Source organism: Coregonus clupeaformis, chromosome 19, assembly GCF_020615455.1.
Source record: "Coregonus clupeaformis isolate EN_2021a chromosome 19, ASM2061545v1, whole genome shotgun sequence".
Lineage (NCBI taxonomy): Eukaryota > Metazoa > Chordata > Actinopteri > Salmoniformes > Salmonidae > Coregonus > Coregonus clupeaformis.
This window is the reverse complement of record NC_059210.1, coordinates 5212978-5357156: the sequence shown is the minus strand read 5'-3', so window position 1 is coordinate 5357156 and position 144179 is coordinate 5212978. Positions and strand designations below refer to the sequence as shown.

Sequence of the window (144179 nt, the reverse complement as noted above, 5' to 3'; positions counted from 1 at the left end):
CTCTCTCTCCAGATGAAATCTTGCGACTTGTGACGGCCGGCCGCCCAACAACCTGCCCGCTTGACCCTATCCCCTCCTCTCTTCTCCAGACCATCTCCGGTGACCTTCTCCCTTACCTCACCTCGCTCATCAACTCATCCTTGACCGCTGGCTATGTCCCTTCCGTCTTCAAGAGAGCGAGAGTTGCACCCCTTCTCAAAAAACCAACACTCGATCCCTCCGATGTCAACAACTACAGACCAGTATCCCTTCTTTCTTTTCTCTCCAAAACTCTTGAGCGTGCCGTCTTTAGCCAACTCTCTTGCTATATCTCTCAGAATTACATTCTTGATCCAAACCAGTCAGGTTTCAAGACTGGTCATTCAACTGAGACTGCTCTTCTCTGTGTCACGGAGGCTCTCTGCACTGCTAAAGCTAACTCTCTCTCCTCTGCTCTTGTCCTTCTAGACCTGTCTGCTGCCTTTGATACTGTGAACCATCAGATCCTCCTCTCCACCCTCTCCAAGTTGGGCATCTCCAGCGCTGCTCACTCTTGGATTGCGTCCTACCTGACAGGTACCAAGTGGCGTGGCGAGAATCTGTCTCCGCACCACGTGCTCTCACCACTGGTGTCCCCCAGGGCTCAGTTCTAGGCTCTCTCCTATTCTCTCTATACACCAAGTCACTTGGCTCTGTCATATCCTCACATGGTCTCTCCTATCCTTGCTACGCAGACGATACACAATTAATTTTCTCCTTTCCCCCTTCTGATAACCAGGTGGCGAATCGCATCTCTTCATGTCTGGCAGACATATCCGTGTGGATGTCGGATCACCACCTCAAGCTGAACCTCGGCAAGACGGAGCTGCTCTTCCTCCTGGGGAAGGACTGCCCGCTCCATGATCTCGCCATCACGGTTGACAACTCCATTGTGTCCTCCTCCCAGAGTGCAAAGAACCTTGACAACACCCTGTCGTTCTCTGCTAACATCAAAGCGGTGACCCGATCCTGCAGGTTCATGCTCTATAACATTCGCAGAGTACGACCCTACCTTACACAGAAAGCGGCACAGGTCCTAATCCAGGCACTTGTCATCTCCCGTCTGGATTACTGCAACTCGCTGTTGGCTGGGCTCCCTGCCTGTGCCATTAAACCCCTGCAACTTATCCAGAACGCTGCAGCCCGTCTGGTGTTCAACCTTCCCAAGTTCTCTCACGTCACCCCGCTCCTCCGCACACTCCACTGGCTTCCAGTTGAAGCTCGCATCTACTACAAAACCATGGTGCTTGCCTACGGAGCTGTGAGGGGAACGGCACCTCCTTACCTTCAGGCTCTGATCAGACACTACACCCAAACGAGGGCACTACGTTCATCCACCTCTGGCCTGCTAGCCCCCCTACCTCTACGGAAGCACAGTTCCCGCTCAGCCCAGTCAAAGCTATTCGCTGCTCTGGCACCCCAATGGTGGAACAAGCTCCCCCACGACGCCAGGACAGCGGAGTCACTGACCACGTTCCGGAGACACTTGAAACCCTACCTCTTTAAGGAATACCTGGAATAGTATAATAGTAATCCTTCTACCCCCCCTTTACTACCACTGTCTTTTGTCTAAACTAACATCTGACTTATTTCACCTGCTAGCACTGACTTGTTTAAAGAAATGTACTTATTGTGATCGAGATGTAGTTGTCCCTGATTGCACTGACTTTTCTCACAGCTGCTTGTTTGAAGAAGTGTACTTACTGTGATCAAGATGTGGTTGTCCCACTGGCTATCCTAAGTTGAATGCACCAATTTGTAAGTCGCTCTGGATAAGAGCGTCTGCTAAATGACTTAAATGTAAATGTAAGAATGGTCCACCACCCAAAGGACATCCAGCCAACTTGACACAACTGTGGGAAGCATTGGAGTCAACATAGGTCAGCATCCCTGTGGAATGCTTTCGACACCTTGTAGAGTCCATGCCCCAATAAATTGAGGCTGTTCTGAGGGGAAAAGGGGGTGCAACTCAAAATTAGGAAGGTGTTCCTAATGTTTTGTACACTCAGTGTAGATTCTACAGACCCTATTGAGTACTCCCCACCCCACTGTTACATCGGCACAAATAATTGTTTTTCCTGTACAGTGCTATATTTGTAGCGTATAGTGTCCAGGCACCCCATTTGAAGCTATTTGACCACAGTAAAAGGCCAGCAACACTTCGTATTATTCAGAGCCCTATGAAATAACACCATAGATAGATTCTACAGACCCTACTTAGTACTCCCCACCCCACTTTTACATTGGCACAAATAATGTTTTTTTCTCTATGCCAATATGTATTCCATATACAGTGATTCGCATTGTGGCCAATGGAATGGGTGTAGTAAAATGACAGCAACACTTCGTATTATTCAGAGCCCCATGAAATGACACCATATATACATTCTACAGACCCTACTGAGTATTCCCTACAAAACCTTTACTGTGTGACCAACAATAGTTTTTGCTCTATAAGCCAATATGTATTCCACTCAAAGTGATTTGCATTGTGGCCATTTATTTGACCTTGGAACATATTTTAAAACCCACATTTAATGTAAATGTCACCTAAATATGAACAAATATGAATCATTGTTAAAGTTTAGACAAATAATTTTCATATATCATGAATATATATATGTTATTGACACGTTTCTACTATTACGTGGGAGACTTTTACTGTGAAAATGTTTCGAAATTCCGTGATCCGGAAGTACTTTTTTAGTGTCGCGGACCAAAAAAGGCACTTCCGGGTCACGAAATTTCGGACAATTATAACAACACAGCTAGCTAGCTACTCATCTTGCATTATCTAAACATGTCTAAAATACAGTTGTTGAGAATTTTTCTCTACGATAGATTAACAGCTGCTGCTGAAGAGATATTCGAGGTCGTTGAAAAAACTATAGCAGAGTATCAGGAGGAAGTTGTCCGTCTACAGAGGCTGCTCGACATTGTTCTTCAACCTGAGATAAAGCAAGACGGAGCAGGTTTGTAACTCATTACGTTTGTCAAACTTACTCAACCTTCATTTTATGAAACAAAAGGAGCAATGCCAAAGATAGTTATTTTTGAGCGGAATGGTAACTAAATCAGGTAGATCTAAATGTCATAATGCAGTGTTTCCCCTATATAAATTTAGCAGTGGTGGCCCACCCCTGCTAAATTGTTGCCACCGCTGAAATTGTATATATATATATATATATTGCCAGTCAAAAGTTTTGACACACCTACTCATTCAAGGGTTATTCTTTATCTTTACAAATGTTTTACATTGTAGAATAATAGTGAAGACATCAAAACTATGAAATAACACATGGAATCATGTAGTAACCAAAAAAGTGTTAAACAAATCTAAATATATTTTAGATTTGAGATTCTTCAAATAGCCACCCTTTTCCTTGATGACAGCTTTGCACACTCTTGGCATTCTCTCAACCAGCTTCATGAGGTAGTCACCTGGAATGCATTACAATTAACAGGTGTGCCTTCTTAAAAGTTAATTTGTGGAATTTCTTTCCTTCTTAATGCATTTGAGCCAATCAGTTGTGTTGTCACAAGGTAGGGGTGGTATACAGAAGATAGCCCTATTTGGTAAAAGACCAAGTCCATATTATGGCAAGAACAGCTCAAATAAGCAAAGAGAAACGACAGTCCATCATTACTTTAAGACATGGAAGGTCAGTTAATACGGAAAATTTCAACAACTTTGAAAGTTTCTTCAAGTGCAGTCGCAAAAAACATCAAGCGCTATGATGAAACTGGCTCTCGTGAGGACCGCCACAGGAATGGAAGACCCAGAGTTACCTCTGCTGCAGAGGATAAGTTCATTAGAGTTACCAGCCTCAGAAATTGCAGCCCAAATAAATGCTTCACAGAGTTCAAGTAACAGACACATATTAACATCAACTGTTCAGAGGGGACTGTGTGAATCAGGCCTTCATGATTGAATTGCTGCAAAGAAACCACTACTAAAGGACACCAATAATAAGAAGAGACCTGTTTGTGCCAAGAAACACGAGCAATGGACATTAGACAGGTGGAAATTTGCCCTTTGGTCTGGAGTCCAAATTGGAGATTTTTGGTTCCAACCGCTGTGTGGGTGAACGGATGATTGCCGCATGTGTAGTTACCACCGTAAAGCATTAAGGATGAGGTGTTATGGTGTGGGGGTGCTTTGCTGGTGACACTGTCTGTGATTTATTTAGAATTCAAGGCACACTTAACCAGCATGGGTACCACAGCATTCTGCAGCGATACGCCTTCCCATCTGGTTTGGGCTTAGTGGGACTATCATTTGTTTTTCAACAGGACAATGACCCAACACACCTCCAGGCTGTGTAAGGGCTATTTTATCAAGGAGAGTGGTGGAGTGCTGCATCAGATGACCTGGCCTCCACAATCCCCCGACCTCAACCAAATTGAGATGGTTTGGGATGAGTCGGACGGCAGAGCGAAGAAAAGGCACCCAACAAGTGCTCAGCATATGTGGGAACTCCTTCAAGACTGTTGGAAAAGCATTCCAGGTGAAGCTGGTTGAGAGAATGCCAAGAGTGTGCAAAGCTGTCATCAAGGCAAAGGGTGGCTATTTGAAGAATCTCAAATGTTTTGGTTACTACATGATTCCATATGTGTTATTTCATAGTTGTGATGTCTTCACTATTATTCTACAATGTAGAAAATAGTACAAATAAAGAAAAACCCTTGAATGAGTACGTGTCCAAACTTTTGACTGGTACTGTATGTATACACACACACACACACACACACACACACACACACTCTCCGGCCAGTTTATTTGGTACACCCATCTACTACCAGGTCAGACCCCCCTTTGCCTCCAGAACATAATTCTACAAATTGTAGGAAACTTTCCACAAGGATGTTGGTCCATGCTGACGCGATGGTATCACACAGTTTCTGCATATTGGACGGCGGTACATTCATGCTGTGAACAGCCCGTTCCATCTCATCCCAAAGATGCTCTATTGGGTTGAGGTCTGGGGACTGCGCAGGCCACTCAAGTAAACTGAACTCGCTGTCATATCCCAGGCAATGTTTTTCCACAATTCAATTGTCCAGTGTTGGTGATCGTGTGCCCACTGGAGCCGCTTCTTCTTGTTTTTAGCTGATAGGAGTGGAACCCGTTGTGGTCGTCTGCTGCAATAACCATCCGGGACAATGATCGACGAGTTGTGCGTTCCGAGATGCCGTTCTGCATACCACTGTGGTACTGCATCGTTATTTGTTTGTTTGTGGCCCGCCTGTTGGCTTGCACGATTCTTGCCATTCTCCTTCGATCTCTCCCATCAATTAACTGTTTTTGCCCCGCTGACTGGATGTTTTTTTTTTGTCGCACCATTCTCGGTAAACCCTAGACACTGTCGTGGGCGAAAAGTCCAGGAGATTGGCCGTTTCTGAGACAATAGATCCGGTGTGCCTGGCACCGACGATCGTACCACGCTCAAAGTCGCTTAGGTCACGTGTTTTGCCCATTCTAATGTTAAATCGAACAGTAACTGAATGCCTCAATGTCTGTTTGCCTGCGTTATATTGCAAGCCACGGCCACGTGACTCACTGTCTGTAGAAGTGATCAATTCTCGTGACCGGGGGGTGTACCTAATAAACACGCTTTTAAATGGATAGTCGTTGGCTCAATTAATGGAAGTCTACGGGAACAGCTAGCATGTCATTGCGCTAACGCTAGCAGCAATGCACCCCTCCACCCTACCCATCAAACCCAATTTTATGTCATATTCGCCGAATACAACCTGACCTTCTAGTACTCATTTGTGACCGACATAACACATGGCTTGTCCTTGTTCTCTGTCCACATACAGCTTATGATTTCTCCATACATTAATTAATCTTGTATCACAAATCATCATAACAATTCCTATTTTTCTTTCTATTTGTTGTTGCAAAGAGAATTCCATTAATATAACATTCATTGAACAAAACAAACAAAACATACAAATGAATTCCTAACATCCTGACATCATTCCACAAAATACATTGATTCATGACACATTCTAAGTTGCATGGAAATTATAATATATTCAAATGAATATATCCCAATAAAAATAACTTTAATCTTCTTCATCAATGTTCATTCAGAGGAAGCCCAAGCTTTTCTCTGGTCTCATGGGGCGCTATCTGATCAACTGAGATCTTCTTCTTTCCACATCTTCAATCCTGTAAACCTTAAATTCCACACTATACAGTTCCAACTTAACATTCCACATTCCTCAATCAACATTATCCATGAACTCTACAATGGAATAAGATGATATAGATGAAGATTTAATACTCTTAATACCTTCCTGTAGATCTCTAATATTTCCCATAGCTTTACTTAAATTCCCAATACCTTACTAATCCTGATGTCAAGCATGTACAACATGATTCTCCCCCTATAATCGCATACATTCCCCCTTATCTACTATAATAGCATCCAATGCTATGCGATTATCAATTGCATAGTTTCCAATGAGTGATATTTCAAACCCAATTGCTTGAAAACCCATGATAATTACACTCTTCTCATAATATGCATGAGTAGAGATACACAGTATAACACTCAGTTTTCAGTCCCTGTTAAATGAGTACACCCCTGAACTATTTATGATCGAGAAATTCAACCACAATATCTATATAAGACAGTTATCTCAATTGTACAATCAATATCCTTCATGCTGAAAATAGTTAGTTACTAATATATAATAATAATAATAATAATAATAATATGCCATTTAGCAGACGCTTTTATCCAAAGCGACTTACAGTCATGCGTGCATACATTTTTGTGTATGGGTGGTCCCGGGGATCGAACCCACTACCTTGGCGTTACAAGCGCCGTGCTCTACCAGCTGAGCTACAGAGGACCACAATATACTAATGATTTACTTAAATCACTGTCATCTTATATTATAACCAAAACCATATTTAGAATGACAATTCTTATTGATTCACTTGGTCCTTATCAATCAAAATTAAAACCCTCAACTTTATCACCCATTTCAACTGTCAGAATGTACACTTATATTAACATACAGTATAAATATCCATAATTCTATTATGACCTTCCTCATCCTGATAATAAATACAGATCATCCTCTCAATGCATTATTAATACTATTAATTTAGCAGTGTATATACCTCCTATTCACATTAGCAAATTTAGATAAATTCAAATGTATTATCAACACAGCTACGTAACCCCTTCTTTTTCCCGGCCCTTAGATCTTCTGGCGTCTCTTCATTATGTTCTTCAGACATCTTCATATTTCAAAATGAATTGCCCATGACAATATCCCAACTTCAATGTCTCATCCAAGTCACCACCTACCCTACAACCTCCTTGTCTTGCCCATTTGCCAACCATTATACCCACAACATTACAAATGTTGTATATGAACATATATTTCTCCATTCTCACTCAATGGTGGACTCCTTTCCCACTCTCTTGATATAAAAACATGATACAATCCGTTGATTGCTTCAATTGGCTGTTTTACCCCGGTTGCCTGTAGAAGTGGTGCTTTACAAAAACGTCTTCAACGCATCTGATGTTCATCTTCAGCCAGTACAGAGGTTGTTTCTTTTTTAGATTCACACCATTCTAGGCCAAATTATCCCTGCTATGCATCAAGACACCATCTGTATTTACCTCACTAGAAGACAAAACATAACAGTTCAATTGATTTCATTTCTAATCCAAGAAACCATATAAGCATTGACTATATGACAAATTATTATGTTATACCAATTATTCTTAATACCAATTTCTAATATACTTCCCAATTTCTGTTCACATTGCTCTGTGTAGTGTGTCCTTCTTTCAGCGTACCAATAGGGAAGGTGAGATAGACTGCTGCAAAACACACAGACACAAACACAAAAACAATGCTCCACAGTGGCAATACCATCTTCCTCCTCTGAGTTAGAATACTCTTACCGTGGGACACATAGATGTATAAATCTGTTTCTACTACTTTCCCCTCCATCGAGGTAGTCAGCAACACCTAGTACTGACCTCTCCACCTAGATTCTGTTCCGCTCTTACTTATGTAATCCTTTACTACCACATAGTCTCCATGGTGCATACAATGTCCAGATTCTCCTGTTAGGCGGGGCAGAGTTGCCTTCACCCTTTGAAACAAATCTTCAGAACATTGTTAGGTGAGGCACAGTATGCTACTTTATCCTGTCTTCATAACAGTCAGTAGAAACTTTGACATTAGAAAGTGCAAATTTTTTCAGCTTGCTATAGTCCACTAGTTTCATAGACATGCCTCCTCTACATCCTGCCTTATACCATAACTACACCTTTACCTAATAAATGTAATCTAACCCATAACCCATTGATTACTACTTCTCATATTCTTAAAACAATTTTGCAAATGTACCAATAAATCCTCTTCTACGTCAAGACTATAAGCTGGAGGCTGAATAGAGGTCGCTAATTGTGGATAAATGCCTTTAATACTTTCAGAACCTTTAATAGCCCCTTTGGATTGAGCCTTTTCAGAAGGTAAATTATGTTGCTCCATTGCCAAATTACGTAACTTCCTAACAGATTTTTCCTCCTTCCTCATTATATTTACCGGCCATTGTACACTCATTAAATCCCATGCGGTATACACCTCTTTCATGTACTCTAAATCCCATTTCGGGTTGCTTATGGCTGTATTATCAATTATATAATTACGTGCGACTTGTAATTTATCCCTTTTAAAACTACCATCAAGAGGATAGTCATTATCTGTCCATGCTGATAAATCACTAAGATATGGTTCCACATAGAAAACCCCAAATGTAATTAACATCCAGTCACGTGGTGTTAGATGTTCAATGCTCTTAAAATATATATGTTTTAGATGCGGATTTGTCTGCAACTATTTCATCATAACTTTTCGTTCCCTTCTAGGTAAATCTAGCTCTGATTTATGCTTTGTTACTGTTTTGCCCGTATTCGGTATACTGAATTGACTCCCCATTCTCACGTATATTAGTTTATAGAATATTAGTAATTAAATGTTTGAATCAAATCTCCACCTCGATCTTTAGTAAAATAAATACACATTTTGTTTACCTATGTCTATCATTACTGCTTATGATTCAATATATTACATTTCACTGGCCCCCTCTCCTGGCCGTTTTGAGTAATTAGCAAGGTACTAAGGCTCTCTACCGTTTATGACGATTTATTACGTCAAAGGTCCGTAACCTGTTCCTTTTATACCCAATGTCTTTTATAATGTACTTTTACATTAAGGGACTAAATTCCCACTCTCTTTATGATGTACCTGTACATCAAGGGTGCCTGCGCCCACTCATTTTATAATGTACTGTTTTACATTAAGGGAAAAAAATCCACTCTCTTTATGACGTACTTGACATCAAGGGTGTCCTGCGCCCACTCGTTTGTCCTCTCTTGCCTTCACTCAGTATTTTAAACACACCGTCATTTTGAATCATAAGCACCATGTCATTGTCCAATTTGATATTGTCCTTACATCCGTTCTACACATTTTACATTTACATTTTAGTCATTTAGCAGACGCTCTTATCCAGAGCGACTTACAGTTAGTGAGTGCATACATTATTAATTTTTAATTTTTCATACTGGCCCCCCGTGGGAATCGAACCCACAACCCTGGCGTTGCAAACGCCATGCTCTACCAACTGAGCTACATCCCTACACAACTCAACACCACTCATCATCCCCCTTTTAAAATATAGAATTTTAAACTTTCGTTACAGCTCAGCCTTACCACAGATAAGCAGAATTTGACATAATCAAAAAAATGAAAGTCTGCTTACCAGTTAGTTTGGCTGTGAACTGAATCCTGTTCGTTTATACGCCAATCTGTTATGATGAGTTTCTGGTATTGAGAAGTTCAGGATGCAAGAGAGCAGTTGACACAGATGGAGATTGGATTCAGTCATTATTTAATGGTTACAATGTTTGATTCAATGACAGGCTGCACGTGCTTTGCCTCTTGCTATCTGAATGACTTCCATAGACATTCTCTCAGCTTATATACTGCCTTTCCTATCTACTTTTATCCCATACACAGTTGCTAACCATTATTGATTGTCACTCATCCACCACCATATCATCTACCTCCTTGGTGTAGTGTGGCACCCTAGCCAGGCCATTCCATCACGCACCCTTCCTAAGATTAGCAACAGTGGCCCCCCCAATCTATCTTGGCACACGGACCTTCTAGTACTCATTCGTGACCGACATAACACATGGCTTGTTCTCTGTCCACATACAGCTTATGATTTCTCCATACATTAATAAATCTTGTATCACAAATCATAACAGTATGTGAAAGTGTATCTATGTGTGAGTGTGTGTGTGGCGTCAATATACATGTGTGTGTCAGCGTATGTAGTCTAAGTGTGTGTTGTATGTGTGAGTGAGTGTGCATAGAGCCAGTGCCAGAGAGTCACTCCTGAAAAAAATCCTAGGATAAACTTTGCATAATGTCAGCATTGAGTTTAATTCTTTCTCCATTCCTCCAGACCTCCAGCAGCTCACTCTCTCTGTCTCTGAAGTGGAGGCTTCCCCTGAGCAGCAGCACTGTGAGCAGGAGTGGAGCCCCAGTCTGAGGCATGAGGACCCAGAGCCCACACAGGTCAAAGACGAACATGGGGCCAGTCAGGAGGACGAGCAGCTTCAAGGGCTTGAGCATGATACCAAAGACTCCATATTCACTCCTGCCTGTGTGAAAAGTGTATGTAATGGGGAACCAACTCAGCGTTCACATTTTTATCAAGCCCGAAAGGAAGGAAATGGAGACAGAGACACCCTACCCAATACTACCACTGAACAGATCAAAACAGAACCTGATAGAGAGGACTACGGAGAATCAGAACCAACCAGTGTCTTTCAGCCCCTCTCTGCAGTAAATCCAGACTGTTCTGCAGCTCAGAGTGAAAACAGTGAAAGTGACAGTGGTATGGAGACTGGCGGACCTCCGTCATGTTTTAAGTCAGTCAAATCAAAGGGAACAAAGATGGTAAAAGGACAAAGCTCCCTTATCAACACTAAGGATAACAAATTCACACAGTTGTCCCATCTGAAATCACCCAGGCAAGGTCATGCTACTCCTGGTTGTTGTAAGGTGTGTGGCAAGTATTTTCATTACATGGGTTTATTATTTAAACATGTTCAAACTCATACAAATGATAAAGAAACACTTTGTGGAGTGTGTGGAAAGCATATGGCGTCAACAGAAAGTATGAAAGATCACCTCCAAACTCACATTGCAGCTAGGTATTGTTGTCATGTTTGTAGTAAATGGTTCACCTTAAACAGTAATCTGATAGTGCACATGAGAAGCCACACAGGGGAAAAAACGTGTCACTGCCCTGTTTGTGGCAAAGGATTCAGCACCAGCGGCGATCTGAAGAAACACATCCGGATTCACACAGGAGAGAAGCCATTTCGCTGCCCTGATTGTGGCAAAGCATTCAATCAGAGTGGAAATCTGAAATATCACAGAAAGTCCCACACAGGGGAGAAATAATATCATTGCAGTTGTTGTAACAGATGTTTCAGGATTGACACAAATCTTAAAAGTACACAAGGACTCACAGGGGAGAGACAAGTAAGATGCAATGATTGATGATATGCTCAAGTGGGCCGATTAGTATAAAGGATCCTTCATCCAGGGATTGTACTTTTTAATCAGTTTCCCACTCTACATTTACTAATGCATTTATTCAGTAAATTGGCCATGTTGCACTTGGCCATGTTGCACCCATGGTTGCGCCCCTGCCCAGTCATGTGAAATCCATAGATTTCACATTGACTGATTTCCTTATATGAACTGTAACTCAGCAAAATCTTTGAAATTGTTGCATGTTGCGTTTATATACACTACCGTTCAAAAGTTTGGGGTCACTTAGAAATGTCCTTGTTTTCGAAAGAAAAACATTTTTTTTGTCCATTAAAATAACATCAAATTGATCAGAAATACAGTGAGGACATTGTTAATGTTGTAAATGGCTATTGTAGCTGGAAACGGCAGATTTTTACTGGAATATCTACATAGGCGTACAGAGGCCCATTATCAGCAACCATCAGTCCTGTGTTCCAATGACACGTTGTATTTGCTAATCCAAGTTTATCATTTTAAAAAGCTAATTGATCATTAGAAAACCCTTTTGCAATTATGTTAGCACAGCTGAAAACTGTTGTGCTGATTTTAAAGAAGCAATAAAACTGGCCTTTTTGAGACTAGTTGAGTATCTGGAGCATCAACAATTGTGGGTTTGATTACAGGCTCAAAATGGCCAGAAACAAATAACTTTCTTCTGAAACTCGTTAGTCTATTCTTGTTCTGAGAAATGAAGGCTATTCCATGCGAGAAATTGCCAAGAAACTGAAGATCTCGTACAACGCTGTGTACTACTCCCTTCACAGAACAGCACAGACTGGCTCTAACCAGAATAGAAAGAGGAGTGGGAGGCCCCGGTGCACAACTGAGCAAGAGGACAAATACATTAGTGTCTAGTTTGAGAAACAGACGCCTCATAGGTCCTCAACTGGCAGCTTCATTAAATAGTACCCGCAAAACACCAGTCTCAACGTCAACAGTGAAGAGGCGACTCCGGGATACTGACCTTCTAGGCAGAGTTGCAAAGAAAAAGCCATATCTCAGACTGGCCAATAAAAATAAAAGATTAAGATGGGCAAAAGAACACCGACACTGGACAGAGGAAGATTGGAAAAAAGTGTTATTGACAGACGAATCGAAGTTTGAGGTGTTCGGATCACAAAGAAGAATATTTGTGAGACGCAGACCAAATGACAAGATGCTGGAGGAGTGCTTGATGCCATCTGTCAAGCATGGTGGAGGCAATGTGATGGTCTGGGGGTGCTTTGGTGGTGGTAAAGTGGGAGATTTGCACAGGGTAAAAGGGATCTTGAAGAAGGAAGGCTATCACTCCATTTTGCAACGCCATGCCATACCCTGTGGACGGCGCTTGGTTGGAGACAATTTCCTCCTACAACAGGACAATGACCCAAAGCACAGCTCCAAACAATGCAAGAACTATTTAGGGAAGAAGCAGTCAGCTGGTATTCTGTCTAATGGAGTGGCCAGCACAGTCATCAATAGGGATCTCAACCCTATTGAGCTATTGTGGGAGCAGCTTGACCGTATGGTACGTAAGAAGTGTCCATCAAGCCAATCCAACTTGTGGGAGGTGCTTCAGGAAGCATGGGGTGAAATCTCTTCAGATTACGTCAACAAATTGACAACTAGAATGCCAAAGGTCTGCAAGGCTGTAATTGCTGCAAATGGAGGATTATTTGACGAAAGCAAAGTTTGAAGGGCACAATTATTATTTCAATTAAAAATCATAATTTCTAACCTTGTCAATGACTACATTTCCTATGCATTTTACTATATTTCCTATTCAAACTCATTTCATGTATGTTTTCATGGAAAACAAGGACATTTCTAAGTGACCCCAAACTTTTGAACGGTAGTGTATATTTTTTCAGTATATGTGCATATATGTATAATACTTAAATGCTCATTTGTGTGACATGTAGTATTGAAATGTTTATTACATATGTCCCTTATATGTCATAATATATGTTACCTTATATGCTCATATACACTACCGGTCAAAAGTTTTAGAACACCTACTCATTCAAGGGTTTTTCTTTATTTTTACTATTTTCTACATTCTAGAATAATAGTGAGGACATCAAAACTATGAAATAACACATATGGAATAACACACAGTCCATCATTACAAGACATGAAGGTCAGTCAATACGGAAAACTTCAAGAACTTCGAAAGTTTCTTAAAGTGCAGTCGCAAAAACCATCAGGCGCTATGATGAAACTGGCTCTCATGAGGACCGCCACAGGAATGGAAGACACAGAGTTACCTCTGCTGCAGAGGATAAGTGCATTAGTTACCAGCCTCAGAAATTGCAGCCCAAATAAATGCTTCACAGAGTTCAAGTAACAGACACATCTCAACAACTGTTCAGAGTGGACTGTGTGAATCAGGCCTTCATGGTTGAATTGCTTTAGAAACCACTACTAAAGGACACCAATAAGAAGAAGAGACCTGCTTGGGCCAAGAAACATGAGCAATGGACATTAGACTGGTGGAAATTTGCCCTTTGGTCTGGAGTCCAAATTGGAGATTTTTGGTTCCAACCGCCGTGTCTTTGTGAGACGCGGTGTGGGTGAACGGATGATCTCTGCATGTGTATTTCCCACCGTAAAGAATGGAGGAGGAGGTGTTATGGTGTGGGGGTGCATTGCTGGTGACACTGTCTGTGATTTATTTAGAATTCAAGGCACACTTAACCAGCGTGGCGACCACAGCATTCTGCAGCGATACGCCATCCCATCTGGTTTGGGACTATCATTTGTTTTTCAACAGGACAATGACCCAACACAAGGGCTATTTTACCAAGAAGGAGAGTGATGGAGTGCTGCATCAGATGACCTGGCCTCCACAATCCCCCGACCTCAACCAAATTGAGATGGTTTGGGATGAGTCGGACCGCAGAGTGAAGGAAAAGCAGCCAACAAGTGCTCAGCATATGTGAGAACTCCAAGACTGTTGGAAAAGCTTTCCACATGAAGCTGGTTGAGAGAATGCCAAGAGTGTGCAAAGCTGTCAAGGCAAAGGGTGGCTATTTGAAGAATCACATTTTTGGTTACTACATGATTCCATATGTACTATTATTCTACAATGTAGAAAATAGTAAAAATAAAGAAAAACCCTTGAATGAGTAGGTGTTCTAAAACTTTTGACCGGTAGTGCATATGTGACACAGTATTCAAATGTTTATTACATATGTCCCTTATCTGTCACAATACATGTTAACAATATGTGTTAACATATGTTACGGGAGCATTATTTCAGTGATACTTGTAGTCATGGTAATAAAACCTTAGAGTAAACGACAACACTAAACTCAATTAAATCCTATTATTTCTTTTTTATATCGCTTCTCAATTCAGCAATTTTACTGTTTTAAACCGTTCCCACTTGTCCCTTTGTTGCATCCAGGAAGCGCTTCATGACAGCATCTGTAGAAGGAAAGCAATACATAAGATTAAGACCATATAGAACAGTTAGGGGTTGGGTTTGGGGTCGTCAAAGGATCAAATTCTGTTTAATAAAAATATCCTTGACCATTAACGCCCTATTTGCAATAATTGATTTGTAAATTCAATTAAAGGATAGTTCACTTTTTTACACCTTATAGTCAGTCAGATGGTTCCTTTCCCTGAAAGTAGTCCATGGGCCAGGAGAAACTGTAATCCATAACTTAGTTGTTTAAATAGGCACTATTAACTTGAGGGGATTTGGCCACAGACATTAAACTTTGACTAATTTTCCTCCATCACCCCCATAGTTTTTTTGGTTAGTAATCTTGACTATAAGGTGTAAAAAAGTGAACTATCCCTTTAACATCCTTCAATTTATTTAATTGAAATTGACCCCAACCCTGTTATGGTGTATACATTTTTTATGGGATACTGTGAGATTGAGATTTAGGTAGTTTTTCTACTCACCCAGAGTCAGATAAACTCAAGAATAAAATGTGTATGTCTCTGCGTGCAGTTTGGAGATGATTGAAGTTAGCATATTGTTGCTGGAAGTCTCCCGGTATAGTAGCCTCCAGATCACAATGTTGTATGTCTCAATGGTGCTGCCCATGCACTCACAGATGCCATAATAAGACATATTCTCTATATATACACAAAAGTATGTCGGCACCCCTTCAAATTAGTGGAGTCGGCTAGTTCAGCCACACCCATGGCTGACAGGTGTATAAAATTGAGCGCACCGCCGTGCAATCTCCATAGACAAACACTGGCAGTAGAATGGCCTTACTGAAGAGCTCAGTGACTTTCAACGTGGCACCGTCATAGGATGCCACCTTTCCAACAAGTCAGTTCGTCAAGTTTATGCCCTTCTAGAGCTGCCCCGGTCAACTATTAGTGCTGTTGAATTGAAGTGGAAATGTCTAGGAGCAACAACGGCTCAGCCGCGAAGTGGTAGGCCACACAAGCTCACAGAACGAGACCGCTGAGTGCTGAAGCGCGTAAAAATCGTCTGGTCATCAGTTGAAACACTCACTACCGAGTTCCAAACTGCCTCTGGAAGCAACGTCAGCACAAGAACTGTTCGTCGGGAGCTTCATGAAATGGGTTTTCATGGCCGAGCAGCCGCGCACAAGCCTAAGATCACCATGCACAATGCTAAGTGTCGGCTGGAGTGGTGTAAAGCTCGCCGCCATTGGACTCTGGAGTGATGAATCACGCTTCACCATCTGGCAGTTCGACTGACTAATCTGGGTTTGGCGGATGCCAGGAGAACGCTACCTGTCCCAATGCATAGTGCCAACTGTAAAGTTCAGGGGAGGAGGAATAATGGTCTGGGGCTGTTTTTCATGGTTCAGGCTCCTTAGTTCCAGTGAAGGGAAATCTTAACGCTACAGCATACAATGACTTGCTAGACGATTCTGTGCTTCCAACTTTGTGGCAACAGTTGGGGTTAAGCCCTTTCCGGTTCCAGCATGACAATGCCCCCGTGCACAAAGCGAGGTCCATACAGAAATGGTTTGTCGAGATTGGTGTGGAAGAACTTGACTGGCCTGCACAGAGCCCTGACCTCAACCTCATCAAACACCTTTGGGATGAATTGGAATGCCGACTGCGAGCCAGGCCTTATCGCCCAACATCAGTGCCCATGATTTTAGAATGAGATGTTCGACGAGTAGGTGTCCACATACTTTTGGACATGTAGTGTATCTTCGTAAACACCTGTTATCCTTATGTGCATTCTGAGTTGGAGACCCCCAAAAAAGTGAACCAAAGTGATTGGATCTTCGAACTTGTAGACAAAATTCTATTGAGTCTGAGAAAGCTACACCCTCACCCCAAGGCCAAGCCCCTCCTAGCCATGATCTCGACAAAACAGAGTTTCTCTTCCTCCCGTGGAAGGCATGCCCGCTCCATGACCTCTCCATAACGGTTGACAACTCCGCCCTCCAGACGTTTTTTGGGACAGTAACGCTTGAGCCTGGGTGAATTTCGATCTGCAAAACATAAATAATTCACTCAGATGCTATAAAAGACTAGAATGTACTGTAAGTACAGTAACAATACATCCTGTGTATTTAGAAGATTTAAAAGTTAACGATCATGTACTGTTTCAATAAAAAGGAACACATAAAGAAGCCTGTTTTAACCTTACATAAAGAAGCCTGTTTTAACCTTTAAATAGGTAAATGAGCCATAAACCAGCTAATGGTAAGCAAGTATCATCTACAGTAGATACAAGAAACAAAGTAGTCATAAGGTTGCCTAACACTAAATGCAATTAGAAAATAATTCACCCCTAAGTGTGAGATGGATGCATTGTCAGGAAGCAGGTGCAGACGATGTGTTTAATAATAACGAACATGGCGCATTACAAAACAAGAAAAGTGTCTGGACATGAAAACAGAACCAATACTGACTGAGGTTTGTGAGAGCTATACGAAGGGAGAGTAATCAGGGTGGTGATGAAGTCCAGGTGTGCTTAACGATGGGGAGCAGGTGTGCGCAATGATGGTTGCCAGGTGTGCGCAATGTGGGTTGCCAGGACCAGTGGTTAGTAGACCGGCGACGTCGAGCGCCGAAGGGAGGGAGCAGGTGTAGGTGTGACAATATCCATATTATACTTTTTTTGTATTGGGTTGTGAGATTTATATACAGTATGTTATTGAAATATTTGATCATATATTTTAAAATCTATGTTACGTTTATATACGGGTTTTAAATATATTATCATATATTTTAAAATATACACGACTTCTCCGTCGGCCAGAGCAGGGCACTAGGCTTACACCCGGGAGGCAGCCCCCTTCCAAAACGAATGCAATCACTTTTCACCCGGTTCAAACTTCTCCCACCGGGGTAACCCGGACCAGATATATGAAGCCCTCATTGCCATCCTAATGACGGATGTTTCAGGAATGACACAAATCTAAAAAGTACACAAGGACTCACAGGGGAGAGACAATTTAGATGCAATGATAGATGATATGCTCAAGTGGGCCGATTCATATAAATGAACCTTCTGAAACATGTTTTTTTCTTCATCCAGGGATAGTATGTTTTATCCACAACAGAATACATGTTGATACACTTTATCATTGAAGTGTCTTTACCTGTTCTCTTCTTTCTCTTTTGACAATGTTCAATTATCAGTATTTTATCTTCTGATGTTAGAAAGCTTATATACAAAACGGTCCTCTGATGCGGTAGATAAAAGTGCAATATTAAATAGTATAGTCCGATTTTTATATGATGAATGCCGTTGTGTAGGGTGATATCAGGTAAAATGGGCCATCAGGTAAAATGGGCCATTTAAGGTTTGGGGTCCCAGCCCCTCTGGAATTTAGAGCCAATGACTGCAAAAGGATTTCAAACTGTTGTCATAACTGTACTTGACAAGTAACAGGTGATTTGATTGGTTCATGGTTGCTATGGTGGGCAGTGCAATAATTCAAATCAAGACTGCACCAGAAAGCTGCATGGTGAGTAGCCTGGCATACCAAATCTAACTAAACTATTATAAGGATGATAAATCTGTAAAAAACAACAACATGCCCATAAAAAACTATGCATAATATCTGTCTTGATGGCATCAATCAGAAATAATGTTGTTAGTTTGGTATATGAACATATTTTTTGAAAAAGTGATGCTTTTTTGGGGGGCCCAATTTACCTTAACCCCTTGAGGTAAAATGGGCCACATGGTTTCAGCTAAAATGGGCCATCATTTGTGTCACTCACAAACACACATACACATGTGTTTGAGTGTGTGTGAGTGAGTTTGTGTGTAAGGGTGTGTGTTTGTGTTTGTATGTGTATGTACGTGCATACACACACACACACACACACACACACACACACACACACACCATGACCCCCCCCAACAGTAATAATGGTAGTATTTTATTTACAGTGAGTATGGCAAAGCGAGAAGGGAAGCGAGAGGAGAGAGAGAGGGAGAAGGAAAGAGAGAGGAAGTGAGAGGAGAAGGAAGGATGAGAGAGGAGACAAGCAGAGGAGACAGGAAGTGAGAGAACAGGTGAGGAGAAAGGAATGCAGAGGAAATGAGAGGAGACAGAACGAGAGAAAAGAGAGGAGGAGCAAGGACCAGAGAGGAAAGGATACAAAGATAAAACAGGGAGGGAAAGGAAGGCCAAACAACTACAATCTGTGGAAAGAGGAGAGGATGAAGGGTGCCTTAGATGAATACAGGGAGGGAGTGAAGAAAGGAATTACAGTGAGTGTGCACTTCTTATCACGAGCATGGGGTGTGCCGCGATCCACACTGCAAAGACGCATCAGCGGAAAGGTGACTGGCAGTGAACATGTGTCAGGGCGGAAGCCCTACCTTCCAGAGGAGGCGGAAAGGGAGCTTGCTGCCACCCTCAAGACATTGGCGCAGAGGGGGTTTCCCTTCACAAAGCGTGATGTCCAGCAAGTGGCCTTTGATTTTGCAGCCAACAACGACATATCTGGTTTCTCCCTGACAGCAGGAAGGGCCGGATATTACTGGTTTCAGAACTTTCTAAAGCGAAACCCAGAGCTTGGGATGCGCAAGCCAGAGGTCCTGTCTGCAGCACGGGCTGCTGGACTTAACAAAGAGGTGGTTAGCCAGTGGTTTAACCAGTATGAGAACCTTTTGGTCGAGCTGGGTATTGAGGGCACACCGTCACATATATGGAACTGTGACGAGTCTGGGCTTCAGGACCAGTTCAGTTCGACAAAGGTTGTTGGACAGGTTGGCCAGCCATGTGTGGAGGTGTGTGTCCGGAGAGAAGGGGGAGACAACAACTTGTCTGGCAGCGTTCAATGCAGAAGGTACATACAGTCGAACAATAATTATTTTTAAGGGGAAGCGTGTTCGTTCTGAGTGGCTACAGGGATGCCCGGAGAACACCAGCGTAAGGTGTTCAGACAATGGCTGGATTACCTCTGACCTCTTTCTGGAATGGGGTCAAATGTTCATTCAGTCCCTCCCCAGGGATGACCCCAGGCCCCATCTTCTCCTCCTTGACGGCCACAGTAGCCACGTCTATAATCTGGAATTTATTAAGCTACTGAAAAGCAAGAATGTGCACATCATGTGCTACCCTTCATTTGCAAAGACTGTGTTTGAAAAGTTTTCACACAAACATATCAGTTAATAATTTGGAATGTGAATTTTTGTATTTTTGTGAATGCACATTTTGTTCTAAATGTGTTGTTCACACACACACACACACACACACACACACACACACACACACACACACACACACACACACACACACACACACACTGACAGTTCACTGATCTATGCTGTTCCAAAATGGATTTTTTTAATTGCACATTTGAATATGTGGGTTTGCACCCAAAATGTTTTTTGAATGGCACATATGAATTTTTGTTTAATGCAGTTTAAATGTTATGTGGCTGTATAAGCAACTGTGTTTTAAAATTAAAATTGATGATAAATGACTATTTCCCTTTGGAGTTTGACTGGCCCATTTTACCTGGAAGCTGTGGCCCATTTTACCTGGAAACTGCTCATGCAACAAATGTTGGCAGAGCTGATGTTTCAAGAACTGTAGGGCCTAAATAATTATATTTTATTAAATAATTTCAACACAAAATTATCAAAAACAGTCATTATTAATCATAAAAACACATGGAAAAGGCATATATGGTATTGTATTATTGTCCCAAACGATTTACCAAAAAGTGGCCCAATTTAGCTGATGTCACCCTACCACACCCAGGACTATTCGCGAGATCCTAGTCCTGTGTGGCTCAGTTGGTAGACCATGGCGCTTGAAACACCAATGGTTGTGGGTTCGATTCCCGCTGGGACCACTCATATGAAACATATATGCACGTATGATTGTAAGTCGCCTTGGATAAAAGCATATGATATGGCATATATTTTTGTATGAGTAACCAACTACAAGCAGACCACCTGAGAGAATTTACATTGCAAGGCATCTCCGAAATCTCTGATGTAAGCAATGTTCCATTTTGTGTTCTGGGCGCCTGGCATACAAGCTTCATCATTGCCAATCCACAGATGATACCCCAGTGGCAGTAGCTCATTATGACTGTTATAGCCTGCCCCGCTGGTGTGTAGTCTCTGTCTGGGGCGGAAGCTTGCTTCAGGCTGTGCTGCGCTGGCAGGTCCCAATGCGCAGCCTTCCCGGCTCCATGGGTCATTGTTACTGCTGAAACTCTTTCCTCCCTCACCCTCAGAGCTGGACTCCAAACCCTGCATAAACACTTCAGTTTGTAAGGATTCTATCCAAACCTGTGAGCCAGTACCCTACCTGGGCCAAGATGTGGATAATGAAAATGTGGCATTGTGGTTGACAGACATGCTGACAATAGGTGGGAAACAAGTGGAACAAAAGAGAGTGAGGGAGAAACATATCTTAGTCTCCTAATCTAGTTCTTAAGAATCTAGGCTGCTAGCTACAAATATGGTAATCCTCTCTCATATGTCTGCCCCTGAAAACAGATATTGTGGAGAGTGGGACCAATGGGTTGTGGCATTCCCTGTCTGTCTGGATTTACTGAAGACGTGTTGATCTTCTAACGGTATAATGGTAAAATAAATAACGTTTACTGAATTGAGCTGAGTCTAATAGAGTCAATAATATAGGCTACACCGCTACAGGCTATAATGTGAATAGCAGCAACCAGATGGGCACGTCGTTTGGCACCCACCTGGCAAGCGTAATGAAGCCTATTTGGTAGGTGCCGCTACTCACGTTTTCTTCGCAACTGCTAATAAAGACAGGCCTACATTACTGCTAGTGGTAGGGTACATAAATGAACAGTTTGCAGAGATCAGACATGCGAGCCTCGCAATTAGAACTGCGAAAACAATGTGGGCTTGACGCACAGAGAGATTCCGCGCAAGCTCGTCCTCCGGTAGCCTACGTAGTCGTGACACACCTGGGGCACACATAGCTGGCGCAAGCAGTCCGAGATCATTTCTGTCAATCGACCAAGTTCAAGAAACATCGCAGATGTGTCCGAAACTGTTCACGATCCTCTATTCAACTTGAATTTAACATGATTTGATTACATATTACACGCGCAATGACTGTTCCATGGAGTTTGCTAACGATTCTGAGTTTGGTGTACCACACGGAATCGAGGTGTTCGCCGACTACTTATTATAAAAACTGTTGGATTCGTCAATACCCTGGTATATTCATCGATATTGAGGAATCTCAGAGAAGAGGCGCTCAGCTTCTGAAGTATTACCAAGAAGAGACAGCTCTGAAATGCAGCCGAACCTGTTGCCTTACGAGAAATTGTAAGTTTACTGTAATTGTTCAATTTTGTATCGGATTTTTAATATGGATAAGATGTGCAGCGATATAATCAGTTTAACCCTACTAGAATCCAATGTACTATTATTTAAATGTCGACATTTTAAAATGATTCTCAAACGTTTAATTCATGATTTACTGTAGGCAATTTTGTACAATACTTGTATTTGCAGGTACCCTGCCAGGTGGACAGGTGTAGCATGTAATGTGTGAGTGCGCTATGCAAAAGTTTATTAATATGTTTTGCAGGGTGCGTTGATGGATAATTAACCTTTTATGTAACTCCTTAGTTTCTTGTAACCTGGCGATATTCCACTATGACACCATCCAAGAGAATGTGAACTGTTTTCATATGCACTGTCCAACATTGGAGAGCTGTATCCTAAGCTACAGAGGCAACGTGATCCTGTACAACATCACCAAAGGTGAGCCTCCATAGGATACAATTTAGACCCAGGATCTAAGTTGTACTTTAGTGCTGTTTGTTTCTATGAATTCTAAAAGAAGCCAAACATAGATTATTATTACTCGTTATTACCACTAAATAAAAGAAAAAACTAAACTTTACCATGAACTTACTGCAGACCCTTTATAAACTGTTATAGCTTATATTGAGTGATTGAGATGGTATAGGCTTCAGTGAAATGATTAAATACTTGCTACTCTGACAACGTTTTACTGTGGGGTTGGTTGTCTTGGTCTCACACAGGTGTGGATCCAGACCTGTTGGTGTTTGGAAAGTACTTCACCTCCAATGTGCGGGTGTTACCCCACCTCTACACCAGAGTCAATGCCTCAGAGCCCCTAGCCTCAGACAAGCGCCAGTTCAACCGGCCACCCGTCCAGCCTCTAACCATAGCCCCTACTGCCAGGATCCCCACCACCACCACTGCACCCCAGAGCTCTACTCAGGGCAATACTTATTCCCCCATCACATCCACCCCCTCCTCCACCATAATGCCCACCCTGGGGACCCAGGCCCACACCACCACTCCCCCGACCCCCACCACCACCACCACTCCCCCGACCCCCACCACCACTCCCCCGACCCCCACCACGACTGCCCCTGCCCCATACACCGCCCAGACCATCCCTGCCTATCCATCAACCCACAGAGAATCCACCACCACCCCACAGCCCCCCACACCTACCAAGCAGCCCACATCCACAGCCAGGGTGGCCACCATCACCAGTCCCACCAGCCCCCCGACCTTCCTGGCTCCTGCAGCCAATATGGATGGCAGTAACAAGCAGGACCCCAACGACACCAAGGGCTACGTGGGCAGGAACCACACAGCGGCCGCAGGGGGAGAAGATGGACAGGGTAGTCAGGGCGAGGTGGAGTCCCCCTCACCCGGTGATTTGGGCCCAGGGTGGCACGTGGCGGCCCACACCCTGTTGGTTGCCGCGGTGACGGTCGTCACGGTGCTGCTGAGCTGCTGCTGCTCCGTGCTGCTGGTGGTGAGCTGGAGGGGTCGGAGGAAGAGGAAGGGGCGGTACAGGACCACCTGGAGGGGGAAGGGGGGGTCCATGCGCCTCATTAAGTATGCCATTGTCAGGGAGAGCTCGTGAGGTAACCATGGGGTTCAACAACAGGGACTAAGAAAGCTTTTACAAGGAACTGCACATTGAAAAGTAAAGTAATGCTATTCCACTAGAGAACTAATGTTTACATCAGAAACAATCATGAATTAAGCAAAGGGAACCACTGCCACTGACCTGCGAATGTTGTTTTCCCCCCTCCAAACAAAATCTTTATCTGTGTATGTATAGTCTGGAAAAACCACTGAACCTGAAAAGCAGAGATTGGGACCATCACTGGTGTAAATAGTAAAAAATGCAGCTGTTTTTTTTCTTCCATTCTGACATGTTCAGTATCATCTTACTTATGTATAGCTATATTTGAGTGGTTTTGGAGAGATGAGCTGCATAGAGCCATTTTATATTCTGTAGACCTAGTACAGATAATTAATTGAAGTACATGGCAAAACTGTAAGACCAAAGTTGCTGTGAGGATTGTGGTTACCATTGAGGTAATGGCTTGAGACTTACAGTAACTGTTGATGCATTTGTAGGTCATTTGCCTAAAGAAAGATACTGTACGTCCTTTTGGCAGACCTACATTTTGAAGCGGTCAAACGAAATCAAACAGCTGTTGATGCCAAACTCCATGGACTGTGCAGTGTCTGCTCTGCTTTAAGTGCATTGATGGGGGCTTCCAAGCAAGAAAAGCTGTGCAACAAGCCAAGTTTTGTTCTGAGGCAGTAAGCTGCTAAATGGACTGTGGTGTATGCGAGTCGAGGTGTAACTTAGGCTTGGACCCATCTTGCCACCACTCCTCTCTCCTCCAGAACATCTCTCCTGCGCATCGAGTTTCACCTGACCCAGAACCACATGGACCAGAGCAGGAACTCTTTTGAAGGGTTTGGTGTTTTATTTTTATATGGGCCCATCACCTGAATGTGTCTTCAGTAAGGTGCTTCTCTTCGTCCCCCTGGGCCAAAGAGGGGAGGTGATGGGGGTGGGTAATACAGTAAACATTTGTGTCCACTGTCCAGTGATGTAAAAAGCACTTCTTTAAATAACAGTAAGAACTTAGCCCAAATTTCAGAACTTTTTATTTACAATGCAAGGGATACATTTTTGCTTCAGGCTATCAGTTTAGCGTAACTAGTATTGGACAACTGTATTACAGAAATATAACAGAGGTCCATTTATTTGTCAATAAATATTTCACAAAAGACAGTTACAGGCATCACATGCTGTGTGTGGTGAGATCAGATGATAGGTTTGTCTCTAGACATTGAACTGGTCACCACAAGGGTGTAGCAGTTGAGTTCTGGTCTTTGCTTTGTATTGATGACTACACTGTCCCATGATTGGACCTGAAGTGATAACTGCTCTTGCTACCTCTCCTATGTGTGTGTGTGTATCTGCATCTATAGAAGAGGAGGGCATATTAGAGGTTGAGCAGTTTCTGCACAGCTTCTCTGTACTGGCGCATGCTGCTCTCGCTCTCTCCCTCGTTCTTCAGTCTGGTCACAGAGTCCCTGTACTCCTGCACCTCCGGCCTCCCCAGCAGCTCCTCCCTCACCGCCTCTCCCTCTCCCTCCTCTGCTACCCGCATGCGGACCAACGTGGACAAGGCGTTCTTCTGAGAGGGGCTGTCCTCCCAGCTGTACTCCTCCATGTCTGCCACAGTCTTGCCTGACTCCCATGCCTCAATTTTCTAGAAAGAGTAAGTGGAACAGCACAACATTGTTAGCTACAGTGAAAGTATTCAGACCCCTTGACATTTTTTTACGTTAGTATTTTTCCCCTCATCAATCTACACACAGCACAGCTGGCCCATGGATGTACACAGAGAGCTAACATTAATGATATGCATGTCAATCTCTCCTGGCTCAAAGTGGTGGAGAGATTGACTTCATCACTACTTGTATTTGAAATTGGTATTGAAATGTTGAATGCACCCATGCATACCCCACAAGACATGCCACCAGAGGTCGCTTCACAGTCCCCAAGCCCAGAACAGACTATGGGAGGCGCACAGTACTACATAGAGCCATGACTACATGGAATTCTATTCCATATCAAGTTTTTTTAAATTTTTTATTTTCTATTTCACCTTTATTTAACCAGGTAAGCCAGTTGAGAACAAGTTCTCATTTACAACTGCGACCTGGCCAAGATAAAGCGAAGCAGTGCGATAAAAACAACAACACAGAGTTAGATATGGGGTAAACAAAACATAAAGTCAAAAATACAACAGAAAATATATATACAGTGTGTGCAAATGTAGCAAGTTATGGAGGTAAGGCAATAAATAGGCTATAGTGCAAAATAATTACAATTAGAATTAATACTGGAATGATAGATGTGCAAGAGATTATGTGCAAATAGAGATACTGGGGTGCAAATTAGCAAAATAAATAACAATATAGGGATGAGGTAGTTGGGTGGGCTAATTTCAGATGGGCTGTGTACAGGTGCAGTGATCGGTAAGGTGCTCTGACAACTGACGCCTAAAGTTAGTGAGGGAGATAAGAGTCCAGCTTCAGAGATTTTTGCAATTCGTTCCAGTCATTGGCATCAGAGAACTGGAAGGAATGGCGGCCAAAGGAGGTGTTGGCTTTGGGGATGACCAGTGAGATATACCTGCTGGAGCGCATACTACGGGTGGTGTTGCTATGGTGACCAATGAGCTAAGATAAGGCGGGGATTTCCTTGCAGTGATTTATAGATGGCCTGGAGCCAGTGGGTTTGACGACGAACATGTAGTGAGGACAAGCCAACAAGAGCGTACAGGTCACAGTGGTGGGTAGTGTATGGGGCTTTGGAGACAAAACGGATGGCACTGTGATAGACTACATCCAATTTGCTGAGTAGAGTGTTGGAGGCTATTTTGTAAATGACATCGCCGAAGTCAAGGATCGGTAGGATAGTCAGTTTTACGAGGGCATGTTTGGCAGCATGAGTGAAGGAGGCTTTGTTGCGAAATAAGTAACTCATTTGCATAAATATTCAGACCCTTTACTCTGTACTTTGTTGAAGCACCTTTGGCAGTGATTACAGCCTCGATTCTTTTTGGGTATGACGCTACAAGCTGGGCACACCTGTATTTGGGGAGTTTCTCCCATTCTTCTCTGCAGATTGGATGGGGAGCGTCGGTGCACAGCTATTTTCAGGTCTCTCCAGAGATGTTAGATCGGGTTCAAGTCCGGGCTCTGGCTGGGTCACTCAAGGACATTCAGAGACTTGTCCTGAAGCCACTCCTGCGTTGTCTTGGCTGTGTGCTTAGTGTCGTTGTCCTGTTGGAAGGTGAACCTTCGCCCCAGTCTGAGTTCCTGAGTGCTCTGGAGCAGGTTTTCATCAAGGATCTCTCTGTACTTTGCTCCGTTCATCTTTCCCTCATTCCTGACTAGTCTCCCAGTCCCTGCCGCTGAAAAACATCCCCACAGCATGATGCTGCCACCACCATGCTTCACCGTAGGGATGGTGCCAGGATTCCTCCAGACGTGACGCTTGGCATTCAGGCCAAAGAGTTCAATCTTGGTTTCACAGACCAGAGAATCTTGTTTCTCATGGTCAGAGTCCTTTAGGTGCCTTTTGGCAAACTCCAAGCGGGCTGTCATGTGCCTTTTACTGACGAGTGGCTTCCATCTGGCCACTCTACCATAAAGGCCTGATTGGTGGAGTGCTGCAGAGATGGTTGTCCTTCTGGAAGGTTCTCCCATCTTCACAGAGGAACTCTTGGTCACCTCCCTGACCAAGGCCCTTCTCCCCCGATTGCTCAATTTGGCCAGGTGGCCAGCTGTAGGAAGAGTCTTGGTGGTTCCAAACCTCTTCCATTTAAGAATGATGGAGGCCACTGTGTTCTTGGGTACCTTCAATGCTGCAGAAATGTTTTGGTACCCTTCACCAGATCTGTGCCTCAACACAATCCTGTTTCGGAGCTCAACGGACAATTCCTTCGACCTCATGGCTTGGTCTTTGCTCTGATATGCACTGTCAACTGTGGGACCTTTTATAGACAGGTGTGTGCCTTTCCAAATCATGTCCAAATCAGTTGAATTTACCACAGGTGGACTCCAATCAATTTGTAGAAACATCAAGGATGATCAATGGAAACAGGATGCACCTGAGCTCAATTTCAAGTCTCATAGCAAAGGGTCTGAATACTTATGTACAGTTGAAGTCGGAAGTTTACATACACCTTAGCCAAATACATTTAAACTCAATTTTTCACAATTCCTGACATTTAATCCTAGTAAAAATTCCCTGTATTAGGTCAGTAAGGATCACCACTTTATTTTAAGAATGTGAAATGTCAGAATAATAGTAGTTATTTATTTCAGCTTTTATTTCTTTAATCACATTCCCAGTGGGTCAGAAGTGTACATACACTCAATTAGCATTTGGTAGCATTGCCTTTAAATTGTTTAACTTGGGTCAAACGTTACGGGTAGCCTTCCACAAGCTTCCCACAATAAGTTGGGTGAATTCTGGCCCATTCCTCCTGACAGAGCTGGTGTAACTTAGTCAGGTTTGTAGGCCTCCTTGCTCGCACACACCTTTTCTTCCCACAAATTGTCTATAGGATTGAGGTCAGGGCTTTGTGATGGCCACTCCAATACCTTGACTTCGTTGTCCTTAAGCCATTTTGCCACAACTTTGGAAGTACGCTTGGGGTCATTGTCCATTTGGAAGACCCATTTGCGACCAAGCTTTAACTTCCTGACTGATGTCTTGAGATGTTGCTTCAATATATCCACATAATTTTCCTTCCTCATGATGCTATCTATTTTGTGAAGTGCACCAGTCCCTCCTGCAGCAAAGCACCCCCACAGCATGATCAAATCAAATCAAATTGTATTGGCTACATGCGCCGAATACAACAGGTGCAGACATTACAGTGAAATGCTTACTTACAGCCCATAACCAACAGTGCATTTATTTTTAATAAAAAAGTAGAATAAAACAACAAAAAAGTGTTGAGAAAAAAAGAGCAGAAGTAAAATAAAATAACAGTAGGGAGGCTATATATACAGGGGGGTACCGGTGCAGTCAATTTGCAGGGGCACCGGCTAGTTGAGGTAGTTGAAGTAATATGTACATGTGGGTAGAGTTAAAGTGACTGCATAAATAATTAACAGAGTAGCAGCAGCGTAAAAAGATGGGGTTGGGGGGCAGTGCAAATAGTCCGGGTAGCCATGATTAGCTGTTCAGGAGTCTTATGGCTTGGGGGTAGAAGCTGTTGAGAAGTCTTTTGGACCTAGACTTGGCACTCCGGTACCGCTTGCCGTGCGGTAGCAGAGAGAACAGTCGATGACTAGGGTGGCTGGAGTCTTTGACAATTTTGAGGGCCTTCCTCTGACACCGCCTGGTATAGAGGTCCTGGATGGCAGGAAGCTTGGCCCCAGTGATGTACTGGGCCGTACGCACTACCCTCTGTAGTGCCTTGCGGTCGGAGGCCAAGCAGTTGCCATACCAGGCGGTGATGCAACCAGTCAGGATGCTCTCGATGGTGCAGCTGTAGAATCTTTTGAGGATCTGAGGACCCATGCCAAATCTTTTCAGTCTCCTGAGGGGGAATAGGCTTTGTCATGCCCTCTTCACGACTGTCTTGGTGTGTTTGGACCATGATAGTTTGTTGGTGATGTGGACACCAAGGAACTTGAAGCTCTCCAAGGAACTTGAAGCTCCCACCCCCGTGCTTCACGGTTGGGATGGTGTTCTTCGCTTGCAAGCAACCCCCTTTTTCCTCCAAACATAACAATGGTCATTGTGGGTTTGGGGACAGAGCAGTGTGTGGAACCCCTTGAGTGCCTTGGTCGCCCCCTCATCCCTCTGTGGTGCTCTCCTCTCCTGTCCTCTCACAGAGATAGTGTTTCTCCAGACGTGGTGCTGAGTCCCTCCACCACAGCCGGTCTCCCTCCCATCACATTCCCCAGAGGACAATAGGCCCATTGTGTGGGAGCTTAAAGCAGGGGCCGCCACAGGCTCTCCTGCAGCCCAGGTGTTTGGGGTTAATGGACCTCACTACGTCTATATGGTCCCCAATATCAAGGCTGGCTGGAGGCCAACCCCTCCAGCGGACAGGGAGGTGGGGTGGGGTGGGGATGGCTGGGGAAGAGATAATCTCTCCTGTCCTCAGCCTGACTGTCAGGATTATTACACCACTACAGTATCTTCACTGGGCCAAATAGGGTCCGCTAAGGTAATGCAGTTCCTTTAAAATCACACTGATTCTGTACTCTAGTATTATTCAGAATCTAGCCATCTGATTGTAAATTCAAATCAAACTACACTGAGTATACTAAACGCTTTCCATGACAGACTGACCAGGTGAATCAAGGTGAAAGGTATGATCCCTTATTGATGTCACTTTTTAAATCCACTTCAAATCAGTGTAGATGAAGGGGAGGAGACAGGTTTACATTTACATTTTAGTCATTTAGCAGACGCTCTTATCCAGAGCGACTTACAGTTAGTGAGTGCATACATTATTTTTTGTATTTTTCATACTGGCCCCCCGTGGGAATCAAACCCACAACCCTGGCGTTGCAAACGCCATGCTCTACCAACTGAGCTACATCCCTGCCGGCCATTCCCTCCCCTACCCTGGACGACGCTAGGCCAATTGTGCGCCGCCCCATGGGTCTCCCGGTCGCGGCCGGCTACGACAGAGCCTGGATTCGAACCAGGATCTCTAGTGGCACAGCTAACACTGCGATGCCGTGCCTTAGACCACTGCGCCACTCGGGAATTCAAGAAGGATTTTTAAGCCTTGAGACATGGATTGTGTATGTGTGCCATTCAGAGGGTGAATGGGCAAGAGAAAAGATTTAAGTGCCTTTGAACGGGTTATGATAGTAGGTGCCAGGCGCACTGGTTTGTGTCAAGAACTGCAACGCCGCTCTGTTTTTCCCGCTAAACAGTTTCCCGTGTGTATCAAGAATGGTCCACCACCCAAAGGACATCCAGCCAACTTGACAACTGTGGGAAGCATTGGCGTCAACATGGGCCAGCATACCTGTGGAACACTTTCAACACTAAGAGTCCATGGACATGGCCATCATACTTTCAATAGTGTTTTCTCTATTTGATCCATACCTGGATATAATGGTGCAAATACACCAGAAAAAAAGAATGCATATTTTTCATATTTTTTTTTAATCCAATTAAGGCAAATGGCCACTAACTAAATTAAATGGGGGGGTGCAACTCAATATTAGGAAGGTGTTCCTAATATTTGGTATACTCAGTGTATATAGCTATAACAGGTCAGGTGGTTGACCATTGGTCTGACAGACAGACTCCATATCTCCCATTGCTTTTGTCTCCACCGGGTGTGGCCCAGTGAATGAAAAGAGGGTGATGTTGACAGACCAACAGCCACCTGTTTTCAAAGTTACAGAGGAGGACATTTGTGGGTTATTACTGGAATGGGGCACTGAGAGTACTGGAGCGCTCAGATAAGGAATAGACATATTAGATAGTCACTTGGGGATTGAAGTGCCTCTAGCGCCCAGCGGGCGAGATGGTAAAGTACGGTACAGTACTGTAGACTTCCTGCTATGGTGAGGTGGATGACTGTGGTCCGTCCCAGTAGAGCACTGGCCTGGATCAACAGCCCACAGCGGAATTAGCAACAGGTCCAGAAAGTCGAGAGTCCTTCTCACTGAGTGAAGAGATAGAATCACCTCAGCGGCAGCTAACAATTGGCCTCTTTGTGGGCTAGCGTTACTACCGGTGTATGGGTTCCCCCTCCCAGCTTCCACCAACCTGCGGGCTGCACTGTGCCTTCCATTGTGCGTGTAAAGGGCAGCGGACAGTGTTCCGCTTCCCGGCTCTGACGCCATTTCTTAGAGAGACAGAAAGCCAAGGCTTTTTACCAGCTAAACCCTGCTGCCTTGGCGAGAGACCTCCCAAAGGCACAACAGGGAGAGCCATTAATTCCCTTATGGCTGTACTCTCATGTGAAAGCAGCCTGTGCTGGTGACCCTGGTGGTGGATTTCTCAGGTGTGTGGTGTTGGTTGGATTTGGCGTACTGTGAATAAGTGGCGGGGTCAGCATCTTATTCTGGTGTCTGTTTTCTCCTGTTTAGAGGGGAAATGCCAGTGGGACAATGCCGCTGTATGCCATCCTTCTGCCTATTCACCACTCATAGCTCCCTAACAGGCTTTCTCTTTCACACCAAGGGTAGAGAAAGGTATCAAGTCCATTGGTGCTAGCTACTGTAGATTGGCATGGTCTTGGTAGTTGTCAATGAAAACAGACAGAGAGAGGAAGAGCATTGGTCATGGAAAAGCCACACGAGTGTCTCAGCAGGACTCAGAGGACACGGGGGCAGTGGTGTAAAGTACTTAAGTCAAAATACTTTAAAGTACTACTTAAGTAGTTTTTTGGGGTATCTGTAATTTACCATTTATATTTTTGACTACTTTTACTTCACTACATTCCTAAAGAAAATGTACTTTCTACTCCATACATTTTACCTGACACCCAAAAGTACTCGCTACATTTTGAATGCTTAGCAGGACAGGACTTAAAGAGAACACATGGTCATCCCTGCTGCCTCTGATCTGGCAGACTCACTGCTTTGCTTAATATAAGGAATTTGAAATGATTTATACTTTTACTTTTGATACCTAAGTATATTTGAGCAATTACATTTACTTTTGATACTTAAGTATATTTAGAACCGAATACTTTTAGACTTTTACTCAAGTCGTTTTTTTACTGGGTGACTTTCACTTTTACTTTCTATTAAGGTATCTATACTTTTACTCAAGTATGACAATTGGGTACTTTTTCCACCACTGCACGCGGGTTGGCGGGGAGGGGCAGTACTTGTGAATAGTGAACTCCTGAAATATTCATGACTTGGTTGAAAGGCAACAGAAAAGCCTGTAGTGCTCTTTCTACTTAAAAGCCCTTATGTATATGCAAGCCCTTTACCTCTAAGGACGGCTTAAGGTATCAGGTATCTCTTTCCTAGTCCATCATGGGTCTCTGATGCTCTGGATATTGAAGGACTTGGCTGCCTGACCATCTGTCTACTCATTGTCCACCTATTGGCTGGGTGGTGAGGTTAGGTGGAAGATCATGTCTACTCAAGCTCTTTGGCACTGACCAGGGTCACGTTTAGGAAGATGCAACGTACTGAACGTAGCAGATAGACATGTCATGAATAGAGAGGATCAATTGTACATCTGAACGCGGCCCTGGACTAGCAAGACACTTACCCAAGACTCGTGATAGAGGACAGTCAGGAGGTACATGGCATAGTCATAATTCTGCTGTCTCACAGGGCAGCTGGCAGGGCAAAGTTGAAAAAAAAAACACAAAATAAACATTGATCAGAAAGTACCGGGCGAGTTGAAATAAAACCTCTCCATCAAAAGACATCACTGTAAAGCAATGACAATAGTGAAGGACCAATAACTTATTTATTTAGCCTCTTTTAATGAAGAGGAATTAGTAGATATTTGTAATAGTACATTGAACAACAGGGGGTGCTGCTTACCTGTCAGTGGTGATGGCGAGTGTGTCCGTGTCCTTGCAGTACCTCTCTCCTCCTACCAGTTTAACCATCTTCTTCCTGGCATGGTCATCCAAATTCAGACTGGAGAGCTTCAGCTGAGTCGACAGAAACACAATCTGACATTATAATACTGAAGCTTATTTGATTTGCCTAAGTTGCTTCAAATGAAACCCTTAATGCCCTTTTAACATACAAAAACAATAGATGCAACCATCCATCCCTACTTATGACTCATGACATCTGAAATAATAAGCACCATGCCACACTAAATGTTGAAACTCTGCAGCGGTAAGTCACTTAATCTTAAAATATACTTTAAATGATTCCAAAAACTGCAGCTGTCACAGCTGGAAGGGGAAATAATGTTTTCTGCAGCATGAATCATATCTGCTTGTCATTCAGTAAACTGAGTTTAAACACAGGCTTAACACCTAACAAACATTTTGTACTTTTAAAAAAAAACACTTAACATAGGCCAGGCCTGTTGTTACCTCATATCCCAGCCATAATGTCTTGCATTACGCCTGGGAAAAAACACTTCAATTTAAACATTTTGAATATATTAGCCCACACAGCTACAAGAATGCACTTTCATGCTAGGTTTAGGACCTCGTTTTGAAGCTTATAAACTTTGACCAAGCTAGCTGCCAACAAATGCTTATTGTAGCCATCAATGAGCTTGCTGCACCTTTCTACTGGCAATTTGACTCATTCTTCAGCAGCAAACGCTTCTATATCTTCAATGTTTTAGGGGTGCCCTCCACCTTCTGCTGTTTTCAGCTCACGCCATAGGTTATGGATGTGATTCAGATCTGGACTCCTCACTGGCCACTAACAGTCCAGCGTTTCTTCTTGAACCATTCCTGGGTGCTTTTTATGTGTGTGTTTTTTGTCCTACTGGAAAACCCACAACCTTCAACAGATACAACATTTTTGGACACTGGGTTGAACATTGCACTCTAAAACACCTTGATAATCTGCTGATTTCATGATGTCTTGCACACAGTACTAGAGGTAGCAAAGCAATCCCACAGCATTATCGAATCTCCCCCATAATTGATTGTAGGGAGGGTGTTCTTTTCTTTGAACGCTTCATTTGGTCGTTGGTAAACATAGGAAGACCCCACTGCTGAAGGAGACAAGAAAGCCTGATTGATCTTCTCAAAAGCCCACCTAAACAAGCCTAAATCCTGAGGAAAATGTTCTGTGGACCAATTAAACAAAATTAGAGCTCTTTGTCAATGCATATCAGCGCTGTGTTTACTGACGACCAAATTAAGGCTTGAATAAAAAATAACACCCTCCAATCAAAGATGGCGGATGTTCGATAATGCTGTGGGGTTGCTTTGCTGCCTCTGGTACTGGGGGCCTTGGAAGTGTGCAAGGCATCTTGAAATCAGCAGATGATCACGTGATTTGTATTCCAATGTTCAACACAGTGTCCAAAAACTGGGTCTCCATTGAAGGTTATGGGTCTTCCAGCAGGACAACGACCCCAATCACATCAAAGTGCACCTAGGAATGGTTAAGAAGAGATGCTGGACTGTTCTGGAGTGGCCAGCGAAGAGTCCAGATCTGAATCACATCCAAAACCAATGGCGAGATCTTAAAACAGCAGTTGGTGGAGGGCACCCCTCAAATATGGAAGAATTAGAGCAGTTTGCTGCTAAAAAGTGGGCCAAATTGTCAGTAGAAGGGTGCAGCAAGCTCATTGATGGCTACAAGAAGCGTTTGTCTGCAGTTATCTTATCTTATCAGTTTTACTACATTTCTACTTATTTGAGAAGAAATACGGAATTATTTAATTGTTTCCTCCTTCAGACTCCATGGAATTAACTCTTCATAAATATTTGGTCAAATAATTAATTTTGTGTATGGTTTCCTAGAAACAAGGGTTCCGCAATTTACCCTTTGGGTCAACTTACCCCACTCTCCCCTAAGCATTTTTGTTTTTAGGTTCTCCATTTGCGGCAAGTATGTTAGAGCAGCATTTCATAGGTTTAAGAGCATAGATGCGGACAATGGAGACCTTTATTGAAAGGTCAGCCAGACATAAGCTGAGAGCTTAGTTTAGTGAATCTCTAGATCCCTTCTATACAAAAGAGGAAAACCGTGCACTTTCTATGCATTTGGTAGAGGGTAAAATACAGGTCAGAGTCTAATTTAACTATTAGTATTTTAATCTGTATGCTAAACCTCCTGAGTCCCAGACCATATAGGCCTACAACACAGGCAGATAGAAACTTACGCTGAGGTTGACTATGCGGGCAGATGGGTTTCTGAGGGAGGTGCCGGCAGACACATAGTCCTTGCTCTCTACTTTGACAGGGAAGTGCTCATCACATTTAGCATCTGTGTCCAGGGCAGAGGGCCACTCTGTGCAGAACGCTTCAGGGAAAGGAGAAACAGAAATACAATTAAATACTATTGCTACAGTAACATTGGTGTGACTCAATAAGTAATTGTGACTTACGTTTCAGAGCTTCACAGTGTTTCTTTATGGCTGCTGGAGTTAAATGCAAAAAGTTTGGAATCTGAAAGAGACAAGAGTTTTGATAAACGCCTGAATTAGCTACAATGCACAGAACAGAAAAATACTGCTGTACAAGTAAAGTATGTGGAACCAGTATGATCTGACAGCACAATACAATATACAGCTTTAATGGTACACATTATTTCCCTCCCATTGCCAAATAATGCTGACATCAAAAGCTCTGATATCATGCCAAGTTGGAGCTCAAGACTTCTGACCTTGATGAGCTCCAGGTTGCCCTTCTTCTCTGGAGGTACCCCTCTCTTCACTGGGAAGCCCATGCGGACAGGCAGTGGCACAGAGCCCTGTCTGAAGGGGGTAGCGGTCGGGTACACTGCAGTCCAGTCCTGGTCTACAGCCATCCTGTCTGTCCTGGGGTCACCCGCCTGACACACACCATGGAGACAGGGAACAGATGGAAAGGAGACAGTATGTGGGTCAACTTCAAACTATATATTTATTTCTGTCAATATACAGCTTGGAATAAACTTGATACAATCCTCATTACTTATTTTTTAATAGTAAAGAATGTGGGCTGATTTCATGACATGCCCCTCTCTCTCCAGGGACCATAATGTGCTGTAGGAGCCATGTTGGCCTACATACAGTGCCTTCAGAAAGTATTCACACCCCTTGACTTTTTCAACATTTTGTTGCGTTACAGCCTGAAATTAAAATGGATTAAATTGAGATTTTTGGGTCACTGGCCTATACACAATACCCCATAATGTCAGTGGAATTATGTTTTTCAAATTTTTTACAAATTAATAAAAAATGTAAAGCTAAAATGTAATTCAGCCCCTTTCTTACGACAAGCCTAAATAAGTTCAGGAGTAAAAATGTGCTTAACAAGTCACATAAGTTGCATGGACTGCAATAATAGTGTTTAACATAATTTTTGAATGACTACCTCATCTCTGTACCCCACACATACAATTATCTATAAGGTCCCTCAGTTGAACAGTGAATTTTCAATCACAGATTCAACCACAAAGACCACATATTCATGTGTTGGCAATATCAGAGACTCACTTGGACTCTTATTTGAGGGTGATGAGATCTCTATACATGGATACAAATTGTTCAGGAGGGACATAAATAGATATGGGGGTGGAGTTGCAGTTTACATCCAGAGTCATATTCCAGCAAAACAACGTAAGGACTTAATGTTTAATGGATTAGAGGTGCTATGGGTATAAGTGCATTTACCACATTTGAAACTTATACTAGTTGGTTGCTGCTATTGGCCACCTAGTGCTGATGTGAAATATCTTGATGTAATTTGCTAAATGTTGTCCAATGAAAAATAAACATTTCTGTTGCCAATGTACAGTACCAGTCAAAGGTTTGGACACACCTACTCCTTCCAGGGTTTTTCTTTATTTTTACTATTTTCTACATTGTAATTTTCTAAACTATGAAATAACACATATGGAATCATGTAGTAACCAAAAAAGTGTTAAACAAATTAAAATATATTTTATATTTGAGATTCTTCAAAAAAAGTAGCCACCTTTTGCCTTGATGACAGCTTTGCGCACGCTTGGCATTCTCTCAACCAGCTTCATGAGGTAGTCACCTGGAATTCATTTCAATTAACAGGTGTGCCTTGTTAAAAAGTTAATTTGTGGAATTTCTTTCCTTCTTAATGAGTTTCAGCCAATCAGTTGTGTTGTGACAAGGTAGGGGTGGTATACAGAAGATAGCCCTATTTGGTAAAAGACCAAGTCCATATTATGGCAAGAACAGCTCAAATAAGCAAAGAGAAACGACAGTCCACCATTACTTTAAGACATGAAGGTCAATGTGGAAAATTTGCAGTCACAGAAACCATCAAGCACTATGATGAAACTGGCTCTCATGAGGACTGCCACAGGAAAGGAAGACCCAGAGTTACCCCTGCTGCAGAGGATAAGTTAGACCGGTGGAAATGTGAGATTTTTGGTTCCAACCGCCGTGTCTTTGTGAGACGCAGAGTAGGTGAATGGATGATCCCTGGAAAACAGACCTGTGCTGGTTCGGATCCGAGAGACCCGTTCAGATCCGAGAGTAGAAAGTGAGAGAGAAAGAAACCAACTGCGCGCTGCCAGCGCCTTCAATAAAAAAGCGATATTGGCCAAATTATCCACAGTTACGTGTCCTTAAAAACTGTCTATAACAAAGAAAACAAATATTTGTGTTTCGATGTGGAGCATATTCAAAACTTGAATGAAACCTTCAAAAAGGTTTTGAACAGGCTTATATTGCAGCCATTACCAACAAAGGCGATTGCCTACCATAGGCCTACCCAACAAATGACAGCAATACTATTGCTATTTCCTTTACAACAGGGCTACTTTTAACCTTAAACTAAATATGGAGCACAAAATTTAAAAAAACTGAACTTAATTTAGACAATGAAAATGTCTTAAAATGAAACAAAATACTTTTTGCATAGGCTATTTTTAGAACCCATAGCGGCCGTCGGCTGCCTTTCTTTAAATGACTATAGCGGCCGCGAACAGCCTTGTTTTTCTAACAATAATATCAATGTCAATATCGCAAAATTAACTTGCAAATAACCTGTTGTCATCAACCAGAAACAGGAAACTGGGCATGCTGTCATTTAACTTTTCAACTTCATTACTCAAAATGACGGCGCCGAAGCAGACAACTTTTCACTGTATCTATGTTGGTTGGTGATATGGATTCGGACACGTCCTTGCACTTCGAAAAGCGATGATGTCGAGGTGAGTGAAATAAGTAAACAGCAGATATATGTTTGGTGTTGTCAATGTTTGATGCTGTGAAACTTGGGGAATAGCTCTCAGATTAGCAAATCCTGTCATGTTCAATTGGTTGGTACAGGCAAGCACATCAGTAGTGGGGCACGAATGATTGCTCTCAGTCTCATGGAAATAGCTGACTATATACAGCTAAACATTGCTAGTTAACTAACTAGTTGGTTGTTTTGTCGTTTCTACTGATGTAATGTATATGGAAACGGCCAAAGCTGTTTGCAATAGCTAGCTAGTTAGTCTGTCATGCAAGAAAAGTTGTGTGTAGTGGTACATTTTGGCTGCGCTCACAAAGCGTAAACCTCCGCTGTCACTTTCACTAGCTAGCCATACAGACAACCAGCTATCTAGCCACCGAAATGGTTACATTTGTGTTTAAATGTTGTGCTTTGGTTATGGTTTGTCATGTTTGCTAGGTGCAGATATTCATAGGCTATATATTGCCTCGTTTCCTGTTATTTGACAGCTTAGCTGTCATTTTAGGATAGATGCCCACGCAGTGGAAGAGGAGGGAGAGCACAACTGGGGGAGCCTACGTTTCCATGGAGTGCGTCTGCCCCAAGTCCCACCATTCAATTCACCCTTGTACCACACAGCCTGGGCCTGAAGTGACAGCAGCAGGGGTTTTGGACTGGTAGGAACTTATCTGTTCCAGAGCTTGTAATGGTTTACAACAAGAAAATGGGCGAGGTTGACCATCTTGACCAACTGAGGCGCAATTACAATGTTGGACGCACAGGCAGAAAATTGAGGAAGTATGTTTGGGTGATGCTCAACATTGCCATCATAAATGCGTATATTGTGTGGGGGACCTTGCAATGGCCCCTTCCCAGAAACCGCAGGCGCTGGTCCCTGAAGGCAGCTTGTGCATTCACTTTGTGATATGGCTACAGTGGCAGGAAGAGGGGAGCCAAGAGTGTGGCACCAGGGCGTGTGGACCGAGTTGTAACTCTTAATTTGAAAGCAGGTGAAGTTTGAAGGGTGCAAGAGACTGTGTGTGGTGTGCATCCAGACTGGACACAGGGCAAAGAGTGGGAGATGTGTAGAAACCTCCTTTGGGTGCTCTGTGTTCTGTGCCACTTTGCAGGATGGGGCCGTGCTTCCAGAAGTTCCATGACATGTTGTAGACTAAATGCAAACACTAAAGCAGGGGTGTCAAACTAATTCCATGGAGGGCCTAGTGTCCGCAGGTTTTTGGTTTTTCCTTTCAATTAAGCCCTAGACAACCAGGTGTGGGGAGTTCATTACTAATTAGTGACCTTAGTTCATCAATCAAGTAAGTACAAGGGAGGAGCGAAAACCCGCAGACACTCGGCCCTCTGGAGTTCTAGGGAAATTGTGTACTTTTTAAAATATTGTTTTGTATCTTCTCTCTTTATCCGTCTCTAATACTTTCACTGAATTGTTGTCAAAGTAGGCTACTATTTCTACATTTTGTTTCAGGCCTGGTCTTTACTAAATTGTATTGAGAGAGGTTATCTACATTTTGAAATAGTCTCTAAATAGTTGGCATTTTTACAACAATTCTTACTTCTGTAACAATCAAATAGCCTACTTTGTGTGGGTTTTTTAATACTTTCTGAATATTGTACTTTTGGATAATATTCACATTCACATTTTGGATAATATATATATTTTTTTATGTAAGTAATTTAGTCAAATTTACTACAATTAAATACTCTAGGGTTTTTTGTTGTGTTGAGTGTTAATTGTTTTTTGATAGTGAGTGTCTTTACACAATGGAAGACAACATTTGTTATTCCTATTGACATGGATGTGGTGTCCACAGGACGGGCTCGTGGTAATGGCTGGAGCAGAATGGTATGAAATGCATCAAACACATGATTGCCATGTGTTTGATGCCATTCATTCCATTTGCTCTGTTCCAGCCATTATTATGAGCCGTCCTCCCCTCAGCAGCCTCCACTGGTGGTGTCATATTAAAGAACAGGTTAACTTGTAATTGTCATTTGTTTTTGAGCTGTTCGAAATGTGTGAGAAAATTAGCATGATCTTAAATTCTTAGTAATCTACAGCAGCATTCTAGAATTCTACTGGGGTCTAAAGGGTTAAAGAACTGGTTTAGATGATTAAATAGGCCTACAATAATAATAAACAATAGACTAAACAATTGATAATAAATACGAAAATCAATAAATGGAAGGTAGAAAATTGCATCAAACCTGAATAGTGAGTTGCACCCACTCTCCCATTCCCTGTAGCCTCTCTCATTCCCTGTAGCCTCTCCCACTCCCTGTAGCCTCTCATTCCCTGTAGCCTCTCTCATTCCCTGTAGCCTCTCCCATTCCCTGTAGCCTCTCCCATTCCCTGTAGCCTCTCCCATTCCCCTGTAGCCTCTCCCATTCCCCTGTAGCCTCTCCCATTCCCCTGTAGCCTCTCCCATTCCCCTGTAGCCTCTCCCATTCCCCTGTAGCCTCTCCCATTCCCCTGTAGCCTCTCTCATTCCCTGTAGCCTCTCCCATTCCCTGTAGCCTCTCCCATTCCCTGTAGCCTCTCCCACTCCCTGTAGCCTCTCCCACTCCCTGTAGCCTCTCATTCCCTGTAGCCTCTCTCATTCCCTGTAGCCTCTCTCATTCCCTGTAGCCTCTCCCATTCCCTGTAGCCTCTCCCATTCCCTGTACTCCCTTTCATTCAGTTTCTTCACATTAGCAAATAACGACTCAGTGTTTCAGAAACTCACTTTCTTATAGCCTAGGCTATCATTCCCCCCCCCCCCCCGGAGTCTTCCTCCTCTCTCACAACAAGTAGGCTACAATATCCCACGCGAGTTTTCATAAAGAGAACATGTAGTTGTCACAAAATAATATTTTGACACATTCGGTTTGATGAAAGGGGACCGACCCCCTGACAATAACTTAAGAGAATAAAATGTAAATGAGTGAAATTTGCATTTGTTGTTTAGGAACTAAACTCTTCAAATATACATTTTGGATACTGTCGGTATTTCACATATTTTCCACGTCGGATCTCGGGTAGTTCCGTGAAGATCTCCAGTACATTGTGAGTCAAACATTTTCTGTAAGTCTTCACAAGGTTTTCACACACTGTTGCTGGTATTTTGGCCCATTCCTCCATGCAGATCTCCTCTAGAGCAGTGATGTTTTGGGGCTGTCGCTGGGCAACACGGACTTTCAACTCCCTCCAAAGATTTTCTATGGGGTTGAGATCTGGAGACTGGCTAGGCCACTCCAGGACCTTGAAATGCTTCTTACGAAGGCACTCCTTCGTTGCCCGGGCGGTGTGTTTGGGATCATTGTCATGCTGAAAGACCCAGCCACGTTTCATCTTCAATGCCCTTGCTGATGGAAGGAGGTTTTCACTCAAAATCTCACGATACATGGCCCCATTCATTCTTTCCTTTACACGGATCAGTCGTCCTGGTCCCTTTGCAGAAAAACAGCCCCAAAGCATGATGTTTCCACCCCCATGCTTCACAGTAGGTATGGTGTTCTTTGGATGCAACTCAGCATTCTTTGTCCTCCAAACACGACGAGTTGAGTTTTTACCAAAAAGTTATATTTTGGTTTCATCTGACCATATGACATTCTCCCAATCCTCTTCTGGATCATCCAAATGCACTCTAGCAAACTTCAGACGGGCCTGGACATGTACTGGCTTAAGCAGGGGGACACGTCTGGCACTGCAGGATTTGAGTCCCTGGCGGCGTAGTGTGTTACTGATGGTAGGCTTTGTTACTTTGGTCCCAGCTCTCTGCAGGTCATTCACTAGGTCCCCCCGTGTGGTTCTGGGATTTTTGCTCACCGTTCTTGTGATCATTTTGACCCCACGGGGTGAGATCTTGCGTGGAGCCCCAGATCGAGGTAGATTATCAGTGGTCTTGTATGTCTTCCATTTCCTAATAATTGCTACCACAGTTGATTTCTTCAAACCAAGCTGCTTACCTATTGCCGATTCAGTCTTCCCAGCCTGGTGCAGGTCTACAATTTTGTTTCTGGTGTCCTTTGACAGCTCTTTGGTCTTGGCCATAGTGGAGTTTGGAGTGTGACTGTTTGAGGTTGTGGACAGGTGTCTTTTATACTGATAACAAGTTCAAACAGGTGCCATTAATACAGGTAACGAGTGGAGGACAGAGGAGCTACAGGTCTGTGAGAGCCAGAAATCTTGCTCGTTTGTAAGTGACCAAATACTTATTTTCCACCATAATTTGCAAATAAATTCATGGTTTTTTTCCCCTCAATTTGTCTGTCATAGTTGACGTGTACCTATGATGAAAATTACAGGCCTCTCATCTATTTAAGTGGGAGAACTTGCACAATTGGTGGCTGACTAAATACTTTTTCCCCCCACTGTATGCAGAGGCAGTGAGGAAAGAAGAGGGTGGTGGGCAAAGAGTGAGGGAGCCTGAGAGGATCCCTGTGAGTAGTATGCCAGTACAGAGTGACCCGCACAGTTTGTGCTTCAGTAATGGTGGCTTCTTGGCGTTTATTGCTATTAAGTTATTAAATTTTACAGCACAGATGGGCAGGAAATCCCAGAAAATTGAAGTGGTAGTAGCAGCAGCAGAGACGTTTTTGGGTATGAGAGATTTTTTCAAACCGGAATGTTTTACTTCATTATGAGGCATGTCTTACCTTGCTTGAAAATCCAACCATAGAAACATTGAGCCAATTATTTTATAAAGACTTCATAGGAAGCGTGTGAGTTTCAAGTTTGGGGAAGCATACAATTTATCCTACCACTTCGACCGATCTGCGTGCCAGTTATGATTTTCATATGGACATCGTGGAACAGTTTAATTTCAATAGTAATGTTATCGTTTCTCAAAATCAATGTCACGTGTTTAGTCATAAAAATCTGAATTAAAATGATACAAATATAAAAGTAAAAATTCAACTAATGTGATAGCACCAGCCTCTGCCATATGGACACATTGATAGACTGATCATTGGAGGCTAAATAGCCTAAATGTGTGCATAGAACTCAGACGGCCAATAACCTCCACTGGCAACCAGGTAAAAATATATAAAGCCAACAAATAATCATTATTTATTTATTTATATTATTTAAATAAGAACAGTAGAAAATATACTTATGACAATTCTGGTTATTTTAATCACATTAATCTCTCTACAGCCTGTCTTTTTATTGGTCTTGACTTGAGCTATCCCTAGTAAAGAGCAACATTGTATCAAATCAATCAACTGGATCTAGCCCAAAGCTGTCTCTAGCTAACTTGCAACATTGTATCAACTAGCCTATTCCTAGCCCTCAAGAGGTTTCTGCAAGAGTTTTCTGGCCAGTGAGCTTGGGACAGACAGCTGTTTTTGCCCAAGGGAAAAGTATTTTAGGACGATTCCACTGGAAATATGGGATCATCAGATTATGATATTTTGCTCTTTCACAAAGGCTTGGTGATTATCGAGGGGCAGATTGTTGGAAAGATTTTTCAAATAGGTCTACTATGAAGAACTATTAGGCTATCATTCGCCTTAGTTGACTTATTGTGTGAGATGAAGAAACAATGATTGAGAAGTTCAGTTTATCGGTGGTGGATGTGGTGAGTTAAGAAAATCAGAAGTCAAACATCCCCAAATGCGAACTTTATTACATTTATGCGCAGCAGGCCACTTCTACGCATGCTCAGGCGCGTGCGCGCTCCCTCAACATTAACAAGACAGAGAAACCAGACCCATGACCATTGCTTACAAGGAGCACTCCAAACAAGACAATGGAAAAAATTGCCAAGTCGTAAATGATTGTTATGAAATAAACAGTTGTATGCATATGGGTTCGGTACATTCTCAAATGGCCGGTAAATTAAAATATTCCTGGTCACATTGTCTGGCGCCATTTTCCTAACGGGAACCCTGATATTTAGGGTTAGATGGCATGCAATTCCCCCCCCCCCCCCATTTCCCTTTTTTAGTGACCAAAATGTGCAATCCGCACAAAATGTGCAGTTCTCATCACACAAACACTACATCAACATAGGAAAGGTCCAATCGGGTCCAGAGGGTATATCAATTTTAATTTGCACACTCCAGACCTCTGGCAATTATATCAGAGCCGACCCAGAACCAAGACAAAAGTCAGAATTTAGGACCCGGAACCGGTCGGATCTCGGGTCTGTTGGATCTACTACAAACAATCCTTGTTGTCCACTCACCTCTCTCCTTGGTCTTCGGTTGAAAGGTCCTCTGTTCCCTCTGTCAGGAAAGCCTGAAATTGAAATCGATTGTCAGAAAAACACGATACAGCCTACTTTTACACGATACAGCCTACTTTTAATTATCCTAGCAGCTAGCTATGCGGTCTCCAACTTTCTATATGAAACTTAGACATTATTGGGACCAGGATTCATATAGTCATTGGGACCACGCTAGCTAGCTAGTTAGCTCCACGTCGTGACAGCATTGTATTGCATGGAAACTCACCTTTATTTTGACTAGCATTATTGGTAGACAAGGCCGTTGCATATGTGGCCCTGTTTAACGGGTTACGCACATTAACTCCATAAATGTGACAATTTATTCGTCCTAAGAACAAAATTGATTTCTTCAATGTGTGTGCAGCCATGTTTGAGGAGGCAATGTCAACCTATGGCGAGTCGAGAGGGGCAGTCGTTTAGCGCTTGCGAAATAGAACATGAATACAGCATTGGGTATCAGTGCCCCCCTTTGGTATAGATAATGAACTGCAATATGGGAAAAGGTGAACGCATTAGTCTATGAATTACAAATGTTTTATTATGTATTTTCGTAAAATGTAGGTCTATTTTAGAATTTCTGAACTTCATCTGTTAGACTACATTATAGGAGCTCAACAATATTGTAATGGTGTTTATGCTTGGGATTAGCTAATTATTCGCATGATCGTTATCTAAAAAAGTACTGTTTCTGATTGTTTCATTCTTGGTAGACAAAAAAAAGGTTTTTGAGTGGCTGAGGTCACGTGAGTCAGGTGGATAACGCTGTGCGCAAGATGGCAGGCTCTGTCCGCATGTGTCCTTCAGCATCCCTGCCACCCTGCGCGCATCGCCAGCTGCTGCTTTAACAAACAGTAACACAACACTACCCGGTTCCTGACAGACACACATCAGAGAAAAGCTGTTAGGGACAGAAACAACGACCTGAGTTTCTGTATTCTAATGTTTCATTTTCCATGGTGTCCACTGTCATTTACGCACAAAAAATAATTGCGGTTGGGTACCACTTTAAAGGGAAGATAGGCTAACTGTATGTCTTCAGCCGAAAGGTAGGTTCACTTTTGTATTTAACATGAAAGGAATTTAGGCTACTAAACTGTCTGAAATGATTTATTTTAGATTTTGATTTTTAGGCCTATTAGGACTCTAGCTGAAATGGAAACATCTTAATATAATAATATACTTATGTCTGGCAGATACCTTTTTCCAAAGCTCATCTTAAGCATCTGATCTGTGCACATCTGTTAGTTTGATGGCCCAAAATACAACTACTGTAGCCTGAACACAAGCATACATGACAGCTCTGACAAGTGTCACAGTTATAGGCCTGTTGTCTTTCTTTTAACCGTTTTGTTTGTGTTAAATACTGTATGCATCAAACCATGTGCTCTAATCATAATTTCAACATCCTCTCAGTCTTCACACAAGTGTTTTACCCAAACCATGTTTAGACCTAAACATTTGAGTATTCAAACTAAAAAGATGCAGTGTAAGGTTAAGAGGATGATATTCCTATGTGGAATGAGTGATGGATTTGCCTGTCCATTTTTCCATGTATCCCTTTGTAACTGAAGGTAACATAGAAGTCATATGCCTGACAGAGTTATTGTGTGTTTGATGGTTGTCCAGCGTAGCTTAAACAACAGAGAAACTCAATCTATGAACTGGGGACAGCAGCAGTGTTTGTGAAACCAGACTGTCTTCACATTCTCTGCTGTGGAGGACAGACATGGAGGGTTGGTAGCTCCTGTTACGTTCCAGCCTCCCACCACAAAGGCTTGTTTCCGAGGGCTTAAGTGACCATGATCCATTCATCACTTTTCAGACCCAGTTCAGTTTCCAGAAATACTGTATATTGACCCCTGCTAATTAGTGCACTTGTCTTTTCTGGTGGATGATGCTAGAGAAGGAGAAGGAGAGGGAGAGAGAGGGGGTAGAGCTTGGACATGATAGACTATGCCTAAAGTCAATGCTATCAGGGTGGTATCTCACCTGAGATAAAGCTCTTGTGTGATCCTCTCTATGTGTTGTATACCTTGTGTGTGGTGACCTCTGGTCTGTACCATTGGCTGTGGACTGTATCATGCATTGTTTCTACTCAGTGGTGTCAGTGGATTCACAGAGCTCAGGGTGCCACTCACACACTATCTGTCACCAAACTCAGATGGTCTCATGCCTCTCAACCTTGGACTGCTTGACATCCATCATCATTACCTGTTTGTAAATTGTGAGTTTATTGTCTGCTTGTTCTGTTGTTGTAAACACAGATCACATGTGAAAGGAGATAGCTGTAATGATGATGCATAGAGATGCTACACTTCTCCAAATCCGTAGTTACAATAGTAATCCCCTGTCTATCCTCATCCGATTCCCCATGCAACATTAATGGACCAGAATCCTCTGTGAGATCTCTCAGGACTCAGGCTGGGCACATGACTCAAGTTTCAAGTTTTATTGTCGCGTGCACAAGTACAGTAAAATGACTTTCTTGCAAGCACTTTTCCAACAATGCAGTAATTAATATCCGTAGTACTATAAAATAAAGTACAGGGTCAGTGCCAATACCATATTTACAATGTCCAGGGTTACTGGAGTGGTAGGGGTAGATACTGTATGTATAGGGGTAAGGTGACTAGGCATCAGGATATATGATACAGTGAGGGAAAAAAGTATTTGATCCCCTGCTGATTTTGTACGTTTGCCCACTGACAAAGACATGATCAGTCTATAATTGTAATGGTAGGTTTATTTGAACAGTGAGAGACAGAAGAACAACAAAAAAATCCAGTAAAACGCATGTCAAAAATGTTATAAATTGATTTGCATTTTAATGAGGGAAATAAGTATTTGACCCCTCTGCAAAACATGACCTAGTACTTGTTGGCAAAACCCTTGTTGGCAATCACAGAGGTCAGACGTTTCTTGTAGTTGGCCACCAGGTTTGCACACATCTCAGGAGGGATTTTGTCCCACTCCTCTTTGCAGATCTTCTCCAAGTCATTAAGGTTTCGAGGCTGACGTTTGGCAACTCGAACCTTCAGCTCCCTCCACAGATGTTCTATGGGATTAAGGTCTGGAGACTGACTAGGCCTCTCCAGGACCTTAATGTGCTTCTTCTTGAGCCACTCCTTTGTTGCTTGGCAGTGTGTTTTGGGTCATTGTCATGCTGGAATAACCATCCACGACCCATTTTCAATGCCCTGGCTGAGGGAAGGAGGTTCTCACCCAAGATTTGATGGTACATGGCCCCGTCCATCGTCCCTTTGATGCGGTGAAGTTGTCCTGTCCCCTTAGCAGAAAAACACCCCCAAAGCATAATGTTTCCACCTCCATGTTTGACGGTGGGGATGGTGTTCTTGGGGTCATAGGCAGCATTCCTCCTCCTCCAAACACGGCGAGTTGAGTTGATGCCAAAGAGCTCGATTTTGGTCTCATCTGACCACAACACTTTCACCCAGTTCTCCTCTGAATCATTCAGCTGTTCATTGGCAAACTTCAGATGGGCCTGTATATTTGCTTTCTTGAGCAGGGGGACCTTGCGGGCGCTGCAGGATTTCAATCCTTCACGGCGTAGTGTGTTACCAATTGTTTTCTTGGTGACTATGGTCCCAGCTGCCTTGAGATAATTGACAAGATCCTCCCATGTAGTTCTGGGCTGATTCCTCACCATTCTCATGATCATTGCAACTCCACGAGGTGAGATCTTGCATGGAGCCCCAGGCCGAGAGAGATTGAGAGTTATTTTGTGTTTCTTCCATTTGCGAATAATCGCACCAACTGTTGTCACTTTCTCACCAAGCTGCTTGGCGATGGTCTTGTAGCCCATTCCAGCGTTGTGTAGGTCTACAATCTTGTCCCTGACATCCTTGGAGAGCTCTTTGGTCTTGGCCATGGTGGAGAGTTTGGAATCTGATTGATTGATTGCTTCTATGGACAGGTGTCTTTTATACAGGTGACAAACTGAGATTAGGAGCACTCCCTTTAAGAGTGTGCTCCTAATCTCAGCTCGTTACCTGTAGAAAAGACACCTGGGAACCAGAAATCTTTCTGATTGAGAGGGGGTCAAATAATTTCCCTCATTAAAGTAAATCAATTTCTAACATTTTTTACATGCGTTTTTCTGAATTTTTTTGTTGTTATTCTGTCTCTCACTGTTCAAATAAACCTACCATTAAAATTATAGACTGATCATTTCTTTGTCAGTGGGCAAACATGCAAAATCAGCAGGGGATCAAATACTTTTTTCCCTCACTGTAAATGGAGTAGCAGCAGTGTATATGATGATTGTACTGTATGTGAGTGTGTGTGCATGTGTAGAGTCAGTATGAATGTGTGTGCATGTTACAGTGCCTTTTGAAAGTATTCAGAACCCTTGACTTTTTCCACATTTTGTTACATTACAGCCTTATTCTAAAATGGATTTTAAAAAAAAAATCCTCAGCAATCTACACACAATACCCCATAATGACAAAGTGAAAACAGGTTTTTAGAAATTTTTGCAAATGTATTAAATAGAAAAAACTGAAATACCTTATTTACATAAGTATTGAGACTCTTTGCTATTCAGGTGCATCCTGTTTCCATTGATCATCCTTGAGATGTTTCTACAAGTTGATTGGAGTCCACCTGTGGTAAATTCAATTGATTGGACATGATTTGGAAAGGCACATACCTGTCTATATAATGTCCCACAGTTGACAGTGCATGTCAGAGCAAAAACCAAGCCATGAGGTCGAAGGAATTGTCTGTAGAGCTCCGAAAGAGGATTGTGTCGAGGCACAGATCTGGGGAAGGGTACCAAAACATTTCTGCAGCATTGAAGGCCTCCATCATTCTTAAATGGAATAAGTTTGGAACCACCAAGACACTTCCTAGAGCTGGCCGCCCGGCCAAACTGAGCAATCGGGGGAGAAGGGCCTGGGTCAGGGAGGTGACCAAGAACCCGATAGTCACTCTGATAGAGCTCTAAAGTTCCTCTGTGGAGATGGGAGAAACTTCCAGAAGGACAACCATCTCTGCAGCATTCCACCAATCGGGCCTTTATGGTAGAGTGGCCAGATGGGAGCCACTCCTCAGTAAAAGGCACATGACAGCCCGCTTGGAGTTTGCCAAAAGGCACCTAAAGACTCTCAGACCATGAGAAACAAGGTTCCCTGGTCTGATGAAGCAAAGGTTGAACTCTTTGGCCTGAATGCCAAGCGTCACGTCTGGAGGAAACCATCCCTACGGTGAAGCATGGTGGTGGCAGAATCATGCTGTGGGGATGTTTTTCAGCGGCAGGGACTGAGAGTCAGGATCGAGGCAAAGCTGAACGGAGCAAAGTACAGAGAGATCCTTGATGAAAACCTGCTCCAGAGCACTCAGGACCTCAGACTGGGGTGAAGGTTCACCTTCCAACAGGACAACGACCCTAAGCACACAGCCAAGCCAACGTAGGAGTGGCTTCGGGACAAGTCTCTGAATGTCCTTGAGTGGCCCAGCCAGAGCCCGGACATGAACCTGATCTAACATCTCTGGAGAGACCTGAAAATAGCTGTGCACCGACGCTCCCCATCCAACCTGACAGAGCTTGAGAGGATCTGTAGAGAAGAATGGGAGAAACTCCCCAAATACAGGTGTGCCAAGCTTGCAGCGTCACACCCAAGAAGACTCAAGGCTGTAATCGCTGCCAAAGGTGCTTCAACTAAATAATGAGTAAAGGGTCTGAATACTTATGTAAATGTATTATTTCAGTTTTTTATTTGTAATAAATTAGCCAACATTTACACAAACCAGTTTTTATAATAATAAAATATTCAATGCATATAGTCCGTGTAGCCATTTTGTTAGCTATTTAGCAGTCTTATGGCTTGATAGAAGCTGTTCAGGAGCCTGTTGGTGTCAGACTTGTTGCTCCGGTACCTCTTGCCATGCGGAAGCAGAGAGAACAGTCTATGGCTTGGATGGCTGGGGTCCTTAACAATTTTCCGGGCCTACCTTTCACACCGCCTGATATAGAGGTCCTGGACGGCAGGGAGCTCGGCCACAGTGATGTACTGGGCTTTCCGCACCACCCTCTGTAGTGCCATGCGATCGAGGGTGGTGCAGTTGCCATACCAAGCGTTGATGCAGCCAGTCAAGATGCTCACAATGGTGCAGCTGTATAACATTTTGAGGATTTGAGGGCCTATGCCAAATCTTTTCAACCTCCTGAGGGGAAAGAGGCGCTGTCACTCCTTCTTCACGACTGTGTGCGTGTGTGTGGACCATTTTAAGTCCTTAGTGACACAGAGGAACTTAGCATTCGACCCGCTCCCCTACAGCCCCGTCGATGTGTAACGGGTCGTGCTCGCCCCCCCATCCGTTTCCTGTAGTCCACGATCAGCTCCTTGGTCTTACTGATGTTGAGGGAGAAGTTGTTGTCCTGGCACTAGGACAACAACTGGTGATCAGGCCTACCACTGTTGTGTCGTCAGCAAACTTGATGATGGTGTTGGAGTCATGCGTGGCCACACAGTCGAGGGTGAACAGGGAGGACAGGAGGGGACTAAGCACACCCACCTGTGGGGCCACCGTGTAGAGGGTCAGCGTGGTGGAGGTGATGTTGCCTACCCCACCACCTGGGGTCGACCCATCAGGAAGTCCAGGATCCAGTTGCAGAGGGAGGTGTTCAGTCCCACAGTCCCCAGCTTCTTGACGAGCTTGGAGGGGACTATGGTGTTGAACACTAAGCTATAGTCAATGAACAGCATTCTCACATAGGTATTCCTCTTATCTAGGTGGGTGAGGGCAGTGTGGAGTGCAATTGAGATTGCATCGTCTATGGATCTGTTCGGCTAGGGTGTCTGGATGATGGAGTTGATGTGTGCCATAACCAGGCTTTCAAAGCAATTAATGATTACATACAGTGGGGAATTTTTTTATTTAGTCAGCCACCAATTGTTCAAGTTCTCCCACTTAAAAAGATGAGAGAGGCCTGTAATTTTCATCATAGGTACAAAATGAGAAAAAGAAATCCAGAAAATCACATTGTAGGATTTTTTATGAATTTATTAGCAAATTATGGTGGAAAATAAGTATTTGGTCAATAACAAAAGTTTCTCAATACTTTGTTATATACCCTTTGTTGGCAATGACACAGGTCAAATGTTTTCTGTAAGTCTTCACAAGGTTTTCACACACTGTTGCTGGTATTTTGGCCCATTCCTCCATGCAGATCTCCTCTAGAGCAGTGATGTTTTGGGGCTGTCGCTGGGCAACACGGACTTTCAACTCCCTCCAAAGATTTTCTATGGGGTTGAGATCTGGAGTCTGGCTAGGCCACTCCAGGACCTTGAAATGCTTCTTACGAAGCCACTCCTTCGTTGCCCGGGCGGTGTGTTTGGGATCATTGTCATGCTGAAAGACCCAGCCACGTTTCATCTTCAATGCCCTTGCTGATGGAAGGAGGTTTTCACTCAAAATCTCACGATACATGGCCCCATTCATTCTTTCCTTTACACGGATCAGTCGTCCTGGTCCCTTTGCAGAAAAACAGCCCCAAAGCATGATGTTTCCACCCCCATGCTTCACAGTAGGTATGGTGTTCTCCCCCCCAGATCGAGGGAGATTATCAGTGGTCTTGTATGTCTTCCATTTCCTAATAATTGCTCCCACAGTTGATTTCTTCAAACCAAGCTGCAGTGTGTGCAAACCTGGTCAAGACCTACAGGAAACGTATGATCTCTGTAATTGCAAACAAAGGTTTCTGTACCAAATATTAAGTTCTGCTTTTCTGATGTATCAAATACTTATGTCATGCAATAAAATGCAAATTAATTACTTAAAAATCATACAATGTGATTTTCTGGATTTTTGTTTTAGATTCCGTCTCTCACAGTTGAAGTGTACCTATGATAAAAATTACAGACCTCTACATGCTTTGTAAGTAGGAAAACCTGCAAAATCGGCAGTGTATCAAATACTTGTTCTCCCCACTGTAGAGGGTAAGTTAGTCAGGATGATATCTATAAGGGTGCCCATGTTTACGGATTTAGGGTTGTACTTGGTAGGTTCCTTCATAATTTGTGTGAGATTGAGGGCATCTAGTTTGGATTGTAGGATGGCCGGGGTGTTAAGCTTATCCCAGTTTAGGTCACCAAGCAGTACGAACTCTGAGGATAGATGGGGGGCAATCAATTCACATATGGTGTCCAGGGCACAGCTGGGGGCTGAGGGGGGTCTGTAGCAAGTGGCAACAGTTAGAGACTTATTTCTGGAAAGGTGGATTTTTAGAAGTAGGAGCTCAAACTGTTTGGGCACAGACCTGGATAGTATGATAGAGCTCTGCAGGCTATCTCTACAGTAGATTGCAACTCCACCCCCTTTGGCAGTTCTCTAGACGGAAAATGTTGTAGTTGGGGATGGACATTTCTGAATTTTTGGTGGCCTTCCTAAGCCAGGATTCAGACACTGCTAGAACATCAGCGTTGGCGGAGTGTGCTAACGCAGTGAATAACTCAAACTTAGGGAGGAGGCTTCTGATGTTAATATGGAAAAAAACAATGCTTTTACGGTTACAGAAGTCAACAAATGATAGCTCCTGGGGAGTAGGAGTGATACTGGGGGCTGCAGGGCCTGGGTTAACCTCTACATCACCAGAGGAACAGAAGAGGGATAGAATAAGGATACGGCTAAAGGCTTTAAGAACTGGTCTTCTAGTGCGTTGGGTACAGAAAGTAAAGGGGGCAGATTTCCGGGCGTTGTAGAATAGATTCAGGGCATTATGTACAGACAAGGATATGGAAGGATATGTGTACAGTGGAGGTAAACCTAAGCGTTGGGTAACAATGAAAGAGATAGCATCACTGTCTCCGCGTGTATGGGGGGTGGAACAAAGGAGCTATTTGAGGCAGTTTGAGAGGGACTTGGGGCTTTACAGTGAAATTGTATAATAACAACTGACTGGAACAGCAATAGGCAAGGCATATTGACATGGGAGAGAGGCATAAAGCAATCACAGATGTTATTCGAGAGAGCTAAGACAACAACTGGTAATGGCGATGAAAGTTTGGGCTGAGGTTAAACAGATAAACAGGACAGGGTACAGTGTAAAGGAACAGTCCAGCAGGCATCAGCTGTGCAGCTGATTGATCATAAGGTCCAGTGAACAGCTTCTCTAGCATCATCCAACAGAAAAGTAAAGTGCACTAGTTAGTAGTGGTCAATATATTTTCCTTAAGGAAACTGACCCGGGTCTGAAATGTGATGAACAGATCATGGTCACTAAAGCGGTCAGAAACTAGTCATTTTGGTGGTAGGCTGAAAGGTAACACTTGTTACCTTACTCTGGTCAGCAACCCTGGTCCTGGAGAGCTACAGGGTGGGGCTGGCTGCTTTTGTTTCAGTGTAGCACTAACACCCTGTTTCATCTAATCCAGGTCTTGATGATTATTTCATTAGTTGGTGTTAAGGGTTTAAGTGCCGGGCTGGGCCGGAACCAAAGCCTGCAAAGTGCCAACCCTCTCAGGACCAGGGTTGGTGACTGTACTATGTTACAGTGTTCAACTGTCACTGTGATCACCCTGACCATTTGATCTAACCACTGATCTCATCATCTTCTCCTCTGCAGGTCTGGTCTGGTCTCACATGTAGCCTAACACAGAGTGCTTAAGCCTCTGGGGTGGACGTGCCTCGTTGTTAGCTGTTTATCTCCTCCCACCTGGACCTCAGGTCTGACCATTGACCCAGCCTTCTCTTCCTCTGAACAGGACCGTTCTCTTTGGCAGTATGGGTGAGAAGCGGAGACGTCCCTTCCAGCTGCTGAACCGCGCGCACAGAGACTGTGATGGCAGTGGTGGAGGATCCAAGACCTTTGAGTCAAAAGGTCATGACACCACCAGCCTCACCAACACGGGCCTGAGCACCACGGATAGGAGCCAGGGCCTGGGCACCATGGACAGTGCTACTGCAGCTGATAGGACACACTTCTCTCCTGTTTCACTGGAACTGGACCCCACAGCGGTGAATAATGGATCAGACATTCCTTGTAGCCCGCAGACAGACACAAAGGACCCAGTGCTGCAGATCGACATCCAGCCCTCTACCTGCTGCCCTAACCCTCCTCCTCTCCCTCCAGCCAACCGGTTGCGCTCCTCCAAGCCCTTCCAGAACCCCTACATTACGAAGACTAGCATGCAGGGGGATGTCTACAACTTCCTAGAGAGACCCTCTGGATTTAGATGCTTCCTCTACCACTTCCTGGTGTGAGTACCTCTGCCTTTTCATCCTGTACTGGTCACTTCAACATACTGGAAGCTAAAGGGCTAAACTGCTTCCCTAGATTACCTTCATTTGTGAATATAACATGAAATATATCCTTATAAATGACATTAACATTTTTGATTTAGAAGTATTCCGATTTTTTGTCTTTCAAATGTTACGCCAAAAATATATCACCCCCAAAAAATAACAGTTTTACCAAAAAACATTTTGAAAATTCAAGTTAAGTTTATTCCAGAGATGACTGATCATTTGAATAACTTTGCAGAGCTGAATTAGTGAAACCACATGATTTTGAACATCTAAACCAAGGGTCCCCAATTACATTCAGCCACGGGCTGGGGGGGAACATACCAGTAGTTATAAATAATTTGTACACTGCAAATTGACTGCAAGAAGCCCAAACAGATATAGTATTTGACCAAAACAGAATAATTTCAAACCTTGATTACATTGGGATACGATCACATATGCCTCTCTATTTAAGTAGGAATACTTGGGAACGGATTTCCTAAAATAAAATCACTTTGAGCTGATTTCCTGGTGATTTTACAGTCTTCTATGTCCAATAATGTAATTTTTTTATGATTATTAATTTATTTTTGCTCAGAAAACGTGGGGGGCCACCTATTGGGAAATCCTGATCTAAACATTCATCAGTGCTTCTAGTTTGTTCATATAGTTGAGATTACATATTTATAAACCAGAAGTTCAACATTTGGATTATAGTACAATATCAGTAAAATACATAGAAAAATCAAAGACAAATAAAAAATCCAACATCTGTTAAAATAGGGTTAGCTAGGAGGAGTCTGTTAAATCCACTTGGCCACTGTTAACCCTTTACACTTGTGGGAATTGGCCTATATGGATAGTGCTAAATTGAAATATTTATTACAGAAGAAATATGAAAAGCATATGCAGAACCATAGTAGCAATTGAAAGGGAACAGTTTGGAGATTATGGGAAAATTATTAGACCAAAGGTGAGGACACAACAGTTCACCTGACACAATACTGAATCCAAACATTACACTGTTGATTTTATGTGCATTTTACATTTACTGTACTTTCCGCTGCATTTGTTGATAACGAAATCTGAAAATACTCTGGATACATTCAGTAACATGATGAGAATATTCCTGGAAAATGTGGGGTAGGTGCAACATAAGACAAAAGAATGACAAGAGTTTGAGTGAAAGGACTAACTGGTGTCTCCAAGTGGCCACACACCTCTCCAAAGTGTGCAATTGTCATGTTAATCCATAGAGACGTAATTTCAATACACTTTTATGATTTAAAGAAGAGTCTTCAACCATAAGGTGCTTTTTTGAGCTCTCCTAGCTGTGCCGTTGAGAAACTAGAGCAAGCTCACTTTTATTTGGAACACAAACCTGCATCCCTGCCATCACAAAATGACTGTTGTTGTTAACGCAATCCAAAAACGTTCCATTATAAATTGCAATCTGAGTCAGATGGACATAATTTGAAAGCTTGTTCTATTGCTAACATGGCTAGCTAAGTTATAAAATACGATATTACAGTTTTAGGCTTTTACAATGCAATTCAGCACAACAGATTATAATTTTGGTGTGCATAGAAAGCGGTCATGAGTGCATTCAGGTGCATGTGCTTTGGCAAATTTTCTTCACAATAGACAAACAGGCTCATTCTATTCATAACAAACCAGGTTATGACACCATGTCATCTTGTAACTGTACATCAAACATAGTGATCATAAATGTTGACACAGTTTGTCAAGTGCATATTTGGACTCATAGGTGTTTGGCTGGCTTGTATGCAGTGGTGTAAAGTACTTAAGTAAAAATACTTTAAAGTACTACTTAAGTAGTTTTGGGGGGTATCTGTACTTTACTTTACTATTTATATTTTTGACAACTTTTACTTTTAATTCACTACATTCCTAAAGAAAATAATGTACTTTTTACTCCATACATTTTCCCTGACACCCAAAAGTACTCGTTACATTTCGAATGCTTAGCAGGACAGGAAAATGGTCCAATTCACGCACTTATCAAGAGAACATCCCTGGTCATCCCTACTGCCTCTGATCTGGCAGACTCAACAAACACACATGCTTCGTTTGTAAATTATGTCTGAGTGTTGGAGTGTACCCCTGGCTGTCCATAAAAAAACAAAAACAAGAAGATGGTGCCGTCTGGCTTGCTTAATATAAGACATTTGAAATTATTTATACTTTTACATTTGATACTTAATGATATTTTAGCAATAACATTAACTTTTGATACTTAAGTATATTTAGAACCAAATCATTTTAGACTTCTACTCAAGTAGTATTTTACTGGGTGACTCACTTTTACTCAAGTATGACATTTGGGTACTTTTTCCTCCACTGCTTGTAAGACATCAAAGCTCTGTTTATTATAATCCTCAATGTCTCATCTTTGAAAATACATAGAGTCCTCTTAATTTACAGCATTTCCGTCACTCAGACAACCATTTTTTAAAAGAGTTGCCAAACATTTCGGGAGGGATGGGGTCAATTTCTTCTCGCGCGACGTGTTCAAGTTCAGGACGGTTGTCAGTCAAACCCATACAACGCAGTGAAGTGCAGAGCATAGTATGTTACTGAACAGCCACTACGTTCCAATTTAGGCATTTATCAGTGCCCAAATATGCCATTTTCAGTGTACTTGTGGCTGTAAGGAATATGTTCTGGTTCTCAGTAACTAAAGGAGAGGTTGTCTGTCACTGTGACCTGGCTTTTCTTGTTATCTCTCTATCTGTGGTCTCTCTGTGTCACGATCGTCTGAAGGAGGAGACCAATGCGCAGCGTTGCGAGTGAACATGATGACTTTATTAACTTAAAGCAACCACGAAGAAAACAACAAATGACGATCCGTGAAGTTCTATACTGAATACTACTAACAGCAACAAAGAAACAATAACCCACAACACAAAGTGAACTCACACAGTATAAATATGGCTCCCAATCAGAGATAACGAGCCGACAGCTGACACTCGTTACCTCCGATTGGGAGTCATCCGACTAATCAAGAACAATTAACCAAACATAGAAAATGCACAACCAGAAATCCCCAACATAGAAATACACCCAAACAATGAAACTAAACAACCCTGGCTCAAATATCAAGGTCCGTGGAGCCAGAGTGTCACACTCTGAGGCAGAAGGAGGTCAACACGATCCTGTCAACCACACCTCTGTTCTTGTGCGACTGCTCTCTTTTCTTACCTACCGTCAACAAATCAGCCCTGCTCATGCATGAAACATGGAGCTGCTAGTAGTACTTACCGCTACCTGGCCAGGGGATCACACTGCACTAGAGGCTGTTTAAAACAGACCAATATATGACTAACTCTTAGTCTCAGGTTAGGATTAATCTCTACACCATCTGGACACATTTTGACTGAATGTATTGTTCTTGATTCTAAGTGGAGATCAAGAGGCACCCAAATCAAACATTGATTTGATGACAATTAACTTTGTCTTTGATGCAGGATTGACCCATTAACTGGGTCATTCTACTAATTAGGTGCCTTTTGATAAGTTTTCCCATCTCAAGAGGTTAAATAAATGAAATACAATAGTAAGTGCCAAATAAAGTAACAGTGTTGACCATAACAGGGTTGACAACTTCATCTTAATCAGCCATAAATCACCTTGTGACAGGGGGAATGGAAGCTTATTGTGTGCAACAGAGAGTGGCAATTGAATGCAAGCTTCACAAAGCCAGCAAAGGGCAAGCGTCAAACATGTAGAAATCCCTCAGCCCCAGTCAATTTGACAACAAGAGATTTGCTGGCCCTAGTCAATTTGACAACAAGAGACGATCCGTATTTTGTTGACCAATAAGAAGGCTGTACCATTAAAATGCAATTTTGTGTGTGCCCAACATTTTTTGTGAGAAAACATATTGTGAAACACTATCATTCCACTATTACTGTAGATATATTAAGACAATATTAAGAAATTACAATGCAAAAATATTACATATAGCTCCTTTAATCTACAATGTATATTCTTAACCCTGGGCAGCATGGGCCTGGGTGTCTCACAGGGATATTGGTATCCACAGTCCTCAATACTTATTGTATTCCCCTTAAAAAACGTTGGAACATAAATGCACTTTAATTCAAGCTTTAAAATGGCAATTATTTATCTCTGCTTCATGGCAAAATGTGTACAATAGCAGGATATTTGCTTTAAAGCGGCAACAACAAAATGTCTCTCTGCCCCAAGTGTGTAAAATTGCAGGAAATTAGATTGAAAACTGCAACAACAATAAAAAATCAAACATTTAGCAAAATATGTTCCTTAGGCACAAGACTTGGTTATTCAAGTGATGCTCTGCCAAAGTCATAGTAAAACTCCTTGTATGCAAAACATTTTTTTTATCTCACTCAAGTTGTGTTCTGATTATGAGGGGGTCCCTAATGAATCCCTGGCCCCCAAAAGTTTGAGAACCCCTGTCATAGCTGACACCCCATTCTTTCTGCAGATATCTATAAAATCTTAATTCGGAGCAGATATTTAGGTTTTGGAAACGTGGTCGATTTTACCGTAATTCCTTTACCAAAGTTTGCATCTGCACAGTTCTTCCACTAAATTAGTTTTTGTAAATTGAACAGTGGAAATTGTTAAAAGTAGTCCTTGTGCATAGAGTTGTATGGTTTGTTAAACTTTGAAATCAATGGTTTTTGTCAAAGCGTAATTCCATAATCGTGGAAAACATTTCAAGCCTGTTTATCTTTGGGTAACAGGGTTGACTTGTTATGCTCGACCCACTCAGTTTTCCACCACAAAACACCAGAAAATGGCTGAAAAGTGTAGGACCAGCTCACCTGCTTTTACACTATGTTTTACACTAAAAGGAATAGTTTCACCATATTAAAACAAGAGTTCAGTTCACATAACAGGGTTGACCTTCAAATGAGAGACAGTAAATTAATCACTAATCACATGAATAAATAATAATCTTCAGAAATTACTCTGTCAAAGCAACAAAATAACTATGGGTTTACAATGATGGTGAAAACTTGGAGACATTTTGGAGTTAACGTCTTCCTAGAAGTCACAGAGGATGCACAGAGTGACGTCAAAATGCAGAATTTTGGCACTTTAGCAACCCACTGGGCACAGAGGTCAATTCAACGTCTAATCCACGTTGGTTCAACATAATTTCATTGAAATTATGTGGAAACAACATTGATTCAGCCAGTGTGTGCCCAGTGGGAAGGCTTTATTCATATTAAAGATGTTTTGATATATCCATGTGGTCTATATTAAATGGCATTTCTATTTAATCAAACAGGCTTTTAAAATGCAATATTGGTGCACAACGTTTTGTTAAAATATCAAAAGGACGCAAAAGGCACTCTTTTTGTGGAATGACCCAACTACAATATATATTTGTTAGATTATTCCAGACTGTAGTGTAGGTTTACGTTTGTCATATACAGTAGTTTTGAAACAGGTGTTTTGTTGCCATTGATGTCACAGCTGTTTTAAGTTGATAACATACAGTTGGCAGGATATACGCTGCATCGGCAAGATAGAACAGCTGCCTCCAGTAAGACAAGGTGTGGCGTTCTGTGTATATTTGTAAACAACAGCTGGTGCACAAAATCTAATATTAAGGAAGTCTCGAGGTTTTGCTCGCCTGAGGTAGAGTATCTCATGATAAGCTATAGACCACACTATTTACCAATAGAGTTTTCATCTATATATTTTGTAGCTGTCTATTTACCACCACAAACCGATGTTGGCACTAAGACTGCACTCAATGTGCTGTATAAGGCCATAAGCAAACAGGAAAACACTCATCCTGAGGTGGCGTTTCCTAGTGGCCGGGGACTTTAATGCAGGGAAACTTAAATCTGTTTTACCTCATTTCTACCAGCATGTTAAATGTGCAACCAGAGGAAAAAAATACTCTAGACCACCTTTACTCCACACACAGAGACGCATACAAAGCTCTCCCTCTCCCTCCATTTGGCAAATCTGATCATAACTCTATCCTCCTGATTCCTGCTTATAAGCCAAAACTAAAGCAGGAAGCACTATTGACTCGGTCAATAAAGAAGTGGTCAGATGACGCAGATGCTAAGCTACAGGACTGTTTTGCTTGCACAGACTGGAATATGTTCCGGGATTCTTCCGATGGCATTGAGGAGTACACCACATCAGTCACTGGCTTCATCAATAAGTGCATCGATGATGTCGAAGCCCACAGTGACCGTACGTACATACCCCAACCAGAAGCCATGGATTACTGGCAACATCCGCACTGAGCTAAAGGGTAGAACTGCCGCTTTCAAGGAGCGGGACTCTAACCCCGACGCTTATAAGAAATCCCGCTATGCCCTCCCACGAACCATCAAACAGGCAAAGTGTCAATACAGGACTAAGATTGAATCGTACTAGACCGGCTCTGACGCTCGTCGGATGTGGCAGGGCTTGCAAACTATTATAGACTACAAAGTTACTTCTATGCTCGCTTCGAGGCAAGCAGCACTGAAGCATGCATGAGAGCATCAGCTGTTCCGGATGACTGTGTGATCACGCTCTCCATAGCTGATGTGAGTAAGACCTTTAAACAAGTCAAAATTCAGACGGATTACCAGGACGTGTACTCCGAGCATGCGCTGACCAACTGGCAAGTGTCTTCACTGACATTTTCAACCTGTCCCTGACTGAGTCTGTAATACCAACATGTTTCAAGCAGACCACCATAGTCCCTGTGCCCAAGAACACGAAGGTAACCTGCCTAAATGACTACCGACCCGTAGCACTCACGTCTGTAGCCATGAAGTGCTTTGAAAGGCTGGTCATGGCTCACATCAACACCATTATCCCAGAAACCCTAGAGCCACTCCAATTTGTATACCGCCCCAACAGATCCACAGATTATGCAATCTCTATTGCACTCCACACTGCCCTTTCCCACCTGGACAAAAGCAACACCTACGTGAGAATGCTATTCATTGACTACAGCTCAGCGTTCAACACCATAGTGCCCTCAAAAAAGTCAATACTTTGTAGAGCCACCTTTTGCAGTAATGACAGCTGCAAGTCTCTTGGGGTATGTCTCTATAAGCTTGGCACATGTAGCCACTGGGATTTTTGCCCATTCTTCAAGGCAAAACTGCTCCAGCTCCTTCAAGTTGGATGGGTTTCGCTGGTGTACAGCAATCTTTATGTCATACCACAGATTCTCAATTGGATTGAGGTCTGGGCTCTGACTAGGCCATTCCAAGACATTTAAATGTTTCCCCTTAAACGACTTGAGTGTTGCTTTAGCACTATGCTTAGGGTAATTGTCCTGCTGGAAGGTGAACCTCCGTCCCAGTCTCAAATCTCTGGAAGACTGAAACAGGTTTCTCTCAAGAATTTCCCTGTATTTAGCGGCATCCATCATTCCTTCAATTCTGACCAGTTTCCCAATCCCTGCCGATGAAAAACATCCCCACAGCATGATGCTGCCACCACCATGCTTCACTGTGGGGATGGTGTTCTCGGGGTGATGAGAGGTGTTGGGTTTGCGCCAGACATAGCGTTTTCGTTGATGGCCAAAAAGCTCAGTTTTCGTCTCATCTGACCAGAGTACCTTCTTCCATATGTTTGGGGAGTCTCCCACATGCCTTTTTGCAAACATCAAACGTGTTTGCTTATTTTTTTCTTTAAGCAATGGCTTTTTTCTGGCCACTCGTCTGTAAAGCCCAGCTCTGTGGAGTGTACGGCTTAAAGTGGTCCTATGGACAGATACTCCAATCTCCACTGTGGAGCTTTGCAGCTCCTTCAGGGTTATGTTTGGTCTCTTTGTTGCCTTTCTGATTAATGCCCTCCTTGCCTGGTCTGTGAGTTTTGGTGGGCGGCCCTCTCTTGGTAGGTTTGTTGTGGTGCCATATTCTTTCCATTTTTTAATAATGGATTTAATGGTGCTCTGTGGGATGTTCAAAGTTTCTGATATTTTTTTATAACCCAACCCTGATCTGTACTTCTCCACAACTTTGTCCCTGACCTGTTTGGAGAGCTGCTTGGTCTTCATGGTGCCGCTTGCTTGGTGGTGCCCCTTGCTTAGTGGTGTTGCAGACTCTGGGGCCTTTCAGAACAGGTGTATATATACTGAGATCATGTGACAGATCATGTGACACTTAGATTGCACACAGGTGGACTCAATTTAACTAATTATGTGACTTCTAAAGGTAATTGGTTGCACCTGATCTTATTTAGGGGCTTAATATCAAAGGGGGTGAATACATATGCACGCACCACTTTTCCGTTATTTATTTTTTAGAATTTTTTGAAACAAGTAATTTTTTTCATTTCACTTCACTAATTTGGACTATTTTGTGTATGTCCATTACATGAAATCCAAATAAAAATATATTTAAATTACAGGTTATAATGCAACAAAATAGGAAAAACGCCAAGGGGGCTGAATACTTTTGCAAGGCACTGTATAGCCTCGCTACTGTTATTTTACTGTTGCTCTTTCAATTTTTTACTTCTCTATTTTTACTTAACACTTATTTTTCTTAAAACTGCATTGTTGGTTAAGGGCTTGTAAGTAAGCATTTCACTGTAAGGTCTACACCTGTTGTATTCGGCGGATGTGACAAATATAATTTGATTTGATTTGATATTGCAGCTTCAAATATTGACTTAAAGGGGCAATTAGCCGTTGAGACAATAACAAAGTGGGTCCCCACCCCTGTTTCAGTTAAAAGCTAAGGGATGAGGCTGGAGAAATGTTTATGCTCTCAAATTCATAGACAGAATTATGGATGCAAGGACTGACATCCATTATATAAAAATTATTGTTTTAACCATGTTTTGAGGCTGTACAGTATTTGTTTACGTTTAGTTTGTTTACAAACATTGGAGTAAAACAAGCGTATATTTCAGGCTCTGATGGAGTACAACAGTTCAACTAAGCTCATGAGGCATTAATACATTATATTCTTCAAGAATCAATGGGCGTATATCATTCATATATAAGTCCAAAAATGGATGTAGCAACTGTAGATTGCCCCTTTAAACCGTGGATGTTGAATTTGAGGTTAAGCAGTTGCAACCATGTATACAATATGTACTGTAGCTATAGAAATCTATGTTGCATGTTTCATTCCTTAATCCCAGTGTAACGATCCCGGCAGTCTGAGTCGGGTCCTGTCTGTGGACTAGTTTTTATGTTCGTGATCTCCAGTTTCCCGAGGGTTCTGGAACGCTCCGGGGAGCTCTCTTGATTTCCGCACCTGCATCCCATCAGCAATCTGCACACCTGGTCCTGATCATCACCCTTCTTAGGCTCTGGCCTAACATCCATTCCCTGCCGGATCGTTAGCCATAAACAGTATGTTTTGCCAGCGTATCAGCCTCAGAGTACTAGCGTTAGTTTTGTTGTTTTTTGCATCTTGTTGACCTGCCTTGTACTTACCTCCGTTTGTTCTGTCTACAGTCATTCTCCCGGAACCTTCACCCAACCCCTGCCGTGCCATCAGTTCATCTGCTACTTCACCACCACCTACTCATCTCCGCCACCCGCTCTGTCTACTGGACTATTCTGCATCTTTTCCCTGTAATAAACACTCTCATTCGTTCAACTCACCTTGTCCTGGTCTGCTTCTGGGTTCGGTCTTAGAGAACCGTGACAGAACGATCCGGCCATTAATGAACCCAGCGGACCTGGACTCTGTTCGCCATGCCATTACCCATCAGGAGAAGATGTTGGGCCATCATAGCACGGTACTACAGGAGATCGCGTTGTCAGTTCGGAACCTTTCTACCGGTCTGACGGAGGTCCAGAACCAACGCAAGTCTCCGGTGGAGGATCCACTACCGGTTTCACCCATCTCGCCTGCCGCTTCTGGAGCTGTGTCCTTCCGTGAGCCCAAGGTTCCGACGCCGGATAAATATGAGGGGGAGCTGGGAAGATGCCGTTCCTTCCTTATGCAGTGTGGATTAGTGTTCGATCTACAGCCCTACTCTTATGCCACAGACAAGGCTAGGATAGCCTTTGTGATTGAGTTGCTGCGTGGTCGAGCGCTGGAGTGGGCTTCAGCCGTTTGGGAACGACAGGATCCCTGCATGGCGTCATACCAGGGGTTCACGGCCGAGATGAGGAAGCTCTTCGACCATTCCGTCCGAGGGAGGGACGCAGCTAGGCGCCTGTTTTCGCTTCGCCAAGGAACTGCGTAGCGTGGCCGACTTCGTGATCGAGTTCAAGACGTTGGCTGTGGAGAGTGGGTGGAATGAGGAGTCTCTGCAAGCGGCCTTTTACCAGGGTCTGTCGGAGCAGCTCAAGGATGAGTTGATCTCCTATCCGGAGCCTAGTGACCTGGACAGCTTGGTAGCCTTGTCTATTCGGGTGGATAATCGAGTCCGAGAGCGAAGGAGGGAGAAGCAATGGGGTCCGTCCAATCGATCAGCTTCTCAGTTCCCAGTCGGGTCGGGTGGTGGACCAGAACACGTCGATCATTCTCCACCACAAAGGATTATTGGAGAGGTTCTCTCTCCCGATTCTGAACCCATGCAAGTGGGGCGGCACGGGTTAACCAAGGAGGAGCGTCAACATAGACGTAAGACCAACTGTTGCCTCTACTGTGGTAGCTCGGGACATTACATCTCCACTTGTTCCCGGCGGTCGTCAAACTGCCCGGCTCGCTAAAGTTGGGAGGACTTTTAGCGAGCCAGTTTCAACCTCTCAGTACCTCTGTCAGACCCCGTTTCCCGGCTACCCTTGTGAACAGGAATCAGAGCTTAGCGATTAACGCTTTTGTCGATTCAGGTGCCGATGGAAGCTTTCTTGATGCCGAGTTGGTGGAACAGCTGGGGCTTTCCAAGGAGCAATTGCCGGAAGCCATTGAGGCGACCACTCTGAACGGCAGTAGTCTGGCACGTATCACGATGAGGACTGAACCGGTTAAGATGCTGTTGTCGGGGAATCATTCGGAGATGATTTCATTCTTCATTCTGCCGTCTTCCCATGTTCCTCTAGTCCTTGGATACCCCTGGCTGAAGGAACACAATCCCACGTTCGATTGGGTGACGGGCAAGGTAACGAGTTGGAGCCTTGATTGTCATGCTAACTGTCTCAAGACTGCCTGTCCCCATTCGGTTCCCAGTCAGGTGATTGAGGCTAAACCCCCAGATTTGTCCCTGGTTCCCGAGACATATCACGATTTGGGGGAAGTGTTCAGTAAGCAGAAGGCTCTGTCACTCCCTCCCCACCGACCATATGATTGTGCCATCAACCTGTTCCCTGGAGCTGTCTACCCCAAGGGAAGGTTATACAGTATCTCCCGCCCTGAACGTGAGGCTTTGGAGACCTACATCAAGGAGTCCCTAGCTGCTGGTCTCGTTCGTCCCTCGTCATCACCCCTGGGGGCAGGATTCTTCTTTGTGGGTAAGAAGGATGGCTCTCTTCGACCGTGTATTGATTATCGGGGGTTGAATGACATCACGGTCAAGAACAAGTATCCCCTGCCCTTGATGAGTTCTGCCTTCGACTCCTTACAGGGTGCTACGGTGTTCACCAAGCTAGACCTACGCAATGCGTATCACATGGTCCGGATCAGAGAGGGAGACGAGTGGTTGACGGGTTTCAATACACCGATGGGTCACTTCGAGTATCAGGTGATGCCGTTTGGACTGACCAATGCTCCAGCGGTATTCCAGAGTATGGTGAACGACGTCCTGAGAGATATGATCGGTCTCTTTGTGTTTGTTTACCTGGATGACATTCTGATCTTCTCGAAGGAACCTTCCGACCACGTCCAGCATGTCCGGCAGGTTCTGCAGCGATTGTTGGAGAATCGCCTGTTCGTGAAGGCCGAGAAGTGCGAGTTCCACGCCCACACGACATCCTTTCTCGGGTACATCATCTCCAGGGGAGAGATTAGGATGGACCAGGAGAAGGTTAGAGCGGTTCTGGAATGGGCCCAGCCCGGTACGAGATTGCAGCTCCAGAGATTTTTGGGGTTTGCGAATTTCTACCGCAGATTCATCCGGGATTACAGCCGTGTGGCCGCTCCGTTAACGGCCTTGACTTCCAGTATCAGGAGCTTCAAGTGGAATCCGGAGGCGGATCGAGCGTTTCTGGATTTGAAGAGGCGATTCACCAACGCACCGATTCTCTCTCAACCGGACACGGACCGTCAGTTACGTCGTTGAAGTGGACGCGTCCGATGTGGGAGTTGGCGCCATCCTGTCGCAGCGATGCTCCACGGACAGTAAACTCCATCCCTGCGCCTACTACTCTCGTCGCCTTTCGCCTGCGGAGAGGAATTACGATGTGGGTAACCGGGAGCTTCTCGCGGTGAAACTTGCCTTGGAGGAGTGGCGCCACTGGTTGGAGGGGGCGGAGCAGCCGTTTATTGTCTGGACTGACCACAAGAATCTTGCTTACGTGCAATCGGCTAGACGTCTCAACTCCCGTCAGGCCAGGTGGTCGTTGTTTTTCGGACGATTCAATTTTTCCCTGACGTTCCGACCTGGATCTAAGAACGGCAAGGCGGACGCCTTGTCTCGGATGTTCTCCAAGACGGAGGAGAGTGGGTCCAAGACCGAGACAATTCTCCCCCGGAACTGCGTCGTGGGAGCTGTTAGGTGGAAGATTGAGGAGGAGGTGATGGCGGCTCTTCGGACGCAGCCCGGTCCCGGTAACGGTCCACCCGGTCGGTTGTTTGTGCCTGAGTCGGTTCGTCCTGCGGTCCTCAAATGGTCCCACGCCAGCAAGATGGCTTGTCACCCTGGCGTGGCTCGGACGATGGCGTTTCTTCGCAGACGTTTTTGGTGGCCTGCCATGGCCGAGGATACTCGGGGTTATGTTGCTGCCTGTCCAGTGTGTGCGCAGAATAAGAGTACCAATCGGCCCAGCTCTGGACTACTTCACCCCCTTCCTATTCCCGGCGACCATGGTCGCATCTGGCCCCTGGACTTTGTCACTGGGTTGCCCGCTTCTGAGGGGAACACGGTCGTTCTGACTATCGTGGACAGATTCAGCAAGTTCGCCCACTTTGTGCCAATTGCCAAGCTTCCCTCTGCCTCGGAGACGTCCGAGATCCTGGTTAGGGAGGTTTTCAGGGTCCACGGGTTGCCCAGTGATATCGTTTCCGACCGTGGCCCTCAGTTTACCTCTGCTGTCTGGAAGTCCTTCTGTTTGGCCATTGGAGCTACAGTCAGTCTCACATCTGGTTTTCACCCCCAATCTAATGGTCAGGCGGAGAGAGCCAACCAGAAGATGGAATCCACGCTACGCTGCCTGGCCTCTTCCAACCCCACCTCCTGGGTCTCTCAGTTGCCTTGGGTTGAGTATGCCCACAATACTCTCCCTACATCTGCCACTGGGATGTCTCCCTTCCAGTGCCTGTATGGCTACCAACCTCCCTTGTTCCCTTCTCAGGAGAAGGAGCTCTCAGTGCCTTCTGTTCAGGTCCATATTCGTCGTTGCCACCGGACCTGGCATCGGGCCAGAAAAGCACTCCTTAGAGTTTCGGACCGGTATCAGCTCCAGGCGAATCGTCGCCGGATCCCCGCTCCCACCTACACCATCGGAGATAGGGTCTGGTTGGCCACACGGGATCTTCCTTTACGGACTGAGTCTAGGAAGTTGTTACCGAAGTTCATTGGTCCGTTTGTGGTGGAGAAGGTGATCAATCCGGTGGCAGTTCGACTCAAACTCCCGAGGACGCTCAGAGTCCATCCCACCTTTCATGTCTCCTGCCTCAAGCCTGTTTTCCTCAGTCCTCTGTTGCCTCCTCCGCCTCCTCCTCCTCCTCCTCGGATGATCGGAGGTGGTCCTGCCTACACGGTGCGTCGCATCATGGATTCCAGACGGCGGGGCCGGGGTTTCCAGTATCTCGTGGACTGGGAGGGGTATGGTCCTGAAGAGAGGAGTTGGATTCCGCGGCGACAGGTCCTAGATGCTGACCTCATCAGTGACTTCTACCGCCTCCATCCTGGCGCTCCGGGAGTCCGCCCGGTGGCGTTCGTCGGAGGGGGGGGTACTGTAACGATCCCGGCAGTCTGAGTCGGGTCCTGTCTGTGGACTAGTTTTTATGTTCGTGATCTCCAGTTTCCCGAGGGTTCTGGAACGCTCCGGGGAGCTCTCTTGATTTCCGCACCTGCATCCCATCAGCAATCTGCACACCTGGTCCTGATCATCACCCTTCTTAGGCTCTGGCCTAACATCCATTCCCTGCCGGATCGTTAGCCATAAACAGTATGTTTTGCCAGCGTATCAGCCTCAGAGTACTAGCGTTAGTTTTGTTGTTTTTTGCATCTTGTTGACCTGCCTTGTACTTACCTCCGTTTGTTCTGTCTACAGTCATTCTCCCGGAACCTTCACCCAACCCCTGCCGTGCCATCAGTTCATCTGCTACTTCACCACCACCTACTCATCTCCGCCACCCGCTCTGTCTACTGGACTATTCGGCATCTTTTCCCTGTAATAAACACTCTCATTCGTTCAACTCACCTTGTCCTGGTCTGCTTCTGGGTTCGGTCTTAGAGAACCGTGACACCCAGGTTATTTAATGGTGTGATGATGGGGAATGAATGGTTGACTCAATAGGTGATTCGGCATGACAATGTGAATGGAAACTGCATTGAGTCGTCCAGCTCTTGTTTTTCCTCCCCTCTCTGTTTGTTGTGTGTGTTTGGCCTCTCTGATGATAATCTTACCCAGCAGTAATTGAGGCTATAATGTTCCCCACTCACACAGAGAGAACCCGAGAACCCCTGGACTCGTACAAAATTAAACCCTTTTGATTGATCCTCGCTGACACTCCTTTAAGTAACTCTTACTTGTGGATGGGTATTAATGATTCTGCTGGGCCTCCTCTCCGCTCTGCTCCACTCTGCTCCTCTATATCAGGCCTTCCAGGAGAGACAGGAGAGGAGAGAAAGGAAGGGTACATAAAGGGCTGTGTGCAGCAGCCATGACAGGCTAATAGGCCTGCTCTTCATTACGATGACACAGATAGATAGGCAGAGAGGGGTGAGTGGTTGTGTGCCCGGCTGCCAGCGTTTCCAGCCCTGTCCGTCACTCCTATTGTCTGGCTGAGGTCAAAGCCAGAGCCAGGCCAGGGACAGTGTCCCGCTGGGCACTACGTGGTTCAATACCTCAGCCAGAGATTGAGGAGAAACAGACTCAACTCACGTCACAATATCAGCCCGGCAATTACATCCGTCCCTGGGCCACACACGGACATAGACTCACAGGCGTGCACATAATGACAGGTACAAAGGCATGCATACTGTACACACTCTCTGTCTCTCTCTCAGACACACACACACACACAGATAAATATAGTCCAGTAGGGAACCCACAGCGTACTGGGACATATGTGGGAACTCCTTCAAGACTGTTGGAAAAGCATTCCAGGTGAAGCTGGTTGAGAGAATGCCAAGAGTGTGCAAAGCTGTCATCAAGGCAAAGGGTGGCTATTTGAAGAATCTCAAATAAACATATTTTGATTTGTTTAACACTTTTTTGGTTACTACATGATTCCATATGTGTTATTTCATAGTTTAGATGTCTTCACTATTATTCTACAATGTAGAAAATAGTAAAAATCTAGAAAAACCCTTGAATGAGTAGGTGTTCTAAAACTTTTGACCGGCAGTGTATATATTTTTTTTATGTAATCTTTGAGAACTAACAATCACCAAAATAAAAACTGGACAGTCAGGGAGAATAAACAATTCCCAAAACAATGAATTTAGCAGTATATATTTTGTTATTATGTTTGAGCAAAAGAACACATTATTAGCAATGGCAACCGTCCAACCCTTGCCACACCCACCACCTAAGCCCCTTTTTGATCCAGAAAAAACCTTGATATTGTTAAATAAATATATATAGTACTACAAAGTCATTGTTTATACCCTTATTAGAGTTTCAAGTTCCTTGGTGTCCACATCACCAACAAACTATCATGGTCCAAACACACCAAGACAAGTCGTGAAGAGGGCACGACAACACCTTTTCCCCCTCAGGAGACTGAAAAGATTTGGCATGGGTCCCCAGATCCTCAAAAAGTTATACAGCTGCACCATCGAGAGCATCCTGACCGGTTGCATCACTGCCTGATATGGCAACTGCTCGGCATTCCGACCGTAATGTGCTACAGAGAGTACGGCCCAGTACATCACTGGGGCAAAGCTTCCTGCCATCCAGGACCTATATACTAGGCGTGTCAGAGGAAGGCCCAAAAAACTGTCAAAGACTCCAGTAACCCAAGTCATAGACTGTTCTCTCTGCTACCGAACGGCAAGCGGTACCGGAGTGCCAAGTCTAGGTCCAAAAGGCTCCTTAACAGCTTCCACCCCTAAGCCATAAGACTGCTGAACAATTAATAAAATGGCCACCCGGACTATATTACTGTAGTCTTTGGTTTACAAACCATAGGCAAGCCAATTTGAAGAAGACAATGCTCTCTGATCATTGGCTGATCACTCCCAACCCATAGGAATCCCCACCCAGTTGACTTCTTTTAAATGTTGAAAGCCCTCGGTGGCAATGTCTATACCAAAACGAGTTATTTCCATCAAAGGTCCTCTATTTATCTCTGAATGGCAAAGCTAGGTGGCAAAGCTAGAAAAATAGAGATTATATTTCTCTAAATTAAATGTAAAGGTTATGAAAGTCAGGTTAAAAATCATGTTTTTACTATTTTGTTAATTTGGTTTACAATTTTAATAAATACAATTAATCTGTAGTAGAAGATTAATCCAAATGATCACTACTGTGCATGGCTCTCCCTTTATTGCAACTTTTCCCACTATGTTTATGTTTCAGTAGTGACAAATTTAGTGGGGTGGTAAGGAATTCAGGTAAATATAATTTAAATATGCAATGCAAACAAAGTGTGTGAGTAGTATATATGTCTACCTGACATATGTTGTTAGACGTGTGCTGAAAGTTTTGGAGAAATAGGATGTGCATTTATTTCCAAACCCAAATTTACACCACCTCTGTAGAACAACCCATATACTTATACATATATATAAGTATAATCCAGCCTAAATCCAGAGTAGGGCGAGGTCCTCCTGCCTCTCAGAGCAAACGCGTCTGCCTGGTCAGATGTTATGATCAGAAGAAGAATGTCTATTTCATAGTCATCTTGCAGGTTTGAACCAGTCTGTTAGGCCAAACACACCCACATATTCAGGAGAACATTGTTGCAGTTGAGTAATAACAACATTGCTTGTAAGTTACAGGTATTGAGGAGCCTTTCAAACATGTTTCAATCACGATCTTTACAATAGTATACCCAAACTAATTTTGAATCAAGTGCCATGCCAACTAGGTTATTTTGAAATTATACTGTAGGGTCACATCTGGAAAGATCTCTGTAATCTTGAGCTATCTAGTCAATTGAAGTGGAGTTGTGTTAGAAACTAGTACAAATATTTCCACCAGATAGTTCTACTTGGAAACAGTGAACATGAATAAGTAATCGTGCTGAATTGCCTGGTGATGAGAGAAGACAGCCACAGTCAGAGGTGCTCACAGAATCTCCACTCACTCCACTCATGCTGCACTCTAGTGGAGGAGGCTAGTGGTTACTACCATCAGGTTTTACCCTTGACTTGGTCATGGTCTTTGGTCGATATGGAACTTTCACATTATAAACTGTTCGTTTTCTTACAGTTGGTCTATACACCTTGCGCTGTGTTAGCACCAGGGCTCTAAAGCAACTGAGGACACATGAGGTTCCATGAGGACACAGACGTTTTGCACAGATCTTGCATTATCTTCTTATATCGCAGTATATTTGCCGTTACATAAACTGATTCATAATTTGACACTTTGATTCAGAAATGTTGAATAAAGTTGTCATTTCCCAGGGAGATAGCCATTAATGGATTTCCCTAGATGGACATTGACAAACTTTGGTCAAATGGCTCGACTGACTGAACCACTGATTATGACAGACCACCTAGCTTTGCCATTCAGCTCGGCTGTAGGACCAGTGTGACCTTACACTTGGGTCTCCGAGTCCGACACTTGTCAACAAGAACACACACGTGCACACACACACAAATGTTGTTTTTGCTCTCGGAGGACCATGAATGGTTCATATTGAAGGGGGGATTGGGACTACACTGCAGTGACTGCACCCTCTCTCTAGTGGGGCTGGGGGATATGTGGGTACTGTAATAATGCTGGATCAACCACCAGTAGATCCCAGGGGGTTTCTCCTTCCAATCAGGTTCTCTAATGATTGTGACCTGGTTTGTCCTGACGCTAACACCTCCAGGGGCATCAGGATACACACAGAGAGGGGTTAGATCCTTTAGGATATTACTGCAGGAGGAAAACAGAGTACCTAGCTGCTATTCATAATAGTACATTTCTAATGCACCTTTCATTGTACAACAATCACAAAGGCCTACAGTGTGTGCATTTAAAAAATGTAATAATTAAAAAAGAAATACTAATTGATATTAGTTAATACTGCTTTTATGGAACCCAAAGATGCTTTATTCAATTGGAGTTAGATTAAAATAGGACTCTGCAGTTTGTCTTATGTAATTGCGATTGTTTTTTGTTTTGTTTTTGGCATGGGACCCTGTTCAGGAGGATCTTCTGTTTTTGTACTAGGCATGAGTAATTTTAGAGTGTATGAACTCTGGATACACGCAGAGCTTGAAGTCTGGTTTTACTCTGTGTAGTACTTCATATATCGTACTCTGCATTTATGCTGTTACCAGACACCACTCAGAGGTTTGGAAATACATATTTGGCTCCAGTGGATAAGTGTTATTGATATTGCTGGAGTCAGGGATAGGTCGTTCTGTCTCTCAAATTATAACTTTACTAGCTACCTTCATTGTGTTTTTCCAAGAGCTTTGACTTAGCCTGGTCCCAGATCTGTTTGTGCTTTTGCCTACTTCATTGTCATTGTCAAGCCAAATTACAATGTTTGGCATGATAATTCCATAAGGAGTTGGCAAGAGAGCAAAAACAGACTAGCACCCAGGCTAGCCTTGACTGGTCTGTCAGAGGGTGTCTTTATTTGTGTTTTATTGTATTGATACTCTTGCAGGTATAACAACACAACAGGAAATGCCACACAGTATTCTACAGTACACATATTTTGGGGGGAAATCAGAGTGAGGAAACAAGCAAAAATGGAGGCAGTATTTCACACTGCTACTTAACATCATTTTCTCAGGGGAATTGGACACTTGCATATAACCTGACCAACAATGTCATCATATTTTCATTGCTAGAAATCCAGTTAGGACGCCCTCTTGTTATGACAAGAGAAAGGATTAAGGGATTATATGTCATTTGAGTTTAACTGCCCCCTCCAACTTTTTCACTTCTTCACCAGATGTTAGAAAATACTCCAATTTAATCAAAATATGTAAGCAGATGAAACCACAACAATGATTTTGTTCATAATATTCTCCTACTAAGGACAGGGATTTTCAGATTACAGAAATGCTTTATTCTCTTTTCACGATTCGTCCCGTATGTGTGTTTTATTAATCCCAACATGAGTAGGCCTAAATGTTGGCGCCATACATATTTGATGATATCCCTCATAGCATAAATACTGGAATGCTACTTCTATTCAGTTCAAAGAGGATTCACAATAGCTACAATTCAGCAGGGAATTCAGCATTGCCTTTATACATATTAGCATTATTTCAGTCCTCACTCTCTGACCGAGAGCTTGGATTTATAAGGTTCGATATGCATTTTTCTTATTATAATTTTTTTATTATGATGTTTTTTATTTTATTTCATATATTTACATTTTAGTCATTTAGCAGATGCTCTTATCCAGAGCGACTTACAGTTGAAGTGTACCTATGATAAAAATTAGACCTCTACATGCTTTGTAAGTAGGAAAACCTGCAAAATCGGCAGTGTATCAAATACTTGTTCTCCCCACTGTATATATACAGCCCCCGTGGGAAATGAACCCACAAACCTGGCGTTGCAAGCGCCATGCTCTACCAACTGAGCTACACGGGGCTGTATATATACAGTGGGGAGAACAAGTATTTGATACACTGCCGATTTTGCAGGTTTTCCTACTTACAAAGCATGTAGAGGTCTAATTTTTATCATAGGTACACTTCAACTGTGAGAGACGGAATCTAAAACAAAAATCCAGAAAATCACATTGTATGATTTTTAAGTAATTCATTTGCATTTTATTGCATGACATAAGTATTTGATCACCTACCAACCAGTAAGAATTCCGGCTCTCACAGACCTGTTAGTTTTTCTTTAAGAAGCCCTCCTGTTCTCCACTCATTACCTGTATTAACTGCACCTGTTTGAACTCGTTACCTGTATAAAAGACACCTGTCCACACACTCAATCAAACAGACTCCAACCTCTCCACAATGGCCAAGACCAGAGAGCTGTGTAAGGACATCAGGGATACAATTGTAGACCTGCACAAGGCTGGGATGGGCTACAGGACAATAGGCAAGCTGCTTGGTGAGAAGGCAACAACTGTTGGCGCAATTATTTGAAAATGGAAGAAGTTCAAGATGACAGTCAATCACCCTCGGTCTGGGGCTCCATGCAAGATCTCACCTAGTGGGGCATCAATGATCATGAGGAAGGTGAGGGATCAGCCCAGAACTATACGGCAGGACCTGGTCAATGACCTGAAGAGAGCTGGGACCACAGTCTCAAAGAAAACCATTAGTAACACACTACGCCGTCATGGATTAAAATCCTGCAGCGCACGCAAGGTCCCCCTGCTCAAGCCAGCGCATGTCCAGGCCCGTCTGAAGTTAGCCAATGACCATCTGGATGATCCAGAGGAGGAATGGGAGAAGGTCATGTGGTCTGATGAGACAAAAATATAGCTTTTTGGTCTAAACTCCACTCGCCGTGTTTGGAGGAAGAAGAAGGATGAGTGCAACCCCAAGAACACCATCCCAACCGTGAAGCATGGAGGTGGAAACATCATTCTTTGGGGATGCTTTTCTGCAAAGGGGACAGAATGGATGGGGCCATGTATCGCGAGATCTTGGCCAACAACCTCCTTCCCTCAGTAAGAGCATTGAAGATGGGTCGTGGCTGGGTCTTCCAGCATGACAACGACCCGAAACACACAGCCAGGGCAACTAAGGAGTAGCTCCGTAAGAAGCATCTCGTTTTGTCTCCAAAGCCCCATACACTACCCACCACTGTGACCTGTACGCTCTTGTTGGCTGGTCCTCACTACATGTTCGTCGTCAAACCCACTGGCTCCAGGCCATCTATAAATCACTGCTAGGCAAATCCCCGCCTTATCTTAGCTCATTGGTCACCATAGCAGCACCCACCCGTAGTCTGCGCTCCAGCAGGTATATCTCACTGGTCATTCCCAAAGCCAACACCTCCTTTGGCCGCCATTCCTTCCAGTTCTCTGCTGCCAATGACTGGAACGAATTGCAAAAATCTCTGAAGCTGGAGACTCTTATCTCCCTCAATAACTTTAAGCATCAGTTGTCAGAGCACCTTACCGATCACTGCACCTGTACACAGCCCATCTGAAATTAGCCCACCCAACTACCTCATCCCTATATTGTTATTTATTTTGCTCTTTTGCACCCCAGTATCTCTATTTGCACATAATCTCTTGCACATCTAGCATTCCAGTGTTAATACTATTGTAATTATTCTGCACTATAGCCTATTTATTGCCTTACCTCCATAACTTGCTACATTTGCACACACTGTATATATATTTTCTGTTGTATTTCTGACTTTATGTTTTTTACCCCATATGTAACTCTGTGTTGTTTTTATTGCACTACTTTGCTTTATCTTGGCCAGGTCGCAGTTGTAAATGAGAACCTGTTCTCAACTGGCTTACCTGGTTAAATAAAGGTGAAAAAAAAAAAAAAATTCTCAAGGTCCTGGAGTGGCCTAGCCAGTCTCCAGACCTGAACCCAATAGAACATCTTTGGAGGGAGCTGAAAGTCCGTATTGCCCAGCGACAGCCCCGAAACCTGAAGGATCTGGAGAAGGTCTGTATGAAATCCCTGCTGCAGTGTGTGCAAACCTGGTCAAGACCTACAGGAAACGTATGATCTCTGTAATTGCAAACAAAGGTTTCTGTACCAAATATTAAGTTCTGCTTTTCTGATGTATCAAATACTTATGTCATGCAATAAAATGCAAATTAATTACTTAAAAATCATACAATGTGATTTTCTGGATTTTTGTTTTAGATTCAGTCTCTCACAGTTGAAGTGTACCTATGATAAAAAATTACAGACCTCTACATGCTTTGTAAGTAGGAAAACCTGCAAAATCGGCAGTGTATCAAATACTTGTTCTCCCCACTGTATATACAGCTGCGGAAATAATTAAGAGACCACTGCAAAATTATCAGTTTCTCTGGTTTTACTATTTATAGGTATTTGTTTGGGTAAAAATAACATTTTTGTTTTATTCTATAAACTACTGACAACATTTCTCCCAAATTCCAAATAAAAATATTGTCATTTAGAGCATTTATTTGCAGAAAATGACAACTGGTCAAAATAACAAAAAAATATGTAATGTTGTCAGACCTCGAATAATGCAAAGAAAATAAGTTCATGTTAATTTTTAAACAACACAATACTAATGTTTTAATTTAGGAAGAGTTCAGAAATCAATATTTGGTGGAATAAACCTGATTTTCAATCACAGCTTTAATGCTTCTTGGCATGCTGTCCACCAGTCTTTCACATTGATGTTGGGTGACTTTATGCCACTCCTGGCGCAAAAATTCAAGCAGCTCGGCTTTGTTTGATGGCTTGTGACCATCCATCTTCCTCTTGATCACATTCCAGAAGTTTTCAATGGGGTTCAGGTATGGAGATTGGGCTGGCCATGACAGGGTCTTGATCTGGTGGTCCTCCATCCACACCTTGATTGACCTGGCTGTGTGGCATGGTGCATTGTCCTGCTGGAAAAACAATGTCAGAGCAAAAGGAAGCACGTTTTCTTCCAGGACAACCTTGTATGTGGCTTGATTCATGTGTCCTTCACAAAGACAAATCTGCCCGATTCCAGCCTTGCTGAAGCACCCCCAGATCATCACCGATCCTCCACCAAATTTCACAGTGGGTGTGAGACACTGTGGCTTGTAGGCCTCTCCAGGTCTCCGTCTAACCATTAGACGACCAGGTGTTGGGCAAAGCTGAAAATTGGACTCATCAGAGAAGATGACCTTACTCCAGTCCTCTACGGTCCAATCCTTATGGTCTTTTGCAAACCTCAGCCTGGCTCTTCTTTGCTTCTCATTGATGAAGGGCTTTTTTCTAGTTTTGCACAACTTCAGCCCTGCCCCTAGGAGCCTGTTTCGAACCGTCCTCGCCGTGTACTTCAATGAGTTGGCGGTCATCCTGGTCAGTAGAGAGTCGTTTTCGCCCTCTGCCGGTCTGTAGCTTTGTTGTCTCCAATGTCTGCTGCATGACCTTGTTCTTATGAACCGCCATCTTTGAAATTTAAAGGATGGAAGCAATCTGACGCTCACTGTATCCCTCTGCCAGTAAAGCCAAAATTGAACCCTTCTGTTCCTCACTCAAAACTTTCCTTTTCAACTCTTTTGGCATGGTCAATAGTTATTTTTTTATTAATATTACTTTTGAGGTACTATTAGCACTGTTTTTGCCATCCAGCTGGTCCTATTGCAAGAGGATAGTGATGACCACAACAGTGGTTTTTATACTTTTCCTCGTTAAATAAGATTTGGTTCATGTGATCACCTAATCAGTACCTAATTCAGTAGAATGAGGTGTGCATGTGTTGGAATTCAACAGACACTGGAATGGAATGGCTGTCATACATGTAGAGATGCTGATTTAAGAAGAATTTACAGTGGTCTCTTAATTCTTTCCACAGCTGTGTGTGTGTATATATATGTGTGTATATATATATATATATACACACAGCTGTGGAAAAAATTAAGAGACCACTGCAAATATATATATTGTTTTTACACCTTTTTTCTATCTGCATTTCTGTCCACAATTTAGTTATTGACATAGCCTTGTTCTGTTCATGTTCTCTACCTATATACTGTAGTACTTTAAAATACCACAATTCATGTTTTTAAGTTAAAAATAATAAAATATACAAATTGCTGTCACCATTCAACACTATGAGGGTTCGAAACTTTAAAGCCATTTATCTCTAAATTATATTTTTTGCAGATAGAACCTTCTAAGGACGTGTGATCCTGTTCCAATTTTTTTTCATACTACAACTAACCTGTAGAAAAACCTTCTCCAGTTCTTTGTCATGGTCCTTTGAGATGGATTTGACCCGTTGTAAACCATAGGTTTTGCGCATTTCAGTGGGTTAAATGTCTTGAGACAGCTGTGGCTGTAGAATCCAACTAGAGAGTGGTAGTCAGGCATGTGTCAAGACAACAGGCAAACCGTAGTGACAGCTCTCTAGGCTTACAGACTGATTGTGTTGAAAACTGAGATGGAGTGAGTCTGATTGGGACTGCAGTAGAGTACAGTGGTACTAATCCAGACTCTCTCCCACCATTTCACCCCACTAATCCTGCCTTCAGCCCAGGGAGGGGGGCTTCCTACTGATGTTACCTCTCTGTCTGCTCCTGTTTTAGCCCCTCTAACTTTGAATTATTTGCTGTGAAATAAGTGTTCACAATTTTCCTTTCAATAAACTCTTAAAGGCAGCTGTACAATAGATGTTTAGGCTAATTTTACATGTCAGTTTGCTTTTGAATGGAAACTAACTAAGTCATTGTCTGGGATTGTTTGGGTTTGTCTTGCTATCCCCTACCATCTCTCAGACAGGCCTGTTGTAGCTGGATCAGCTGAGTCCTGTAGAGTGTGTTATTGTTCTTTGAGGAGGTTTTGGGCTTTAATATGTCTGTCTCAGTCTAGTAGTCAACTCAGGTAAGTCCCATATGCCAAGTGAGGACAATTTACATCTGGGAGGTGATGTAACTACAGTCTTATTCTCTCTCTCTCTCTCTCTCTCTCTCTCTCTCTCTCTCTCTCTCTCTCTCTCTCTCTCTCTCTCTCTCTCTCTCTCTCTCTCTCTCTCTCTCTCTCTCTCTCTTTCTCTGTCTCTCTCTGTCTCCGTGTCTCTCTTTCTCTGTCTCTCTCTGTCTCTGTGTCTCTCTCTCTCTCATGGAACATTATCATCACACGTGTGTGTGTGTGTGTGTGTGTGTTTGTGTGACAGTCCGTAATCCAGGTGGAGGGAAATCATACCCCATCTGGCCCATGTGTCACAGAGTGTGAGGAGAATCCTCCTGGAAACCATGGTGTGCATGTTTCTCACAGAACACAAATCTCACGTCACCCCTCCCACGGTCAGCGACACTGGATGGGGTTTCAACGCCAACTGCTGACAGTACAGTCAGTACTATGCATCCCCTATCTAACACCATCTCTGAGAGGGGATTACTGTACACTGTAAAAATAGAAAGTCTCAAAACACCATGATTGTGTAATAAAACCATGAAAAGTTGTGCACCTAAGCTTATATCTAGTGTTTGGAGAATGTTTCAATGTAAACCCAATGTAAGTGTTTGAATACACAGAATGTGTTTTAAAATATAAATTAAGTACTCTGAAACACCCAAAGTGGTTCTTCATTCAACACTTTTGGGGGTTTCCGTGCATGTACAATGCAGCATAAAACAAAAAAACTGTGTTTCTCATACAATCAACGGTTTAGAAATGAAAATAGTTTATAGCTTAAATATTGATTGATGATAAGGGCCTATGGATAATATTTTTTGTAGAATTCCACCTTTATTTTTCAATGCTTTATTTAGACAGATTAGAAACAGGAGGGGCAGTAAAATGGTACATTTCGTTGGAATTTCACCCACTCAACCACACAGCCACAATGTAAGAAATTATTCTGGGGTGAATTGACATGGACAAAAAAAAAAAATATATATATATATATATATAAATACTTATTTGTATTATTATTATTGTTATTATTATTTTTAAATTAAAACAACAACAATACAATACGAATGGCCGCTCCCCCCAGTGGGTCCTATGGTCAGTGGGTGTGCTCGCCCCCACCCGCCCCTAGACGCCGGGAGGGTGAAGCCCCCGCCCCCGGCTCAAAGGGATTTTCCAAGGCCGGGAAGGACCAAGCACCGCCCGACGCTCAGGCGGCCATGGAAACCAGCGCACCCAAAACCAACATATACTTAATACAAATAAATGCAAGTCGTGCAGAGCCTGTAGTCTAGCGGTAATGCACCCGGGTTAGACACATCACTCCTCTCCCCACCGAAGACCGGGGTTAAATTCCCCGCTCCAACCCTTCAATCTGTTTCTCCCACCTATCTGTATCCCCTCTGTCATTTTATAACTGTCTCAATAAAGTGTCAAAATACCAACAAAATCTATTTTTTTTTAATGTATGCAAGTCATTTCAATCATTTTTATTTTCATTTAACCAAAATAATGTAAGAATAAATACAACTTAACATGTTTCTCAAAATGTAATTATCTTTCATGAGGATAACCAAAGAGAGAGAAGTCTTTGGTTTTAATCACCTTGCATTTCCTATCTTGTCACGTGATTGGAGGATTGTGGGTAATTCAAAATGTTTTGACTTTATGATTCTTTCACACAATGTTGTATGCATTGAAGAAAAAACGTATATTTCTATATAAGTATTAAGCTTGTTGTGCCATGAGGTGTAATGGATCATGATGAACAGATATCAAAACCATCAGACAAAATTACATTCAATGAGAACAGCACCCATTCCCACAATGTAAGACAAGTGCAGAATCCTCAATTCTTGTTGTTCAACGGCCAGTTATTGCTGGTGGTTTGAACACTCTGCTTGACAATGCCTGCCAAAACAGTATAAAATGGCAAATGATCAAATACGTAAAACAATGTTAAACATGAAGACATTTCAGACAAAGGGATCTAATTCTGCACTAGACAGGATTCAAAACATCATAATGGTGTTTAGAAGCTTTAGAGAGAGGAAAAGACACCTGAAGAGAAGGTATCTAATTCTGCACTACACAGGACTCGAAACACCAACATAATGTTTTCAATATTTTATGTTAGTTCTCCCAGTCCCTGGCAAGGTGTTGCTCAACACTTGATTAAGTGGTGTTTCAACACACCATGTCATGTTCAAAACATTTCAGGATGATGTGTTTCAATACTCCAGCAAAGTTAAGGTTTTGTCTCCTCCCTTCAAGTTGGTGGTAGTTGCCACTAATTCTGGTGTTACAAAGCACTTCATTTTAAAGTTCCACTATGCAGAAAAAAAAGATGCAAAAACAAAACTTAAGAACGGGAAGCACAGAAATATGGCACATAGAACAGATAATACCACTTCTTAGACTTGCTTTCAATGAATGATAAATCTATAACCCACATTTCTATGTGAATTTGGTTGGGTCGCCCAGAAAGTTACATATTGCCACTTTTGTAGGCTAAGGCCCTCCATAGATAGACTAAAATGTTGGCAAGTAATATCATTATTTAGGACTAGTCTCGCTTTGTTTATTTCAATACTTCCAGACTCGTGGCTGTGAACTTGTTGTGTTCAAGGACCAGACACCTTACATAACATTGTGTGTGGCCTTATGCACAGCTGCTATGTACCTGATCAGTTGTCAGAAAAACCTCAGGGCTCTAGATACAGTATGTAATGTGATAGATAGTATGAGTACTGAGTTTGACTGTTGTTTGTTTCTTTCCTCCACAGTTTCCTTATGGTCCTGGTGTGCCTTATCTTCAGTGTCCTGTCCACCATAGAACACTATGCCGATTTCGCCAGCGGAACTCTCTTCTGGATGGTGAGTGGATTTTATGATGGATTTCATCTCTAAGTCTTTGATTTTTTTTTTGTATTGCAATACCATCGACATCCACATGATGGGAGTAGGACATCTTGAGTGGGAAGCAGACTAACCGCCATCTTAAATTCTTCTGATTTCAAGCTCAGTGTTCAACAGTATGATAAAAGTAGTGAACCTCAAATGAAATGGAAAGGATATATAGAGGTGCATGAAACTCTATGTCTATTAGTCATTGGCATGCTTCAGAACTTATTGCTGGGGGATTTGGTTGATGTAGATTCTATTGGCTACTCTCAGTACAACCAGTCCTACTCTCACAGGTAGAAAAATACTGATATGGGGCAGGATAAGGACTTTGCATCATATTTATCTCACAAACACGTTTAGCATATTAACACACACACACACACACACACACACACACACACACACACACACACACACACACACACACACACACACACACACACACACACACACACACACACACACACACACACACACACACACACCTCCCCAGTGTGGGGGCAACCAGAGGATAGGACTGTACAGAGTGTTCTCTAAACTTTTGGCCATTGCCCTTTGGAGGATTCACTGGCTGCTGAGTTGTTCATTTATTTACACCCTGGAAGAAAAACTCTATTCTCAGCAGCTTGATTAGAACTAGAAAAGTAAGTCCAAAGCCCAGTGTCTAGAACAGAAGACAGATAGAACATTTGAGCTAAAGCAGTAGTTACATTAGACTTAGAGTTTGAGTAACAAAACATTGTAACAAAACATTTGTAACTCAAGACATGAGCGTTACAAAACCTACAAGACTGTATTAGAAAAGGAAACAGGTGGCAATGTCCTAAGGATGACATTTGACACAACTGTTCAACCCCATTTTATGTGCACATGCATGTGTGTGTATGATGTAATTGTTTTTGTGTATGGCATATGTTGTGTGTGTATTGTGTTTGTGAGAGAGTCAGTGTCATCATGGTGCGTATTTGTCGTGGAGTGACTATACTTAGCAAGTTCAAGGTTAGCTGACATCCATGAATCAGAGCGTGCTTGTGTTGGATGGCAGAGTCCTTGAGGATATTTGGCTTTCAAGGCGGCTGCCAAAGTAAAGCTAGCCAGGTTCATTAGGGCGCACCGACATCCATCACATGTCACACGCTCTAGTCTCTCTTTCCATTCCTCTCCTGTTCTCCAGTCTACTCCAGGTCCACTGACGTCATAGCTGTGTGGCACAGTGGCAGCACCAAACATCTGATCAGAAACTGGATTCCACCATCATTCCACTATTTTAACATAGAGCCCCCTTAAAGAGTTTCACATAGCCCAATCCAGCTTCAATCCATCTAATCACATTTCAATGCTCTGAATCAGCTCCATCCTAGTTTTATGAGATTAGGGAACACTACTAAATGAAACTATCAGTTGTTTTCTGCAAACATCTAGTTACCGTTTCATCACACTGAAATCTCTGAAATCCGGTCGACCCATTTTCGAATTTTTGGGATTTATTGTAATCCGATTTGATTCTCCAGATTCACCTGGTTTTTACCTGGAAATGTCATGGTGAAATGTTTTTCATGTAGTAATTCAATTCTTTTTTATTCTCAGCCAGCACTGACCTGACCTGGTCATTCATCTATGTTTCATGTTCCTGTTCCACTCTGATTTGGACATACTGTATGTCACGTGTCCCCACTCTTGTTTGGGTTTCTTTAAATCTCACAACAAGCCATGGTGACAAACAAATAGACTTATCTCCTAGAGGTGCTGGCCACTGGGGAGCAGTCTGGACAGGTGTGGGAAAATAACCTTGGCTGGAAGGACACTGACACTTTTAGATACAAATACCCACAAATATACTGAACAAAAATATAAACGCAACATGTAAAGGGTTGGTACCATGTTTCATGAGCTGAAATAAAAGATCCCAGAAATTTTCCAGATGCACAAAAAGCGTATTTCTCTCAAATTTTGCGCACAAGTTTGTTTACATCCCTGTTAGTGAGCATTTCTCCCACAGGGGTCTGAATACTTTCCAAATGCATTGTATGCTAAATCGACACAACATTACATTTACATTTACATTTACATTTACATTTACGTCATTTAGCAGACGCTCTTATCCAGAGCGACTTACATTATATATTTTTTCATACCCCCTGTGGGGTATGAAAAACAGTGCTATTTGTTCCTGTAACATCAATCCAATCCACTCCACAGTATCATTTATGAGGAAAGGAAGGGCACTGTAGTAGTAGTAAGTGAACGTTTCTATAGGGTGAGTGACAGCCAGGGGATTGTTTTTGTGACTATGGAGCTATGTTGTTGCAGCAGGGCCTTGGAATTAGGTTTCATAAGGGGGGACTGGTAGGGAAGCCAGTTTAAGCAAGCAATGGGACGGCCACCCACACTGGGATGGCTATTATGGAGTGTTAGGTGGCACAATATTATGGAGACATGGTGCTAATGAAAAAGATATTGGTTCATTAGGACTTATCAAGTCGTATCACACCTACACAAAATGACACCCATTCAAACCTCTAAGATACGTGCTCGCACACACGCTCACATAGACACACGCATGGATGCAAGCACAAACGCACACACACTGACATTTAGTTTTGCTCCCAGAGGACCATGAATGGTTCATATTGAAGGGGGGATTGGGACTACACTGCAGTGACTGCACCCTCTCTCTAGTGGGGCTGGGGGATATATGGTTACTGTAATAATGCTGGATCAACCATCGGCTGTTTTGTTTTAATCAGATCCCAGAGTTTTTTTCCTTCCAATCAGGTTCTCTAATAGTTGTGACCATTGTTTTTTAACCACCTAACAGATGTGTAAAGGGCTCTAACACAACCCAGCTTATTGTCCTGTGTAGCTCAGTTGGTAGAGCAAGGCGCTTGCAACGCTAGGGTTGTGGGTTCGATTCCCACGGGGGACCAGTATGAAAAAATTGATGCACTCACTAACTGTAAGTCGCTCTGGATAAGAGCGTCTGCTAAATGACTACAAATGTAAAAAATAAATAAATTAGGAGTTATCCTACCTGCACATCCTGCTGAGGTGCTGTCACAGCCATGACGCTCACATAACTAAGCCTTTTACCCTGGCTCAATATGCTCTGTCATCATAGATGCTATCAAACCTTTTTCTTGGTGGGCCGGTGTGAATGGCTCCCTCACCACCAGACCACCTCAGCCTTTCTCTGTCAGCACACCCAGTCCCAGCAAGCTCTTATCAAGCCTGAGATCTCAATGCATTGCTTAGCACTCATATGTATGAAATAGTAAATAAATAGTGTGTGTAGAAGTCTTAGAAATTGTGATAGTAAAATGCAGTAGTCTTAATGAACTAGTTTGAATGCTTTGTGTCTTCCCCCTTTCTTCTCCGGCCCTGTTCTCCTTACTGTTGTCTGTAACTGCTTGTGTTCTGGTCCACAGGAGATTGTCCTGGTGCTGTTCTTTGGGACGGAGTACGTGGTGCGGCTCTGGTCCGCCGGCTGCAGGAGCAAATATGTGGGGATCAAGGGACGACTCCGCTTTATCAGGAAACCCATATCTATCATAGGTGCACCTGGCTTCTACTTTATTACATCTCAAACCACTGTGCCATAGGCATTCAGACAGACACTGTTGTTACATGATATTACCCCTCATTTTTGGTCAAATTAGATTACTTCTAGTATTATGTCTACTACTATTTCTACTATTACTACTTACATTTCAATGGCAATTTAAGCATTTGAAGATTATGAACTAGATGCCAATGCTAATGTGTAGGTGCACACAATACATTACAGATGGTGTCTGTTTCCTTTGTCTCCCCCCCACAGATCTGATAGTGGTTATTGCCTCAGTCATAGTGCTGAGTGTAGGCTCCAATGGCCAAGTGTTTGCCACATCTGCTATCAGGTACTGTGTATGTTACAAATAACAGTGTAATAAATTGTCATATTTTGTGCTGTACTGTAATTGTGTTGTCATTGCTTAGTAAAACAGACGGAAGAGAGTAGAGGTAGAGGAGGCTCTCTCATTGATATAGGCTAAGGTTTGATTGACATCGGTTGCCTTTTGTCTCTATTGTTACAGGGGGATCCGCTTCCTCCAGATTCTACGCATGCTGCACGTGGATCGTCAAGGAGGAACATGGAGGCTTCTGGGATCTGTAGTCTTCCTCCATCGACAGGTGGAGATCCCTTTACATCCCTTGGGGTCATTTAATCTCATAATTATGTGCAGTATGTGCTCACATGAAGTTAAATATCACAAGGTCGTCTGGAGCATAATGCTGTTTTAAGTAGAGTGACTTGATCTACCTTGATCCTACTTGATCTTACTTGATCAACGTTTTCTACGTTGAGTAGGCTTCTCATAAATCCTCAGTCAATCAAACTGATGAAAATGAAAAACGCAAGGTAAATGAGATGCCTAAAGACAAGGTTAGTCATGGCTTTGAAAATGAAAAACAACTAGTATTGGACATTTCTTAACCAAATAAGGACACACCCTGTGGTCAGATGATGGGTACACATTGCTGCCATTTCATCCAGAGGATTAGTGTTTGAGTTGCCCTGCCTCCTGCCTCCTGCCTCCTGCCTAGCCTGTCTGGTTATGGGCAGACATCTATCCATGTTTTTCATGCTACATTACCACCAGTGATTACCACAGAGCCCGGTGTGCAATCACAGATTCCTCTGATACTCTCACTGAGACCTGCAAGGCTTTATAAGGAGAGGGAGGTAGAGCGTCAGGCTCAACATCTTTTCTTTACTCCTCTTTGTGTGTTTTCCCCTCTTTTTTTTTTGTAATCTCTACCGTTACGCTCATTTCATTCATCCAGTGTTCTTTTTAAGACCACCTGTTTCGTATTTTTTTTCTGTCTCACTTTGAGATTTTTTATGTAATGAAAAGCGCTATAAAAGGTTACATTAATTATTATTATTATTATTATTATTATTATTATTATTATTATTATTATTATTATTATTATTATTATTATCTTTAACTGGAAGATGTGGGTTATTTCTCTGTGATGTGCAATGAGTCTACCGGTGATCTTTTAGGGTTTAGTGTTAGGGTTACATCAATAGTCAAAGGGAGATTGTCTTCTCTCTGAGTGAAACGATAGAGAGATATATGCCTCCTCTTTCTATGTTAAATCATTGCATGCTGTAGCCTTGATCAAACTATGTGTTGTAATGATTTATGTTATGGATGGATTTCATTTTAGTTCGATTCATACCTGCAATGTAAAATGTGTAAATAATGTCAAGAAATGCGTTTAACATCTACACATTTTAGCAGACGCTCCTATCCAGAGCGACTTACAGTTAGTGAGTGCATACATTTTCCATACTGGCCCCCAGTGGGAATCGAACCCACAACCCTGACGTTGCAAACGCCATGCTCTACCAACTGAGCTACAGGAGGCCCAATGCATTACAACTGACATACTACACTCTGTGTGTATTTCCTCTGTTGTAGGAGCTGATCACAACGCTGTACATCGGCTTCCTGGGGCTGATCTTTTCCTCCTACTTTGTGTACCTGGCGGAGAAGGATGCTGTGGATGAGGAGGGCAAGACTGGCTTCTCCAGCTATGCTGATGCCCTGTGGTGGGGCGTGGTAAGGCATAGTAATAGCATAGTATATGCCATATAGCAGACTTTTAGTAAAGTGTGTTGTGTATACATTTTAGCATATGTGACCCCAGCAGGAATCAAACCCACAGCCTCTATTTCCACCTCTGTGGTTGTTTTGTGGTGTGTGTTTGTCAATGTCTCCCTCTAGCTTGAGTGGTTCTGGAATACCTAAGCCAGTTTCAGTCACACAAAGCTACAGCTAGCCTCAGAGAAATACGTTTTGTTTGAGAGAAATAGACAAAAGGTGTCAGGAGTTGGGTAGACGATGAATACAGACATAATGCTGAAGCTGTAATGCTTCAATAACACACAGGGGTTCTTATTGGACGTTTTGAAGATGCTGCCCACCCTAGTTGGGACCAAAGATTGAACTACACTCAATGACTATTCATTTTTCCATTTGTGGCTGATGTGTGAAGTAGTTGGTGCAATACTCAGTCTATAAGGAGGCAGCTTATGGTGTTGTGCCCATGCTGTTGTGGCTGTTTCCATCAGGTTTCCATCCATGGCGGGTCAAGTTTCCAGTTCAGTTAATTAAACAGTTGAATGCAAGGCTGTGGGTAATGAGAAACCTGTGGTAGTCTTGTGCTAGGGGGATCTACACACCACAAAAGACTTTCACCATTCACCTCTTTGCTCTCTGGCTCAAATACCTTTTGCTCTGCCACTATAAAGTGTCAGTTCCTTTAATTAAAACTGTAATTGCAGGATTACTAGCTGTTTTTTGATGAGAGTTAGAACGGTTCGGGGTCCTTGGTGCCCAATGAAACCAAGAAGAAAAGCTGTTTTTTGTGTCTCGTAGCCCACAATGAACAAAACAGCCCAATAGGAGCTTTGCTCTCCTTTGTTTTCCACAGACTGTAAACTTGAGACTTGTGATATGCCGTGCCAATAGCGTTGGTCACTCAACTCTGGTTTGTGTGTGTGTGTGTGTTTGTGCGCTGAGTTCAGTTTGCACAGCAGTAAGGGGAGAGCCTGATTGGAGAGTGGTGTGTGTGTGTGTGTGTGTGTGTGTGTGTGTGTGTGTGTGTGTGTGTGTGTGTGTGTGTTTCCCAACATATTCCCTGTCAGCTTGTTTTCCACTGTGGGATGTGCAGGTGCAGGGCACAGCTGTAGGACGGGCCCAGAGCCCACGGCCAATGGCATGATTCATATTCCCCCTCTCTTCTCTCATCCTCGTCTTTCACACTCAGTCCATCCAAGCAGACGGAGGTCATTCAGGGAAAGGTGTTTGATCTGGAGCTTCACCACCACTCTGCTCAACCTCTGAGAAAATATATTTGGAGAGAGAGACAGAAAAGCGATTGATTTCAGGAGGGATAGGGAGAGACAGAGAGAGAGGCAGTGTGCCATATACATGAACTTAGTTTATGGTGTGATGCCACACATAGGGTCTGTGGTGTTTACTATGAACCATAAGATGGCAGGCGTGGTATGGCAATGACACACACTCACACATAGAGAGGGAGAAATAGACCTTGAAGACATGTAGAGGCTTCGCCACCCACTTGGATTGCAGCGCTTACACCAGGGCCCAGTTTTTCAAAAGTTAGCGAACTGGATTTTGCCTATCGGATAGGATTGCATGCATAGAAATACAATGAATAGAATGGACAAGTCATTGACTTGAATGGGGACTTCCGTTCTGTTCATTCTATTTCTATGATAGATAAATCCAGAAAGATAACTTTTGAAAAACTGGGCCATGGGGTTTGAATGCGGGGGTGTTGTTGAGTGGACTATTCCACACTGATGTCAGGCCCATTGTTTAGTCATACCATTTGTAGATGAGGATTAACCACCCCCTCACCCCCTCCCTCCTACTCGGCTTCTTCCTCTTTACTCCCAAAGCCTTTTAAGTATCTCACCTTACATCACCCTCTTTGTGTCAGCACACAGCACATGGTCACACGGCGCCCCAAAGACACTCCACTGTAAGCCAAGTGCTTCTCTCAATGTGTCACAATTGGCTCAGCTTTCAGAGTGATTGTACATGCAAATGCAGGGGGGATTTGTTTTCCTCTCCCGCTCGGCCAAATTCCTCCCTTCACTGTGGATTAGTCCCAGTCAGAATCGTATTCCTATTGAGTGAAGTTCAACTGTTGAATAGTGACAGATATGGAGCGGGGCCAATAAGTCTGATGAACTTTCTCTTCATGATCTGGCCCTTGTTGTTATCGCCAAGCTGAAGGAGCTGTGAAAGCACTGTGTTCAATGACCTCTTTACAACCAAGCAGCTCATTATTAGAAACGCCTTAAAAACTCTTAACTTCTTTAGTTGACATTTAAATGGATATAAAATCAGTGTGTGGAAACATTTCCTTGTTTTCCCCAATGTAGAGTATCATCCCATCTCCACTGTCTTGTGTCCCCAGGTGACGGTGACCACCATTGGCTATGGGGACAAGGTTCCTCAGACGTGGATAGGGAAGGCCATCGCCTCCTGCTTCAGCGTCTTCGCCATCTCCTTCTTCGCTCTTCCTGCAGTAATTACCCCTCCTCCTCCTCCTCCTCCTCCTCACCCACCTCCTCTTCCTCCTTAATAATCTAAATAGCATAATGTGTACATAATTCATAATACACTATATTGCCTTCCATCAATACTGTGTTGTCTGTTGCCGCAGTGTGCAGCTCCAGGTCCTTTTCACAGTGTTGTGATGTCTCTCTCTGTCTCTCAATCTCTTTCTCCCTCTCTCTCTCGTTATCTCTTTCTCTCGTTATCTCTCCAGGGTATACTGGGCTCAGGCTTTGCTCTGAAGGTGCAGCAGAAACAGAGACAGAAACATTTCAACAGACAGATCCCGGCTGCAGCCTCACTAATCCAGGTACTGACTGACTGAGACACAGACAGACAGCCACCCACCAGTCAATCACTCACTCTGTCTTGTCTGGGATCTCAACAGCTATGTATAGGAGAGAACATGTATAGTAAGGAGTGTATACATAGAGCTTAAACAGAGTAATGACATATGGGACGTACTGTAGACCGTTGAATCTCTCTGCGCTCTTAGAAAAAAGGTGCTATCTAGATACCTAAAAGGGTTCTTCGGCTGTCCCCATAGGAGAACCCTTTGAAGAACCCTTGTTGGTTCCTGGTAGAACCATTTTGGTTCCAATTACAACAGTTTTGGGTTCCATGTAGAACCCTTTCCACCGAGGGTTCTACATGGAACCCAAAATGGTTCTACCTGGAACCAAAAATGATTATTCTATGGGGACAGCTGAAGAACCATTTTGGAACCCTTTTTTCAAAGAGTGTAGGTGTGATGGGTGATTTGAAGGAGTCAGGCGCAGGAGGGTAAATCACAGAATACAGAGTTTATTCTGGAAAACAGAGTTACGCAGGATAGCGTCAAACACAAGGACAAGGGGGCAGAGGGAACACTTATACAAGTACGAATAAGGGGATATGAACCAGGTGTGTGTAAATGACAAGAAAAAACAAATGGAATGATGATATGAGATGCGGCAGTGGCTAGAAGGCCGGTGACGACAAACACCGAAGCCTGCCCGAACAAGGAGAGGAGGCAGCTTCGGAGGAAGTCGTGACAGTACCCCCCGCTCCAGCAGCGTGCCGACACCAGTCTCGGGGATGTCCAGGAGGACGCGGAGCAGGGCGAGCCGGATGGCGACGGTGGAAATCCCGCAACAGGGAGGGATCGAGGATATCCCTCATCGGGACCCAGCACCTTACCTCCGGACCGTACCCCTCCCACTCCACAAGGTACTGAAGGCCCCCCACCCGACACCTCGAATCCAGGATGGAACGGACGGAGTACGCCGGGGCCCCCTCGATGTCCCGGGAGGCGGAGGGACCTCCCGCACCTCAGATTCCTGGAGCGGACCAGCCACCACCGGCCTGAGGAGAGACACATGAAACGAGGGGTTAATACGATAATCATGGGGAAGTAATAACCTATAAGTAACCTCGTTTATCCTCCTCAGGACTTTGAACGGCCCCACAAACCGCGGGCTCAGCTTCCGGCAGGGCAGGCTTTGGGGCAGATTCCGGGTCGAGAGCCAGAACCGATCACCTGGTACGAAGACCGGGGCCTCACTGCGGTGGCGGTCAGCATTGACCTTCTGACGACGCACAGCGCGTTGGAGATGGACGTGAGCATCGTTCCACGTCTCCTTCCGCATGCCGAAACCAGTCATCCACCGCAGGAGCCTCGGTCTGGCTCTGGTGCCACGGTGCCAGAACCGGTTGATAACCTAAAACACATTGGAATGGCGTTAGGTTAGTGGAGGAGTGACGGAGAGAGTTCTGGGCATATTCGGCCCATGGCAAGAACACTATCCTGGCAGTAGGACCGCAGGAACCTACCCACATCATGATTTACCCGTTCCATTACTCTCGGGGTTGAAACCAGAGGTCAGACTGACCGAGACCCCCAGACGTTCCATGAACGCCTTCCAGACCTTGGATGTGAACTGGGGACCCTGGTCAGACACTATGTCCTCTGGTACCCCGTAGTGCCGGAAGATATGTATAAACAGGGCCTCCGCAGTCTGCAGGGCCGTGGGGAGACCGGGCAAAGGAAGGAGGCTACAGGCCTTGGAAAAGCGGTCCACAACGACCAGGATGGTGGTGTTACCTTGAGAGAGGGGCAGATCAGTCAGGAAATCAATACTTAGGTAAGACCATGGGAGGTGCCTAGGTGCCTTACTCTGGGCGCACACCGAGCAGGAGGAGACACCCTCATGTCCTTAGCCAAGGTAGGCCACCAGTACTTTCCGGTCAGGCAGCGCACTGTACGACGATACCTGGGTGACCAGAGGAGGGGGACGTGTGTGCCCAGTAGATCAGATGGTCATGGACAAGAGCAGGCACGTACTGCAGCCCAGCGGGACACTGAGGTGGAGATGGCTCTGTGCGTAATGCCTGCACTATATCCGCGTCCATCGCCCATACTACCGGCACCACTATGCAGGAGGCCGGGAGTATGGGGGTGTTGTCTCTGGGCCTCTCCTCTGTGTCATACAGCCGTGACAGTGCGTCTGCCTTCACGTTCGCTTCTCCCAAGCTGGCTAGCATCGTCGAATGCTCCTGCACCCGTGCCACGACTCCAGGCATGCGCTCCTCTCCCGCTGACTCCATAGCGGGTGGGTGATTCTGTGATGGGTGATTTGAAGGAGTCAGGCGCAGGAGGGTAAATCATAGAATACAGAGTTTATTCCGGAAAACAGAGTTACGCAGGATAGCGTCAAACAGTCAAGTGCGCAAAACAGGTGCACTGGAGCAAAAACAGGCACACGGGGAAAATATACCCCGGCAATGCAAAATACACGTAGCTCAACTGAGCTACTCTCTCCTCACATAGAACAATCACCCACAAGGACATACAAGTGCTAATGATGGGATATGAACCAGGTGTGTGTAAATGACAAGACAAAACAAATGGAATGATGATATGAGATGCGGCAGTGGCTAGAAGGCCGATGACGACGAACGCCGAAGCCTGCCCGAACAAGGAGAGGAGGCAGCTTCGGAGGAAGTCGTGACAGTTGGACCTGGGCTGGTCTGGCCTGGTCTGACGCACACCATCTTTGATTTAGTGCTTCACTCATGTAACATCTTCAGGCTAGGAGGTCAGACAGGTTGAATTAAAACATGTCCAAAACCACTCAATCTCCCGAATTCGATTCTTTACAGAACACATTTGTTCCCTCCAGATCTTGCCAATGTAAGCTTCAAAAAGCAGTCTAGTAGTTTTAGAGGAGCAGCAGTGTTTGTAGTCTGCATATTCCCGCTATGTCCTGGAAAAGGTGAGCGGTCCTGTCCTGTTCTCTCCCAGATGGAGACGACAGGCAAATAGCAGCCGGTTTTATTCGCCAGGAGCTGGCCATCACAAGGATCACATTGACTCTGAACAAACACAGAATCGCACAGCTGCATTTACATAGAGACTCCTTATTGTGGTGACATTTAGAAACGTAGAGACACTAAATGCACATAATAGTGATGATGATGATGATGTCGGTGCAGAGCTAAAAATGGAATGGGTATAGGATTTTTCACAAAAAAATGTCAGACTGAAGTTGTGAAACAAGGAATCTGCTTCAGAGGGAAGAGTCGTCTCTGTCAGAGCACAGCGTTGCACTGACATAAGGTCAGTTGGTTAAGGTTCGGATAGGGCTGATTCTAGATCTGTGCCTAAGGCCAACTTCTACCTAGAGCTGAGAAAATGTCCAGGTGATCAGCTCACCCGCTGGGTTTACCCTGGTAAATGATATGATTAAAACATTTATCACACTGGTTCACTGTTTGTGTCCATCCTCTTCCTCAGACGCTGTGGCGGTGCTATGTAGCAGAGAAACCAGAAGGCTGTCCCGCCACCTGGAAGATGTACGTCCTCACCGGAGACTACATCCCTACCATTAATTCTGAAAACAACAGCCCAAACCTCAGAAACAAGGTAAAAACTGCATTACTACTTCAGTTATTAAAAAGCAAATACTGTAGGTTTATTCACACATTATGCACCTTTAACCCTGTTCAGAGAGAAGCAACAGTTTGCCTCTGCATTCTACTGATGCACTATAGCTGCTTTGTCAATCAACAGCTAATATATCTGGTCAACCTGTCTCTCGGCACACATGCATCCCATCTCAATTCCCAGAGATGTCAGAAAGAGAGCTGCCCACAGGAAAAAGCTGTTTGGTAGGGATATGAGCCATCCATCTGGCTGACAGACAGACCTAGTATTATCCCCTTCAACAGTGTGGTTTTTAACTTAACTACATTAGCTGTGTGGTGGTGCTTAGGGCATGGAACTGACTGTGAAAGAACAAGTTAAGCCCCCCATCCACTCCCTTTCCCCAGTCAGCAGCCACCCACCCCCACCACATACCCCCTACCCCTCGAGGCCTGAGCCAGTGAGCCACCAGGATGACTCCAGGCCTTTGTCTCCCCCACACAAAGACACAGTCAGTTGAGATGATGTCACCGCTGCCTTTCTCATGGGAGTAAACCTTTGTGTTGGTAGAACAACAACAAAAAAATCTTTGTTTAGCATTGAACCCACACATATTGGGGAGAGTGAAGGCTGCTTCCGTCCCTTTCTGTTTCTGCATGTGACTTTTCTCCTTCTCTCTCTCTCACCTTCTCTCTCTCTCTCCTCTATCCCTCTCCCCTCTGTTCCTAATGAGTCATTCAGAATTCAGGCACATTCTGGTATTTGGACAGGACTGTGGGCCAGTCAATGCCAGGAGACTGTGTGTCTGTCACTGAGTAAAAATCATTCCGTTTCTATAAAGCAGTCAGTCTATAAAGCTTGCTCTGGGAGATGGAGTGGAGCACAATGAAGGTCCGGAGGCATTCAGAGACTTAGAGAGCTTTGACCTCAGTTAAACCTGCATAGATTAGAAGACATCGCCTAAGTCACCATGCTATAGTGCAGGTAGATTTGAAATGTCAGAAATATATTATTTGAAGAGGTTTAAGTGTGCACGAATCATTGCTTAAAAAGCAAATACTGAGGCATCAACATTATGAATGGTTAGGCAATGCATCATCAACGTTTACTGAACAGTATATGCAATGTTAGAAATAGCAAATGAGGTATAAACAACAAGTGATAGTGCTAAAACAATTCTGTGCAACCAAAAAAACAAACAAACAACTTGTTTATCATATGGAGGTAGTGATTGGCCACATGTGACCCTTGGCCTTACCTGTTTATTCCCACAGGACCAGGAGTGACCACATAAACCTGACCAGCGAAACTCCTGGCCCTAATGACCGATGCTGAGTTTGTGTTCAGGACAGTCCTGATGATGCTTTTCTTGTGTTTCTGTCTCTGTTGTGTCTTCAGAGAAAGCGCCCCAAGAGGAAACTGAAGATGGTTCGTGACAACGGCTCCCTGACAATCACTGGAGAGAAGAGGATGTCCATTCCTCAGATCACCTTCGACCACATCGAAGATAAAGACGAGAAGAAAGAGGTCCCCTTCTTTCTAGAAGAACAGCCAGGTAACTGGACAGTACTGGAAGGAACTGGTTTCATTACAGTTGGTCGTCTTACAGACACTCCTAATGTTTGGCTTAAAGTGAAGATAGATTACACTGGGAACAGATGTAATTTCAACGTCTAGTTTTGATTCACATTCGGTTGAGTTGTCAACTAACATGAATTCAACGTGAAATCAACAAAAAATGTCACAAGATCATTGGATTTAGGTTCAAAGTTGGGTAAAAAAAATATGAAATTCCCTTACGTTACTGACTTTTTGCAAATATAATGAGTTTTCCACGTTAATTCAACGTCATCACATATATTTTTTTTGTTGAAATGACGTGGAAACAACATTGATTCAACCAGTTTTTGCCCAGTGGGATACTGCCATAATGGCAGTGTCGATTTTAGCATGTAAATCTTGTTGGGGCAAACTCACCAATTTTTTGGGGGATGCATGCCAGCAAAGTCACTACACAACACAACACAAAACTAAACAATACATTAATACAAATGGTGCCCACAAACTGTTAGGGCCTACATAAAGGTATCCCAACAGTAGAGCTTTCTTTTCAGCACCATGTATTGAATCCTTACCACTGCTACACCTGGCTATCAGCCAAGCCTTGTCTGGCAGCGAAACAGTTCATTCAGCCGCATTCACTGCCTTAAAAAAACCCATTGCTGATATGGTTGACTTGCTTAAACAAATGTGGTTTCTACTGACAATTGAGATGTACAAACTATGGCATAAGGGGATGACGAGCAGATAAGAGGCAATCCGTAATTTGGATTAAGACATTAATGAGCGAGCTAGGACGGACGTAGTCAATATAACTATTTGTTCAGCACTTTTGAAATGTACAGCAACAGAATTCAGAACATGGGCCGTTCTTACAGTATTCTCCCTGTACACCAAGTCAGAACTGTAGGATAAATAAAGGGGGCATATAAGCAGACAATGAAAGCTCTTACGATATTTGATGATCACATTTCTCTAAAACAGGCTATAGGCTACATGTGCACCAACAAGTCAGAACAGTAGGCTAAATTATGAGGGGGAAAGGGACTAAATTATTAGGGATGAGGCACATGGGCTACTAACAGTTTACCACTCAACATACACTTAGTATTACTTTCTTAGCTACAGTATACATATCTCCCTGGCATATTACATAATTTATGCAGCAGCATACAATACATTTTTGGGCTCACCTTGTTGTGCTGTGCTCACTTAAATAAGAAGGTGGCGCGGCGGTCCTTCTTGTGGGCTCTAGAAAGAGGCCCGAAATCCCGACTTGGAATTCTGTGTTGGATGACCGTTCAAAATTATTTTCCCAGTCGGAGCTAGTTTTATCTGAGTTCCCAGTTGTCTTGAACTCACTGACGTCTGAGATTTCACAGTTCCGAGTTTCCAGGTGTTTTGAACGCTGCAGAAATCATGCTGGATTGACAGCATGGCCAATGTATTAAAACTTTTCTGGCCCATGGCGTTACCCCCTTTTTCGTGATATCCAATTGAAGTTACGATTTTGTCTCATCGCTGCAACTCCCCTATGGACTCGGCGAAGGTCGAGAGCAAAGCCGCACTGCTTCTTGACACACTGCTCACTTAACCCGGAAGCCAGCTGCACCAATGTGTTGGAGGAAACACTGTCGAACTGACGAGTCAGCTTCCAGTCCCCGGCCCACCATAAGGAGTCGCTAGAGCACGATGAGACAAGGATATCCCGGCCGACCAAACCCTCCCCTAACCCGGACGACGCTGGGCCAATTGTGCGCCACCTCATGGGTCTCCCGGTCAGAGCCGCCTGTGACACAGCCTGGGATCGAACCCGGGGCTGCAGTGGCGCCTTAGCACTCATTGTTGAATTTGCGATTTCCAACTTGTTATGTAATGTTTATGTCCAATGGCCGATGAGCACCGATACGTTTTATCTATAATTTATATTCATATGACAAGGATTGAAAAGGATTTGCCAGTAGATTGCCGACATGATGCATGATGATGACTGGTTGTCTAGCTTTACATTTACATTTTAGTCATTTAGCAGACGCTCTTATCCAGAGCGACTTACAGTTAGTGAATAATTTTTATTTTTTGTAATTTTTTATACTGGCCCCCCGTGGGAATCGAACCCACAACCCTGGCGTTGCAAACGCCATGCTCTATCAACTGAGCTACATCCCTGCCGGCCATTCCCTCCCCTACCCTGGACAACGCTGGGCCAATTGTGCGCCGCCCATGAGTCTCCCGGTCGCGGCCGGCTGCGACAGAGCCTGGATTCGAACCAGGATCTCTAGTGGCACAGTTAGCACTGCGATGCAGTGCCTTAGACCACTGCGCTTAGACCACTGCGCTTTCTAGCTAAGATTTTGAAAGTATGACGGTGACATGATCAGTCCAATCAAAGCTACGGTAGATATAACGTGATTTGACGTAATTTTATCTGTGGCCAATGACCTTGAGCCTTCTTGGGTGGGCACTTCTAATGTAAGTCTATGGCAGCACCCAAGGGGCCTGAATTTTCGAGCTCTACCCGTAGATTTTGCGGTGACATAGTGTCCTCATGAGTGACAGAACACTGAGCTAATCATGGCGCAACTAGAGAACATTACCAACCCCTACACTCCGTATTATCCGCTGGCTACACCTGCATTTTGGAGCTGCCTTACTCAAGAAAGCAAAAAAGAGACCATAGGAGAAATTAGCATGGATGTAAGGCGATAGACTGTTATTTTAGCACAGTTTGAGACAGCTGTGTTTGAAGCAGATGTCATATGTGACCGCCTCAATTCGGTCTTATGTAGCAACATTTGAAATTGTGTTTTTTACATTGGATAAAAGTAGAGACTCAGAGCTAGAAAATTGTATATCATATACTACAGTTGAGGAACAATGGGAAAGTAATTGTGGTCCTCTGTAGCTCAACTGGTAGAGCACGGCGCTTGAAACGCCAAGGTAGTGGGTTCGAGCCCCGGGACCACCCATACACAAAAATGTATGCACGCATGACTGTAAGTCGCTTTGGATAAAAGTGTCTGCTAAATGGCATATTATTATAATTCTGCTTCGAAAGTTGCTAAACTTGTAACCCCACTTTTGAGAAAAATGCCCTTGAATGTTTTGGTACACCTACTGGAGTGCTCTTCTTTGTCTACACCCATTCAGCATCGTTCACACCCTCTTAAGCCCCACACATCTCTTTAAGGATTCACATGTGAGGCCATGTGGTAAACACACGCTATATCAAATCAAATCTATGTTTATTTGTCACATGCACAGGATTCTGAAGGTGTAAACGGTACAGTGAAGTGGTTACTTGCATAGAAGCAATATCAAAAACAGAAAGTCTCCAGATAAAAATATTTTATTATTAGATTATATTTTATTATTAAATGAAGTTTACCCGACACACTTGTCTAAATTGATGGTCATGTGAAGAAAATACTATAACCACCCCCCAGCCACATCTAACTAAGTGAGTGGGTCACTATTGTCTAGACATGTATACATGTTCATGAAATACAATAGATGGCCGTAATCCCCCCCAGACACACCTGGCTAATTTGATGGGTCATGTAATAATCCAGCCAAAGTGGAGTCTTTTTTATTTATACATGTAGCTAGCCAGGTAGCTAGCTAGCTAAACAATGAACTGGCATAATCCCAACTCATACTACTACCAATACAAACATTGTCATAGCTGTAGTATGAATCTGCAGGTAGCTAAAGCTAACAAACGAGGTTCAATGTTAGCTAGCTAACATTAGGCTATAATTAGCAATGCAAATAATGTTTCTGATTCAAAAAATATTACTACACAGATCATCCACGTAATGTTAGCTAGCGAGCCAGCAAGCTAACATTTGATAGCTAACTAACAGTACGCTTTAACTTGCAATAAAACTGACTTTCTGACAAAATTAGGAACTTATATCTGAAAATGTAGCTAGACTCTTAGCCTTATACATGGATGAACGCTTCACAGCAGACTGGAACCATTTAACTCTGTTTTGTTTGTAGCTACATCTTGTTTGGCCAGCGTTGTGTCAAGTCACTCCGGTCCATACTGACCGTGGCTTGTGCAAAAAGTAGCCCATCACTTTTTCCAACTGATCTGTCGATAGCGCCTGCTATGGGCAACAATGTTGTTGAGAAAAGTAGCAGAACTTTTGTAGTTCTCGATGGCTAATGTTATATCTTTCAAAAACTGCACGGTAGAAAGGACTGTCAACACATACTGAACAGCTCACGTTATAGACAGAAGCATGCTACATGGCAGACCAATCCAAACTCATCTCCCAGCTTTTCCAGCCCATCCATTATCTTAGCCATTCATGGCTAGCGGGAAGGTTCCTGTCTTTTTCTGTGGCTAAACTAAGTAGTAACAATTTTATTCGTATTTATGGATGGAATACAAGTTTCTTATTAAGGCACATTAAAGTTCACGTTCCAGAAGGCATTTGTGCCAAAAAACACATTTTGATAAAAAATGTATGTTTACGTTCAAATGCCGCTCCTGTGAAGTAGTGACGTGCGACATACACCTAGCTTCCTGAAATGAGTCACATATGAGGAGCATTTTCCAAAGTGAATTACCATAGTAATGAAACAGTTTTTTCTTTCAATTCAAACTTCATTTGATTAAATAATGTATTTAAGGGCCCCTTGAAATGATGTCATGCAGACTTATGTTTTGCAGCTTTTTTTTTTTATTTTATTTTTTATTTCACCTTTATTTAACCAGGTAAACCAGTTGAGAACAAGTTCTCATTCACAACTGCGACCTGGCCAAGATAAAGCATAGCAGTGCGATAAAAACAACAACACAGAGTTACATATGGGGTAAAACAAAACAAAAATCAAAAAAATACAACAGAAATACAATTAATATACAGTGTGCAAATTTAGCAAGTTATGGAGGTAAGGCAATAAAATAGGCTATAGTGCAAAATAATTACAATTTAGTATTAACACTGGAATGATGTGCAAGAGATGATGTGCAAATAGAGATACTGGGGTACAGATGAGCAAAATAAATAACAATATAGGGATGAGGTAGTTGGCGGGCTAATTTCAGATGGGCTGTGTACAGGTGCAGTGATCGGTAAGGTGCTCTGACAACTGATGCCTAAAGTTAGTGAGGGAGATAAGCGTCTCCAGCTTCAGAGATTTTTGCAGTTTGTTCCAGTCATTGGCAGCAGAGAACTGGAAGGAATTGCGGCCAAAGGAGGTGTTGGCTTTGGGGATGACCAGTGAGATATACCCGCTGGAGCGCAGACTACGGGTGGGTGTTGCTATGGTGACCAATGAGCTAAGATAAGGCGGGGATTTGCCTAGCAGTGATTTATAGATGGCCTGGAGCCAGTGGGTTTGGCGACGAATATGTAGTGAGGACCAGCCAACAAGAGCGTACAGGTCACAGTGGTGGGTATTATATGGGGCTTTGGAGACAAAACGGATGGCACTGTGATAGACAACATCCAATTTGCTGAGTAGAGTGTTGGAGGCTATTTTGTAAATGACATCGCCGAAGTCAAGGATCGGTAGGATAGTCAGTTTTACAAGGGCATGTTTGGCAGCATGAGTGAAGGAGGCTTTGTTGCGAAATAGGAAACCGATTCTAGATTTAACTTTGGATTGGAGATTCTTAATGTGAGTCTGGAAGGAGAGTTTACAGTCTAACCAGACACCTAGATATTTGTAGTTGTCCACGTACTCTAGGTCAGACCCGTCTAGAGTAGTGATTCTAGTCGGGTGGGCGGGTGCAAGCAGCGTTCGGTTGAAGAGCATGCATTTTGTTTTACTAGTGTTTAAGAGCAGTTGGAGGCTACTGAAGGAGTGTTGTATGGAATTGAAGCTCGTTTGGAGGTTTGTTAACACAGTGTCCAATGAAGGGCCAGATGTATACAAAATGGTGTCGTCTGCGTAGAGGTGGATCTGAGAGTCACCAGCAGCAAGAGCGACGTCATTGATATACACAGAGAAAAGAGTTGGCCCAAGAATTGAACCCTGTGGCACCCCCATAGAGACTGCCATAGGTCCAGACAACAGGCCCTCCGATTTGACACATTGAACTCTATCTGAGAAGTAGTTGGTGAACCAGGCGAGGCAGTCATTAGAGAAACCAAGGCTATTTAGTCTGCCAATAAGAATGCGGTGGTTGACAGAGTCGAAAGCCTTGGCCAGGTCAATGAAAACGGCTGCACAGTACTGTCTATTATCGATCGCGGTTATAATATCATTTAGGACCTTGAGCGTGGCTGAAGTGCACCCATGACCAGCTCGGAAACCGGATTGCATAGCAGAGAAGGTACGGTGGGATTCGAAATGGTTGGTGATCTGTTTGTTGACTTGGCTTTCAAAAACTTTTGAAAGGCAGGGCAGGATGGATATGGGTCTGTAACAGTTTGGATCTAGAGTGTCACCCCCTTTGAAGAGGGGGATGACCGCGGCAGCTTTCAATCTCTGGGGATCTCAGACGTTACGAAAGAGAGGTTGAACAGGCTAGTAATAGGGGTTGCGACAATTTCGGCGGCTAGTTTTAGAAAGAAAGGGTCCAGATTGTCTAGTCCAGATGATTTGTAGGGGTCCAGATTTTGCAGCTCTTTTAGAACATCAGCTGTCTGGATTTGTGTGAAGGAGAAGCGGGGGGGCATGGGCAAGTTGCAGCGGAGGGTGCAGAGCTGGTGGCCGGGGTAGTGGTAGCCAGGTGGAAAGCATGGCCAGCCGTAGCAAAATGCTTGTTGAAATTCTCGATTATTGTAGATTTATCGGTGGTGATAGTGTTTCCTAGCCTCAGTGCAGTGGGCAGCTGGGAGGAAGTGCTCTTATTTTCCATGGACTTTACAGTGTCCCAAAACTTTTTGGAGTTAGTGCTACAGGATGCAAATTTCTGTTTGAAAAAGTTAGCCTTTGCTTTCCTAACTGCTTGTGTATATTGGTTCCTAACTTCCCTGAAAAGTTGCATATCACGGGGGCTATTTGATGCTAATGCAGTACGCCACAGGATGTTTTTGTGCTGGTCAAGGGCAGTCAAGTCTGAGGAGAACCAGGGGCTGTATCTGTTCTTAGTTCTGTATTTTTTGAATGGGGCATGTCTATTTAAGATTGAGAGGAAATTACTTTTAAAGAACAACCAGGCATCCTCTACTGACGGAATGAGATCTATATCCATCCAGGATACCTGGGCCAGGTCAATTAGGAAGGCCTGCTCGCTGAAGTGTTTTTGGGAGCGTTTGACAGTGATGAGGGGTGGTCGTTTGACCGCGGACCCGTTACGGACGCAGGCAATAAGGCAGTGATCGCTGAGATCCTGGTTGAAGACAGCGGAGGTGTATTTAGAGGGTAAGTTAGTCAGGATGATATCTATGAGGGTACCCATGTTTACGGATTTAGGGTTGTACCTGGTAGGTTCGTTGATAATTTGCGTGAGGTTGAGGGCATCTAGCTTGGATTGTAGGATGGCTGGGGTATTAAGCATATCCCAATTTAGGTCACCAAGCAGTACGAACTCTGAGGATAGATGGGGGGCAATCAGTTCACATATGGTGTCCAGGGCACAGCTGGGGGCTGAGGGGGTCTGTAGCAAGCGGCAACAGTGAGAGATTTATTTCTGGAAAGGTGGATTTTTAGAACTAAAAGCTCAAACTGTTTGGGCACAGACCTGGATAGTATGATAGAGCTCTGCAGGCTATCTCTACAGTAGATTGCAACTCCACCCCCTTTGGCAGTTCTATCTAGACGGAAAATGTTATAGTTGGGGATGGAAATTTCAGAATTTTTGGTGGCCTTCCTAAGCCAGGATTCAGACACTGCTAGAACATCAGGGTTGGCGGAGTGTGCTAACGCAGTGAATAACTCAAACTTAGGAAGGAGGCTTCTGATATTTATGTGCAGAAAACCAAGACTTTTACGGTTACAGAAGTCAATAAATGATAGCTCCTGGGGGAGTAGGAGTGATACTGGGGGCTGCAGGGCCTGGGTTAGCCTCTACATCACCAGAGGAACAGAGGAGGAGTAGAATAAGGATACGACTAAAGGCTTTAAGAACTGGTCTTCTAGTGCGTTGGGTACATAGAATAAAGGGGGCAGTTCTCCGGGCGTTGTAGAAAAGATTCAGGGCATTATGTACAGAAAAGGATATGGAAGGATATGAGTACAGTTCAGGTAATCCTAAGTGTTGGGTAACAATGAAAGAGATAGCATCATTGGAGGCATCGATTGAGCCGGTCTCGGCGTGTATGGGGGGAACAAAGGAACTATATGAGACAGTTTGAGAGGGACTAGGGGTTCTACATTGAAATTGTATAATAAGAACTAACCCAAACAGCAATAGGCAAGGCATAATTGACATAGGAGAGAGGCATAAAGCAGTCACGTGTTATTAGAGAGAGCTAAGACACAACTGGAAATAGCGATAACGTTTGGGCTAAGACTAAACAGAAAAAACAGGACAGAGTACCGTGTAAAGGAACAGTCCAGCAGGCATCAGCTGTGCAGCTGAGTGATCATAAGGTCCAGTGAACAGCAATATGTGAGTCCGAGAGCAGTTCAAATTGGTGCTTCAGCACAGCTAGCAGGGAGCTAGCAGGCTAGCTCAAGGCTAACTGGTGCTTGCTATATGGCAATGGTATCAGCCAGCAACAGGTTGCAGCTAGCTAGCTGGTTGTGATGATCCGGCGCTAGGGTCCAGTGATTCCGGCAGAAAGTCCAATAAGCTATGGGTCGATAGCACGCTGGGTCGATAGCACGCTGTGCAGACTGGCCGACGAATTGTCCAGGCTAGCTAGAGCTGGCTGGTGGATAGTGTAGGCCACGGACAAAGATGAAGACGCTAACAGTGACTAATAACACGTAGCCATTTAGTTGCAGCTAGCTAGCTGGTTGTGATGATCCGGCGCTAGGGTCCAGTGATTCCGGCAGAAAGTCCAATAAGCTATGGGTCGATAGCACGCTGGGTCGATAGCACGCTGTGCAGACTGGCCGACGAATTGTCCAGGCTAGCTAGAGCTGGCTGGTGGATAGTGTAGGCCACGGACAGTGGTGGAGACGCTAACGGTAACTAATAGCAGGTAGCCAATTCAGATTGCGGCTACACACGTTTCAGCTTACGGTTCTTGATGAAAGTTATAAAGAAATAATAGAATCCTTTCCACGTTGGGTGAGGCGGGTTGCAGGAGAGTATATTTAGTTAAAGAGTGAAAGTAAAAAATTTAGAAATATAGACAAAAAAAACAAGAAACGGGATATTTACACAGGACGAAAAATAAAAGCGACCGTAAAGCTATCATTTCAGTAAAAATATATTGGATGCTTTGTGTGTTAACTCTGTTGAATTGACTGGTCAGGGGCCACTGGAGACGAGAGAGAAACGTTTGTGTGGCACAGATGGAGTCCTCTGTTTGAAATTCAAGCAGTGCTATAGAGATATGAGTTTATGAGTAATGCAATTATTCCTTGGTAGGAGACTATAGTTCAAACCTGAGGATAGTATGTGCTTATCCTTAGCTATTTACCATTCAGTTGAATGCTCAAGGTGTACATTGTAAGTAACAGTGAATCTGTGTAATGTACAGTGTGTCATGTGCGTGGGACACAACACAGTAACGATTTCAAGAATGCTCTGACTCAGCATGCCTATGGATGGTAAGGTGGGTCTTTCATTATGAGTGGGAGGGTGTGGTGAGTGGTGTGATTCTCTCTCTTCCCCCATAGGGGGAGAGAAGAGGGATGGGGGGGAGGTGTTGTGTTGTGTAGCTGGTTGTTCGTAATACAAGGCTTGAATGTCAGTCAGTCAGAGAGAGGAACAGGGGCCCTGTGATAGAAAGACAGACACAAGATGGCTGCCACGTGGCTGGGTTAGGCTCCAGCACCAACAGGGACAGGCCAGGCCAGATGGAAGTCATTAGAGTCACTGGTGATTAGATGTCATGTATACTGTACAAGCGCTTTACTGCTCCACTTGTCCACATCACTGGCATCAGACACTTACACTTTGATAGATTTTACCTGAAGAAAATGCCAGAAAGTACTTCAAAATAGGAGGTGTTGTGGCAAGAGTCAGTCAGAAAGCTAGTGTTTTGTATTGAATCAATGGTAACATTCCCACAGATGTTGCATTCAGTTACTCAGTATTCACCTTACTGATGTTGCTAGCTAGACCGTTGGGGGGGGGCATTCTGTGTAAAACCACCGCCAAATGAATCGTCACAGTCTGGAGGTTAATAAGTGTGTTTTATGAGTTTTTCCTGTCAAAGCACATAATCATAAAAGGAGGGAGAGGGATATAAACGCAGAACGTAACCAGCAGAGAAAGGAGTTATGGGGGAAAATGCTATCTCGTTTGGTGCTTAATTGGAGGGACGTAACTTAGATAATGAACAGGAACATGTGTCTTACTGCCTTTGAACTTTAGAGGGGGGAAAAAGCATATTTGTCAAGTTGCATGTATTTTGGATGTTGAGGCTAGTTAGTGGAGCCAAGGCTTTTGAAAGGCTGTCTGTTGATGTCATAAAGACATTTAAGTAGCCATGCTCACCATACTCCCAACAGCATGTTGTCAATAATGATCATGTTTAGAGTCCAGGCACCAGGCAGCATGGTGTGCTTTCTACTGCTAACAGTGTATAAAAACAGACATCTGCAGATTAAACTGTCTCTGGAGATTATGGGTCGTTTAAATGGGTTCTTATCCTGCGGAAACAAACTGTTAACAGTTTTCTTGTTGATGAAAAGTGTTGTTGGAACAGCAATGACATTGCACTCTCTTATATTAAGAGTTAAAGTCATAGATTATGCTAAAATCTAAGTTTATCGTATGTTTTCTGACCTCAAAAGTGGTCTAATGTTGAGATGAGTCCATATCCCATGCCATCGGTTGTGTAGATTGATTTCTTTATATACAGTATGTCATATTAAGGCAGTGGTTTTGAGGACATCATTTTGAGAAGTTCTTTCTTTTCCTCCTCAGTCATCACCCGGATGCTCAGACAAACAGGTGAGCCCTCACCTCTCTACACTAAGACTCCATCTCCTAGTTGACATCACTCCATGGTCTCCAGTCTTCTTGACACACTTCAGTTCCAACTCACGCAGTTACAGGCTCAATCCTTTGTCCCTTTAAGAGATCCTCTGTGTTAATCATTAGTCAGTTGGTTTTTACCCAGATCTAGACTGTATTTTAAGAGTTTGTCACCAACCGGAGCAAACTGGAAGCCAGCATAGAGACAGACGCAGGCAGGGCCTGGACTCCCTCCTCTCCTCTCCACCAGCCCAGCCTGGGTGTTTTCTTTTCTGGCTGTCCTGCCAACACCAGTCTGGGTGAGGGCTGGGACAGGGTCCGGGGCCGGGGGACTCAACGGGGAACAGGGGGGACTGGGAGGGAGGTTGGGGTGATAAGCAGACATTGTGGAGCTCCAGTGGTCAGAATTAAACTGGGCATTGTTTGATTTAGTCAGCGTCCGGCTTATCACTCCACTTATCTGTCTGGCCCTCTGGCCCGGCTGCCGTCTGTGAGAATCTCCCTTTTCAATGGGGCGCTCTCTTTCCAGGCTGTCACTCTCTCTCCCTCTCTCGCTCTTTGTCTCTCTCTCTCTTTCTCTCTGTCACTCTGTCTATCACTCTCTCTGTCTCCCTCTTTCTGCCCAGCCCCCATCATCTCTCGCTCTCTGGCCCCTGCTTGTTTTCATTCTCTGGTGCTCCTAACCCAGTGTGTTTGCTCTGACAGGGCCAGATATTAATACGCCTGCAGTGTTTGTGTAGCAGATAAGCTCGCTCGCGTCCCCGGTCCCACTGAATGAAAGAGAGAGGTGGAGGAGCTGCACAGTACCCCCTGTCCTTAGCTTTCCCCTCTCTCTCCCTCTCCCCCTTCTTTATTTCTCCTTCTCTCTCTGTCTCTATCTGTGTCTCTCAATCTCTCCCCCCTCTCTCTCTGCCTACCACTCCCTCTCTCTTTCTCCCTCTCTCTCTTCTCTATCTCTCCCCCCCTTCTCTCTCTTCTTTCTGTGTGAGTGGGTCTAAAGTAACAGTGTAGCCGAAGCTTCCGGGCTGAACAATGTTAAACAAACTGATGTTAAAGGTCCAGAGGGTTGAGTTGCCTTTGCTTTGGTTGGAGTGGTCACCCAGTTCCTGGAACCCCATTTGCTATCATGCTTTATTCTTTATGAAACTATGCTGACTGTTGGACTGTAGCTAGGTCCTTACGATGTTACCAATCATCATCTTCACAGACTAAAATAACCTCTTCTTAGTGTGATGATACCATTCAATGGCATACTGTATACTTGATTGACTAGTAAAATAATAATAATATAATATGTCATGTGTGCATACATTTTTACGTATGGGTGGTCCCGGGGATCAAACTCACTACCCTGGCGTTACAAGCGCCATGCTCTACCAATTGAGCTACAGAGGACCACTAGTCAGCATATCTTCTACCTGTGTGTTTGTTCCACCTGTTTCTCACACTCCTTTTCTTTCTTTCTTTCTTTCTTTCTTTCTTTCTTTCTTTCTTTCTTTCTTTTTCTTTCTTTCTTTCTTTCTTTCTTTCTTTCTTTCTTTCTTTCTTTCTTTCTTTCTTTCTTTCTTTCTTTCTTTCTTTCTTTCTTTCTTTCTTTCTTTCTTTCTTTCTTTCTTTCTTTCTTTCTTTCTTTCTTTCTTTCTTTCTTTCTTTCTTATTGTTCTTCTTGACTCCAGGCGTTCAGCACTCGTGGTCCACTTTCAATCTGAGCTGTCCTGCCTCTCCAGGTAGACCCTCACACTTCCCTAATGGCTATCCTTTACTTTTTTAATTAGCCTATTTTCTTCTTACTTAGAAAAACGGAAGCTACATTGAACTTAATTATTGAGTATATCATCAAGACTCTTCTTGTATTGTCTCGCACAGTTAAGAGAAAACTGGACGGCCCTTCCATGGACATCTCCCGGGTGAACAGTTTGTGTGATGACATGGACTATGTCAGCGAGGACATCCCTTTACCCGTGGTGACAGACACAGCACAGTAAGTACCTAACGACCCCTCCATCCGTCACTCACTACAGTACACCTGCCATTCATCAACCCTACATCCATTGTATTGTACCCATGCTCTTGTCCTTATTAACTTATTAACCCATACCATAGATGCCTCCCTGCCTCTTACACAGGTCCATCCGTAATCCGTACGCTATAAAGCGTTTTGTTAGGCCAAAGAGCCCTCCCTGTTAATATAGAGCTGCTCTGTTCAACTCACTAGAGGGTTAAATGGCCTCTTGAGTGCTTGAAACCCTGGTTGTTACCACGACATAGAAAGGATTAACCTTGAGTTGGAGAAAACAGCCCAGTTTGTTTGTGACATGTTTGTAAGGTGACTGGTTGGCTAGTTACTATAGTGCCTTCGTGAAAGTATTCACACCCATTGACTTTTTACACATTTTGTTATGTTACAAAGTGGGATTAGAATTGATTTAATTGTCCTTTTTTGTCAACGATCCACACACAATACTTTGTAATGTCAAATTGGAAGAAAAGTTATATGGTAAAAAAATATATATATGAAAAAGAAAACATATTTAACCTTAGTCAATGCATGTTAGAATCACCTTGTTTTGGGGTAAGTCTGTAAGATCTTTGCATACAGTGCCTTCAGAAAGTATTCATAACCCTTGACCTATTCCACATTTTATTGAGTTAAAGCCTGAATTCAAAATGAATTAAAATATTGTTTTCTCACCCATCTACACACAATACCCCATAATGACAAAGTGAAAACATGTTTTTAGAAATTTAGCAAATGTTATGAAAATTAAATACAGAAATATCTAATTTACATAAGTATTCACACCCCTGAGTCAATACATGTTAGAATCACCTTTGGCAGCTGTGAGTCTTTCTGGGTAAGTCTCTAAGAGCTTTGCACACCTGGATTGTACAATATTTGCACAATATTATTTTAATAATTATTCAAGTTCTGTCAAGTTGGTTGTTGATCATAGACATCCATTTTCAAGTCTTGCCATAGATCTTCACGCCGATTTAAGTCAAAACTGTAACTACACCTCTCAGGAACATTCAACATCGTCTTGGTAAGCAACTCCAGTGTATATTTGGCCTTGTGTTTTAGGTTATTGTCTTTGCTGAAAGGTGAATTTGTCTCCCAGTGTCTGTTGGAAAGCACACTGAACAAATCCTCTAGGATTTTGCCTGTGCTTTGCTCTATTCCATTTATTTTAATCCTAAAAAAAAACTCCCTAGTCCTTGCCGATGACAAGCATACCCATAACATGATGCAGCCACCACCATGCTTGAAAATATGAAGAATGGTACTCAGTGATGTGTTGGATTTGCCCCAAACATAGAACTTTGTATTCAGGACATAAAGATCATTTCTGTACCACATTATTTGCAGTTTTATTTTAGTGCCTTATTGCAAACAGGATGCATGTTTTGGAATATTTGTATTCTGTACAAGCTTCCTTCTTTTCACTATGTCAATGAAGTTAGGATTGTGGAGTAACTACAGTGTTGTTGATCCATCCTCAATTTTCTCCTATCACAGCCATTAAACTATGTAACTGTTTTAAAATCACCATTGGCCTCATGGTGAAATCCCTGAGCGGTTTCCTTCCTCTCCGGCAACTGAGTTAGGAAGGACACCTGTATCTTTGCAGTGACTGGGTGTATTGATACACCAGCCAAAGCGTAATTGATAACTTCATCATGCTCAAATTGATATTCAGTGTCTGCTTTTTTTATTTACACCCATCTACCAACAGGTGCCCTTCTTTGCGATGCATTGTAAAACCTCTGTGGTCTTTGTGATTGAATCTGTGCTTGAAATTCACGACTGAGTGACGTTATAGATAATTGTATGTGTGTGCAGGAGCGGTGCGTGGGTAAAATCACCAGGGAAACCAAGCTAGGAAAAAAAAGCCATATTACAACCTTTATGTTGTGATAATTGCATTGTTAGCTCTATAAACGGTTAGTTCAATCATATGCCTTGACACCGTGATATATTAGCCTGAGGCAGAGACAATAAGAAGACACAGTGGAAGAATAAATTCAACCACACCTTTGTTTCACCACAAAACCGGAGAGCAACATCTGCCCAGAGAAGTCCACAAAACATATTGCATGTAACAAACATGGTCAAGCAAATGAATGTTTCTGACATTTTCGGACTACTAAACAACTATTGATTTAGAAGCGCGGAGAGTTACCGCAAGTCGAAAAGAAAACAGGTGCTGCCTCCATTATTCCAGCACCATTTCAACTTCAACATTTCAACGTCATCAAATCACCTATGCTTAGTCTAATGCAGTAACAACTAAAATATACAAAAAACTATTTAGTCCAATAAACGTAAGCTAAATATGATGTGGCTGCCCTGGTACTGATTTCTGTGTGTGTGTGTGTGTGTCTGCGTGCGTGCTAGCTTGCTTGCTTGCAAGTAGAAAAATACATTTAGACTCACCCTACTTGTAGAGAAACGCCAATGTCATCCTCCTCTTTCATGTTGCCTAAACGGTCTGTGACTCTGTCATACAGTACACACTTTACATTTTTGTTGTCCTAGGCTACCTGGCTAAAATGTTTGCTCACTAGCCAAACTTCCTTTAGTGGGCAACGATGTGCCAGGCCAGATAGTTAGCATTAGCCTACTACATCTAGCTACATGTTGAACTTCCATCCTCTCAGGCTAGGGGCACAATGTATGAATTTATGGTTGGATCAGAATCGCCGTTATAATCATTGGCCAGTTTGGATAATTAAGTAAAACCACAAGTCCAAATCCCTATATACAGGACAACAACACAACGAGATGCAACAATTCAATGACATTTGGCTTCTGATGTGATTGGTGTGAAGCCAAATCCAAACTGGCTTCCCGTGAATTTTTTTGTGGGTTTGCCAGGACCATTCACAGCTGAGCTCACTCAGTTTAGCTCAACGCTGATTGGCTATTATTTAATTTTTTTTTTATCAAGGGAAGCCAAATGCTGGCTGGCTTCCCTTGCATTCAATGCTACGGGTGGCATAATTGTCGTACTCTTTTTGACCAGACAGCATCAAATAGATGGGCTATACATACTGAGACAGGGGGGCACTGTTTTGTTTGCTCGGATGCTTTCTCCGGTGAGGTACATTCAGCCTCTTGCGAATTGAAGGAAAATTATGAATCACAGAGAGACTAAATATCAATTATTTGGTATGTTTTGTTCTTTTTTGATGGTACATATTTTGGGGAAGCCTGGCTTCCCTTGGCATCCATGAATACACACCACTGTGTGTGTGGTACAGAGATGGGGTAGTCATTCAAAAATCATGTTAACAACTATTATTGCACACAGAGTGAGTCCATGCAACTTATTATGTGACTTATTAAGCACATTTTTACTCCTGTACTTACTTAGGGGTCAGGGAGGTGACCAAGAACCCAATGAAAACTCTGACAGAACTACTTCCTTGGCTGAGATGGGAGAACCTGCCAGAAGGACAACAGTCTCTACAGCACTTCACAAATCTGGGCTTTATGGGAGAGTGGCAAGATGGATGCCACTCCTGAGAAGAAGGCATGACAGCACGTCTGGAGTTTGCAAAAAGGCACGTGAAAGACTCTGCGAGCATAAGGCAAAAGATTCTGTGGTCTGATGAGACAAAAAAATTACTATTTGGCCTGAATGCAAAACGCTATGTCTAGAGAAAACCAGGTACAGCTCATCACCCGTGTAACACTATCCCTACCATGAAGCATGGTGGTGGCAGCATCAACTGCTATGGGGATGCTTTTCAGCAGCAGGGACTGGGAGACTGGCAAGGATAGAGGGAACAATGAGAACCTGCTTCAGAGTGAAAATGACCTTAGACTGGGGGCAAAGATTTACGTTCCAACAGGACAATGACCCCAAGCATACAGTCAAAGCAATGCTGGAATGGCTTAAGAACAAGAATGTGAAAGTCTTTGAGTGGCCCAGCCAAAGCCCAGAGTTGAATCCCATTGAAAATCTGTGGAAAGATTTGAAGATTGCTGTTCACTGCCTCTCCCCATCTAACTTCACAGAAAATATGCAAGGAAGAATGGAAGAAAATCCCCAAATCCAGATGTGCAAAGCTGAAACAGACATACCCAAGACAACTAAAAGCTGTAAATGCTGCCAAAGGTGCTTCTACAAAGTATTGATTCAAGGGTGTGAATACTTATGTAAATGAATTTGCGTAAATTTCTAAAAACATGTTTTCACTTAATCCATTTTTCTATTTAATCCATTTTGAATTCAGGCTGTAACACAACAAAATGTGGAATAAATCAATGGGTATTAATAATTTTTGAAGGCACTGTATCTACTTTCACTGTCAATTAATGCTCTTTTTGTTGTTTATTGGAGACCAACACCTATTTTGCAACTTCACACTGTCAACTGTCACTTGACATGTTTACATTGAGCGAGAGAAGAGCTGCAGAGTGGCAGGACTTTGCACTGTCAGAGAGAGTGTCAACATTGCTGTTTTGCCAAAGGTGCTGCTGTGGTGCTAGGGGGACATTGCTACTATACATATTGTCTCCAATGGGATGAAAATACATTTGACTTGATCAAATCCTCAAATCATCCACAAATTTCAATGGGATTGGCAGTTATTTATCTACAGGACAGAAGAAGTGGAGTGTCAGATATTTAACAGTAGGCAGGGCAAACCCGTTTTGGTGATTCCTGGTATATCATCAAAATCAATCAATCGCAGCATGTTTTTAGACTCATTCAGCAGTTTTTACCTGATTAAGTACAATACCATTGGACATTAATGTTGAAAGTTACATTTATATTCCTAAAACATAAGTTGAAAGTTATGCTGTCGCTGCTTCCTGTTGACAAGACATTTTGATAAATAGCCCAATGTCAAAACACAGTTTTAACGTGTCCAAATCAATAACCAATACGCAGAAACAGTTTGTGATATACTGAAAACCTAAACATAAATGTCTATCTACACATACAGTACCAGTCAAAAGTTTGGACACACCTACTCATTCAAGGGTTTTTCTATGTTTGTACTATTTTCTACATTGTAGAATAATAGTGAAGATATCAAAACTATGAAATAACACTTATGGAATCATGTAGTAACCAAAAAAGTGTTAAACAAATCAAAATATATTTTAGATTTTAGATTCTTCAAAGTAGCCACCCTTTGCCTTGATGACAGCTTTGCACACTCTTGGCATTCTCTCAACCAGCTTCATGAGGAATGCTTTTCCAACAGTCTTGAAGGAGTTCCCACATATGCTGAGCACTTGTTGGCTGCTTTTCCTTCACTCTACGGTCCAACTCATCCCAAACCATCTCAATTGGGTTGAGGTCGGGTGATTGTGGAGGCCAGGTCATCTGATGCAGCACTCCATCAATCTCCTTGGTCAAATAGCCCTTACACAGCCTGGAGGTGTGTTTTGGGTCATTGTCCTGTTGAATAACAAATGATAGCGTAGCGCAAACCAGATGGGATGGCATATCGCTGCAGAATGCTGTGGTAGCCATGCTGGTTAAGTGTGCCTTGAATTCTAAATAAATCACAGACAGTGTCACCAGCAAAGCAACTCCACACCATCACACCACCTCCTCCATAGTTCACGGAGGGAACCACACATGCAGAGATTATCCGTTCACCTACTCTGCATCTCACAAAGACACATAGGTTGGAACCAAAAATCTCAAATTTGGACTCATCAGACCAAAGGACAGATTTTCACCTGTCTAATGTCCATTGCTCGTGTTTCTTGGCCCAAGCAAGTCTCTTCTTATTATTGGTGTCCTTTAGTAGTGGTTTCTTTGCAGCAATTCGACCATGAAGGCCTGATTCACACGGTCTCCTCTGAACAGTTGATGTTGAGATGTGTCTGTTACTTGAACTCTGTGAGGCATTTATTTGGGCTGAAATCTGAGGTGCAGTTAACTCTAATGAACTTATCCTCTGCAGCAGAGGTAACTCTGGGTCTTACCTTCCTGTTGCGGTCCTCATGAGAACCAGTTTCATCATAGTGCTTGATGGTTTTTGCGACTGCACTTGAAGAAACTTTAAAAGTTCTTGAAATGTTCCGTATTGACTGACCTTCATGTTTTAAAGTAATGATGTACTGTAATTTGTCTTTGCTTATTTGAGCTGTTCTTGCCATAATATGGACTTGGTCTGTATACCACCCCTACCTTGTCACAACACAACTGATTGGCTCAAATGCATGAAGAAGGAAAGAAATTCCACAAATTAACTTTTAACAAGGCACACCTGTTAATTGAAATGCATCCCAGGTGACTACCTCATGAAGCTGGTTGAGAGAATGCCAAGAGTGTGCAAAGCTGCCATCAAGGCTACTTTGAAGAATCAAATATATAAAATATATTTGGATTTGTTTAACACTTTTTGATTACTACATGATTCCATATGTGTTATTTCATAGTTTTGATGTCTTCACTACTATTCTACAATGTAGAAAATTGTACAAATAAAGCAAAACCCTTGAATGAGTAGGTGTGTCCAAACTTTTGACTGGTACTGTACATGTGCAACAATAGTAATCATATTTTTTTAAACAAGCACCTCATAAACTGCACACGCACCAAAACCTCTTGGCAGAAAATCACTGATATCGATTAGGGGGAAATCAGGTTGCACGTCCTGTTAAAAGTTACACTACTGAAAAACCACACGGAATCTGGGAATATATGTATATCACTGGTTTAGGACAACTTGTAGAAGACAACCAGCTACATTTTGGATTGTTGCATTTTGTTTCAAGTGGGACGCCAACGCAGAAAGCTAAACACAACACTATTTTCTTAATCACTCATATTGATATCACGTTGAAATCAATAGAAAGGGGGCAGAAATGTGGGTTGTATGCACTGTTTAAACATTCATTATACAAAGACCACACGTAAACTTGGAATAATCTATATAACTATGTATACTGTCCACATCATGGAAAATAGCGTAATATCTGACGGTACATCTGTCTTGGCGCCCTTCATTGGCTCAAGTGACCCGGCTACTAGGCTATATCATGCATCCTGACTTAAGGACAGACCGGTACGATTGTCGAGTGTCTGCCGGCCGAGAGTACTTAGCTCCTCTGAACACAGTCCCAGCCGTAATTTGCAAACCGAGTGTAAACCGATTCTACATGTAGAAACGGGCGATAATGACGGCCGTCAGTCGGCCACCAACGGGTGGTCTTTATAACACACTGCACCATCAGCAAGCGAACGAACGGCACCCTAATGTACAGACCGACAATTGGTTTGGTGAGTTTTCTCCTTTAAAGTGTTGATAACCGCAAAGAATGTTCACTTGATCAGTCGCAAACTTACAATAATTTTGTGTGAGACTGAAATAGTTACAGTACATCGTACTGTATGTGTTGTAGTTGTGTGGCCATTCTTGACCTTTTGCTCTGTGATGAGATGTTAATGACCTGTGGTTTCCTTATTTATGCTGACTGAGGATTTTCCTAAAATACTGTTTTTTTCTCTACAAATTATTTTGAGTCAACAGTGAAGCATCTGTTGTATTTTTTTCCTTGAGATCCTTCAAATTGGCCATAGGTGTGGCACTGGCCTGCAAATTATATTTACTTTCAATTATGTCATTTGGCTTGAACCGTTTCATTTCTTAACCCTATTACTAGCCATCTATGGCAGAGTTTATAGAATGAAGTGTTGGGCGTAACCTATTTACACAAATTGGATTCGACGTATTTATGTGTAATAAAAAAAATGTGGAAGGGGGAGAACATACATGCAATGGACTCGAGTGTACAGAGGAGTGTGTGTGCATGCATACGTGCGTGTGTGTCTCTCAGTGTGTACACACACACCACACAGTAGGCATTCTCCTTTCTCCCCTGACCTCCTTGCCACTCCCCAGCTCAGCTAATCCAATATCACCTCTAACACCCTCCTCATTCTGCATTCCTCTTCTGATTTAATCGCTTTCTTCTCCTCCCTATATCCTCCTCCTCTCCTGTCAAACCCCCAGCCCAGAGTCTTTGCAAAAGGAACACAAATGCTTCTCTCTTGCAGTCTGTTGACCAGCCCATTCGTGGCAAAGGTCCAGGACTCAGTCTCAACTCACCAACTTGAATTCAGGAAGGTACTGTACTGCCTGCAGGGTTTTACACTATTAAAATTACCCCCCCTCCAGCCCTCCCCTATACCCTGATGTTATTTACTCCAATTATATACTCCATCCACATGTAAAAAGAATGACTGAAGTGTGACATCTTATAAAAGCTGATGAACAACTATCCAAATGGTAGAGCATCACTAATCTGATAGTTCCACCCCTGGAAAGAGGATTCAATCAAGTCTATAAAAGTGTTATGTTTTTGATTCACCTGGCAATCTTTTTGTTTTCTTCAACAAAATCAAAATGTTCTCCATTGAAGGTCGACTGACCGAAAGCTCAGCTACAATTAAATACATTTGCATCTGATTGGAAGTGTGGTGGAGACTTTTTCCTATTTTTCCAGTTTTTCCTTTTGCTTCCAGCACCTACACTAATCAACTCTGGGTGTGCGGAATATTCTGCCTATTATCTTAAATAAGGCCATAATTTACAGTATGTAGCCTCCCTCTATGTGCTGTTGTACAGTGGGGGAAAAAAGTATTTAGTCAGCCACCAATTGTGCAAGTTCTCCCACTTAAAAAGTTGAGAGAGGCCTGTACATTTCATCATAGGTACACGTCAACTATGACAGACAAAATTAGATTTTTTTTCTCCAGAAAATCACATTGTAGGATTTGTAATGAATTTATTTGCAAATTATGGTGGAAAATAAATATTTGGTCAATAACAAAAGTTTCTCAATACTTTGTTATATACCCTTTGTTGGCAATGACACAGGTCAAACGTTTTCTGTAAGTCTTCACAAGGTTTTCACACACTGTTGCTGGTATTTTGGCCCATTCCTCCATGCAGATCTCCTCTAGAGCAGTGATGTTTTGGGGCTGTCGCTGGGCAACACAGACTTTCAACTCCCTCCAAAGATTTTCTATGGGGTTGAGATCTGGAGACTGGCTAGGCCACTCCAGGACCTTGAAATGCTTCTTACGAAGCCACTCCTTCGTTTCCCGGGCGGTGTGTTTGGGATCATTGTCATGCTGAAAGACCCAGCCATGTTTCATCTTCAATGCCCTTGCTGATGGAAGGAGGTTTTCACTCAAAATCTCACGATACATGGCCCCTATTCATTCTTTCCTTTACACGGATCAGTCGTCCTAGTCCCTTTGCAGAAAAACAGCCCCAAAGCATGATGTTTCCACCCCCATGCTTCACAGTAGGTATGGTGTTCTTTGGATGCAACTCAGCATTCTTTGTCCTCCAAACACGACGAGTTGAGTTTTTACCAAAAAGTTATATTTTGGTTTCATCTGACCATATGACATTCTCCCAATCCTCTTCTGGATCATCCAAATGCACTCTAGCAAACTTCAGACAGGCCTGGACATGTACTGGCTTAAGCAGGGGGACACGTCTCGCACTGCAGGATTTGAGTCACTGGCGGCGTAGTGTGTTACTGATGGTAGGCTTTGTTACTTTGGTCCCAGCTCTCTGCAGGTCATTCACTAGGTCCCCCCGTGTGGTTCTGGGATTTTTGCTCACCGTTCTTGTGATCATTTTGACCCCACGGGGTGAGATCTTGCGTGGAGCCCCAAATCGAGGGAGATTATCAGTGGTCTTGTATGTCTTCCATTTCCTAATAATTGCTCCCACAGTTGATTTCTTCAAACCAAGCTGCTTACCTATTGCAGATTCAGTCTTCCCAGCCTGGTGCAGGTCTACAATTTTGTTTCTGGTGTCCTTTGACAGCTCTTTGGTCTTGGCCATAGTGGAGTTTGGAGTGTGACTGTTTGAGGTTGTGGACAGGTGTCTTTTATACTGATAACAAGTTCAAACAGGTGCCATTAATACAGGTAACGAGTGGAGGACAGAGGAGCCTCTTAAAGAAGAAGTTACAGGTCTGTGAGAGCCAGAAAACTTGCTTGTTTGTAGGTGACCAAATACTTATTTTCCACCATAATTTGCAAATAAATTCATTAAAAATCCTACAATGTGATTTTCTGTAAAAAAAAATCTCAATTTGTCTGTCATAGTTGACGTGTACCTATGATGAAAATTACAGGCCTCTCTCATTTTAAGTGGGAGAACTTGCACAATTGGTGGCTGACTAAATACTTTTTTTCCCCCACTGTATATGGTTGTTTGCTGGCCTTGAAAACGATGCACATGGGAAGAGCATCATAAGAGGTCAGGTGGCTGACCATCATGTGAATAGTTGTTCTCTTGGATCTTTTAGAAGGGCATATGATGGACGTGTAAAGATGTGTCCAAAGCTCAACTGATCCTTCTCCCTCCCTACAGTAGATGGCCCTCTTCTATTACACACCAGATACCGTACTCATAAAGTACTTGAGCATCTAAGTGGGGGGATACTGTACTCAGTTCATTCATCAAGAGGGTGGAAAACCACTATGTGTAGCTTTGTCCGCTTTCATTTGAGGTTGCAAAAACATATCTGATATATTCCAGTTACTGTATGTTTTATTGGTACAGTAATTATGTAGTTACAGCACTGTTTATGCTCCAGTGTATTGTGTTACACTGTGGTGGTAGGATACGCCTAAAGTATGCCCGGGAGTTGAGTTCTCTGCCTCGTGTTTTGGTAGAATTGAGAAGTGAGTTCTGTTTTTGTGTGTGATATCCTTTGATATGACAGAAAAGGTTTGGCCTACATGCCGATACATCACTGCACTGTGCTTTAGGTCAACACACACAGTAATTCCCCACACGTTTTCATTCTGATTTTACCAAGATATGATTTTCCTAAATCAACAGTGAAAATGGCCACTCACCATTTGTGGCTCATAGTGTTGTGTGTTATTATAGTGAAACCCTTTTAGGGCTCAGACACACCAAGGTTACTGACTGCCGAGAGGTACTTAGCACCTAGAGTGTCGGCAGGTCACTTTTTGTTGTAGCACAGATCCACAACTGATCAGCCTCTTTAAAATACCCCTTGTTAGATAGTTTGTTTGTTTGCTTGTTAGATACAGTTGAAGTCGGAAGTTTACATTCACTTAGGTTGTCATTAAAACTCGTTTTTTAACCACTCCACACATTTCTTGTTAACAAACTATAGTTTTGGCAAGTCAGTTAGGACATCTACTTTGTGCATGACAAAAGTAATTTTTCCAACAATTGTTTACAGACAGATTATTTCACTTATCACAATTCCAGTGGGTCAGAAGTTTACAAACACTAAGTTGACTGTGCTTTTAAACAGCTTGGAAAAGTCCAGAAAATGATGTCACAGCTTTAGAATCTTCTGATAGGCTAATTGACATAATTTGAGTCAATTGGAGGTGTACCTGTGGATGTATTTCAAGGCCTACCTTCAAACTCAGTGCCTCTTTGCTTGACATCATGGGAAAATCAAAAGAAATCAGCCAAGACCTCAGAGAAATAATTGTAGACCTCCACAAGTCTGGTTCATCCTTAGGAGCAATTTCCAAACGGCTGAAAATACCACGTTCATCTGTACAAACAATAGTACGCAAGTATAAACAGCATGGGACCACGCAGCCGTCATACCGCTCAGGAAGGAGACAGGTTCTGTCTCCTAGAGATGAACGTACTGTCACGCCCTGACGCTGGGGACTCTTATTTGTTGAGTCAGGGTGTGATTTTCTATGTTGTGTTGTTCTATGTTATAGGTTCTTGTATGGGTATTTCTATGTTGGCCGGTGTGGTTCCCAATCAGAGGCAGCTGTCGCTCGTTGTCTCTGATTGGGGACAATACTTAGGCAGCCTATTGGCACTAGTGGGTTGTGGGATCTTGTTCCGTGTTAGGTATGTTGTTTGTGTACCTTGGACTTCACGTTTCGTTTCTTGTTTTGTCGTTGTGTTTATAAGTCTAATAAACATGTATGCATATCACGCTGCGCCTTGGTCTGACCCGTTCATGAACGAACGTGACAGAAGATCCCACCAAACGAGGACCAAGCAGCGTGCCCAGGAGGAGCGAATAGCCATGTCACAGGTGGGCAAATTGTGGTCATGGGAAGAGATATTGTGCCAGCTCTCCGCTCCAGACCTCCAGTCCGCCTTCGCAGTCCGGTCCGGCCGGTTCCTGCTCCTCGTACCAAGCCAGTGGTGCACGTCGCCAGCCCGGCCCGGCCCGTTCCTGCTCCTCGCACCAAGCCAGTGGTTCGCGTCGCCAGCCAGGCCCGGCCTGTTCCTGCCCCTCGCACCAAGCCAGTGGTGCGCGTCGCCAGCCCGGCCCGGCCTGTTCCTGCCCCTCGCACCAAGCCAGTGGTGCGCGTCGCCAGCCCGGTCCAGTCTGTTCCTGTCCCTCGCACCAAGCCAGTGGTGCGCGTCGCCAGCCCGGCCCGGCCTGTTCCTGCCCCTCGCACCAAGCCAGTGGTGCGCGTCGCCAGCCCGGTCCGGTCTGTTCCTGTCCCTCGCACCAAGCCAGTGGTGCGCGTCGCCAGCCCTGCCCGGCCTGTTCCTGCCCCTCGCACCAAGCCAGTGGTGCGCGTTGCCAGCCCGGCCCGGCCTGTTCCTGCCCCTCGCAACAAGCCAGTGGTGCGCGTCGCCAGCCCGGCCCGGCCTGTTTCTGCTCTTCGCACCAAGCCAGTGGTGCATGTTCCTAGTCCAGTTCGGCCCATGCCTGCTCCTCGCACCAGACCAGTGGTGAGTGTGTCCAGTCCGGCACGACCCGTGCCCGCTCCACCAGTGCCTGGTCTGGCACCAGTCAGCAGCTCCAGTCCGGAGCCAGAATAGTCCGCTCCATCGGTGCCTGATTCAGCTCCGGTCAGCTGCTCCACTCCGGAGCCAGAGTAGTCCACTCCACCGGGGTCCAGTCCAGCTCCGGTCAGCGGCTCCACTCCGGAGCCAGAGCAGTCCGCTCCACCGGTGCCTGATCCAGCTCCGGTCAGCGGCTCCACTCCGGAGCCAGAGCAGTCCGCTCCACCGGGGTCCAGTCCAGCTCCGGTCAGCGGCTCCAGTCCAGATCAGACGTCAGCCCCTCTCCAGGTTCGGCGTCTCCCACACCAGGGTCCAGACAGGGCTTGGAGTATAGTGGGAGGAAGGAGAGGGGAAGCAGCGCGCCGAGGTCCAGACCAGACCAGGGGCGCAACAGGGAGGCGGAGAATAGGTGGTGGTCACGCCCGGAGCCGGACCCGCCTCCGAGGCGGAATGCCCACCCGGCCTCTACCCTGTTAAGTAAAGGTTGTGCGGTCGGAGTCCGCACCTTTGGGGGGGGGGTACTGTCGCCCTGACGCTGGGGACTCTTGTTTGTTGAGTCAGGGTGTGATTTTCTATGTTGTGTTGTTCTATGTTATAGGTTCTTGTATGGGTATTTCTATGTTGGCCGGTGTGGTTCCCAATCAGAGGCAGCTGTCGCTCGTTGTCTCTGATTGGGGACCATACTTAGGCAGCCTATTGGCACTAGTGGGTTGTGGGATCTTGTTCCGTGTTAGGTATGTTGTTTGTGTACCTTGGACTTCACGTTTCGTTTCTTGTTTTGTCGTTGTGTTTATAAGTCTAATAAACATGTATGCATATCACGCTGCGCCTTGGTCTGACCCGTTCATGAACGAATGTGACACGTACTTTGGTGCGAAAAGTGCAAATCAATCCCAGAACAACAGCAAAGGACCTTGTGAAGATGCTGGAGGAAACAGGTACAAAAGTATCTATATCCACAGTAAAACGAGTCCTATATCGACATAACCTGAAAGGCCGCTCAGCAAGGAAGAAGCCACTGCTCCAAAACCGCCATAAAAAAGCCAGACTACGGTTTGCAACTGCACATGGGGACAAAGATCGTAATTTTTTTAGAAATTTCTCAATTTCTCTGGTCTGATGAAACAAAAATATAATTGTTTGGCCATAATGACCATCGTTATGTTTGAAGGAAAAAGGGGGTGCTTGCAAGCCGAAGAACACCATCCCAACCGTGAAGCACGTGGGTGGCAGCTTCATGCTGTGGGGGTTCTTTGCTGCAGGAGGGACTGGTACACTTCACAAAATAGATGGCATCATGAGGAAGGAAAATTATGTGGATGTATTGAAGCAACATCTCAAAACATCATCAGTCAGGAAGTTAAAGCTTGGTCGCAAATGGGTCTTCCAAATGGACAATGACCCCAAGCATACTTCCAAAGTTGTGGCAAAATGGCTTAAGGACAACAAAGTCAAGGTATTGGAGTGGCCATCACAAAGCCCTGACCTCAATCCTATAGAAAATGTGTGGGCAGAACTGAAAAAGCATGTGCGAGCAAGGAGGCCTACAAACCTGACTCAGTTACACCAGCTCTGTCAGGAGGAATGGGCCAAAATTCACCCAACTTATTGAAGCTTGTGGAATGCTACCCAAAACGTTTGACCCAAGTTAAACAATTTGAAGGCAATGCTACCAAATACTAATTGAGTGCATGTTAACTTCTGACCCACTGGGAATGTGATGAACGAAAGAAAAGCTGAAATAAATAATTATCTCTACTATTATTCTGACATTTCACATTCTTAAAATAAAGAGGTGATCCTAACTGACCTAAGACAGGGAATTCTTAATAGGATTAAATGTCAGGAATTGTGAAAAACTGAGTTTAAATGTATTTGGCTAAGGTGTATGTACAGTTGTGGTCAAAAGTTTTTTGAGAATGACACAAATACTAATTTTCACAAAGTCTCTGCCTCAGTTTTGATGATGGCAATTTGCATATACTCCAGAATGTCATGAAGAGTGATCAGATGAGTTGCAATTAATTGCAAAGTCCCTCTTTTCCATGAAAATGAACTTAATCCCCAAAAAACATTTCCACTGCATTTCAGCCCTGCCACAAATCACCAGCTGCCATCATGTCCTCTGTAGCTCAATTGGTAGAGCGTGACGCTTGTAACGCCAGGGTAGTGGGTTCGATCCCCGGGACCACCCATACGTAAAAATGTATGCGCACATGACTGTAAGGCGCTTTGGATAAAAGCGTCTGCTAAATGGCATATTATTATTATATTATATTATGTCAGTGATTCTCTCGTTAACACAGGTGAGAGTATTGACGAAGACAAGGCTGGAGATCACTCTGTCATGCTGATTGAGTTAGAATAACAGACTGGAAGCTTTAAAAGGAAGGTGTTGCTTGAAATCATTGTTCTTCCTCTGTTAACCATGGTTACCTGCAAGGAAACACGTGCCGTCATCATTGCTTTGCACAAAAAGGGCTTCACAGGCAAGGATATTGCTGCTAGTAAGATTGCACCTAAATCAACCATTTATCGAATCATCAAGAACTTCAAGGAGAGATGTTCAATTGTTGTGAAGAAGGCGTCAGGGCGCCCAAGATAGTCCAGCAAGCGCCAGGACCGTCTCCTAAAGTTGATTCAGCTGCGGGATCGGGGCACCACCAGTGCAGAGCTTGCTCAGGAATGGCAGCAGGCAGGTGTGAGTGCATCTGCACGCACAGTGAGGCGAAGACTTTTGGAGGATGGCCTGGTGTCAAGAAGGGCAGCAAAGAAGCCACTTCTCTCCAGGAAAAACATCAGGGACAGACTGATATTCTGCAAAAGGTACAGGGATTGGACTGCTGAGGACTGGGGTAAAGTCATTTTCTCTGATGAATCCCCTTTCCGATTGTTTGGGGCATCCGAAAAACACCTTGTCCGGAGAAGACAAGGTGAGCGCTACCATCAGTCCTGTGTCATGCCAACAGTAAAGCATCCTGAGACCATTCATGTGTGGGGTTGCTTCTCAGCCAAGGGAGTGGGCTCACTCACAATTTTGCCTAAGAACACATCCATGAATAAAGAATGGTACCAACACATCCTCAGAGAGTAACTTCTCCCAACCATCCAAGAAGAGTTTGGTGACGACCAATGCCTTTTCCAGCACGATGGAGCACCTTGCCATAAGGCAAAAGTGATAACTAAGTGGCTCGGGGAACAAAACATCAACATTTTGGGGTCCATGGCCAGGAAACTCTCCAGACCCATTGAGAACTTGTGATCGATCCTCAAGAGGCGGGTGGACAAACAAAAACCCACACATTTTGACAAACTCCAAGCATTGATTATGCAAGAATGGGCTGCCATCAGTCAGGATGTGGCCCAGAAGTTAATTGACAGCATACCAGGGCGGATTGCAGAGGTCTTGAAAAAGAAGGGTCAACACTGCAAATATTGACTCTTTGCATAAACTTAATGTAATTGTCAATAAAAGCCTTTGACACTTATGGAATGCTTGTGATTATACTTCAGTATACCATAGTAACATCTGACAACAATATCTAAAAACCCTGAAGCAGCAAACTTTGTGAAGACCAATACTTGTGTCATTCTCAAAACTTTTAACCACGACTGTATAATTCCGACTTCAACTGTATTTAGCTTGGTAAAGCATTTAGTGTTGTGTGCATTGTGCTGCACCATTAGTTTCATATGAAGTGTGTGTGACTGCCTGGCTGAGTTAGCAAGCTAACATTAACATGTGTCTCCCGAGTGGCGCAGTGGTCTAAGGCACTGCATCGCAGTGCTAGCTGTGCCACTAGAGATCCTGGTTCGAATCCAGGCTCTGTCGTAGCCGGCCGAGACCGGGAGACCCATGGGGCGGCACAATTGGTCCAGGGTAGGGGAGGGAATGGCCGGCAGGGATGTAGCTCAGTTGGTAGAGCATGGCGTTTGCAATGCCAGGATTGTGGGTTCGATTCCCACGGGGGGCCAGTATTAAAATATATATAATGTATGCACTCACTAACTGTAAGTCGCTCTGGATAAGAGCGTCTACTAAAATGTCAAATGTAAACTAGCAGAGCTAGTGCACATTATCAAATTTAACAAACAAATCCTTCTTCAAGCACAAAACTCCTTAGCTAGATGAAACATATGTATAATGCAGGTTTATTGTTTTAGAACAATTCTGATGAAAAGGGGGTGGATCACACCGGGAAAAGTGCTCTCTTTTTTCCTTTTTCTTGTCATTCCTGTCTGCTTCCCCACGTGGAGGTTCGTGCTCTTTGATTGGCTCGAAGTCAAGTCGTCGGCCACTAACGAGCATTGCAATTCTACAAGTAGAAACGTCAGGTTCATCAGTACCAGGTTGGTACGCAGCAGGTACCGCTTTTGTTCTAGCAAGAGAAGCAACGGCATCCTACTGTGATAAGTACCTATTGGCCGTCAGTTTTCTCGGTGTGTCTGACCTCTTAGTCTTTATCTTTTTGTCAATTAATTCAGTATGTTCACAGTCTGGCAGATTAATTGATTCAAGCATTCATGAGATGATTATGGTTTATTATCAAATCAAATCAAATCAAATGTTATTGGCCACATGCGCCAAATAAATGCTTACTTACAGCCCTTAACCAACAGTGCATTTATTTTTAATAAAAAAGTAGAATAAAACAACAAAAAAGTGTTGAGAAAAAAAGAGCAGAAGTAAAATAAAATAACAGTAGGGAGGCTATATATACAGGGGGGGTACCGGTGCAGAGTCAATGTGCGGGGGCACCGGCTAGTTGAGGTAGTTGAAGTAATATGTACATGTGGGTAGAGTTAAAGTGACTGTGCATAAATAATTAACAGAGTAGCAGCAGCGTAAAAAGATGGGGTGGGGGGGCAGTGCAAATAGTCCGGGTAGCCATGATTAGCTGTTCAGGAGTCTTATGGCTTGGGGGTAGAAGCTGTTGATAAGTCTTTTGGACCTAGACTTGGCACTCCGGTACCACTTGCCGTGCGGTAGCAGAGAGAACAGTCTATGACTAGGGTGGCTGGAGTCTTTGACAATTTTGAGGGCCTTCCTCTGACACCGCCTGGTATAGAGGTCCTGGATGGCAGGAAGCTTGGCCCCAGTGATGTACTGGGCCGTACGCACTGCCCTCTGTAGTGCCTTGCGGTCGGAGGCCAAGCTGTTGCCATACCAGGCGGTGATGCAACCAGTCAGGATGCTCTCGATGGTGCAGCTGTATAATTTTTTGAGGATCTGAGGACCCATGCCGAGTATATGTGGTGTTGAAGAACAGATGTTGAGATAATTACCATCAGTGGGAAACTGTATGAGTGTATGCTAGTGTGTTTGTGTCATGGAACACTGTCATGCCCATATCTCTGCTCTACAGGGGTAAGGCTGAGCCAGAGGCTCTAACAGATTTGGGAAGTGGGCACTCCCATAACAGCTGCTTTGTTTTTACTTGGTGTCACGGCATGGAAGACAGCAGCTCTGTCATTTGGCTTCAATGACAGACAGACAAACAGACAGACAACGAACAACAACATTCTCTTGCAGCAACCAGCAGCAAGGTGTTTCTCCGTCTGTGTTTGTTTGTTATTTAGTATTTTACCAGTTTTAGATCACTGTTTTAATTCACTGAATGCAATGATCTAGTATAACAATTAAGTAGAAAGAGCAGTGTTGAACTCTTCCCCTAATTGCCTTCGGGAACATGGAGTTAACAGCCTTGTTTTTATTGTGGATGGCATTTCACCTGGTACAAAGTGTGCAAGATATTCCCCATTCACAATCAACTCAGACCCAGTACAGTAGGGAGTTTCTTCTCCAGTAGAATAATCCCCCAAATGCCAATCCTCCCTCTGATCTAATCTACCCAAACCTTGATGCATTTGATCATAATAATGGTCAAAGGGATTCTACCAGTGGGCTACACCGCAAGGTGAGAAAGCGGGGAAAGAGGGGTGTAGTCCGGGAAAAGGCGAAGCGTCAGTCTCTATCGCACATTCCCCTGCCCTCTATCATTCTAGCAAATGCCCAGTCTCTTCGTAACAAAACTGATCAACTGCAAGCCCATGTTCGTTTCCAACATGAATTCGGAGATGCCTGTATTCTGGCTCTCAGGGAGACATGGCTTAAGGATAGGGACTTAGACTCTGAGCTGGTGATTGACGGGTTTGGGGCGCCTATACGCTTGGAACGAGATGCCGAGGTTACTGGTAAAACACTGAGAGGTGGAGTATGTCTCTGTGAATGAGCACTGGTGCAAAATTGTACTGGTTAGGGAAAGACTATGCACGAAGGATGTTGAACTGCTATCCGTGTCATTGCGCCCCTACTATCTGCCCCGGGAATTTCCTCAAATATTTGTCACTGTGGTTTACAGCCACCCGAAGGCAAATTAGAGTAATACCGCGGAGTTAATACTCCAGGCGACGCAGAAATTTGAAACTATATCTCCAAATGCCCCGAACATCATCCTTGGTGACTTTAACCACTGTTGTCAAAAACTTTGAGGAACTTCCATCAGTATGTCACATAACAAGATCCTGGATCTGTGTTAAGGTTCTGTTAAGGGAGCTTATAAATCCCTTACCCTACCCCACTGGGCACAGCTGACCACAACCCCACCTTATCCCGGTGTATCGCACAACGCTGCGGATGGGTAAAGTGCTTACAAAGTGGATTAAGAACTGGACTGATGATTCCTCCCTGACCCTACAGGGGTGTATTGGCTGTACTGATTGGGACATGCTTAAAGAGTAATGCGCTGATATTGATGAGCTCACTGATGTTGTTAGCTCCTAGGTTTCATATTGTGAAGATATAGTCCCAGATAAGGTTATTAAGGTATACCCAAATAGTAAACCTTGGGTTAGCAAGTCTCTCAAGGTGCTGTTAAACTGTAAAAGAAAGACATTTAAAGATGATAACCTTACTGAGTTAAATAGGCTGCAGAAAGAGGTGAAATGTGAGGGTGCCGAATCTATGGAAACCGTCTACTGTGATCCCAGTCGCCAAGAACAACCACACGAAGGTTCTTGATGACTACAGACCAGTCGCCTTGACCTCCTTGGTCATGAAGTCCTTTGAGAAGCTGATTATGAATGAGCTTCTGGACAAGACACAGCACCTTCTTGATCCGTTTCAGTTTGCATATAGGGCTAAGCGGGGTGTACAGGATGCTAATGTCGCCCTACTAGAACTTCTATTCATTTTTCTTTCTTTACATTCAAACATCTAGAGGGTAGCAAAACTCATGCCAAGTTGTTATTTGTTGATTTCTCATCTGCTTTTAACACCATTCAACCCCACCTGTTAATGAACCAACTCACTAACAAGAACCGACACATCCTGAAGTTTGCGGACAACTCTGTAATAGTCAGTGTCCTTCATGCTAATGAAACTGCCCATGGCCCTGTTGTTAATGATTGTGTACATTGGTGTGACAGTGCATTCTTACAACTAAATCTGTGACAAAAACCAAAGATATGCGTATGGATTTCAGGCATCAACCATCTACCCCTCAGAACACTATCATCAAGGGCCATGTGGTAGACACTGTAGACTACAAGTATCTTTGCACGATTGATAATAAATTGAACTTTGAGTGTAACACTGACATGTTGTGTAAGAAGGGCCTGCAACACCTTTCTTGTCTTAGGAAACTGGCAAAGTTCCAGGTAGACAGGACCTTGATGACTCTCTTTTTTAAGTCGTACATAGTCTGTCTTAACATTGTCTTTGATTTGCTGGTACGGCAACCTTGGTATAAAAGCTAAAAATGCACTAGCTGGAATAGTGACGTGGGCAGTAAGATCACGGGAGTCCAGCAGAGTAGTCTGTCTGATCTGTACAACAGACAAGTGGTGAGGAAGGCAGAATCCATCCTGTCTGACTGTGCCAACCCCTACACCATGAGTTCCAGCTGGCTCCCGGTTTAGATTCCTAACGGTTAAGACTAACAGGTACACACACTCCTTCACCCCTATGGCCATTGCCCTTTTCAATACAGGGAAGAGAAGGAGGTAGGCTAGGGATGATGTTGAGGATGACGATGGCAATATGTGGTTGATGATGTTGAAGGTGATGTTGACGTTGATGATGTATTTGTTTGTTTTTGTCAGCACATTGATGATATGTTGTTGACCAGATGATCTAAGAATGCACAGAGCACTTTACTTATTAGGCAACTTTGGCTTGCTATACTTTTGTGCTGCTGCTGTCGATCACTAGTAGACCTATTGTATATATTAGTATTGATGGCTGTCAGCCCTATGACTTGATGTACTAGCTAGGTCATTGTATTCACTATAACTGTGTGTCATTGTGATCCATGTGGATTTTATATGTTCAATGTTGTTTTTCATGCTCCTTTGCTGCAAAACCAATTGCCCTCTGGGACAATAAAGTTTAAACTTGACGTTGAACTTGAATAGGAGTTTATATTAACAATAGTAATATTTCATCAGTTACGTTAGCTAGAATTGGTTGTGACCTTTCATCCGTTTACTCTGTCTTCTTCTCTGTGTGTTCTCAGTGAGTGTAAGATTCAGACTGACTCGATCATTGGGCCAGCAGTTGTTGGACTCTGTATTTTCCTATAGAGTTTCTCCTGTTGTTTCTATATGTGATAGTGCTATAGCAGATAGCAGGACTATAGCAGCCCAGTAGTGTTTTTTAAATCTTTAGACTTCCCTCAGAGTGGTGTTCAGATCAGAGGACATACGGACAGCTGTGTGTGACTGTGACGACACTGGGCTGTCCAAGAGGAAGTGGTACTGCACAGCGGCTGCACGCCATCTGTCTCACTACCCCTCCACGCCATCTGTCTCACTACCCCTCCACGTGATCCGTCTCACTACCCCTCCACACGATCCGTCTCACTACTCCTCAACATGATCTCTGTCTTGGTATTTGTTAGGGGTTTGTTGTACAAAGAACACTTGTTCTGCGGATTGTATACATTTGTTTATGTTACAGTGTAAATGAGCAATTTTTTTTTTTACATGCCTTCCCTTTTTTTCCGGACTCGGGCAAAGTGTGATAAATAGTTATTTCCGTTAATTGTGCTATACTCAACAGAATGTGTGAGAAACAACTGGCTATGATGACACACACTGCTCTATATACGGTCTGTATGTGTATCTATGAGAGAAGTTGGTTTAATTTTCCCTGTCATCAAGATACAAACCCAACTGACAGATTTACATTCACAGAGCTTAGTCCTGCAGGAAAAGAAAATGTTTTTAAATACTTATTTGGCCCCGAATAGAGGAAGGCCTTATATTGCTGATTGTGGTGTTCATTTACAGTTCCTCCATTCTCTTTTTTCTCTCTCCTCTCTCCTCTCTCTCTCTCTCTCTCTCCTCTCCCTCTCTCTCTCTTTCTCTCTCTCTCTCTCTCTCTCTCTCTCTCTCGCTCTCTCTCTCTCTCTCTCTCTCTCTCTCTCTCTCTGTCCACTCTCTCTCTCTCCACTCTCTTCTCTCTCTCTCTCTCCACCCTCTCTTCTCTACCTCTTCCCTCTTTTGTCCCAAGGCAGCAGACTAGAGTTGTGTGTCTGTCATCAAGTGACCTGGGGCAGTTACTCTGTTCCTCCTGTGGGGTGTGCCCTGGCACCTCTCCCCTGCCCCCCTGCCCCCACCCCTCCTCCACAGACCTGTAAAAGTCTGCATGGGCCACCAAGAGGGAGAGAGGGAGAGAGGGAGAGAGAGAGAGGAGTGCAGTGTTGGCTGCTGTTGCACTGATAGTCATTTGTCTTTTGTGCAACTCACTCTGTTGTGAATTTATGCACATTGGTGTGGCCTCCATATGGCCCTATACTTTTATATGTTGCTTAGTGTACCTAGTATGACTTTTTAGGTCAAAAACATAAGTATAAAACAAATGTTCCCTCACACACAAACCCCCACTGTGAGTGTCTGTGTGCCACTGGAGTTATGAGGATCTGTCCTAGTTAACCAGTAAATCATAGAGGTTCTCAGAGCATGTCCACTCTAGCATAAAAAGCCACGCTATTATATTTATTTTTGCACATAATAATACAGTACGTTGTGAACAGGGCATGTTTAATGGACTTTCATGCTGGATATAACAACGAAAATAATTATAAAATCACTAACAAATCCTCCTAATATTTCTGCTTACTGTTGAGTGACAAGATGACAAAGTGCCCTGTCAGTGCGAGGCTGTATAAGTCTTAGCACACACTGGATTAGGTAAGATATATGCACTCCCGGTCTTCAGGGAGAAAGAAGGGTTAGTCTGTTGCTGCCTGGCTGCTCTGGACCCCCCAAAAAATATATAATAAGAAGTTGTGTACCAGTTTCTTGAAATTCAGCCAATGAGAGAGAGAGAGAGAGAGAGAGAGAGAGAGAGAGAGAGAGAGAGAGAGAGAGAGAGAGAGAGAGAGAGAGAGAGAGAGAGAGAGAGAGAGAGAGAGAGAGAGAGAGAGAGAGAGAGAGAGAGAGAGAGAGAGAGAGAGAGAGAGAGAGAGAGAGAGAGAGAGAGAGAGAGAGAGAGAGCTGGTAATAAAACAGCCACATACTCATTCATCTCTCAGGACATACTGGCCCAGCCCTATGGCCGCCAAAGAAGGAGACAGTAGTTAATCTCATTACAAACGCTGCACTTTTATGTGGCTACAGCCCTCACTCAGTCCCCACTCACCCACATGTATTACTCATATTTGAAATGCTTCACGGGACTGCTTTACGGCATCAACACGCTGGAGTTATTTCAAGAACGATGTGGAAACCCAAATAATAAGCAGTGTAGTGAGACACCAAAATGTTCCAACAAGCCCAACTATAAGTGTTTGGTTGCAGCTGATGAAAAAGAAAAACAGTCATAAAAAGTATCCCCAAGTCATTGCAGATAGCCTCTAGGTGAGTGTCCAAGATAGATTTAATGCATTCATGTAGCTAGATGCTGGCTCCTTGTGAAACTCCCAGAATTACATCAAGACCTGTATGAAACTGAAGCTGAGACATTAAGACATGGGTATTACACAGCTCAGATGATGCATAGTTTGATTTATATCCACAGTTGTCCCCACAGAGCCAATACTAGAGAGATCATTGGATATGGAACAAACTCCTAACAACTAGAAAATAAAGGTTAGCAACCAACAGCCTTTTTTTTCTTCTTTAATGAGGTATAGTACGCCAGGCCAGACCAAGGCAATAAAAGGTCCCTCCATAAAGTATTTAATTAAAGAGTACATTTACTTGGGGCTGACACTGGCCGGGCAGCATTGATGAAAGCCCTGTGCGTGTTGTCGTTAAAGCCCAGTGTTTACTCCCAGTGGTGGAGGCTTGGGGTTTATGGGCAGGGATCTTCACTGGAGGAATTCCCCTTCATGATCCCTCACCGCAGATTGGAAATCACAGCTAAGCAGTAAATAAAGTCAGACTGGAAATAAAATAACAAATATCCTTACAGTTGATAAATAGTGCTGCATAAAAATACTCTTGCTAACATCAACAGTAATGCATGTAGTCTGTTTGAGTAAATCCAGGGGCTATAAAGTACAAGAGCATCCTATTGGAGGCGAGGAGAACATATTTCTTGATTTCTTGTGTATGTTTATTGTATGTGGTAGTGTGTATGTTTGTTTGTACTATGCACAGTCCAAAATATTGTAGCATCCCAACTCCCCACACAAAGCCCTGATTGTGTGGTAAGAGCATGGATGGTGCTGTATAGTGTAGATCTGAGCACCAAATAAATATATTTATGCTGCTGCTGTATTTCGTCAGGCTCAGCAGCAGTTAATAGATTTCCTATGTAGTGAGATGTTAAACTAACAGATCGTCCAGGCCCTCTTTTGGCAGCAAGACTCTGTTATTTTCCCCTGGTACAGCCCGTCCCTACCAAGACAACTGAAATTATATAAAAAAGAGAGAGATCGAAAAGAATAATAAACTCAGGAAATTGCAGGGGTTTTTTTGCAACATGCCTCGCAGATCTCTAATGATGTCATGTTTGCTCTCCCTTTGTTTTGGGGAGGGAAATATCAGTGAAATTACTGTTGTGTTTGTTATGATTAGGCCTGAGCACTATTAACAATTACACTAAACATATTCGATTCAATTCACTAAACTATATTACTGACAATTACAGTGTTTTGATCTGTAGCTATTATAATAACTCTTGTTCATTACAGTTTTTTAAGCATTTATCAGCTTTTTTGGAAAAGATTAACCACCATTAATTTCAATGTTAGTGTAGAAAAGCTGTAATAAAAAAGTGACCTGGGGTTCAAATGTAAAATACACTATGAACCAATATATTTACATAAACACAAATCGTTCTGTCACTATTATTCTTATGAGAGATTAGCATCAGTGTCTAGGCAGATATGTCATACAGTCTACACTCACTTTGCCATATAAGGGACTTTAAAATTGCCACAACTCTGATGCCTGGAAGTACAAGTTTCTGTGTTGTAGAGAAAGCCAAATTAAGTCTATACTATCAACCAATATTTTGATTTTGTGTGGAGTTAATATCTTTGTGGGGGTAAAAAACTTTATTCAAGGGTGAATGATCATCAGAGTCAGTCAGTATACTGTATGTCAGGGGTAGGCAACTAGATTTGGTCGAGGGCCGGAACATAATTATAATCATTTGTATACTGCAAATTGACCACAACGTAGTCCAAAAAGAGATTGTATTTGAAAATAACAATAATTTCATACCTTGATTATATTGAGACACGATCACATATATATATATATATATATACAGTGAGGGAAAAAAGTATTTGATCCCCTGCTGATTTTGTACGTTTGCCCACTGACAAAGAAATGATCAGTCTATAATTTTAATGGTAGGTTTATTTGAACAGTGAGAGACAGAATAACAACAAAAAAATCCAGAAAAACGCATGTCAAAAATTTTATAAATTGATTTGCATTTTAATGAGGGAAATAAGTATCTGACCCCTCTGCAAAACATGACTTAGTACTTGGCGGCAAAACCCTTGTTGGCAATCACAGAGGTCAGACGTTTCTTGTAGTTGGCCACCAGGTTTGCACACATCTCAGGAGGGATTTTGTCCCACTCCTCTTTGCAGATCTTCTCCAAGTCATTAAGGTTACGAGGCTGATGTTTGGCAACTCGAACCTTTAGCTCCCTCCACAGATTTTCTATGGGATTAAGGTCTGGAGACTGGCTAGGCCACTCCAGGACCTTAATGTGCTTCTTCTTGAGCCACTCCTTTGTTGCCTTGGCCGTGTGTTTTGGGTCATTGTCATGCTGGAATACCCATCCACGACCCATTTTCAATGCCCTGGCTGAGGGAAGGAGGTTCTCACACAAGATTTGACGGTACATGGCCCCGTCCATTGTCCCTTTGATGCGGTGAAGTTGTCCTGTCCCCTTAGCAGAAAAACACACCCAAAGCATAATGTTTCCACCTCCATGTTTGATGGTGGGGATGGTGTTCTTGGGGTCACAGGCAGCATTCCTCCTCCTCCAAACACGGCGAGTTGAGTTGATGCCAAAGAGCTCCATTTTGATCTCATCTGACCACAACACTTTCGATGGTCTTGTTGCCCATTCCAGCCTTGTGTAGGTCTACAATCTTGTCCCTGACATCCTTGGAGAGCTCTTTGGTCTTGGCCATGGTGGAGAGTTTGGAATCTGATTGCTTGATTGCTTCTGTGGACAGGTGTCTTTTATACAGGTAACAAGCTGAGATTAGGAGCACTCCCTTTAAGAGTGTGCTCCTAATCTCAGCTCGTTACCTGTATAAAAGACATCTGGGAGCCAGAAATCTTTCTGATTGAGAGGGGGTCAAATACTTATTTCCCTCAATAAAATGCAAATCAATTTTAAAAAAATTTGACAAGCATTTTTCTGGATTTCTTTGTTGTTATTCTGTCTCTCACTGTTCAAATAAACCTACCATTACAATTATAGACTGATAATTTCTTTGTCAGTGGGCAAACGTACAAAATCAGCAGGGGATCAAATACTTTTTTCCCTCACTGTGTGTATATATATATATATATATATATATATATATATATATATATATATATATATATTGTTTTTGTGGGAATATTTGGGAACAGATTTCCTAAATTAAACTAATTTTTAGCTGAATTCCTGGTGATATTAGTCTAAACAAACTAATAAAAAAATATTTATGTATTTTATTCTACCAACAACCTTGGCCAGTTTTGGCCCGCAGGCTGCCTGTTGCCGACCCTGCTGTATGTGAAGTCGCACTGTGTCTTACAGTAGTATCTCCTAGTCTTCTGAGCAGGCCTGGCTCCCATAGGCCCACAAAGCTGAGAAGGGAGTCACAGACTAGTACAGATCCACTCCTCTATTTCAGAGGTGTGTCTCTCTTGCATGCAGCTCAACCTATTTGAAACACCTGTATAAATATTACTCCATCCCCTCCTCTGTGTCTCTTCCTCTCCACTGGGCTCGGTTTCCACTCCCAGTAATGAAAACAGTGGCACACAGAAGCACCTGAGTGGAGCTGTTTATGCGCTGCTGGCCGTAGCTATGCTGGCCCAGTGCTGGGGCTGTGGCAGCCTGGGGAGCAGTTTCAGGTGGCCCAGCCCTGGCATTGATGTGGTCCAGGAGGGTTTATTCAGGTGTGGCAACCTCGCCGCTGCCCACCTCTGATGTCTCCCGCGCTCTGCTGCTCCGCGGCCAGGTGCCTGGGCTCCGTCAGAGGGCCCAGTGTTCAGACTGGGGGCTGAATAAGAAGCCTGTTGATGGAGCTGGTCCATGGGGCCCTGTGGTTTTCTCTCTCACACACGCAGAGAGATGCTGGGCCAGGGCGGATACCTGCTGGAACCCTGGAGAGGAGAGGGCAGCCCGGCCCTGACCACACGGGATGTGTGTGTGTATCAGTCACACCCGTGCTAAGAGCAAACTCCACCTGGCTGAATAAACCCTGGGAAGGGATTGTTTTTTTTAGACGTGTCATTTTTTATGATTATTTAAAAAAATGCAGCAAGTATATCATTCAAAAATCATGAAACATCCTGAATATGATACTAGGCTAATAATGTGTAAAGCAATCACAAGGTCTTTCATTGAAGAATGAAAAAAGTTGGAATATTTGGAATGCCAAGAGAGCTCTTTGATTGAGGCCAGTATCATATAGCTATGCAGCTCTCCAGTCAGATTACACAGCAGATTAGTGTATGGAACCATTCACAGGTTATGGAGGATAGTCTTGACTTGATTCAGAATTAGGCCTATTGTACTGTTGGTACTGTATATACTCAGATGATGCTACATACACTACCGTTCAAAAGTTTGGGGTCACTTAGAAATGTCCTTGTTTTCGAAAGAAAATAAAAAAAATTGTCCATTAAAATAACATCAAATTGATCAGAAATACAGTGTAGACATAGTTAATGTTGTAAATGGCTATTGTAGCTGGACACGGCTGATTTTTAATGGAATATCTACATAGGCGTACAGAGGCCCATTATCAGCAACAATCAGTCCTGTGTTCCAATGGCACGTTGTGTTTGCTAATCCAAGTTTATCATTTTAAAAGGCTAATTGATCATTAGAAAACCCTTTTGCAATTATGTTCGCACAGCTGAAAACTGTTGTGCTGATTAAAGAAGAAATAAAACTGGCCTTCGTGAGACTAGTTGAGTATCTGGAGCATCAGCAATTGTGGGTTCGATTACAGTCTCAAAATGGCCAGAAATAAATAACTTTCTTCTGAAACTCGTCAGTCTATTCTTGTTCTGAGAAATGAAGGCTATTCCATGCGAGAAATTGCCAAGAAACTGAAGATCTCATACAATGCTGTGTACTACTCCATTCACAGAACAGCACAAACTGTCTCTAACCAGAATAGAAAGAGGAGTGGGAGGCCCCGGTGCACAACTGAGCAAGAGGACAAATACATTAGAGTGTCTAGTTTGAGAAACAGACGCCTCACAGGTCCTCAACTGGCAGCTTCATTAAATAGTACCCGCAAAACACCAGTCTCAACGTCAAAAGTGAAGAGGCGACTCCGGGATGCTGACCTTCTAGGCAGAGTTGCAAAGAAAAAGCCATATCTCAGACTGCCCATCTTAATCTTTTATTTTTAGTGGCCAGTCTGAGATATGGCTTTTTCTTTGCCACTCTGCCTAGATGGTCAGCATCCCGGAGTCGCCTCTTCACTGTTGACGTTGAGACTGGTGTTTTACAATATTAACAATGTCTACACTGTATTTCTGATCAATTTGATGTTATTTTAATGCACAAATAATTTGCTTTTCTTTCGAAAATAAGGACATTTCGAATTGACCCCAAACTTTTGAACGGTAGTGTAGCTAGCCCTACACTTATTGCCCTGGAAGGAACATAATATCTCATTAATACTTTACATAACTGCTCCAACCTGACGCACAGCAGCAGTGAGTTAGTGATGGTGCATTTTCAATGAGATTTATCCCCACACCAGTGGGCCGCCAGTCTTTTATGTTAATGTAAGCTATAGTGTGATTGTGTTCGGAGTGGTTGTGGAGCCAACTTTTTCCTGGACTAAAGATCCCAATGCTTCTGCGCATGTGTTAATTCTCTACTTTATGCGCAGTCGTGGCTCTACTCGTAGAAAACAAACTATTCTGGCGATTGGTGCTCATTTAAGAGTGTGCTCCTAATCTCAGCTCGTTACCTGTATAAAAGACACCTGGGAGCCAGAAATCTTTCTGATTGAGAGGGGGTCAAATACTTATTTCCCTCATTAAAATGCAAATCAATTTATTAAAAAATGTACATGCGTTTTTCTGAATTTTGTTGTTGTTATTCTGTCTCTCACTGTTTAAATAACCCTACCATTAAAATTATAGACTGATAATTTCTTTGTCAGTGGGCAAACGTACAAAATCAGCAGGGGATCAAATACTTTTTTCCCTCACTGTACATCTGCATATACTGCATGATGTTGTTGTGTGTTGTACTTTACATACAGTGCATTCGGAAAGTATTCAGACCCCTTGACCTTTTCCATATTTTGTTACGTTACAGACTTATTCTAAAATTGATTAAATTGTTTTTCCCCTCATGAATCTCCACACAATACCCCATAATGACAAAGCAAAAACTGTTTTTTTGAAATGTTTGCAAAAAAAAAAAAAAAACACATTTACTTAAGTATTCAGACCCTTTACTCTGTACTATGGCAGCGATTACAGCCTCGAGTCTTCTTGGGTATGACGCTACAAGCTCGGCACACCTGTAGTTGGGGAGTTTCTCCCATTCTTCTCTGCAGATCCTATCAAGCTCTGTCAGGTTGGATGGGGAGCGTTACTGCACAGCTATTTTCAGGTCTCTCCAGAGATGTTCGATCGGGTTCAAGTCTGGGCTCTGGCTGGGCCACTCAAGGACATTCAGAGACCTGTCCTGAAGCCACTTCTGCGTTTTCTTGGTTGTGTGCTTAGGGTCGTTGTCCTGTTGGAAGGTGAAACTTTGCCCCAGTCTGAGGTCCTGAGTGCTCTGGAGCAGGTTTTCATCAAGGATCTCTCTGTACTTTGCTCCGTTCATCTTTCCCTCAATCCTGACTAGTCTCCCAGTCCCTGCAGCTGAAAAACCCCCACAGCATGATGCTGCAACCACCATGCTTCACCGTAGGGATGGTGCCAGGTTTTCTCCAGACATGGCGCTTGGCATTCAGGTCAAAGAGTTCAATCTTGGTTTCATCAGACCAGAGAATCTTTTTTCTCATGGTCTGAGAGTCCTTTAGTGATTACGTACAGTAACTCAAGTCCACCCGATCTTGAATATCTCACAATCAAATGCCGACCGTGTTATCTCCCAAGAGAATTCTCTTCGGTTATAGTCACAGCCATGTATATTCCCCCTCAAGCCGATACCACGACGGCCCACTAGGAACTACACTGGACTTTGTGCAAACTGGAAACCACATATCCTGAGGCCGCATTTATTGTAGCCGGGGACTTTAACAAAGCAAATCTGAGGAAAATGCTACCAAAGTTCTATCAACACATTGCCTGTAGTACTCGCGCTTCAAAAACTCTCAACCATTGTTACTCTTCCTTCCGGGATGGCTACAAGGCCCTCTCCCGCCCTCCCTTCGGCAAATCAGATCATGACTCCATTTTGCTTCTCCCTTCCTATAGGCAGAAACTCAAACAGGAAGTACCTGTGCTAAGGTCCATTCAATGCTGGTCTGACCAATCGTAATCCATGCTTCAAGATTGTTTTGATCACGCGGAATGGGATATGTTCCGGGTTGCCTCTGAGAATAACATTGACGTATACACTGACACGGTGACTGAGTTCATCAGGAAGTGTATAGGGGATGTTGTTCCCTCTGTGACTATTAAAACCTACCCAAACCAGAAACCGTGGATAGATGGCAGCATTCGCGCAAAACTAAAAGCACGAACCACCGCAGTTAACCACAGCAAGGTGACTGGGAATATGGTTGAATACAAACAGTGCAGTTATGCCCTCTGTAAGGCAATCAAACAGGCAAAACGTCAGGACAGAGACAAAGTGGAGTCGCAATTCAACGGCTCCGACACGAGACATATGTGGCAGGGACTCCAGACAACCACGGATTACAAAGGGAAAACCAGCCACGTCGCGGACACCGACGTCTTGCTCCTGGACAAGCTAACACCTTCTTTGCCCGTTTTGAGGATAACACAGTGCCACCGAAGCGGGCCGCTCCCGAGGGCTGTGGGCTCTCGTTCTCCGTTGCCGATGTGAGTAAGACATTTAAGCGTATTAACCCTCGCAAGGCTGCCGGCCCAGATGGCGTCCCTAGCCGTGTCCTCAGAGCATGCGCTGACCAGCTGGCTGGAGTGTTTACGGACATATTCAATCTCTCCCTATCCCTGTCTGCTGTTCCCACTTGCTTCAAGATGTCCACCATTGTTCCTTTACCCAAGATAGCAAAGGTAACTGAACTAAATTACTATCGCCCCGTAGCACTCACTTCTGTCATCATGAAGTGCTTTGAGAGGCTGGTTAAGGATCATATCACCTCCACCTTTCCTCACACCCTAGACCCACTTTAATTTGCATACCGCCCCAATAGATCCACAGACGATGCAATCCTCATTGCACTGCACATTGCCATATCCCATCTGGACAAGAGGAATTCCTATGTAAGAATGCTGTTCATAATGTCTATACATCCCATCACATACAGTACCAGTCAAAAGTTTGGACACACCTACTCATTCCAGGGTTTTTCTTTATTTGTACTATTTTCTACATTGTAGAATAATAGTGAAGACATCAAACTATGAAATAACTCATTTGGAATCATGTAGTAACCATAAAAGGGTTAAACAAATCGAAATAATACATTTAATATTTGAGAATCTTCAAAGTAGCCACCCTTTGCCTTGATGACAGCTTTGCATGCTGTTGGCATTCACTCAACCAGCTGGAATCACCTGGAATGCTTTTCCAACAGTCTTGAAGGAGTTCCCACATATGCTGAGCACTTGTTGGCTGCTTTTCCTTCACTCTGTGGTCCAACTCATCCCAAACCATCTCAATTGGGTTGACGTCGGGTGATTGTGGAGGTCAGGTGATCTGATGCAGCACTCCATCACTCCTTGGTCAAATAGCCCTTACACAGCCTGGAGGTGTGTTTTGGGTCATCGTCCTGTTGTAAAACAAATGATAGCGTAGCGCAAACCAGATGGGATGGCATATCGCTGCAGAATGCTGTGGTAGCCATGCTGGTTAAGTGTGCCTTGAATTCTAAATAAATCACTGACAGTGTCACCAGCGAAGCACCCCCACACCATCACACCTCCTCCTCCATGCTTCACGGTGGGAACCACATATGCAGAGATTACTTTTAGATTTGTATGTATTGTTGTGAATTGTTAGACATTACTGCACTGTTGGATCTAGGAACACAATAATTTCGCTACACCCGAATAACATCTGCTAAATGTGTGTATGCGACCAATTACATTTGATTTGATTTGATTTGAAAAGCTTTAGATCAGGGGTGTCAAACTCATTCAATGTGTCTGCTGGTTTTGGGGTTTTCATTTCAATTTGTGTCCAATTAAGACCTAGACAACCAGGTGAGGAGAGTGACCTTAATTCATCAATCAAGTACAAGGGAGGAGCGAAAACCTGCAGACACTCGGTCCTCCGTGGAATGAGTTTGACACGTGCTCTAGATCATTGAGGGGAACTGAACAGGTAATCTAGTTGTGGCCTTATATAGTACTCCCCTAGTCCCCCCAGTCCCCTAGAAGTAGTGTAGTTTCCACTGCTCCTAATGGAAACCATACATACAGCCAGCCCAGGCCCAGCCTAGCCTAATGATAGGCCTCCCAGGATCTGGGGCTGGAAGTGGGGCTAATAACCTTCTAAATCAGTCAATCAGAGTGCTGAAAAGCCGGCACTTTCCCCCTACAAGTGTATATGTGCTGTAAAGTATTTTCCAGCATGCTACTGTAACTTTACGGCTTCTTTTAATCCTTTATTAAAAAACCTTGTCTTCGGTCGGATTTTTTGGGAGTCAAGCTGAATCTGAAGTGTCTTTTGATGGATGAAAGTCTAGTTTTACTTCACAGGCTTTTTTATTACATTTTTGGTTTAAAGGGGCAATCAGCAGTTGAAACAATAACAAAGTAGGTCTGGATAAATGTAACCAGTCTCAAATTCTTAAACAGTGCTATAGATGCAAAGACTGACCATGCATGATATCAACATTATAGTTTAAACCATGTTTTGAGGCTATATAGTGTTGGTTTTACTTTGTTTACAAACTTTGGAGTAAAACAAGCTTATATTTTGGGTTCTATTGGGTACGACTGTTAAACTAAGCTCAAAAGGCATTTATAAGTTATATTGTTCAAAAATCAATGGGTACAGATCATTAATTTATAAGTCCAAAAATTGATGCAGCAGCTGCTGATTGCCCCTTTATGAGGCAAATCGGAAAAAGTGATAGTTAAGGACATATTGGTAAAATGATAATGTACTGCTTATGAATGTGTTATGTATGGGTTATGAATGTGTTATGTATGGGTTATTAATGTGTTATGTATGGGTTATGAATGTATTATGTATGGCTTATGAATGTGTTATGTATGGGTTATGAATGTATTATTATCAGAGGTGGTTGCATGGCACCGTGCTTTGTGCAGTGCACTGGGTCGGGGGGTGGACAGACTGTTATGGCTTTTATGGCTGCCATAGAGGCCCAGGAATTGTCCAGCCTATCATTATATTTCCTGTTAACTCCCCTGACTGAAGGAGTGAGGTCAGAGGCCTCTGATAGCTGTGGGGTACACAGTGAGGCAACTTTATAAGACCCAGCCAGACCCAGGGTACACGGGTGGAAAGGCGTCTAGGTACATAACGGTTTAGCTATATGATTGAATTATAAAATGTTTTTGGTTTGTACTGTATATTGTGCAACAGCTGTCTCACGAAATATGTTATATTTCCAGGTCTTCATGTGAGAACTTTCTTTGGGAAGGGGTGCTCTATGAGTCATGAGGGTGGGGAATGGAAAGCACCATTGGACACTAGACAGCCTGATGTCATTAGCATGAGGAGGGCATACTCACCAGCGTGCCTATTGTCCCTCTTTTAGTACTCAGAAAGGTTCATCACTTCTCTATACACTGGGACAAAATACTATTTACATAAATACCATTGAAGTTATTCATAGTAGCAATGCTATTTTGGCTGATACTTTGGCTGATACCTTCCCCTGAGAAAAAAAGGTTGTTCTAGACAGAAACTCCAAAAACAAACATGGGAGTGAAAAAGGCCAAACGTCAGCAGTAACTTGCTATGAAGTGGG

At 43.5% G+C, this 144179-nt stretch overlaps 2 protein-coding genes across 3 annotated transcripts; one reads left to right on the top strand and one right to left on the bottom strand.

Moving 5' to 3' along the window:
• Positions 1-10351: 10351 nt before the first annotated feature.
• LOC121531729 (28S ribosomal protein S35, mitochondrial) lies at positions 10352-45372 on the bottom strand. 2 transcript variants are annotated; one of them, XM_041837134.1, is made up of 9 exons: positions 45196-45372; positions 44928-44980; positions 36221-36388; positions 35943-36003; positions 35718-35857; positions 33452-33564; positions 33171-33240; positions 25338-25647; positions 10352-10368 (listed from the first exon to the last, which is right to left on the bottom strand). In XM_041837134.1, the coding sequence occupies exons 1-8, from the start codon at positions 45335-45337 to the stop codon at positions 25378-25380; spliced, it is 1017 nt and encodes a 338-aa protein (XP_041693068.1). In that variant the 5' UTR covers positions 45338-45372; the 3' UTR covers positions 10352-10368; positions 25338-25377. The 2 variants fall into 2 exon arrangements, with proteins under 2 accessions (XP_041693068.1, XP_041693067.1); XM_041837133.1 differs by lacking the exon at positions 10352-10368 and having other exon boundaries at positions 25019-25647.
• Positions 45373-54713: 9341 nt separating this feature from the next.
• Positions 54714-137029, top strand: LOC121531487 (potassium voltage-gated channel subfamily KQT member 1-like). The gene is made up of 12 exons (XM_041836724.1): positions 54714-55189; positions 82919-83009; positions 86465-86591; positions 86857-86935; positions 87113-87209; positions 88508-88648; positions 91041-91151; positions 91395-91490; positions 94956-95084; positions 96483-96639; positions 109516-109630; positions 136843-137029. Exons 1-12 carry the CDS (start codon positions 54714-54716, stop codon positions 137027-137029), a joined length of 1806 nt encoding a protein of 601 aa, XP_041692658.1.
• The last annotated feature ends 7150 nt before the right edge of the window (positions 137030-144179 follow it).

Bases quoted from the DNA above. Each gene is read 5' to 3' on its own strand.
- LOC121531729 (XM_041837134.1), bottom strand. From the start codon at position 45,337: ATGGCTGCACACACATTGAAGAAATCAATTTTGTTCTTAGGACGAATA. The intron at 35,858-35,942 runs GTAAGTCACAAT...CTTTCCCTGAAG, and splicing joins ACACTGTGAAGCTCTGAAAC to CGTTCTGCACAGAGTGGCCC. The intron at 25,648-33,170 runs GTAAGTGTCTTG...TACTCTTTCTAG, and splicing joins TCCTCTATCACGAGTCTTGG to AAAATTGAGGCATGGGAGTC.
- LOC121531487 (XM_041836724.1), top strand. From the start codon at position 54,714: ATGGGTGAGAAGCGGAGACGTCCCTTCCAGCTGCTGAACCGCGCGCAC. The intron at 87,210-88,507 runs GTGGAGATCCCT...CCTCTGTTGTAG, and splicing joins TAGTCTTCCTCCATCGACAG to GAGCTGATCACAACGCTGTA. The intron at 91,491-94,955 runs GTACTGACTGAC...CCTCTTCCTCAG, and splicing joins CTGCAGCCTCACTAATCCAG to ACGCTGTGGCGGTGCTATGT.